The 104870-nt window shown below is 35.3% G+C and overlaps 2 protein-coding genes across 2 annotated transcripts; both read left to right on the plus strand.

Moving 5' to 3' along the window:
• The first annotated feature begins 557 nt into the window (after nt 1-557).
• PGAP1 (post-GPI attachment to proteins inositol deacylase 1) lies at nt 558-77269 on the plus strand. Its single transcript, XM_008687298.2, has 27 exons — nt 558-4691; nt 11013-11166; nt 17625-17800; nt 26496-26667; nt 29586-29743; nt 32379-32431; nt 33267-33333; nt 36670-36775; nt 37439-37494; nt 39036-39119; nt 42839-42885; nt 43491-43542; nt 47083-47160; nt 50464-50539; nt 52468-52541; nt 52648-52699; nt 53179-53245; nt 53651-53759; nt 55415-55453; nt 60572-60665; nt 62420-62510; nt 63158-63355; nt 64574-64709; nt 65974-66024; nt 67029-67216; nt 68470-68574; nt 69605-77269. Exons 1-27 carry the CDS (start codon nt 4545-4547, stop codon nt 69741-69743), a joined length of 2769 nt encoding a protein of 922 aa, XP_008685520.2. The 5' UTR covers nt 558-4544; the 3' UTR covers nt 69744-77269.
• An 18311-nt stretch (nt 77270-95580) lies between these two features.
• Nucleotides 95581-99865, plus strand: CUNH2orf66 (chromosome unknown C2orf66 homolog). The gene is made up of 3 exons (XM_040636569.1): nt 95581-95603; nt 97018-97144; nt 98979-99865. Exons 1-3 carry the CDS (start codon nt 95581-95583, stop codon nt 99156-99158), a joined length of 330 nt encoding a protein of 109 aa, XP_040492503.1. The 3' UTR covers nt 99159-99865.
• Nucleotides 99866-104870: the final 5005 nt, after the last annotated feature.

Here is a 104870-nt window from a genome sequence, read left to right on the forward strand (position 1 = left end):
ATTTCCACTCTCCTTAAGCATCACCTCGCTCCAATCCCCTATTTCAATCCAATGGGTTTTGTTCTTACATAACCTGTGTGATTAAGATCATCCAGTGAGAGTTTCCTCATCTTAACCCTCTCCATCTCAATATTTTCTTTCTTCTCATGTTTCTTCATATTTTCTTCTTCTCAAGGCATATTTCTCCTCCTTCTCCTCTTCATTTAAGATTATTCTTTTTTTTTTTCAGAGAGGGAAAAGGGCAGAGGGAGAGAGCAAGTATTAAGCAATTCCCATTGTGGAGTCCAACGTGGGGCTTGATCTCACAAACCTGAGATCATAACTTGAGCCAAAATCAAGAGCTGGATGAGCCACCCAGGCGCCCTAAGATCATTCTTTACCAGCTCTTATTTATCCACTTAAAAATATATTTTGGGGGGCGCCTGGGTGGCACAGCGGTTAAGCATCTGCCTTCGGCTCAGGGCGTGATCCTGGCATTATGGGATCGAGCCCCACATCAGGCTCTTCTGCTATGAGCCTGCTTCTTCCTCTCCCACTCCCCCTGCTTGTGTTCCTTCTCTCGCTGGCTGTCTCTATCTCTGTCGAATAAATAAATAAAATCTTTTAAAAATATATATATATTTTGGTGTCTTTCTAGCCTAAAAAAATTTTAGTGAACATACTACTTAAACTACTTTCATATATATAAGAAAAGGCAGGGAGAATTGCCTGTATTTACAGTCTCCATTTTCTTCTAATTTTTTCTTAAAATACTTTAATCTGCTTTTTCTCCTCACTACTCAAGTGAAATAACGTTCTTGAAGTGGCTTTTCCTTTATGATTTAAAATTTGTACAAGGAATGCTAGGTAAAATTACCCAAAAAACTAATTTAAAAGAAACTTGTCACCCACACCCTTTATCTGCCTTCATTCTAAACACACAGAAATTCTAGATATTTTACTACATTATTGAACCCTATAGAAAGAAATGAAAATCTTTAAATCCTATAGCAAGAGATCTAGAACAGTATGTAGCTCATAGTGATCACTGAATAGGATTAAAAATAATAATTATAAAAAAACAGCATCCCAGACCACATAATTTGTGGGGGTGATTCTAATTATTCATGCTGCTTTCATTATGCAGAAACTGAAAAAAAAAAAAAAAGCCAAGAATTAATGTAAGCGGGCCCAGCCTCAGAAATGTCTCTACAACCTAGGAGAGGCACAGGACACTAAAGTATATAATTCAGGCGAAGGATGAGTTTACAAACCAAAATTACAAAGCAGTTGAGGAAATCTGACGTGAGAGACAGCATATACTAAATATGGGAGAAATAACAATGAGGGATTTTAGATGACACATAAATGGTCTTTAGAATGAGGATGTTTAAAATATGTTTAAAGAGATTTTTTAAATACAAATGAACTCCAGGAAAAGGACCGATTAATTTGAATTAAAAAAATAGAAACTTTAGACATAAGAAACGTAATAATTGAAATAAGACACTTCTCAGTGTATAGGATAAATAAACACTTAAGACCATGAATTGGGCGAACTGGATCACACAGAATAAAGACTGAGAGGCCAGAGAAGTTGGAGAAAACCCAGTGGAAAATAGTGTTAAGACAACAGAGAACAATGTTTTAAGTAAATAACAGAAAGATCAAGTATGGCTGAAAAACGTCATTTGGATTTAGTAATTAGGTCAGTGGTTACCTTTGCAAAAGCAGTTGCCTTGGAATAATGGTGAGGGAGACAAAAATTATGGTGTGTTGAGGCATGGATGCGAGGTGAGGAATTGGAGATAAGTAGGAACTGTGACTGAAATAAGAAGGCAAGAGCTACAGGTGATAGTTGCAGGGAGGATTTTCTTTTTTGAAATTAATGAGATGTAAGCATATTTATATGCTTTGGGGAAGGGAGGATAGACTGGGAAAGACTGACAGAGATTTTAACTTGATAGAACTAATTTCCTGAAGAGAAAGGAGCAGGGGATGGGAACTAAAACACAACTAAAGGGATTTGCTTTTGATATCTTCTAAGGACAGCAAAGTACCATAATAATTCTTGCTTAGTGCCAGGTATTATTCCAAGCATTTTATGTATATTTTATTTTATTTTATTGAAGATTTTATTTATTTATTTATTTGAAAGAGAGCGAGAGAGAGTAGGGGAAGGGACAGAGGGAGAGGGAGAAGCAGATTTCCTGCTGAACAGGAAGCCTGATGCAGGGCTCGATCCCAGCACCCTGGGATCATGACCTGAGCCAAAGGCAGATGCTTAACCAATTGAGCCACCCAGGCGTCCCTGTTCCAAGCGTTTTAGATGTATTAACTGAACCGGATGAAGATAATGAACTTGAGAATGCAGAGTTGAAGGAATGTTCATCTGAAAATCAAAATGATCTTTATGAACATGAAGCTAAAATTATGTACTAATAATTTACTAAAAGAGATGGTGAAAGGAGCTTAAAAAGTAGCGGTTTGAAGAATAGGAGAGGAAGTTGGCCAGAAACATATAAAAGTATTTTTGAACAGTAATTCAAATGATTGTGTCATTTTCTCCAGCAGTGCTCAGATGTACTGGTGTCAGAGCTCAGAGACAGATTATATTGATCCGTGGTTGATAGTCTGTAAACAGACTAGGATGGAAAGACAAGAGTTCAGGACATTGACAGCACTGGCAGAGGGTGGTTAAGTAATGTTCACTGGGGTTAGGTTAGATATGAAAGGAAGTGAAGCCAGGAGGGGGAAAATGATGGATAGGTAAAAAAAAAAAAAAAAAAAGGTAAAAAAGTAGAAATAGGAAGATTACAAACATAAAAAGTCCATTGACTCTGTCCCACTCCTTTCTGAGGTTGCCACAACTCATGAAGGCCACCAGAAGAGTAAGTTCTGTCATCTTCAAGTTCAGGGTTTTCTCCATGCAGCAGTATAGTCTACTGAACAACATCACTGGCATCACCTAGGAGCTTGTTAGAAATGTAGAATCTGAAGCCCCACTCCAGAAATACTGAATCAGAATCTGCTTCTTAAGAGAATCTTAAAGTGATTATCACATTAAATTTAAGAAGCACTGGGATAGAGAGTATAGATTCACCCTTGGTTTATGTGTACTGGTCATGATATGCTAGAAGCAAGGGGCAGACACTGAGTTCGCAGACTCAATGAATTTATTACTTTTTATGTATAACTTAAATCCTTTTCCAAATGATTTGTCATCCTGTACACTAAGTCGTCCCTAATTCCACTCCACACCCCAGGTGCTCTTATATCTGGATATCATGGGATTGCACAAGAAACCATAAGCTTCCTTTCAGTTTTAAAATTCTTTCATATTATCATAGCCAAACCTCCTCTACACAGAAAAAAATACATGAAAATCAGTAAAACTGAAATGAAGTGAAATGAAATTTAGTCAGGGCGGAAATTCTAAGGAAAAATTTGCAATTAGCTACACACAAACACACACCCCATCTGTTCTTGGGTCAGCTTTAAAGTGATACACTTTCTTCTCATAACATTCCAGTGTTTTGAAGTCGCTATTTTCTCCTCTCCTTGTGCTATACCAAACCGAAATTCTTTTAAATGTATTAAGTCACTTGACAGTCTGAGTGGAAGCTCGAGCGAAATTGCGTCCTCACATTAATGTGGAACCAGTTTCCGAAGAGGTAGTCTGGAGAGCAAGACAGGACAGCGTCAATCTGGTCACCGAGATAACTGTTGGAAGCCTTAGTGTTAATGGAAATTTTAATATAGTTTTGTAAAGACTAGCAATGTTTTTTGTTATTCAGGCTTTCATCCTAGACGAAGAACTGAATGTTGTCGACCTCCTAGTGATTTTTTATGTGCCGGTGCTTTTAAGCGCTGATACCTACTGGGCCAACTTCTGCGGTCAAAGAGGGCGGAAAACCCCATTTGTTCCCTCCTCAAACTGGTCCAGAGGGCTGTGGATGTGCTTTATTGCTGCTGGGAGAACCGAAATTGCAGAGGCCTGAGGCGTTTCAAAAATGAACGGGAAGGGTTTTTAAACTGCGCAGGGAGAGATGTTTGCGACGTGACAGCTGATGGCCCCAAGCGCTGACGGCCTCCCTCCCGCGCCGGGTCAGCTCCCCACCAGTAATCGCCTCTCCCTCTCCAGGTTAACCCATCACACGCCCACCCTCCCCCCGCCCTTCCCTCTCCTCGCTTCCAAGGCTCCCGCGCCCTCTTCTTTCCCTCCGCCTGCCTTTCATTGACTTTCCCTCCCCCTTCCTCCTTTTCCTTTTCCTCGCCCCCTCCCTTTTCTCCCCTATGTCTCTCGCGCAGCCCACCTCGCTTTCTCCCCTTCTCTTTTCCCTAAGACTCGCGCTCCCGCTGCAAACACCGCCTCCTCTCTCAACGAGACGCCGGGCGGGAGGCGCAGCAAGCCGACTGCACGCAGGCGCACTGCGCGGCGGGCGCGCGGGTAGGCTGGGCGTCTGCGCAGGCGCGCGCTGCTCTGGCTTCGCTTCTGCGCTGGGCGCTAGGCGTTCTTCGGCTCGTTCAGTCAGGACTTGGGGCCGCGCGCCGACGGCGGCACCATGTTTCTTCAGTCGGTCAGTCTCTGGAACCTGGCGTTTTATGCCCTTATGGTTTTCATGGCGACCCTGGGGCTGTGGGACGTCTTCTTCGGCTTCGAGGAAAACAAGTGCAGTATGAGCTATATGTTTGAGTACCCAGAGTATCAGGTGAGGTTCGGCTGTCTCACCTGGGCGCTCCGGGATTCGGGCCCCTCCCGCCGGGTTTCTCCTGCTTTGGCTCCCGCGCCCCTCTGGTCCCCGTATGCCAACCTTGTCTGTTTTTTTCGCCCTGGAAGACTCTGCAGACAGCCCCCCCTCCTTGCTTCCCTCACTTACCCTTTGTGTCCTCTCAGCATTGGGGTGTCAGGTAGATGATTACCTGAAGCATCCTCCCGGCCCCCCTCGTAGTTGCTCCCCTGACCCTCCGCCCCTTCCCGGTCCCAAATCCCGGGTACAGATTCTTTTGACTGCCCGGGCCCACCCTCACCCTCCATTCTTAGAGACGCAACCTCAGACCCTCTCCCTAAACCCAAACCCCATTTTCCTTGCGTTCCTGCCTTAACAGGTGCCCCTGGAACCTTCTTTGCTTTCCGCGCGCCTAAATTCTCACCACCCGCGCAGTGATTTGTACGTCAGCTTTCGCCTTTCTAGAAGGGGACTGGCTTCTGCAGAGTATGTGTTGGCTGGATCCCAAGACAGCCTTTGCGACTCTAGGATTTTACTCTTGTGTAAAAGGCTAACCTGATAAGTAATTAAATGGAAAACTATTGAGTTTCCTTCCTGTAAAGTTTGCGGAGCCTCCGGTTTTGTAGGTTGTTGGTCCATGCGTGTGCATACATGCCTGTGTTTATTCATGTCGTCTCTTACCAGTTGCATACAAAATCTGTTTCATAGTGTTTTTGTTTTCTCACCGTGTTTGCAATTTGAGAGAGATCCGGCCTTCGTGGCTCGCGCAGTCGCGCGCTGCCCCCACCTCTCAGTTCCATTTTGAGTATTTTCAATCACAATTGCTTTATCAGATCAGCACAGTAGAATCTAGAATTTCATTCATGACCAGCTGTAGTGATAAATTACACAACTGTCCAAAGAAATTTCTCCAGAATGATTCTTTTATTTCTAAACACATCTCCTAGTTATAGAATACATGTTATAATGGTAACTCCCTACCATAAAAAGTATATATACTGTATTACTGATTAAACGCATTTTAAGTATACTTTAAAAACCGTAGCAGATTTTTTTTTTTTAAGGTGAAGAATGCAGGTCGTGATTGTCGCTGTATACAGGTCATTATGGAGGAGCATATTACTTTATCAATGCTATTATTTAGATTCTAAAACTACCTAAGGTACCTAAGGTTTAGATTGCTGAAGAACATCTTTTCCCCGTGGGCAAAATTCTAGTTAAGATTTCATTTGTTTTGAGATCCTTATCTTGGTTCTGCATCAGTGCTTATGAGGGAGTGGAACTTGATATCAAATGCTATTGAAGGAGAAGATTTTAACGTGTTACTGTTGTCTCCCTTTCTAAGCACATATGCTGGTTTATGTTTATCAGAAGCTATGCATAGTTAAGTATATGGGCTTTTAGTTTAGTTTTTTTTTTTTTAACTGAAAACAGAGCCCTTATAATCTTTAATTTTTCTGTGGTTTAATAATTGGGAAACTCTCAATAGGTTCAAGTAGGTCACTTTAGTTTTGTATTGCATGAAGAGTTTGATTAAAACGAAATTATCTGGAACAATACAGAACTAATAGCCATTTACTTTGAGATTGTCCACAGTTATTGAAGCTATTTTAATATCTGCAGTTGTGGGAATTGCTTAGTGTTGAAAACAAAGCATAGGGACTCACAGATCTATTTCTTGCCTCATAAAGTTAACTGGAAGGACAAAATTAGCTAGTGCAAAAGAGCTATTTGGCTTTTTTTTTTTTTTGTCAAGTAGTCTGTACTTATTTTGACTTTGATTCTCTTTTTGAGGTTTTATACTTCCGTTACTGTTAATAATTTGTCAGTACAGTAATAATTACAGTGCCCAGAGTTTCTGATACACATTTTCAGTAGATTTTTATTTTATGATGTAAAAAGATGTGTTAATTCACTACAGAATTTATATTTGATGCTTAGACCTTTTATTCTGCACATCAGGTCGTGTTATTTTAGAAATACAGTTAAAACCTGTCTATAGAAATGAGTCATTTTAAAATATAGTGAGATTTCTGGGTAACTGAGGTAATTAAGAACTAGTGGTTTTTAGTGAATATATATTCTAAATGTATTTTATATTTATTGTTTATTTTTAGTTATATTTTATAGTAAGCTTTCTAATTGTTCACAGATTGATGTCCAGCATTTGAGATGACATAGTCGTTGGGTTTTCTCCTTCTTGACATATTTTTCTTTTTTACTGCTAATTTTCATATTCTTTAGCCGAATTTTAGAGGAAATGAAAGGTAGTTGAAACACATTCAACTTTATTCTCCATTTTAAAAATTAAAAGTGGAACAGGAATTTGAACGTATTTGTAAAAATGAAGTGTTGAATTTAAAATTGAGCAGGGGCACCTTGAGTGGCTCAGTCTGTTAAGCGTCTGCCTCCGCCTCAGGTTGTGATCCCCGGGTCCTGGGATCAGAGCCCCTGCATTGGGCTTCCTGCTCAGCAGGGAGTTCTCTCTCTTTCTTTCTCTCTCAAATAAATAAATCTTAAAAAAATACGAAAAAATTGAGTATTCAATTTCTACGTTTGGTTTTCCAAAATTTGCTTATTCAGAGTTAAGTGAACATCTCACAAACCTACCAGGCAAAATACACATTATCCTTTAAAGCTTCTTGCTTTATTATGATAGCAAGACAGAGCTTTTATTTGGTAGCAACTGTTTTAGGCAAATTGTATAATTGGAGAAGAACTGTGTTGTTTTCTCCCATACAGTAATTTATTTGGCTGTCCTCAGATATGTGACATAACAGTTGTCTGAAAGAAAATGTTGGTATTGGAAAATACGAATCATACTTTTGTTCTTATGTGTGAGGTTTGCTTAGCAAATAATATATTGAATAACTCTGTCAGGTATATTCTAGATACTGGGTATGGGTGAGAGGGAATTAGAGATGAATCAGACCTTGTGCCTTTATGTCTTTATAATTTTTATGCCTTTATAATACAATGGGGGAGACAGGAATGTAATGGACAGTTAAAATATAATGTGCTAAATGATAATTTCACTATAAGACTGCAAATGAGGCTCTTCACAGAAGAGAGCATTCAAGTTCATCTTCACTAGTCAAAGGTTGTAGACAAGTTGTGGCTAATTAGAGGGTATATATATAGTTCATGAAGTGCAGAAACAAGAAAACTGCAGAAATAAAGAATAGCATTTGTGAAGGTGGGAAAGGCACCAGGACACATTGTATAAGCAGTATGGATAGTATATAAACTGCTAATATTGGTTGCCTTCTGGGTAGGGAATTAGATGGCTAAAGGATGAGGGGTAGGAGAGAGCCTTTTCATTGTATATCCTTCGAGTCCTGAATTTTGAAGCATATTAAAAAATTTAAAACATGGCATGTATAAGTTATAAGAACGGTAAGAATAATTAGAGACAGGTTTTAGAGGATCTCTTTCAGGCCTTTATCATCTATAAATGTAATCAGGAAACACAGGAGGTGTATGTTTTAACATGGTGTTTCTTGTTTTATATTTTAACTTATTTTATTTTAGGGGTGGTGTGGGGTAGGGTGGGGTGGAGGGACAAGAGGGAAAGGGAGAGAGAGAATCTTTTTTTTTTAAATATATTTTTTTATTATATTATGTTAGTCACCATACAGTACACCCCTGGTTTTTGATGTAAAGTTCGATGATTCATTAGTTGCGTATAACACCCAGCGCACCATGCAATACGTGCCCTCCTTACTACCCATCACCAGGCTATCCCGTTCCCCCACCCCCCTCCCCTCTGAAGCCCTCAGTTTGTTTCTCAGAGTCCATAGTCGGGAGAGAGAGAATCTTGCTTAAGCAGGGTCCACACCCAGCCTGGAGGCCGACTCAGGGCTCGGGCTCTCCTGACCCTGAGATCCTGCCCAGAGTCAGATGCTTAACTGACTGAGCCACCCAGGTGCCCCACAAGGTATTTCTTGACAGCAGTATGGACTATGGATTGGAGCAGGGAAGAAAGACCAGTCTGAAAGATTCACCTTTCCCTAGGTCTTTTTATTAAGCTGAAGTCCTTAGGGGTGGGATGGCCAAAGGGCTGAAGCTCTTTGTAAGATCTTTAAAACTGTATTCATTTTGATAAAAATATTTTTTCTTCTTTTTTACTAATTATGGAGCTCACATTTTAATTTTCCAGTTTTAAATCACAAGTAGAAGATATATATCATAAAATAAAGACATTAGTTTCTTGAATCAGTATTTTTCTAGCACTTGGGAACTTGTTAGAATTTTTGTCTTTTGAAAGGGCTGTGGGTTAGAGATTAGAAGGACCTGTACTAAGGCAGAATCAAGAGAGGATGAGCAGCAGGGGCAGGACTGGAGATATTATTTAAGTATAAAGGTAATTGATTTTGATTAAAGGTCTATATTGGGGAGAGGTGCTCATTTAAAATAATCTATATAGATAATTTAAAATATATGGGAATCTTGTTGCTATAAAAGTTTTCTTTTTAAATCCCTTGACCCTGTTCTTTTTCTTCATCATCCTTCTCATACACCTATACTTTTTCTATCTTCAATCTGGTCAAAACCCTCCTGTTTCTTCCTGCCACTCCCAACTTGTATTCTGGGATGCAGTTTTGCCATTTGCTAATAGTTTCCTAGTCTTCTGAGTTAATTTTCAACTAGTTCAAAACTTTGTTTAGCTGATGTACTGAAAAGAATGATCTAATACTCATGTACTGTCATATCCAAAGGTGTACTAAATTGGGAGGAATTAAGAGTAATGGTTTACCCGTTCTCGCATGTTTTCTTTTTGCTTAATGTGTACTTAAAATATTGCATAATTTTCATTTTTGATTATATATTGTGCATAGTCAATATTGGGACAAATTTGAGTTGAAGTCCATATATGTGATACATATATATAACAAATCGCGGGATTGATATTTCTGCATTTTGAATATTTGAGGAGATAAAATTGCTAATATATATATATATATTTTTAAAGATTTTATTTATTTATTTGACAGAGACAGCCAGCGAGAGAAGGAACACAAGCAGGGGGAGTGGGAGAGGAAGAAGCAGGCTCCTAGTGGAGAAGCCTGATGTGGGGCTCGATCCCAGAACCCCGGGATCACGCCCTGAGCCGAAGGCAGACGCTTAATGACTGCACCACCCAGGCGCCCCAAAATTGCTAATGTATTAAACAATAAGCTCACAGCCTCTAAAGATGTTTTCAGTTGTTATTAACACAGATTGTTTATGGTAATATTTTTAAAAGAATATTCAGGAATATGCATGAATGATCAGAATTCTGCTTTTTAGAGCAGTGAGGTTTTTCAGTGTTATTACCATTTATAGGCTTTAAAATTCATTCAGTATTTAAAATTTTTATCAAGCCCATGTACAGCGCTGCTAGATCATTAAATCTTTTTATGTCTATGTAAATAAAATCTGTTCAATGTAACTGGCTTCATTTTTAATGATTTTTATAGTTTAAAAAGGAGCAGAAGAAGGCCTTATACCACAACTTTTATAGATGCCTACCTTTTGGGGATGACATTAAGACCTAATTTGTATTTTGTTGAAAAAAAGTGTATATGAATTACTGGCTCATTTGTTATAAAATAATATGAATTGTAGAGTAGTCTGAGGCTTGCTGACAAACCATACACCTGGTCCGTGAAACCAAAACAGATGCTAACTTATTGGAATGTTTACGGCGAGGAGAGTGTACATGTCTTGACCCAAGACATGACTGTAAGGTTGAGATTAACTTGTGAAGCTCATTGAAGGTCAAAGCATATTGAGAGGTCAGAAAGCTGCATTATTAAACAAGCTTACTTTCCTTTGAATGATGTAACAACTGGACTATATAGTTGGGCCTAAGTAAAGGAGAGGCATTACAAAACAGTTTAAAATAGCAAAAAAGAATTGATTTGATAATGGAAAGCCTTTATCATTTCTAAGTATAATTGATACTGATACTATATTAAGTACATTTCCAATTATATTAACAAGTAATTTGCTGACATACATACCCCAGTGTTTTTCTTTTGTCAGTGGCTATTTTGAGTAATTTGTATTCATTAGAATTTGACGTAGTTCCATTTTATGCATTCCTGAAGACTGCGTGGTTCAAAACTCACACAATTCAAGATGAATTCTACATATGAATAAACTAAAAGTAAAACTTATTTTGGGCATTAAGTGCAGTTTTATCATCAGTAATATTTTTATATTGTTTCAAATGTGTGTAATTCAGAATTGGGCACAGTGGACTGAATTGTATTACTACAACTGATTAAAGTGAAATTGCCTTTTTTTTTTTTCCTGCAGAAAATAGAACTTCCAAAGAAACTGGCAAAACGCTATCCTGCATATGAATTATATCTTTATGGAGAAGGCTCCTATGCTGAAGAACACAAAATTCTCCCTTTGACTGGTATCCCAGTTCTCTTTCTTCCTGGGAATGCTGGAAGTTATAAGCAAGGTAAGTCTTGGAAGTAAGTTTTGAAAGCTATAAAATTCAATCAAAGAATTTATCAGATACATACTCTGTTAAATACTGTGCTAGGCATACTAGAAGACACAAATATGTGACATTTTTGTCTGAGAGGAAAAACAATGTGAGTACAAAGAATAATTGAAGACCACTTAGAAAAGAGGAAGACGGAGAAAAAGAACAGGATAGTGTAGGTAGGATAAATGATACAGGGACTCAGGAATCAGCAGAAGAAAGATTTATGTTGGAAATGGAATGTGTAGAAAACATAATCTAGAATACTGATAGAGAAGTAAATTGGCGTATGTTTTGCTAAACAAGAGAGAAGATTGGTTTCCTTCTTTTGGAGCTATTTAAATTAGATCTAGAAATACTGATGGAAACACAAAGGTGAAGGTGGGGAAGCTTTATGTATAGATTCCAAATTGAATGTTGGGCTGGAGATAATAGTTATTTCTGGCATAACAGTCAAGTGATCTGGAAGTAATTTCATTTCAGATGTGCTTTTTGGTTATTAACTGACATATTCTTTTATGAAATAAGAATAGAATTCTTTCAGGGACACCTGCGTGGCTCAGTAGTTAAGCATCTGCCTTGGGCTCAGGTCATGATCCCAGGGTCCTGGGATCGAGTCCCACATCGGGCTCCTTGCTCAGTGGGGAGCCTGTTTCTCCCTCAGCCTGCTGCTCCCCCGCTTGTGCGCACGCACGCTCCCTCTCTCTCGACAAATAAATAAACTTTAAAAAAAAATTATTTCAACATTTAGTGTAATTATTTACATATTATGTATTTATCTAGTGAATATTTGTGTTTTAGGTATTAGGGATCCAAAACAGACCAAGATAGATAAAATCCCTCCCCCTCATTAAACTTATATTCTTGTTGGGAAGACAGTCATCAGATAAATATGTCAGTAATGTTAAAAGTTAGAAAAATAAAACAGAGGGGCGCCTGGGTGGCACAGCGGTTAAGCGTCTGCCTTCGGCTCAGGGTGTGATCCCGGCGTTATGGGATCGAGGCCCACATCAGGCTCCTCCACTATGAGCTTGCTTCTTCCTCTCCCACTCCCCCTGCTGTGTTCCCTCTCTCGCTGGCTGTCTCTATCTCTGTCAAATAAATAAATAAAATCTTTTAAAAAAAAAAAAAGAAAAAGAAAACAGAGGGATAGAGGAGCAATAGGGTCAGGAAGTGACTAATTTAGTTGAAGTGGCCGGGAAAGGCCAGGATAAGGAGGTAACATTTGCGCAGAGGCTTGAATGTAGCAAGAGACTGGGTATGTGACTATTTGAGGAAAGATCCTGAGGCAGGAACATGCTTGGTATATTCAAGGCCATGAAACCTAGAGAAAGTGACAAGAAATAAGGATGGAAATGTAGCCACAAGCTATATCATATAAGCCGTGGAAAAGACTGCATTTTTTTTTTTAAGATTTTATTTATTTATTTGACAGAGATAGACAGCCAACGAGAGAGGGAACACAAGCAGGGGGAGTGGGAGAGGAAGAAGCAGGCTCATAGCGGAAGAGCCTAATGTGGGGCTCGATCCCATAACGCCAGGATCACGCCCTGAGCCGAAGGCAGACGCTTAACCGCTGTGCCACCCAGGCGCCCCAAAAGACTGCATTTTGATCCAAGTGTGATGAGAAACTTTTAGAGGGTTTAAGGTAGGAAATGATATAGTCTAATCTTTTTGTTAATTGTTAATCATTTGAAATATAACATATACAGAGAGATGTATAGAATATAGATATTAATTAAAAATTATTATAAAGCAAATACCCATAGAACCAAAATCTAAGTCAAGAAGTAGAAGATTGCCAGTACTGTGGAAATGCCCTGTGTGCTCCTTCCTGATAAAACTTTCTCCCCTCTTTCTAGATGTAACCACAATCCTAACTTAAAGGTAGTAAATTTCATTGACTTTTATTGTTTAAGTATCTAAATATGAATCTCTAATACAATCTACTTCTGGGGGGTTATTTTTAAACTTTGTAACATAAACATAATCATTCAGTATGTATTCTTTTGTGTCTGCTTCTTCCACTCAATATTTAAAAAATTCATCAAAGTCTGGAACACCTAGGTGACTCAGTTGGTTAAGCATCTGCCTTTAGCTCGGGTCATGATACCAGGGTCCTGGGATTGAGTCCCACATAGGGCTTCCTGCTTAGCGGGGAGTCTGCTTCTCCCTCTGCCCCTCCCCCGCTCGTTCTTTTTCTCTCTCTAATAAATAAAGTCTTCTAAAAAAATTATCCAAATTGTTGTATGCGCTGTGATTCATTTATTTTCTTCACTCTGTATTATCCCATTATGTGACTATACCATAGTTTAAACATTCTGTCTTTGGACCCTCGTGTTGTTTATATTTATTGGCAACTACAAGTAAAGAACATTGTTCTTACCTTGGATCACATAAGCCCATGTTTCTGTAAGATGTATGCCATAACATAATTCCATGTCACAGGTTATATGTATCCTTCTATTTTTACTGGTTGTGCTAACTTATACTCCCAGAAATACTACGTTATACTTCCCTTTGCTCCACATCCTTGACAACATTGGAATTGTCAGGTTTTTAAATTCTATACAGTATGGTAGGTGTGATTTATGTTTAAAAAATGATTACTCTGGCTTTGCTGTGTAGAGAATATGCTGTAAAGGGGCAAGAGTGAAAGAAGGAAAGATAAAATCATTAATTATCAGGGAAATGCAAATCAAAACCATAAGGATAGATGTAATTTCATACCCACTAGGGTAGCTATAATCTAAAAGATAATAGCAAGCGTCATTGAAGATGTGAAGAAATTGAAACCCTCATCCGTTGCTGGTAGGAATATAAAATGTTAGAGCCACTCTGGAAAAACAGTTTGGCAGTTCTACAGAATGTTAAACACAGTTTTATGCTTAGCAATTCCACTATAGGTATCTACCCAAGAGAAAAGAAAATGAACATTCACACGAAAACTTGTTTACAAATGTTCATAGCAACACTATTCAGAATATCTAAAATGTAGAGGGGTGCCTAGGTGGCACAGCGGTTAAGCGTCTGCCTTCGGCTCAGGGCGTGATCCCGGCGTTATGGGATCGAGCCCCACATCAGGCTCTTCCGCTATGAGCCTGCTTCTTCCTCTCCCACTCCCCCTGCTTGTGTTCCCTCTCTCGCTGGCTGTCTCTATCTCTGTCAAATAAATAAATAAAATCTTTAAAAAAAAAAAAAAAAGAATATCTAAAATGTAGAAACAACCCAGTATCAACTAAAGAATGGATAAATAAAATATATCCATATAATGAAATAGTATTCAGCAATAAAAAGGAATGAACCATAAAAGAAGAAAATTACAGGCCAATATCTTGATGAACATAGATGCAGAAATCCTTAGCAAAGTATTATCAAACCAAATCCAACAGTACATGATCAAGTGGGATTTATTCCAGAGATGCAAAGAGGTTCAGCATCCACAAATCAATCAACACAATACAATTGCATTAATACAGTGAAAGATAAAAGTCATATGATCATCTCAATAGATGTAGCAAAAGCATTCAAAAACATTCAGTATTTATGATAAAAATTCAACAAAGTGGGTATAGAGAGGATATACCTCAACATAATAAAGGCCATGTATGACAGTCCTACAGCTAAAATCATGCTGAATGGTGAAAAGCTGGAAGCTTTTCCTCTCATTTCAGGAACAAGACAAGGATGCCCACTCTCACCACTTTTATTCAACATAGTATTGGAAGTCCTAGCCACAGCAATAATGCAAGAAAAATTTTAAAAAGCCATCCAAATTGGAAAGGAAGAAGTAAATAGTCACTATTTGCAGATGACGTATGTAGAAAACCCTTAAGACTCCACAAAAAGCCGTTAGAATTAATAAATGAGTTTAGTAAAATGCAGGATACAAAATCAATATACAGAAATCTGTGGTGTTTCTGTATACTACTAAATAACAAGAAATTAAGAAAACAATCCCATTTACAATTGCATTGAAAAAGAGTAAAATACCTTGGAATGAATTTAACAAAGGGGGAAAGAGCTCTACACTGAAAACTATAAGACATTGATGAAAGAAATTAAAAAAAAAACATAAATGGAAAGATATTCTGTGCTTATGGATTGGAAGCATTAATATTGTTAAAATGTCCATACTGCAAAAAGCAATCTACAGATTCTGTGTAATACCTATCGAAATTCCAATGGTGTACTTCATAGAACTAGAACAAATAATTCTAAAATTTATATGGAACCACAGAAGATCCCAAATAGAGCAATCTTGAGAAAGAACAAGGCTGGAAGTATTACACTCCCTGATTTCAAACTGTGCTACAGAGCTGTAGTAATCAAAACAGTACAGTGTTAAAAAAAAAAAAAAAAAAGAAAAAACCCACACATAGATCAGTGGAAGAGAATTGAGAGCCCAGAAGTAAATCCACACATATATGGTCAATTTATCTCTGATAAAAGAGTCAAGAACATACAGTGGTGAAAGGAGAGTCTCTTCAGTAAATGGTGTTGGGAAAACTGGACAGTCACAAGCAAGAGAATGAAACTAGGCCACTATCTTCCACCATACACAAAAATTAACACAAGATGGATTAAAGACTTGTGTATAAGACCTGAGTCCTTAAAACTGCTGAAAGAAAATATTGGCAGTAAGCTCCATGACCTCAGTCTTAGCAACATCGTTGTGAATCTCGCTCCAAAGTAAGGGAAACAAAACTAAAAATAAATAAATGGGACTACATCAAACTAAAAAGCTTCTGCACAACAAAGGAAACTATTAAAGTGAAAAGGTAGCTTACTCAATGGAAGAAGATACTTGTAAACCATAGATAAAATAGGAGGTTAATATCCAAAATATATTAAGAACCTATATAACTCAACAAAAAACAACCCGATTGAAAAATGGATGTAGGATCTGAATAGACATTGCTCCAAAGAAGACATACAGGTTGCTAACAGGCACATGAAAAGATACTCAATATCACTATTAGGGAAATGCAAATCAAAACTACATATCATCTCATACTTGTCAGAATGGCTACTATCAGACAAGAAATAACAGGAGTGAAATCTTGCCATTTGCAATAAGATGGATGGACCTTGAAGGTATTATGCTAAATGAAATAAATCAGACTGGAAAAGACAAATACCATACCATTTGATTTCACTGAAATGTGGAATTTAAAATATATAAATAAATAAAAAATCAACAAGACAAACTCAGAGATAAAGAAAACAGACTGGTGATTACCAGAAGGCAAGGGGGGTTGGAAGTGAGCAAAATGAGTAAAGGGAGCCAGTTGTATGGTGATGGATGGTAAGTAGATCTGTGGTGATGATCACTTTGTAGTGTATACAGGTGTTGAATATAAAACTGCACGCCTGAAGCTTATATAATAAAAAGGAATTAACTGATAACATGAATTACATGTTACAATGTGGATAAACCTTGAAAACATTTTAAGTGAAAGAAGCCAGTCATAAAAACCCGTATTTATGATCTCATTTATAGAAATGTCCAGAGTAGGCAAATCCGTAGGGACAGAAAGCAAATTAGTATTTATCAGGATTGGGAGGGGAAGAGGAATGAGAAATAACTGCTCATGAGTACAGGGTTTTCTTTTTGGGGTAATTTAAAAATACCTAAAGTTAGATTAGTAGAATTTTGTGAATATTCTAAAAATCATTGAATTGTACTTTTTACATCAGTTGTATGTGAATTGTGTATGTTAAAAAATGAAATGGCAAATAGGTATTTTGTTTGCTAACCCATACACTGCGACTTTTAATGCCAATTAATGCAATCAATTCACAAATTCTGTGGAAGGGTTTACAGAGCAAAACCTAAAACTGGAAGCAGGTAGACCAGTGAAGAAACTATTAGAGTAGTTAAGGCAAGAGATGATGGTGCTTAGATTAGGAAGACAGTGGTGGAAATGGTGAGAAGTGTTGATCGGGGATATATTTAGAAAGTAAAGGATGATAGGATTTACTGATGGATTGGATGTCATGTGTAAGAAAAAGACAAATCAAGCATAAGTATCTAAACCAAGTGAGGAGCATACATTTCTTGTAGGAATTTTCTCATTCTTAAAATCCTCAAGCGGACTTATTCATACAGATGGCTAACATTTCTCCCCCCTTTAGCTATTTTTCCCTAGTCAAGTGGAAGCAGGTAAAGAATGTTTACTTTTTATTTATTTATTTTACCTGTTTACTTTTTATTTAATTTAAATTTAAAAAACATTTAGGGCACAAGACATACAATACAAACAATGGTTTGTTCTTCTAAATTGATACTATTGAAGTATGTCATCCTGAAGTAGGTTGTTTATATTCAGAGTGTGGGATAAAGTTATTTATTAAGAGACTTTGAAGCAAGAATAGTTGCAACTTTTAAAAATTTTGCTTAATGTACACTTTGCACTTTTCCTCTGCAGTTCGTTCTGTTGGTTCTATTGCACTTAGAAAAGCAGAAGACATTGACTTCAAGTACCACTTTGACTTCTTTAGTGTGAATTTCAATGAAGAACTGGTCGCACTGTATGGTGGAAGTCTTCAGAAACAGACCAAGTTTGTACATGAATGCATTAAAACAATTCTCAAACTCTATAAGGTAAGGGATAGGCATGCAAATCAATAGTGATCACCTGTTAGCATTTTTTTAAAGGGATTCAACATATTTTAAATCATTTTATTTGTTTATATGGAAGTTGAAGTGAAGATGGCACAAAGGGTTTGGGGTTTTTTTTTTGTTTGTGTGTTTGGGGGGGAGTCTGTTGTTTTGAATTCAGTGGTTTTTTAAGTTTAAATTGAATTTACAAGAAACCTCTCATGAATTTAGGGGAAATTTTTTTTTAACTTTATAAAATTAGAAGTGCATTGAATTTCTTAAACACCGTTAGTATGGATTTCTGCTTCTAGTTATGAATAACTGGTATTAGGGTAGACTACTTCCATATGTAAGCAACTATAAAACTAGTCAAAATATCTGAAGCACATGTTTTCAGGTATTGGACAACCAAGTAGTAAAGGACCATGATCCCTGAAAGAATGAAAACGTGAGATGAGCTTCATGATTGTTCTGATTTTCTGCCTGAAAGCATTTCCCAGTCCATAGGATAAGTAGGTGGAGGTCAAGCAGAATACATTGATATAACTGAGCTGAAGAAGGCAGAGATCAGAATTTGGGGCTACTGAAGTGGTTAGATTTGTGGGCAGGATATGAGAAAAAGGAGAACTAGGCAGAGATGGAAGCTCTAGAAATTTGCATCTTTCAACTTTGAATGAAGTGCTGCATATACACAGGGCAAGAAGCTACAAGGCAATAGCTCACCAGGGAAGAGGTGATGGGGTGTATCCACCTCAGGTGCAAGGAATAAAGGGCAATAAATATCTTTAGAGAAATTTAAAAGAGTGGCAAAACAGTCTAAAAATCATTCTATGCCAACAATTCTAAGCAGTATCAGGGATAAAATACTACTATACTACCTACTGAGGTGAGCTACTGCCTCCCACAATATGCTGCAGTGAAACTCCTGGCAAGAGAAAGCTATGGGGGTATTATGACCTGAATTGAGATTCTAGAGGTCACATGTGTTGGGAAATAGCAGTTCTGATCAGCTAGAACAGAAAGACCTATCCAAACACATTGGACATTTATTTGAGATCCCAGAAAGGATGCAATTTAGGTATAAGATTACTCTTGCTCTCAAGAGCTCTTCTGGGATCCACCTTCATGTTTAATTATAAGCCTCAAAAATACTGAAGTTATAGATTTAAAGTAAAAGATGCGCATAACAAGAGAACAGATGGAGAATCCCAGCAGAGACATGGGAACTAGTAAAAGAACAAAAAAAAAAATCTAGAACTGAAACAATATATATCAGAAATGAAAGATTCAGGGGGTACATAGGTAGCTCCGTCAGTTAAGCATCCGACTTTTGATTTCTGCTCAGGTCGTGAGCAGGGTTGTGAGAGAGAGCCCCGTGTCGGGATCGGTGCTGGGTGTGGAGCCTGCTTAAGATTCTCTCTCTGCCTTTCCCCCCCAAAATATAAAAAAATTCGGTAGATAGGCTTCAAGCAGATTGAATACTACAGAATAAGAGATCAGTGAATTTGAAGATAGGACAATAGGAACTATTTGATATAAAACATAGGACAGAAGGATGAAAAGGAAAGAGCCTCGATAACCAAGAAGTCTAACATTTATGTAATTGGAACTATGAGAAGAGAAAGAAATTGGGGAGAAAAAAATATTTAACTAATGGCCCCCAATTTTCCAATTTTGATTCAAAATTTTCAACCCACAGATCCAAGAAGGTCAGTGAATGTCAACCAGGATAAACACAAAATCACACTTATGTATATCATAGTCGAGTTGTTGAAAACCAAAGTAAACAGAAAAATCTTAAAGCAGCCAAAGGAAAAAGATCCTTTACCTATATAACAGGGTAAACAATAAAAATTACCACTGCTTTTACATCAGAAATAGTGAAAGCCAAAAACAATAGTACAGCATCTTAAAGGTCTCGGGGATGGGGTTAGGAAGGGTACTCTCAACCTAAAATTACATATCCAGCAAAAATACCCTTCCAAAATGAGGGTGAAATAAAGATATTGTCAGCGTTAGAAAAACTGGCAGTTTGTCATTAGTAGAGGGAAATAGAAGAATACTACCAGGTGAACAGCACAGTAATAATTGCTGCAGGCAAGATTGATCTGTGGATGCTGAAATTAGTTGGTGAAAGTTTGAGGAGGACAGGGATATTTATATGGTCTCAAAGTATCTTTTCTAAAATATTCATTAGCTGTGAAGGAAAGGAGTAACTTTATAGTAGAGAAACTTGGCAGATAACATCTTAAAGAAGATTAACATTACCAGTAATAAGACATATTGACATAAACCTCCTTGACATGATGCACTGAGGATGCAGCATAATTTCTTTGGCATTATTGTGGCATGCTGCAATAATGCCACAGAAATGCCACACACACACACACACACACACACACACACACACCACATCTCTTTATCCATTTATTCAGTCAATGGACATTTGGGCTCTTTCCGTGGTTTGGCTATTGTTGATAAGGCTGCTGTAAACATTGGGGTGCACGTGCCCCTTCAAATCAGTACTTTTGTATCCTTTGGGTAAATACCTAATAGTGCAATTTCTGGGTCGTAGGATAGTTCTATTTTTAACTTTTTCAGGAACCTCCATACTGTTTTCCAGAGTTGCTGCACCAGTTTGCATTCCTACCAACATTGTGTAAGAGGTTTCCCCTTTCTCTGTGTCCTTGCCAACATTCATTGTTTACGGTGTTAATTTTATCCATTCTCACAGGTGTGAGGTGGTAGCTCATTGTGGTTTTGATTTGTATTTCCCTTATGATGAGTGATGTTGAGCATCTTTTTATGTGTCTGTCGGCCATCTGTATGTCTTCTTTGGAAAAATGTCTGTTCATGTCTTCTGCCCACTCTTAACTGGATTATTTTTTTGGGTATTGAGTTTGTTAAGTTCTTTATAGATTTTGAATACTAACCCTTTATCACATATGTCATTTGCATATATCGTCTCTTATTCCATTGGTCGCCTTTTAGTTTTGTTGTTTCCTTTGCTGTGCAGAAGCTTTTTATCTTGATGACATTCAAGTAGTTCATTTTTGTCATTAGTAGAGGGAAATAAAAGAGCATTGGGTATTATATGTAAGTGATGAATCACTAGATTCTACTCCTGAAACCAATATCGTTCTGTATGTTAACTAGAATTTAAATAAAAACTTGAAACAAACAAACAAAAAAACGAAATAGATAACACATCATCAGAATTTGTAAGATTAAAGTAGTGGTTAGAAGAAATACTATAATCTTAAATGCTTACATTAGAAAAGAACAAGACTTAAAAACAATGATCAAACCTTTCTTTTTTTTTTTTTTAAGATTTTATTTATTTGAGAGCATGAGCAGGGGGAGGGGCAGAAGGAGAGGGAGAAGCAGGCTCCCCACTGATCAGGGAGCCCGATGAGGGACTCAGTCCCAGGACCTTGGGATCATGACCTAAGCTGAAGGCGGATGCTTAACCAACCGAACCACTCAAGCGCCCCTGATCCCAATCTTTAAAGATAAGAAGCTTAGAGAAAGAAGAACAAAGTAAACTCAGAGTAGCTGTAGGAAACAATAAAGATGAGAATGGAAATCAAGGAAACAGAAGATAGACAAACAGTAGAGGGGAAAAAAGTGATACCAATGACTGACTCCTCTTAGAGATCTAAAAATTGGTAAACCCATATCTAGATTGATTAAGAAAAAAGGGGGAAATATAAATTAGCAATAATAGGAATGAAAGAAGGGACATCTCTACAGAGCCTACAGATACTAAGAGGCTATTAAAGGATTATTATGAACAACATTATGCCAATAAATGTGACAACTCAGATGAAATTCTCAAATCCCTTGAAACATAAATTACAAAACAGACACAAGAAGAAATGATGTCTACTCCTATATCTGTTTAAAATTAAAGTTTTTTGAGTTTGTAACTAAAAATCTTACTGCCAGGAAAACTCTACACCTAAATGACTTCAGTGGTGAATTCTGTGACACATTTAAGGAAGAAATAATACCCATCTTATACAAACTCAGAAAATAGAGGAAAAGACAATACATATAGTTCATTTTAAGAAACCTGCAAACCGAGATTATCAAAATCAGATGTTGACATTGTTTGAAAAGAAAACAGAGATCTAGTACTCCTCATAAACATAGATGTAAGATTCTCAACAAAAAATTAGACTCTCAAATCCAGCAATATTTTAAAGTATAATATGACCTGATAGAATCTATCCCAAGAATGGAAAGTTGGTTTAATACTCAAGTATCAGTCAATGTAATTCATTATAGGATCATATCAATGGATGAAGGAAACTCATTCGGCTACATTCAGCACCCATTCATGATTTAAGATAAAAACAGCACAAAACTCAGTGTGTTAGCAATAGAAACAAAGGTAAAGAACTATTTCTGTATCTGATAAGATACTTACTGGATAAGATAGATGTGATCATAAAGTGAAATTTCCATGTTATTCACAATAAATGCCTTTAATGTTTTATACCAGGTAGTTTTTTTCTTTCTCCATTTTTCAATTTCTTTCTATTTCTATCATCCCTAGGACAGAGGGTCCTAGTTGGTGCAATAAGGCCAGAAAAAGAAATAAAATTAATAAAGATCAAAAAGGAAGAATTAAAACTGTCTATATTTACAAATGACATAAATATACAGAAACATTTAAAGGAATTTACAGAAAATTATTAGAATTCATGAGTGAATTTAGCCAGATCACAGGGAAAATGGTCAATATTCAAAAATCAGTGAACAAATGGAAAGTGAAATTTTAAAATGTATTTACAATATTATAAAAAATGCAATTCTTATGGATAAATTTAATGAAAGATGTGCAAGATCTGTATACTGAAAAATTCAAAACTTGCTGAGAGAAAGGAATCCAAATAATGGACCAACTTTATGGATTAGAAGACTTAAAATTAAAATGTAAATTCTCACCAAATTGACCAATAGATTTAATGTACTACAAATCAAAATACCAGCACGTGTTTTTGTAAAAGTTGACAAGCTTATGTGGAAATGCAAGGCACCTAAAAAAGCCAAACTATCTTGAAAAAGAACAAAATTGGAGGACCTGCACTGCCTGGTTTGAAGACTTAACTGTGTAGCTATAGTAATCCAGGGAGTGTGATATTCCTATGCATCTTGAAAATGAAATTTAGACACGATTCTTTGCATTAGCCAGCATTTAAGTTATTTCAATAGCAAGTATTTTTTGAGCTTAAGTGTACTAAATATTATAGGAAGAGACAAGCCAAATTAGGTACAGGACCTTTTATGTATCTGATATTTATTGGATAAGATAAATATGATGTGATTACAAAGTGAGATTTATCTCCATCAATGTCATTCACAGTAAATAATCGTGTCTTTAATGTGTTATGCTGGGTAGTTTTTTCCCTTCTGTATTTTTTGTTTTCATATTTTCCCTAATGACTACATATTCAATTTATAATAGAACTAATAAACTTTCTCTTAAATTGAGTCTTTTAGAAAGTAAGAGTCCTGTTATAACTAGGTAGAGTAGGAGTTCAAGACAACTTGAATCTTGTTGAATGGACAGGATTTGAGTATGGGAAAGTGAGAGGACATAGATGGAGAAAAACCTCATTTATTCATCACATGAATCTGCATGAAGTTATAGCAGTGAATAAAACAGAAATCCAAGCCCTCATGGACCTTATGTTCTGGTTGGGAGAGGCAGAGAATAAACAGCATAAATAAATATACTGTTTTATATAGTGACAAATACTAGGAAGAAAAAATAAGAAAAGGGCATAAGGAGCAAAGGGTAGAAGATTACAATTATAAATAAGGATGCCCAGCAAAGACCTCTTTTGAGAAGCAGACAATTTAATATAAATTAAAGGACATGAGGGTATCTAGGAAAAGAATACTCCAAGCAGAGGAAACATATGAAGCAAGCACACGTGTGCTGTATTGGAAAAAAAAAAAACAAGGAGACTAGTATGGCTGAAGCAGACACAATAAGTTAGTAAAGGAAAAGTTGGGGAGGGCAAATTATAGAGCCTTGTAGGCAATTTTAAGAATTTTCCCTTTTATTTGAAATGATACGGAAAGCCACTGCTGAGATTTTTGAGCAAATGGGTGACATGTTCTGATTTAGGTTTTAATGATATTGTTCTTTGGCTGGTTTCGAGAATAAACTGAAGGGACGTGAAAGTGGAATTTAAAGAGACCAGTTAGGCTATTGCAGTAATTCAGGAAAGAAATAATCGTGGTTTAGATCAAGTTGGTAGCATTGGAGGTGTTAAGAAATGATAAGATTGGTATAAATCTTAAAGACAAGAAGATTTGCTGGCAGATCAGATATGGAGAGACAATGTGAAACAAAAAGTTGAGGATGACCCAGAGTTTTTGGCTGAACAACTAGAAAGATTGAAATGCCATTAACTAAGTTGGGGGAAAATGTAGGAGGAACAGATTTGGAGGAGTTTAAGAGTTTTGTTTTAGGGGTGCCTGGCTGGCTCAGTAGGTAGAGCATGCCACTCTAGATCTCAGGGTTATGAATTCAAGCCCCACGTTGGGTGTGGAGTCTACTTAAAAAAAAAAAAAAGTTTTATTTTAGACAGGTTTGATTTGAGATGCACTTTGGACATCCCAGGTGTAGTTGGTATGCAGTTGGAGTTTAAGGTAAGAGTTTAAGAGAAGAGGTCCAGTCTGGAGATGATAACATGAGGGTTGACAGGATATGGATATATTTAAAGCTACGAGACTGGATGTGATCATTATGGAGTCAAGATATGAAAGAAGAGACCGAAGGACTGAGGCTTGAGTCATTCCCATATTAAGAGATGAGGAGAGATGAGAAGGAAACAGCAAGAAACTAAAAAGGAGCAGCCAGTGAGGTAAGAGGAGAACCAGGAGAATTAAGGAAACCAAATAAATAATTTCAAAGAGGAGGAAGTAATCTATGTCAAATCCTGCTGATAGTTCAAATAAGATGAGGATTAAGAATTGGCAGTTAGATCCATTGGTGACTTGATAACAGTTTCGAAGGAGTGTTGAGATGAAAGCCTGATTGGAATGAGTTTAAGAGTATGGAAGTTGAGAAATTGGAGACAGCAAGTACTGTATATGCAGCTTTTTTGTTGAGTTATGCTATAGGTATATAGAGAAAGATGTGGTCACTAAGGACAAAGTGGGAGTAGAGTTTCTTTTTTAAGTGAGAATGGTATTATATTTATATACTAGCAGGAATGATCTGGTAGAGGGAGAAATAACAAAGCAAGAAAAAAGTAAGAAGAATTGCTGGAGTGATATACTTGAGAAGGCCAAAGGGGATGGGTTTTAGAGCACATGGAGAGTTTGGCTTTTTCTAAAATCAGGTCTGTGTTGGGAATCACCAAGACCATTCCCAGGCTTGATGATTGTCCAGAGAGACTCATAGGACTCAGCATATAGTTGTACTCATGGTTATGATTTATTACAGTGAAAGGCTATAAAGCAAAATCAGCAAAGAAAAGGTGCATGGGGCGGGGTGCCTGGCTGACTTGGTTGGTGGAGCATGTGACTCTTGATCTCAGGTTGTGAGTTCAAGCTCCATATTGGGTGTAGAGATAACTCAAAAATAAAATCTTTAAAAAAGAAAAAAGAAAAGCTAGATGGGTGAAGTCCAGAGGAAACCAGGTGCAAGCTTCTAAATGTCCTTCCAGGGGAGTCACACCAGATGCATTTAATTCTGATAGCAATGAATGGTGATGTGTGAAGTGTTGTCTATGAGAGAAGCTCAGGAGAAATTCAGTGCCCAAATTTTTTATTGGGGGCAGGTCACATAGACACCCTGTGCCTAGCATGTATCACAATCCCAACCAGAAGGACAGCAGGTGTTCAGCATAAACCATATTGTTTGCAAAAACAGATTCAACATAATGAGCTATTTTTACCATTTAGGAAATGATGGGAGTATCCCAGAATCTAAGGTCCCAGACTACAGCCCTGAGCCAAATTATATGCAGTCCATTATAAGGATAGCAGTCTCAGGCTTACTGTGTTAACTCTTTTCTGCATAAGGTCTAATTTATTCATAGTAACAGGAGAGAAAGCATAGATGAAGGATCAATGTGGAGGACAATAAGCAAAAGTTTGGTAGTGGAACTGAGGATACTACATGGAGACAGAAAAGATTTTTTAAAAAGCAATGCTTATTTTAAGAATATGTAATTGTCAGTGAATAAATGTTATGGAATGCTGGTTTCTTTCTAAATGCAGGTGCACAGTAGAGAAGTAACTTGGTAAGATATATCAATATGATGAGGTACTGTATTGCTATGGTAACTGTAATTGTTCCGAGTTTTTGTGATGATTTCAATTTCAAATGATCTTACTTATATCCTATAAAATCTAATATTCTGGTAAACACCAAATATAATTACACCTCTAATATCCAATATAGCAAATGGTAAGACATGATATACTAAACCAAGTGTTCTGATTTGGGTTTAGAAAACCAAAGCGTAGCTATTAAAAATATTTGGCGGAATACAAAATAGTATGTATATACTAATTACAAGTAAATGAAAATGTATTTCTGTATCTTATGCAGAGTTATATAAATAGTTAAATTTTCTTTTTCCTATAAAATTGCTTAGAGGGAAGTGTTTAGAATTTTTGTTATGATACCAAGACTTCATTATGCCTGTTGACTTTTTTTTTTTAATAGGGTCAAGAATTTGCTCCAAAAAGTGTGGCAATAATTGGTCATTCTATGGGTGGCCTTGTTGCAAGAGCATTGCTTACATTGAAAAATTTTAAACAAGATCTGATAAATCTTCTTATCACACAAGCCACCCCTCATGTTGCTCCTGTGATGCCATTAGATCGTTTCATAACCGGTAAGTACTATTACATAAACACTAACTGACCTCCCCATTGTTGTTTAAGATTAAACAGATCCTTGCATCTACTTCCTTTAAGAATATGCTGCAGATTTATCCATGTGTGAAGCAGCTCAGTTTCAAATTAACACCTCCATTTCTGAGCATCTTTCTTTGTGACTTTCAACTTAGGCTAATAACTGAAACTGCTGTTAGTTTTCTCTGTCCATAGCGTCTTACCATGGAGAACGTGTGTCTTATAATCCCTACATACTTGGGAATCAGTTTAATTACTCTTGGGATGACTTTCTGTCTCTTAAAGTATGTTTAAACTTCTGTGTTTTGTTAACTCTTCCAGTAATCTATTCAAAATAAGCTTATATTTAAGTAAAGCGGTAGAAATGCCTTGTTTTAAAATAAATAGATCTGCTAACACTTTCTATGGTGAGATAGAATTGCTAATATTTACTACTGTATTTTGGGTGTTGTATTAAAAACTTTACGTGATGTATTATTATTTCACTTGATGTTTAGAGCAGTCTTTTGAGATAGGTACCATTATTACTTGCATCTTTAAAGAAAGTCAAGTATTACCTGCACTGTTCATTGAAATATTGTATGATAGAAGAAGGTCTTTGAAAACAAAGAATTATTTCCCGATCAGTAAATTTACACCACTTCTTAACCTATCAAAATTAGCATTATCTTAATTTTGATGAAAATGGGAAATATACCTTATTGACTCCAAAGCACCCATTTTACATAACATTGTCAAGGAGTAGTTTATTTGCTGGGATATCTGGTACAATAGTACCAACAGTGAAGTTTAATTTTTTTCCTTACTACATTTAAAACTTTGCCTGTAGAAATTTTTCAGTAAAAATTTAATTTTAGTCAAGTTGCTTAAATTTGCTTTACTAATTCTAATAATTACAAATGACCTGTAGGTTTAGAAAAAAAATCAAAGGCATAGACAAGTCATAATACTTGTCATGATAATCAAGAACTTTTTTTTATTACATTTTATATGGATGAGTCATGTATGTTAAATTAGAATTGCTCAGAATATATCTTTAAGAACTCTTTGAGAAAAGAGCTTTCAAAAGAGTCTGATTTTATTGTTTTTGAAGGGTAGTGATGGTCTGTCTCTAAAATGCTCGGGCTGAAAGTAATTCTTAGGGTCGGGTGCCTTTCTAGTAATTAGCAAGCCTCTTTTTTTTTCTTTTTTTAAGATTTTTTACTTATTTATTTGACAGAGAAAGAGACAGTGAGAGAGGGAACACAAGCAAGGGGAGTGTGAGAGGGAGAAGCAGGCTTCCCACCAAGCAGGGAGCCCGATGTGGGGCTCGATCCCAGGACTCTGGGATCATGACCTGAGCCTTTATGCTTAACGGCTGAGCTATTCAGGCGCCCCCTTATTTATTCTGTATTTATTTCACATTTCATTAAGCCAGAATTAGAATAAAAAAACAAAAGTTCAAGGGGTGGAAGATCTTAGGTTTTTAGGAGAACTATATGACCTTCAGCAGTACATTTCCTGTTTATACTTGATGGAAATGCTGCCCTTACATAGGGGGAAGGAAGCTGTGCACTGGGCTCCACACTTTAGAGGGCTCTGCTCCGGCACTGCCATTCTCCACAAGGTGAGGAGTATATAGGCCAAGCAGCCTCCCCACTTGCAGGCTGTGCCTTTACTTCCAGGTGATGATCTAGGTAACCAGGACTTCAGACTTTTCTTCCATGGCCTGTGTGAGCTTCTTACCTGAATCTGTCCCGAGGGCAGGTTTGTAAGTAAGGTTGAGTTGTGGCTAAGGAATGTCTCTGCATGAGGTACACATAGAGCTTGGATATCCTGCATCCTTATAATGCAGGATGGAATTAGGATGGGAAGAAAAGACGATAGTTCAATGATGGGTTAGAGATCTTCTCTTCCTGTGCTGCCATAATCTAGTGTCCATCTCTGAGGTATCCTGGAATTTGTAATTTGAACTTTGCCTTCCATGTTATTTCAATGATATATTTGTCAAGGTAGGCAGAGAAAATATGTTTGATTTAACAGTTCGTTAGCTGGAATTTTTACTTTTAAATATTTAGACATAAGGCCATGTGTACCCCATTGGTACTCTTGTCTCAGGACCTGCAGATGTTAGGATTGGGTCTCCTTAATCACATTCTAAGTAAATACTGCTGAGATCTTCAGTGGGAGGAGTTTCCTGTTCCAAAATGTTTGAAGCCCTCAATGGGATCAAATGCCAGGATGAAAGTACATTAAGTTTTGATAATCAGAAAAGGAAATGAGAACTCCTCTGCCCTCTCCTCAAATCTTTGATACTCTTTTTCTCATCTTCCATAGATGAAGTAGAAAAATTACAGATTCTTCCTATTGAGCTACCTGTTAATTACTCTAAATGAGTAGAATCTTCTTAACCTTAAGATTTTCCACAACAGCATTGAGTCCCAAGACTAAAGTGATTGTTGTCCTAATTGTATTTTAAGAACTTAAATAGTACTTTGTGTGGTGTGGCTGGCCATAGTAGAGAGCTGCTAAGCTCTCACACTGCCATGATTAGGAAGATCTACAATTATTTAGCATAGTGAACGTGTATCTTTGGAAGAATTTTAGGGGTTTCTACTTGCTACACTGTGTGGCTCGTGATCTAGCAGCATCCTGTGGGATGTAGAGAACTGTTTGTGTATGGACTTGTCAAAGCTAATCAAGTTTGGATATATTTTTTCTTTATTGATAACTTCAGTAACTCTTAGTATTTATAGTCTTATTTAATGGGACAACAGACTCGGTAAAGATGTTGATTTTACTCAGAATAGAGAAATGTGAATAACACTGTAGACAGTTCAGTATGGCTTAAACAGAAATTCCATTTAATATTGTTGCAGGGAATGACTAATTTTTAATGTGTGTCTTTATTTCCTACCAGATTTTTATATGACTGTAAACAACTATTGGATTCTAAATGCTAGACACATAAATTTAACCACGCTTTCTGTAGCTGGAGGATTCCGGGATTACCAAGTTCGTTCAGGACTGACTTTTCTACCAAAATTAAGCCATCATACCAGTACCTTATCCGTTGTGGTAATCTTTTTAAGATTCTACTGAAATATTAACAGAATGGATATAGTAGGGTATGAAAGGAGAAATATGTAGTTGTTTGAAAATGACTACTGAGTTGTTGTAGTGCTACTGTGTGTGTATGTGCACGTGTGTGAGAGAGATTTTATGGAAGAATGAATATGAATATGTTGGGAAGGCAGAGGCATGGGTCCACAGAAAGTGAAAAGGATCTTAGAAACTTTGTGAAAATGACTTATTTGTGAAAGTGACTCTTATGAATAGTTGTTCCTTGTTTAAAATAAGTACCTACCCATTCATGAGAGTTTTAACTATAAGAAAGTGTGGACTGAACTCCAAGGGCCCCTTGTTATATCTGAGTGGTATATAGAATAGAAATGGAATATCAAACTCTTGATTTCTGAACTTGAATAAAGGTTTACCAATTTTAAAATTTAAAAATTAGCTTTGATAGTATAACTAAACCCTGATTGATTAATCTGCTAATTATTCTTCCCTGCTAGGACATCAAGTATTTGGTCTTTAACTGGGATACATAGCCTCTGTAAAGTGAGTTCGTGTTTCCTTTTAGGTCTTACATTATTTCTTATATTTTTAACCTTGAAGTCTTCAGTTAAGATCTGAACTTTTTAACTCTACACAGTATGTAGATATTGCATATAGTATGTATACATGTGTATACTGCACATCATCTCTAAATATAACTTAATTTCTAAAAAAAATCTGAAGTTCCTTTTGCTTTTTAGGAGATAGTGCTTTATTTCATGGTTATTCTTTTCCTAAATACTCCCTTGCTCAGTTCATCTATTGCCCCACCTTAGATTACTATTCATTTATTAAACAAGTATTATTAAATGCTTGCCACACATAGAACAAAAATTGTTGAGCCATTCTGCTATTACCCACTATTTTCTTGTTATTGGAGGAGTTGTGATATAACCATAATAGCTTTGAAACTAAATTGATAAATCTCTCAAACCTCATTATTGGTATGAATCATTTTATTTGATGTTGAATATTTGGGGCAGATATTTGTTGGAAGTCCTCAAAACACTAAAGATCAATTCTTTAGTAAACACAGATATTTTAGTCATATAAAATTGGATGTGATTATTTCTAGACTTGGCCTGGAGCTTGTTGCTATATTGATGCCCCTTCCTGCAGCTTATCTTTTAAAGAACTTTGGTTTCTTTAAGTGTGTGTGTGTGTGTGTGCGTGTGCGTGTGCGCACGTGCCTGCGTGCTCAACCTGTGCACACACGTCTGTGTCCCTCTTTCCTAATCCATTTGATAATTTGTTGCTTTCAAGGAAGATTGTATTTCTGTATCTCTGATGAAAATATTTTACCTCTTAATGGAATTTTCTCAAAGCTGGTTATTGTCTGAATTTTATTTAGTATTTTAGCCCCCAAATAGCTTATTGCCTTTCATATATTTACATATGTTTACTTTAAGAAAGTATTAAGAAGTAAAAATTTTTTGATGATTCTCAAGAATAATTAATTGACATTTAGTTACATTCGGACTAGAAAAATCAAGTTAGAGACCTCAGTTGTATTAGTATTAGTAAAGTAGGCAGAACTGCTGTAATATATACTCATACAGATAATGGCACTTAAACATTTTGCTCCTATACCTGCCCTAGGTATGTATTTAAATTGGTGGGTAGTTTTTGAAGGAGTCCCATTAAGGGACCCAGGCTCACAGTAAGCAACCCTTTCTTGAATGCAAAGAGAGACGCTGTGAAAAATAATATCAGGTTTACTTAACGTTTCCTGTTGTATGTAAGATGCTATTCACAGGGAAGTCATTACCTGGTATGAAAAGGAGTCTCTAGTTCTTGCAGGGTGCTGTGCCGTTGTTAGGAAGCCTTCTTCAAACACTTACATTTTTTAGGAGCCTTTGCTGTTATGTCTCTAACTAGTAGTTTATATCCTAATCTAGGGATTTTTTCAAAATCAGTAACCCTGGACCATACTTGTAAGAGTCTGATTTGAGGGCACCTGGGTGGATCAAGCATCTTACTCTTGATTTTGGCTCATGTCATGATCTCAGGGTCATGAGATTCAGCCCTGCATTGGACTCTGTACTGAGGTTGGGGCCTGTTTAAGATTCTCTCTGTCCCTCTCTTTAAAAAAAAAAAAAAAAAAAAAAAGAGAGTCTGATTTGATAGCTTTGGAATTGTGATCAGGCATATTTATTTTGAAAAAGATTCCTAAGGCTGGGTATTTCTCAGGGGCACCAGATTGTAGAAGTAACATCTTAAAATTTATCAAAGGGTAAACTAAAATTATTAAAATAATTGTGATTTATTTAAAGAATCATAAACTCATCCTCTGAAAAGAGTAATAAAGAGTTAGATATTAAACTTCAGTAAGGAATCTGTAGATGCTTTAATAATTTTCAAAGGGTAATTTAAGCTTGACTAAGCAGTAATGATACTGATTTTCTGCAGGAACTACCTTAATATTTTTGGATCACCTTTCTAAGAATGCATCATTTAAATATGTCTATGTATCATCAAATAGTGAAACTAAAGTTACATGTTTCTAAATATTAGCTTATGAGAATTTCAAACCTTTGGGAGAATAACAAATGTGCTTTTCTTAAGTTGGATTTTGTTTTTCTTGTCCTTTTAGAGTTCTGCAGTGCCTAAGACCTGGGTCTCAACAGACCACCTTTCCATTGTATGGTAAGTTAATATATAATAGGCTTATTTTGGTGGTTTGTGGTGGTCCTCTTTTCTTATCAGTGCATTGATTGGTTTGTTAGCTTTGTTAGCACTTTATCCATAAATGAATAAAGATTTGGGAGAAAGATTGACTTAAGGGCTTAGAACTCTAACCTTGGTTTTTGTCTCAGTTTGACCAAGGTTCCTTGATAACTTATAAAATCATCTCTTGAAGAACCACTAGCATGAGTCTCAAATGAAGCTAGAGTCAAATATCAAAATTTTAGAGTTTGTCATAGTTAGGCAGAATCAAAGGTACTTGTGATAGGACCTTCTGAGTTCTTGGCCAGTCACCGAACTCAGGGACTTGATTAATATAGCATTAAATATTGTAGAACAGCATATGAAAAACCAAGTAGGAGTTAGATTTACCCTTAATAAGATTAAATAAGGGTCAAGAAATACATAGACCTTGTATCTTATTGCTATATGTTTTGGCTTAAAGATTCTTTTTTCACTTTCCTCTAGCTATGCAGTCAGTGGTTGCAAGAAGCACAAGTTTAGGCATATAAAGATGGGGCAGACAGTTGTCTATAGCTGGGGTGGACAAGGAGACTTAGAACAGAAGGACCCTGATAGTTCCATTGTTAAACGTCCAGGAAGATTTAATTTGCTTTATTTTTATATGTTTCAACTTTAAGATATATGATTAATAATAATAATGATTCCTTAAATACTTTTAGAGTTTAGAGCAGTAAAGAAAACTCACATATTCCATTAAGTAATAGAATTGTGCATGTTTATATCAAAAGTGTTATTTTAAATAAAGTTTCATTTGTAACATTTTATTCTTTAGGTGTAAACAATTGCAGTTGACTACAATTCGAGCATTCTTTGATCTTATTGATGCTGATACTAAACAAGTATGTATTTTTAAGCTAAAAATTACTTCAGTAAAGTAAAAGCTTTTGTTATGGCAGGGATGGATTTTATACTTTTTTTACTTTCATAAAAGTAGAAGACATGTTATATCAAGTGGAATTAGTTTCAAAATAGAAATATATTTTTATCTGATAATACTTTGATCACAATTAATAGAATGCAATGAAAATGAAAAAGTGAAAAGATGCTTTAATCTTCCCCCAATTCTTCCCCTTGTTTAAAATTCGATATATATCCTTTTAATTTTTTTTAACTTAAGGAAAATACTACAAGCTATTTTATTCTTTTTTTAGTAATATGTTGTAAACTTCATGATGTAACTTAATAGACATTTTTGCTTAAAGCATCTTTATCTTTCTGGTAGGATCGAAATGTCTTCATTCATTGACTAACGCAAGCTTGCCAGAAACTTAAATTATGTACTTTTAGTAGTTGAATGTTTTTTTGTAATGAGATTTCACTTACAAACTCTACAAACTAGTGATTTTCCAAGTTATTCAATTAGCAGGACACCTGGAAATTCTAGTGCCATTTATAGAACATCATATTACTCTTTCTTTCATGTCTGCCAGCAGATATATAGTAGTGAGCACCAAGGGTTTCAGCAAAATTCAGGGCATTTTATCCATGAACTTACATTTTTTTCTGTGAATTGGGAACAGATTGCTATTTTTCATCTTAAGTACCCTTTTTTTTTTTTTAACCTCAGGTCATCTTGTAGTCCTTCACTGTTTGATAGAAACATGTTTTGAGAACTGTGGCTGTAGCTTCTCCTTTTGGAGAAAAAGTTCCTTGTGTATTAGGTAATTTTCTTCATTATGACAAAGTGTTTAGCTTAGATATTTTTTGATTCTTTCTCTTGAAGGCCCCAATTCTTTGAGAGACTAGTATATGTGGCCTCTTTCTCAAGAGATCTCTAGGTAATGCTTTCCTTATTTTGTCTTAGAACTTAGAAAAGCCTCTTATAAGGCTTTTCACTCTTGGAAGTGGGATAGTGTTTATGTTTTTTCCTTAACCCTTCAGAAATCTGCAGAACTACTATTAGAATCATAGATACTTACCTCTCTACTGAAGAATAAGATAAAAGAGAGACCCCCCAAAAAAGAGAGAGAGACCCAAATTGTGTTTTACCACACTTTACGCCACAAGATGCCATTTTTAAGTTAGTATATTTATTAAAGTAAATCAGCTTTATAGAGTTAATGAATTGGTCATGGAATGCAAACGTTTTTCAGTTTTTCAACCTTGTTTTAATTGTGAGTCTTAACTATGGCAAATGTTTTTTAGTCAGTTTGAGAGAGTGCAACTAGATACAAGAGTAGAACCAATTAAAATTGTAAGACCAGTTTGTATTTGGAATGACATTTGGTAGGCTTAGGAAAAAACCCCATTTCAACCCATGAAGAACAGTAGTATCACAGACAGGTATATTCTTTAAAAATTGTACAGAAAGCTAATTTTCTTTATTGAGGTATAGTTGACACACTACATAAAGCTAATTTTAATAAATCTTGTTTTCCATTAAATCCTGAGATGAGAAAATTTGTAATACTAGTGTGTAATAAATTATAATTCTGGATAGATAAGTAATTTATAGACACATTTTAAGGGACAAATGAGAAATTTTGGTAACTAATATTGCTAAGAATCAAAATATGAAACTGAGTTCTGTTTCACAAACTCACTAATATAATTGGACTAAATATTAGACAATAAAAAGTTAGTATGTGATTGCTATCCCTCAAGAAGATATTAGGAAGAGAAGCGAACATGTATACAGGGAAACTATAACTCAAAGCATAATTAGTCCCAAATATGTGGTACAGAGGAATCAGAATTAGAGAATAATTTCTGATGGTTATCAGCATAAAAGACGTAGCTGAGAAACTTATGAGTGGATGGATTCCCTAGAGAGTGAGTAAGGATGGGAGAGTCCTGAGTTAACTAAAATTTTTGGCAGAAAGGCCTATGACTTTTAATTGATTGTGAACAGATGTGACTGCTTTTAAAAAAAAAAAGTCAAAAATAGTTTTATATCAGTTTGAGTTGATTGAAGTATTGAGTTTGCATCAATGAAGATAAAATTTCCGCTGCCTTCTACTATAGTTACACGATATCTAAGGAACTATATTCTGTTTCGTATGTTGTATTATAAGGAGGACATTAACAAATTTGAGTTTATCCAGGGAAGGCAATCAGGGTGATAAAGGGTTTGAAACAGTTCTATGAAAAACAGTTAATGTTTTTGAAGTTGTTTAAACTGTAAAGAAATGTTTTATTGGATGGAGGATGTAACAGTCTTCAGTTTCTTAAAGGGCTGGCCCCTAACTTAATGTATCAAAGTAACAGGGAGTCAGGTATTTGCTCTAAATATGGCAGGGCATTCTCCTCATAAGAATTGTTAAAACTGGAATGTATTATCTTCCACAATAGCAAGTTAGAAATAAATGTTCAAGCAAATTTTGGGTGACTTCCTAAGGAATTGAAAAGATTTACTAGACCTGGGTCCTCACTGTCATTTCTTTGTCATTCTCTCATTATGTTGTTGAGAAAATCACTTACCTGTCAGGGCCTCAGTGCTTAAACTAGAGAGTTGAATAGTGGTAGATTCTGAATGGATTTTAGACCCAAGTCCTTTTTTTTTCTTTAAGGGAGGAACTGATATAAAGTTGCAGACATTTATTGTGCTAGGGTATTTTAAAACAGACAACAAAAAATCCTATTGTCTGCTCTCATTTTCATTTCATGAAAGAAAGGATGTTTAGACACAATGCAAGTAAGTAAGACAGGGTAAAGCAAAGTAGTTTCCAAGGAAGGGCAGTTGGCAATTCATATTTTCTCTAACGACCAGCGAATTCTTTGTTGTGGGATTGGTACTGGTCTGAGTTTGGAAAGTAGTGTGTTGGAATCACTAGACTGGAGGATCTCTTAAGTTCTCATCTGACTCTATACACCTTTGTATGTTTTATTCTTAACTGTTACTTGAGAGGCACTAGTTGAATAATAATTAAAAGCATGGGCTCTGGAGCCAGACTGCCTGAGTTTGAATCCTGGCCCAGACTGTAAATAGGAGTATGACCTTGGGCAAGTTCCTTAATTTCTCTGTTCTTTAGTTTCTTAGTAAAAATACAGATGAAAGGATGATTATCTCCTAGAGCTCTTGTGATGGTTAAATGGGTTAATAACATGTTAAGTACTCAGAGCAGTGCCTGGCCCAGAGTAACTGTTGGCTCTTATCATTATTACTTGATGCAAAGTTTCATTGAACTATCACAATGGATATAAAAGGATATAAAATGTATCATTATTCTTTCTAGATAACTCAAAATCCCAAGAAGAAATTGTCAGTTTTGAATCACCACTTTATAAGACACCCAGCAAAACACTTTGAGGAAAATCCAGCAATAATTTCTGACTTAACAGGTTGGTGGTAATAACATGTTTTTATTTTAAATTGAGTTCTATTTTTAGGTAAATTTGTTATTAGTGAAGTCTTTGAAACTATGGTACTTAGCTACTATAATCCTATTATGTTTTATTAATTTCTCTGTGATGGTTTCTTATGATGTTCTTGATTAAGGAAGGGAAAAAGGAGAAAAACAGTTTATAAGATGTTGCTGATAAAAATTTTGTTCTGAAAATAACATGAGAAGTACAAAGTTTTAAAGATAGAGTTAAATGTCTATTTCCTGACAGTCACATAAAATACTATAATTATTTTTTACTTCAGTTTTCAGTATCAGTCATTTTTCAGTCTTCTTTTGGTTTAACAGTATATCATTTGCTGTTAATATAATACCTGTTATACTCAGTTTGGAAAATAAAATAATTCATTTCTTTTTTATTGATACTTCTTTAGAGTAAAGATACCAAATAAATTTAAAATATTTTACTTGATACGAATGCTAGTTGGTGATGAGCACAGATAGCATCTTACTAGATTTCTTATTTTAAATAGCCATTGTTCAGGAAACCACTTCTTTTTCAAATCCTGTTGTAATTGAGAAGTATTTCGTGAACATTAAGTAAAAGGAATGGTTTCATATTTAAAAAGCAAGCCAAACAAATTAATTTCCTGTACTTTAGGGACATCTATGTGGGTTCCAGTGAAAGTGTCCAAATGGACCTATGTGGCTTACAATGTAAGTATACCATCAATGGATTTTTTTTTACTTTTTTTCAAAAGCATTTTGGTATTTATCTTTAAAAGTTAAAGACTCTTGGGGCACCTGGGTAACTCAGTTGGTTGAGCGTCTGACTTTTGATCTCAACTCGGGTTTTGATTTTGGGGTTGTGAGTTCAAGCCCTGCACTGGGCTCCACACTGGGCATAGAGCCTACTTTAAAAAAATAAAATAAAAATAAACAAAAGTTAAAGACGCTTTTAAAAAGATAACTATGTATATTTTCCCATATTAAAACAATTTAATGATAATTCCTTAATAATATCTAGTTAGTATTCAATTTTCCTGTTTTATCATAGCTTAAATTTTTTGTTTCTTTCTCAATTTAAATGAGAATACAAATAATGTCCATATATTTGTTGATATGTCTCTTATTCCTCTTTTGATCTCTCATACTTCCTCTACCCCTTTTCTTTCCTTATAGCTTATTTGTTGAAAAAACAAGTCATTTGTCCTATAGTTTCATACAGTCTTGATTTTGCTGATTGCAGTCCTTCAGTGCCATATAGTATATTCCTTTATCTACTCTTTTCCTGTAACTTAGTACTTGGATCAGATGCAGTTGTTGATCAGATTCAGTTTTTGTTTTGGCTAGACTATCTGTTTGTGATGTTAGCAGCTGTTGAAGCATGCCTAGAGTCATTAATTCATTTAGGGGGATGCAAAAATAACTCAATTATTTTTTTCTTTATTAACTGGAACACTGTATTGGGAAATTTCTTATCTACTAAATTTATCAAAAGTGGAACATATCAGAAAAGGAGAAAATTATAGTTGCTTTAGATCTTTGGATCTTATATTTACTGGTTTTCAGAAATAGCGAGTTGACTCACGGACCTCCTCCATCAGTGATCCTAAGGGGTTTTGGGGGATTTTTCTTCTAGTATTATTATGAACTCGTCTTTTAAACATATTTGTATTTCTATCTAAAATATTAAAATTCTTCTGTCTTTGACCAGTGGAAGTCATTTCAAGTTAGGCTCCTGAATCTTTTTGGTAAAGCTACTCTTCAGTTGTCTTTCTTTGATAGTTTCTTTACTACCTAGTATGAGAAGATGTTTGAGCTCATTTTGTACATTTCCTGCTGCAGACCTTGAATCAGCTTTTTCTCTAAGAAACTCTTCCTGTTATTTGGGAAATGGTGTCTAAAAAGCATAATTTGGGCACTAGAGGTGTTTATGGCTAGGGGGTTAGCATTTCTAGGCCTTTTCAGTGGACAGAGCTAAGGAATGTATTTTATGTTGATCATTAGGCCAAAACTCAAACCCAAACAAAAAACATGCATTTATAATGCTGTTTCTAAGACATATTTGGAACTGTAGGGTACCTGATATCCCTGACTTAACATCTGTATCTTCTTCCCACTCCTAGAATATTGGTTCTTAACAACACCAAGAATGATAAAATTAGGATAATTTTTGCTTTATCTGGATATTTAAATGATGAAATTATCCACTCTCTTAATTGTTTTATTATGTTTTCCCTCTTTTTTTTTTTTAGGAATCTGATAAGATATATTTTACATTTCCTCTTGCAAATCATAGAAAAATCTACACTCATGTCTATTGTCAGAGCACCATGCTGGTAAGATAATTGGTACATTTTATATAAATCTAAAAGTCTACTTTATTTTTAAAATTCAACTAATATCTAATAAGTCTCTTCTTTAGCTATGAACTATTAAATCTAATAAGTTGAAAAATATTTGTCTGACACAGAGTTTTGATTGAAAAGTATTAGTCAAAATGTTTCTATAACTGATAATTTGCTATTAAATTATACTTTTGGCTCTAGTTCAGGTCTTTCACCCTGTTTTTTTTTACCTTGTTTACACTGTGTTTAGGATGAAGGAATTTAGTTCGAATATCCTTTAATTCTAAAATTGTTAGTACTTTTAAGAACAGATATATTTAAACAAAGCTATTCTATAGGAATTTTATGAAGTAAATACTGTTTTTCCGTTGGTTTCTATACTAAATTTGCAGGGCTTTTTATGCCAAACATTCTCTAAAATAGTAACTTTTTGTTACAATGTTATCTAGACTCAGAGTTACCAAAGTGATGATTTTACATATTTCTTTTTAATGAATACCTACTATCAGGCATTGTCAAAAAATGTGTTACATGCTATAGTGTGCCTTTGTTATAGTTGGAGTATTTAATAATTTAATAATTTGTCACTTATTTCTTACTTTCAGGAACTTGTTTCCCAATTTGGGTTCTTTTCCCTCTTTTTGGATTTTTTTTTTCCTGCATTTCTCAAGCTTCTTCACTTTATATTTGCATTTTTCATAATTTCTTTCCTCTTCTCCGTTTTGTTAGGTTATTTGTATTTAGAACTGAAATCTAATATGTCACTTAGTTGGTAGATACTGCCATTCGATATATAGTAAAGTCTTCAGAAATGATAGGCAGGCATTGTGGGCTAGGTGCTAATGAATACTAATTTTAGTGGTCTGACCAGAGTTTTGCATCTCTCACAGAGACTAGCATCTCTCAGCTTAAAATCTGGTTGGGCAGTTTATCTCAAGAGAATCTGGCTCTACACTGCTGGCTTAAAATATTCAAACTCACTTAATACTAAATTCCAAATCAGAATGTCAGTATTATAGTGAGAAAAATCCTTGCCAAAGTTCAAATTCTCCATTTGGCTTATTGGAGGATCCCTTTTCTGTAATTAAGGTCCATGGGTATTAATTAGCATAAAGTTAGGTAAATTTTTAAAAGCTTTTCAATTTGTACTATAGAAGTTTTTGATCATATAAAAGTAGAATATAATAATGAAATCTCACATAATTATCATATAGCTTTAACAGTTATCAACACTGCCATTTTTATTTATCCCTTTTTCATTTTTTTTTGACTGAAGCATTTTTAAAGCAAATCCTAGGCATTTTATCATTTCATCCTTAAATACTTCAGTATGTTTTCTAGCAGATAAGAATTGTGCATTTTAACTATAATATCATTATTTCATCCAACAAAATTAATTATTAATTCCTTAATATCATGTGATATCCAATCAATGTTCAGTTGCCTTTATTCAAATTCTAAGTTGGTTTATTTGAATCAGAATCCAAAAAGTATACATGTTATATTTGATTCATGGATCCTAAGTTTCTTTTATAATGGCCCCCCCACTTCCCTCCCCCCATCTGTTTATTTGTTCAAGCAACTGGATTATATGTTCTACAGAATTTCCCACATTCTAGGTTTAGGTGACTATTCTCATGTTTTTGTTTTTGTTTTTTTTAAGATTTATTTATTAGAGCATGTGCGAGAGAGAGACAGAGAGAAAGAGAGAGCATGGGGGTGGGGAGGAGCAGAGGGAGAGGGAGAAGCAGGCTCCCCACTGAGCAGGGGGCCTGACGGGCACTCTATCCCAGGACCCCAGGTTCAGGACCTGAGCCAGAGGCAGATACTTAACCAACTAAGCCACCTACATGCCCCTCTTGTGGTGTCTCTTAACATGTATTTCCCTTATGTTTTCTGTAAACTGGTTGTTAGATTTAGAATCTTGATTAATTTTTAATTAAATTAATTACCATTAATTTTTTGCGGCAAGAATATTTTATAAGTAGAACTGTGTACTTAACCAGAAGATATACAGTATCTGGTTGTCCCACTTTAGTGACCTAAATAAAGACTTATCAGTAGACTCAGGTGGTATTACCATGGTCTATCCTATATAGAGTTCCTAATCAGTTCCTAACAATTTTATCAGCCATTGAGAGCATCATTTTTTACTCTACATAGGTTTCTCTTTAGATCTATTATATAAATTTCATGATCAAGTAGCGTTTTCTTTTCTGTATACTTTAGGAATTATTGTTATTATTTTTACTTTAGGAATTAGTTCACAATTCTTCAGTGACTTTTTCTAAGATTTTCAATACAGTTTTTATAATTAGTTAGGGATGCTTGCTAGATGACCTGAAATTGTTCCTTTGACACCTTATAGATTATATCAACGTGGTGTTTTAGGGTGGGCTTGAATAATATTTTTTCAGTTTATTCATGAATAAGTCAGAATTCCCTATACACAGAAGTGTAAGTAGTATAAAATATTGGCAACTTTCATATTAAGGCCTATCTTTGAAAATAGCTTCCCTTAATAGCTGCAAAAACCCATTACAAAAGTAGGGTGAATCTTGAGAGCTCAGTAGATTTTCCTTGTCTAAGCTATGCAGATCTTTTCTTTTGCCTTGCTTTATAATGTCATGTTATTCTGGAAACACAGTTAACTGATACAGAAGTCACATAAGTATTTTGCCAGCAGTAAAGAGCAGACATATTCTACATTATTTTTGTTTGTTTCCTTTCAGCTTTCTTTTCTGTATTCTTGGAAAATGTCTTCAAATTGTATTTAAGCTCCATGAGGACAAAGACCATGTCTGCCTCATTCATCATTTTTTCCTTGAAAGCTTAGCATAATTACATGGCCCTAGAATAGACTTTATAAATATTAGTTGGATGAAAGGATTGATTTCTTTTTTATTATTTTCTCTGTTTATTAAGGAAATTTTTATGTAGCTATCTGAGCAGTGTTTCTTACCCTCTTATAAATTGGTGGAGGATTTTAGTAGTTGGATCATCAGATCTTGGAACATCGCTTTTACTACTTCCTTAAAAGTTGCAGTGAAGGTCTTTGGTTATACTGCTCCTAAATGACTGGAGATAAATACATAATATTGTTAAAATATCCCTACCATCTCTGTGGCATTCCAGTGGTACCCTGATAAAGTAAAACTAGCTTTTGTCTTGAGCCCTTGCAATTGTGCTTCAATCCAAACACATTCTCAGAAGTTTTGCCTGATAATCAAATGAGAACTCAAATGATAAACTAACAAGCTATACTTAGATTAATTGCTATTTTTAATTACTTTGCTCTAGATTTTTTTTTCTGTTTGTATAAAAGTTGACCTCTAAGTATTCATTCTTCTATATTTACTTAAAATGTAGTTACTTATTATGTAACTACCTAATTAAAGCATGGACATTGCTGAACTCTGAAAGCGTTCGTTCAGAAATTAAAATTGCTTACGCAGTATGCTGTGGAGACGTCACTCTTTCTCTTGCTGCTCTAGGTTACTTGCTATCTATATTGATATTAGACTTCTTTACCTTCCCTTGACCTATATGACTTTTGAGAACAGCTTGGAAATGTTTCTAAATAACAGGTTGCTATTTTATGTTTCTATCATGCCTACTAACCCTATCATATAATAGTAAAATGTTAAGCTGCCTATTTTATGTAATTATATTCTATAATATTTAGTGTGCTTTGTGTTATTAATCAACAGGATACAAATAGTTGGATTTTTGGCTGCATAAACAGCACTTCTATGTGGTAAGTTTTTTGAACCTAAGGGCCTCAATGGTTCATTTTTCTCAATATAAATAATATAAATCATACTTATTAAAGATTTATTTATTTTAGAGAGAGAAAGAGGGAGCCAGGGGTAGTGGGGAGGTGCAAAGAGAGAAGGAGAGGGAGAGAATCTCAAGCAGACTCCTTGCTGTGCGTGGAACCTGATGTGAGGCTCGATCCCATGACCCGGAGATCATGACCTGAGCCAAAATCAAGACTCATATGCTTAACTGACTGAGCCACCCAGGCACTCTCACATCAAACTTTTTAGAATAGCTTCATACATTCTTAAGCGTATTGTGCTGCTACATTACATTGTAGTATTGATTTTAAAATGAAAAATAAAGGAAATTAACATATCAGCAGTATTTGCAAACATTGAAATGGTTGCTAGGAAATACAATTTTTTTGTACCCACAGGACTGTATGGATAAGAGTATATTGGATTAGACTTACTGGACTTGTTTCATTAGAACTTTCTCTGATAGATCTGTAACTGGCTTCTTTTTCCTCTGAAGCTTATTTATAATTTATTATATTTTAATATATTTGTCTTTAATTATATTTTCATATTCATTTCAAAGCCGGCAGGGGATTGATTTATCATGGAAAGCTGAACTACTGCCAACAATTAAGGTAAATTATGACTTTAAAATTTTAATATCCAGGTGAAAAAATACTAAAAATTTCTTCAGTCTATAGGCATTTTAGAATATGGTCTTTTATTAATTCATCTAAGTATTAAATGAACTTGAGATTTGCTAATATACAGTTTAGAAATATTTTCTCTGGAAATACATTTTAATGGAGAATAACATGCAATGTTTTTTTTTAATTTGCAGAGATTAAAACTGTAAGTTAACAATCCTCTAAATAAAATTAAATCTATATATTATAGCATCATACCAAGAGCTGGATAAATTTTTAAAAGTTAATTTGAGGCTATGTTTGGGATGGTGTATCTTAAAATGGAAGCTGAGTAGTAGTTTGAGTTTTTGGGAGAGGACCTACAGTAGGAAAGTGAGCATCTCAGAGATGCAAAGTAATTTTCCAGATCTACTTCAGTATCACTTTGTGGTCAAGCACTTGGGTAACTCTACTTTATGTAGTACTCCATGGAATTTATTTAATAATTGTTTGTGATTTCCTTAAATAACTCTGATAGGTCAGCAAGTCTTTTTACAAAAGGTTAATATTGTTGAGAAGAATAAAACAGTTCTAAAATTTGATGAAAATACCTCTTCTAATTTCTAAATTGTGTTTATTATAACTCATAATCTTATACCAGGAATAACAATTTTCAGTCTTCAAGTATTTTTTCATAATGAATACTAGCCTCATAAACTTGAAAGTGAAGCCATCTCGTCGGTCCCAATCATCTCCCAGTCCAGTTCAGTTATTTGTTATTTATCTGTATAGTCAACTCTGTACTATACTAATAGAGAGGAATGATGATAGAATGAATAATTGCAAGTTACTTCACACTTGACTTTGGAACAGTTGCAGTTATTTTTTTCTGTCACCTCAGTCATCCTTATTTTGTGTATATTCATTCCTATGGTGTTGTATTCAAGAGTTAAATATTGTAGGAAAATGAATAGACTCATATGAACATTTTTAATGTCTCTTACTGGTTCTATCCTAGCCTTTTAGGCAGGAGCAAAACAAACAAAAGTAGTAGGATATACTTAATGATAATCATTCATAAACCTTTACTTGAATTTCCAATTTTGATAGTATATCCTATCTAACCTGTAATTTAAGAGTTAGGAAGAAATAAGTGATTAAAATCCTGATAGAATGTTACTTTGCTCCTATTTTTAAAAAGTTACTTTTAAAATAATAAAATCCTTATATATATTTTTAATCTCGAAGATTCAACAATGTATTCATCTAGTTCTAGACCCTGTGTTGTTTCTTCTAAATTTAAGAAACAGCGGGCAGAAGAGCAGGAGAACAAGCTATTTTTTTTCAAGATTTATTTATTTCAGAGAGAGAGTCTCAAGTAGGTTCCCCACTGAGTGGGAGCCTGATACAGGGCTCGATGTCACAACCCTGCAATCATGACCTGAGCCAAAACCAACAGTCGTATGTTCAGTTCATGACCTGAGCCAAAAGCAAAAGTTGGACGTTCAACTGACTGAGCCACCCAGGCACCCCAGGCTGCTGCTTGCTTTTTATAGTTGAATGCTGAAAGAGATTGCCAGATAGCATTAAAAGCCTACTGAAATTTAGAGAGGGAAAATGGGAGAAAGAGGTTTAGAAGATAAGGATTGCAGTATTCTGCAACTTTAGGTGTTCTCAGTTGAAGAGGATTATAATTATTAAACATAAATAAACTTCTCCATTGTAATGAAAATCAAAATTATATGTTAGCCACTTCTAAAAAGGACACAAAGTCAATTTGCCATCAAGTTGAAAAGAAATAAAAGATTAAAGTGAAAAGATTTCATGAATTTTATTCCTATTTATATCATCTTAACAATAAGTAATGTCAGATGAGAATCATATCACTTTTAGCATTGCTGCTAACTAAACTGTTAATAAATAGAAGACTCCAGCAAAGCACCTGTAAATTCAGTTTTTAAATACCAGTCATATGGAATTTTTCTGTCATGGGTACAATGAAGAAGTTTCTAAAAACAAAAAGCACAGCAGGCCAAGAATTTGGTAAGCCAAAATGGATGTATTGTTCAAAACAAACAAAAAACTAACTTTCTAAAGATAACTAACTTGTATGAGAAAACTACCTTGTTGCCATTTTGCCTTAATCATACTTTAGCACCATAGCTTTGCTCTGCACATCAAACCCTGGTGTTTGATTTCCTGTGTGTGTTGTTTCACCATTAAGGGCATTTTACCCTTAAAACACTGAAAAATTTCCCAACTTCATATTAATCTTACCTGTCAACCTAACGATTTCATGAATATGATTATATTGTCAAGTTCCTACTGACAGTATAACTATATAGGAACTTTATAAGGAAATTTTTTTTGACACTGTTACCTTTTGAAGTATTCTGATCCCCAAAAAAAAAAAAAATTCTTGAGAAAAAAATTATTCTTGAGAATAAGTAGCAAAGGATAGCCACACAGAATAACCATGATTCTTTCTCATTAACTTTCATACTGTCTACCATCTGTTTGGTTGGTCTCAATTGTATGTCAATATGGTTTGTGAGGCCCTTTTAAGGCCTTTTAATTTACATTAGAATGGATTAAGTCCATTGCTGAGACTTTGGCAAGTAAGTTGAGGTGAAGCCTAGGAGGTTAAAAAACACACTCACAGGTGAATCTGGTCAGGTTGTTAGAGAGCCACTTATTCACAGTTCTTCAGCTTCAGAGCCTCTGTTCAACTTGCCCACATAAGTGCTTCTGAAGAAAATTGGAGAAAGTTAACTGTCTGCAGAAATTTCTTAATACATACGAATTGTTACCACATATACTTCCAGAAAAAAACCTGGATTTAAAAACTGTATTTGGTGCTGTAGATTTTCATTAAGTAGACCAGTCTCTTATCTATTTATTCCTCAAAATATAGGCTGTAGGATCTGGTCTTAATTTTGAAAATAGATGTTCATGTGATAAGGCGCATTATTCATCTTATTGTGTCTTCATGTCATTTACTGAATAAGTTCCAGAGGATGATATTCATATATATCATTAGGCAGAGACTCTTTACTTCTTGGCTACATCAGAATCATTTGAGATTAAGTTGCAACTCTTCCATTATTTTTAGCATTCATTCATTTATCAGCTATTGAATGCTCTTGTCATATGCTAGCTACCAAAATAAATGTAGAAATCATATTGTAATGTTATAAAAAACAAATGGACAAATTATAAAAGATACCAAATCTGGAAATAATTATGTAAAATAATTACATTTAGTATTAAATGTCATTTGTTTTACATGAAGGGGTAAAGTTCAAGTAATATTTTTGGCAGTTCATATTTACAAAATATTTGGAATTTGAGTTCAGGATTATTGACCTGAAAATGTAAACATGGGTGTTTTATGAGGTACTGGATGTAAAGTTTGGAATCAGTTTTTTATAACCAATTAAGTAAGAAATAAGTGTTTATAATTTCTTTTAACATGTTTTAAGTTCTGTATACCCTCAAAAAGAAAATCAGCTTTTTATGTTTGGTTTGTTTTTTTTTTTTTTTTTTCAGTCTCTGATGTTAAGACTTCAAGACTATCCATCTTTGTCTCATCTTGTTGTATATGTACCATCTATTCATGGAAGTAAGGTAACAAATGGATTAAGGTTGTTATGAGAATGTTTAGTGGATACTCATGCTAAATATTTAAGTTATTTTTTGATGAATTCTTCTGCATAGTGCTTATCTAAAACAATGACCAGTTTGGTGATCCACCTAAGACTATTAAATCGTTAGGATCACCTACTCTAACTTGAACTAAGCAGAATAAACCCAAGTCTCTGTGTTCAAAGTGGGAACGTACTTTATGTATTAGTCTTTCAAAATCTATTCATTATTGGTACCCTTTTATGTGGAAGACTCTGTGCCAGGAATTATAGGAGGCACACAAATGAGGAAGACATGAATCCAATTCTCAGAAAGCTACATACTGTTGGATAGGGGGAGAGAAATATTTGGAAACAGAGGGAAGAGTGAGAATAGAAGAGGTACCCAAAAATATAATACAAATCAGAATATAGCAAATAAATGAAAGGTATAAGAAGGGGAGATATCTCTGATGATGGAATGAGGAAAGGCTTTATTATGAGGTGATATATAAAATTTTCTTAAAGGATAGTTAATGTTTTTATGGGTAGCATGAACATTGTAGAACTGTGCTGTCCAGTATGGCACAGGTGGCTATTTAAATTAAAAACAATTAAAACTAATAAAAATTCAGTTCCTTGGTTATACTAGCCATATTCCAGATGCTCAATAGTAACATCATTGCAGAAAGTTAAAATGAACAGCACTGCTGGGACAAAGAAACGATGAGATCCAAACATGGAAGTGTGAAAGTGTGAGATGTGTTTGGAAACAGTGAATACGTAAGTAGTAATTTTGAAAAGATGGCCACCATGGGTAGGATAGTAGTGGAAGAAAAGTCTGGGAAAGTAGTTTGTGGCCAAACTCTAGAGGACCTTGATTGGAAAATTCAGGACTTCATAGAATTCAGGAGTTAGTAGGCAGCTGAAAGATTTTCACTGTACTAGAAATGGGATCAGAGCCATTTTGGAAGATGAATCTGTTTATGGTGTGCATGGATTAGAAACAGACGAGCTGCTGCATAAGGGGTTATGAGGGCTCGAACTAGGGAAGTGGGAGTAGAAATAAAAGGATGATGATTTTTGAAGAAGTTGGGGGAGAAGGAAGCAAGAAGATAGAGGTAAAAGACCCTCTGCTTCCCTTCCCCATTTCACCCAATAAGCTTATCCTTCAGTATCCATCCTAAGTGTTCCTAGTCTCCTTTTCATGACTCATCCAGATAACTTCTTTCTTCTGTGACGCTTTGTTTATAACTTCTTTGAGAAATTATGCTGAATTATAATTTATTTGTTTATCTATCTATTACCATCACCATATCGTGAATTCTTTGGGAGTAAGATCAGATAGATTTTATCCTACTTTGCATCCTTATCCTTTAGCAACTCACTACCATATATATGCTCAAGAAAATAGTTCTTTAATGAGAAAATTGTTGAGATTTGAGGCCAAAATCATTAGGAAAATTTGAAAGACAAAAAAGGGGATGTAGTTGGGAGTTAACTCAAAGACTGAGTCTCACAAGTACCTTATAATGAATTCATTGTTTTGTTTTGCTTAGCTCAGGTGAGAGGTAATTCAACATCTTCAATTCTAAAAGCTCTCTTTAGGGGTTTTTCTGTCAGGTAAGTTGGTTTTGAATGAATTTAAACATCTTTCCCAAACTTGAAAAGGCCCTGGCTAGTTATTCCAAGAAATTAATGAGCCTTTCACAAGTAACCAGCCTTAGCAGCCTAATGAATATTTAATATGTCTTAATGCTCTTTGGAAAGTAACACTTGCTGACTCTTCTGTTGCATACCCAGTCTCATAAGGATGTTAATTTAGGCCTTTTATAATTTCTACATATCTGTTATAACCCATCATCGGAATATATATATTTAAATAGCTTGAAAATTTTTTGCAGTCAACTGATAATATAGTTTTCAAAATGCCAATGTGGAATTACATGCATTTTTTGATGCCAGAAAACAAAATAATTCCATTAGAAAGAGGCCCTTGAATTCTTTTCTTGGGTATGGGTTTATTTCATAAAGGGAATAGCCAAATTTTTAAAGCAATAATAAAAATTGTATTATTTTAAATACCTGTACGAACTGATTTAAAATTGATTCTGTCTCAGGCAATGTCTCACCCAAAAGTGCTTTGTAAAAATATGATGAATAATCTTGTTCAGTAGATGATTGTTCTAACCTTGTAACAGTTGTTTTCTATAAGGAAAATGTCTGATGGTATAGTTGGCCTTATAAGTAAAGAAGGGGGGGAAAAGCAAAGCCTCTTAACAAGTTTTTCCTTTTATTCCTAACATGTGTACTGTAGTCAGATAGCATTTTCCCACATCTATTTTTAACTTTCAGAAACAAAAGATCCACCCAAGAGGCAAACAAAATAACATTGCTTCAAGTACAGTCCAAGGTGTACTTCTTAGAAAAGCCTAGGATAGACCTCACTGGCTTTCTGCTTCCTGTAGACAGCAAGCTACTTGCTAGCTACAATTAGGCATCAGATTAATTTGTTCTTCAGCTCCGTTAGATCAAAGTAATTTGGCTTCTTTGTGGAGATTATTTTAATGAAACCATTCTTATTGCAGACAGCTTAGGGCAAACTTCTTATGTCATTGTAGAAATGTTATTACATACGAAATGTCGTTACAAAACATTGTAATTATACAGATGTCACATTTTAGTTTTACTTTTTTTGAGATAGCATTTCTTTTTCTTCATACATAGTAAACCTTTTTTTCCATTTAATCGAATCACTGTTCAGCTTGAAATAATTGTATACAAATAAATTTAGCCATCTGTAGATGAATGGCAGTATGTCCATCTCCAAGTCTTTTGTAGTCTAATTAGAGTGTTGGAGATACATAATTAATATGGGATTTTTAAAAGTAAATGTAACAAAATTGTATTTCTTTTTGACTCAAAGTATCGAGAAATTTTTAATCTAAATCTCTAATCTTGAGTTAACTTTGATTCTTAATGCTTTGATCCATCCTTTAAGGTTCCTCTTCTACAAACACCTAAAACTAGCTGGAAGGAAACTGGACTGTTCATCAGCTGTTGTACAAATGATCCTCCAGTAATTTGTCTATTAGGTTAAGCCCTTTCACCAAATTTTCTTAGCTTAGCATCTCTCTTTGAGTAATTGCCATCTAAGTATAGCCAGAGTTAGAATATGATAGGTAATAACTTCTGCAAGGCTCAAGTTTATTTATAGACTTTTATTTTCCACTCAGACATCAAGTGAAGATATTTTACTATAAATGTTATTCTATTTTTTCCTAAAAATCAATGTTTTATATTTTAGTTTGTTGTAGATTGTGAATTCTTTAAAAAAGAGACAAGATCCATTCAGCTTCCTGTAACTCATCTTTTTTCCTTTGGTAAGTGCTTTGATTTTGGAAGTCTTAAGAATTCCTTTTCTTTTTTTTTTTTTCCTTTCTTTTCTTTTATTTTAAAGTAAGCTCCACACCAAGTGCAGAGCCCAGAACAGGGCTTGAACTCAGGACCCAGAAATTAAGACCTGAGCTGAGATGAACAGACGGACAGTCAATTGACAGAGCCACCCAGGAATCCCAAGAATTGCTTTTATTTTTAATAGAGTGCTTATTTATTTTGCCAGTCAGTTGCAATAATGAAAAGCCTATAACATTAAAAATTGTGTATTTCAAGTATAGTTCTTTGAATAACCATATAATGTAGTCCAGTGGTTTAATCGTTATTTAATACTGGGCCAGACGTCACTTTCTGAGAAGTGAACTTTAACTTTCTCCCTGGTCATATACATTTGCAAGTAATTGTGTGTGTGTGTGTGTGTGTGTGTGTGTGTGTGTGTGTGTGTTCTTCCATGAATTTATACTACATGTTGGCCCTTTCAATAAAATGTTTATTATAAGGTATAAATTGCTGTCTGCCCCATGGAAGTTTCAAGATTTCTCTAAATATTTTTCCCATTTTTTTATTGTGGTAAAATACATGTAATTAAATATGCCTTTACATTTTATTTTGAAATATTTTTGAGCACTGAGAACAGTTACAGAAAGAGCACAGGCTTTTATATCCTTCACTCACCTTAACATAAACAATGCAGTTGTCAAAACTAAGAAATTAGTATTCATACAACACTATTAAGTAAATTACAGGCTTTATTTGGTTTTCATCAGTTTTTCCACCAGTGTTCCCCGGGTTCCCACATTGCATTCAGTTGTCATGTCCTGTTCATCTCCTCTAATCATTGATAGTTCCTCGGTTTTTCCTTGTCTTTCATAACTTTGGCATCTTTGGAAAGTACTTGTCAGTTATTTTGTAGAATATCAAATACTGGATATGTCTTATGCTTTCTTATGATTTGATTAATGTTGTACATTTTTAGCAAGAATATTGCCAGAATTATGCGTACTTCTCATTGTATCCTGTGGTTGGACACATGATATCACTATGTCTAATTACTACCAGTGTGAACTTGATTACTTGGTTAAGGTAGTGTCTTCTAGGTTTCTCCACTGTAAATTTATTTGTTTCCTTTTTCTATTTAATAAATGTGTTGGGAGAGCTACTTTGAGAATGTTTAAGTATCCTTTTATCTTCAAAATAACCCACTAATGTTATCATCCATTGGTTCCTCTAGTCTGAGGCAATTATTACTGGTATTCTATATTTATTGGAATTCTTGTGAAAGGGAAGTTGTCCCTTCTCCATTTATTTACTTAATTTTTATTTATGTCAGTATGACTCATGGATATTTATTTTATTCATTGGATTATAATTCAATATCATTACACTTTTTTTCTTAAGTTGTTCCAGCTTTGGATATTGGGAGCTCATTTTAGGTTGGCTCCTTGACCTTTTGACATGGCCTATCATTAAAATATGTATTTTTTAATATTCTGTTTGTGAAAAGAATCTGTTACTTGAGAGCAGAAACTTTTAGATTTTTATCCCTCCCCCACTTTTGGGGGGGCGGGGTGGTAAGAAAGATACTCAGAACAAAACAGAAATGACATGTCTGAATCACCCATCTCATTAAAGATAGCAGACTTATAAAGTGAAAGATCTACCAAGAAAGCATACCTATTTGAAATTGAAAATATGTACTTGACTTTTTAAAATACATACATTATAAATGTTGTCCAGAGTTTATTGAAAGAGGATAGGATTTTTAGGAGTTCACTCTTCCATACCAGAAATGAAAACCTATAAATTCTTTTTTAATATTAAAATGTATTAGCATTAGTTAAACATTGTTAAGCAATTAGTAATTCTTAAAAAACCATTTGGTATTCTAAGTAATACAGTACTTTCAATTCAACAGGACTGTCTTCAAGGAAAGTGATATTAAATACAAGTGGGCTGTTTTATAATATAGAACTTCTAAACTTTGGACAGGTAATTATCATGATTATAACAAGGATTTGATTTTACTGTTTAGTTAAGCAAACAAATAAACTTTTGTTTTCTTGTTTGTTTGTTTTTGTGGTCAAACTCTTACTAGATATACCAGGCTTTTAAAATCAACGTAGTAAGCAAGTGCTCAGGAGTCAAAGGTAAGTGTATTTTCTGAGAAGAATAGTATTGTCATTTGAAGAGTCAATAGGTCTTCACTTGAATTTTCTATAATACTTATTTATTTTATGTGAATCAAAATTAAATATATGATAATAGAAAAGCTGTCTGTATTTCCAAGATATTTAACATAGACCCTTTCTTAACACTAAGCATCTTCAACTGTATCAATTTATCCACATTTAAAAAATACTCTATATATTTTTTATCTCATTATAGTAGTAATTCAGATTTAGCTGTTTTACCAATTTCTTAATACTTTCCATGTGCTCTAATATCTCTTGTAAGTCTAATTAAACATTATTATTTAATAATTCTCTAATTTTTAATGTGATCTTACCCTTACTGGTTATTTTTTATGAAATGGGTAATTGTGTAGTTAGTTAGGTATTATAGTAGATTATGTAACATTTAGTGTCACATAACGTTAATAACACATATTGCCTTTATGTTTCCACAGAAGAAATAACTAGTATCTATAAACTTCATATTCCTTGGTCTTACGAAGATTCACTAACTATTGCACAGTAAGTATATGAAAAAATTTATCTTAAACTTTGGTCATTTTGAATAAATATATTCTATTTAGTTTATTTAAATCATAGTGAAATTTTAATGAAACTATTTAAGTACCTCTTAATAAAATGTAACTATCTTTTAGGTAGCACTGTGCTCATAAGATAATATTATAAGATAATGTGTATTCTTACCTAAATGATCTAGAACTTAAACATTGCTTGCTTGGAGCATCAACCCTTCCTAGACTGTCCTCCAGCAACTGTGATGCAATTGGAAAAGTGTCCACCTATAATAATGTCTCTGGCGTCTGTCTTCCTCTCCATTATTTCATTGTATTGTGCGAGGATTGACTTAGCATTCGTTATTTAACAACATTTTGTATTCGAGAATTAATATTTAAGTTATCTTTTCAGGGTACCGTCTTCCACAGAAATTTCTCTGAAACTCCATATTGCTCAACCAGAAAATGACAGCCATGTAGCATTATTAAAAATGTATACATCTTCAGACTGTCAGTATGAAGTAAGTTGCAGTTTGCTTAATTTTTAAGATTTAGTTATAGAATAAACAGGAAATATATTTTTATATTAGGCTTAGATATATGGCAATGTGGAGGCCAATAAATATATGAAATAGACATTTATGATGCTTTAAATATTCTCCATTTTGCTTGTTAGTACCACATCATTATTTCCTCAGCAGGACCATTGAAAGTATACATCTTAATAAGTAATAGAAAATAAAATTGAGACTATAGATTAACCTTCTAAGTTTGGAAGCCCAAAGTCCAAAATTCTCTATAAATTGAAGAATATCATGCAATGAGCTGACGTGGCTTTATTGCAATAATTGACATGATGTATATTGGTTTCCAGCTCCACTGGATAAGCGTAAGAATCTTCTTTCCTTTTCACTAGCTTTTTAAATCTCTGTTAGTCATTAATATGTGCAGTGTAGTATGCCTGCTGTGTTTGTTTTACAATCACAGTACAACTCTGTTCCAAGAGAAGGGAAATGGACTTGGGTAACATTTATTCTTATGGATTCATGAACTACAAGAGCCCCTCTGTATCAGAACATCCCAGGTTCTAAGGATTCCAAATTTAAGAGATTATACATTTTAATGGCAGTTTCTGATTTATGTGAAATATCTTCTTTCTATTCAATTCCTTTAAAAACCTTAAGTATTTGGATTCTTCATTAGAACTAACTTTCTTGGGGTGGACTAAAATTGGTAGGTCAGACTGTTCGTTAGCAACAAGTTTTAGTTGGACCTAAATTATAAGTTATTTTGGATTTCATTGTATTTATTAATGCTTTGATATCTTGCTTTCTGTTTCTAACACTGAAGGACTTTGTAGGGCTGAAATGGTTTTTAACATGTGCCTTCATATTTCTAATAATGATAGCAAGAATTGCATTAACAACTTGGCTCCAAATACTGCACACTCTCGAAAATGTCCATGTTTTTATAAGTACTTTCTGTTTTTTAAAAAGTATTTTGAATAGTCATTTTATAATTTCTGTATGAAATATGTATTTCCTTTTCCTAGACTTACTAATATCAAAAAAGATGTATTTATATTAAAGATAATTAAAGATAAATTTCTTTTTAAACTGTTGTTTTGGCTTAAATTTTACCAAATATGCTCTGTTTGTTCCTGGTCTTATATCCTTTGAAACTTGTTTTTATGAAATTTACTCAGAAGTGCATTAGCTTAACTCTACTTAGTGCTATACAGTTGTAGGTTTGAGATTTTAAGATACTAGTTATATAGTAGGCTTATTTGCCTTTAATTGTTTAGCAAACATATGTATTGCTTCTGAACTCAGTCATTCAATCAATTCCTTTAGCTTGTGTGACCTGGTACTAACATATTCTGGTTAATCAAATATTCTAGTTAGTAAATGGTTACCACATGTACCATAGCATTCATCCAGTTGTCGAAGAATTAGAATCCAGGAAAATATACTGAACAATAAAACTACACTTAATACAAATTAAAATTTGTGGTTCAGAGGATTCTTATAGGACCACAAATGCGTTTAGGTTGATCATTGTTAAAAAATTAATGATTATGCTTAGAGATGTTGCAGAAGTGCTCTGTTTAGTAAAATGTAAACTAGAAGGCTTTAGGAGAAATAACCTTTTTTTTTTAATGATTATTTTAAACTAGGTGACAGTTAAGACTTCCTTTTCACAAATACTTGGACAGGTAAGTGATTCCTGATTGATTATTGGTTGCCTTGTGAATAGATACTATAAAGCAAGAGTTGCAAACTTTTTTCTGGAAAGGGCCAGCTAATAAAATATTTTAACAAACCACATATGGTCTTTTGCTGCTGCTACTGCTGCAGCTTTTCTTTCTTTTTCAACTTTCTCCTTTTCCTTCTTTTTCCCACTTTAATAAAATCCAAAAACCATTCTTGGCAGACAAATCATAGTTGGCCATGCCTGGCTTTAAGGTGATACTTTCATTCCTAGAAATGAGAGCTGATTCCTGATTCTTAAATTAGTATTTTTGGCTAAATGAATGTCATATTAAGATTTCATGTTGCTCATACTATGCTATAATTCATAGTCCAGTAAAATTTGTAGGCTCTGTCATATAAACGAACATTTTCAAATAACTTTTTATATTGTATGTGCTTAGTTTGTAAAAATAAAAAGTAAATTATATTAAAAATAAAGAAGTTGAAATACTTTAAATGCTTTTGGGGAGTATCTTTCTGTAGTTCATAAGCAAATAGTGTTACAAAAATAATTTATCAAGTAGTAGAAATACTGAAGTATTACTCAAAATCATTATAATTTGCATAATTGTATAACCTGGGCATAAATAATAATATTGATTAGTCAGAAAAATTATATACTAGTTTTAAAATTCTATACTATACTAATTTAAAATTTTTGTTGTGGCATTGCATAGCAGAATTTTTAAAATTCCTTTAATTTTGTAATTACAAAATGCACAAATCAAAATTAAATCAGAAATGTTTTAATGCATTATCTCACTTGATTCTCACAACAACCTGGTGAGAACTAGATTGTGATTATTATTAAATTTGTGAACATAAGAAATTCTAAGTTCATGTGTAAAATGTGCTACATTAGAAAGAGAAGATTAAATGTTGGTATAAATTGGAAAGGTAGCACCATGGGTAGTTACAGTAAATTCTCTAGCTTGTTAAGGGCCTTTTTAAAGAAAAATTGCAAGGGGGTAGGTGAAAAAAAAAGAAAAATTATGTCTTGGAATATAGGGGAAGAATTGATGCTTTGTATTTTTAGTATGTCCAAAAGGCATGTTACTGTACACAGTGGTATGGGCTGAAGATATAAGATATGACTTATCCGTATCATCCCTGGGGCTCATAATTCAGATCAGTGACAAAAAAAGTCAAGTTAGCTTGATACTTGATAGCCAAGCGTAATTATATGTCCACCAAAGCAGGCCATACTAATATTCTTGTTTAGGCATGGAAATTTATCTAAAAAACAAGATATGTAGGTGTTATAGGATTAAAGGTGGGTACTTCCTTAAATTTCAAAGAATTTGTGGTAATTAAGTCCTTCCCAATTGCTGAAAAGAAATGATGCTCTTCCTTCATGTTTGTTTAAAAATTTAGCTTGAGAACAGGAGAATGAATTGAAGTTGTATATATTACTCATCTTTTAAAAATAATACATATTTTTAATGTTGATGATTCAGTCAAAGAAGACTGAGAAGAGGAATAAAGAGAAACCACTTCGGAGAATCTTTAACCTTTGGTTAGATAATTTTCCATCAAATTAGTTTTTCTTTTTTTCTTTTTTTTTTTTTTCAGAAAAAGAAAAGAAAAGAATATTTACATATTCTTTAGTCTACTCTAATGGAAGAGGGCAAAGAATAAACCAGAAGTTACTTTCTCAAGAGAATAATATAAACTAGTAAATTCTTTCTATGTAGAAATGAAGTCTAATATTGCCAGATCTTTAGATTTTAAGAGAAACTGGAAGTCTAGATTTTTAGATAAAAATGTTTAAATTTTTTAATGTTGGCATCTAATTTGAAATATAAAGAAATACTGTGCCAAATACTAAACCAAATCAAGCATGTCTACAATTTGAGTATGTTCCGTAGTGGCCAGTTTATGATTGTTGATTTAGTTCTATGTTATACAAGCTGTATCTGTGGCCCAGTAGAATACTTAATACTCATAACAATGACAGTCATTACAAGGAACTGTCATGTTCAGAACACTGTATAGGAACTCTTAGAAGATCTCCAAAGACAGTGAAGAAGAGCATTAAAGGTTAATAATAACAGCTAATATTTTCTGATCACCTACCTGTGCCAGTTACTATTCCAAATGCTTTATATAACTGAACACATTTAAGCCTTAAACTTCCTGTGAGATAAGTGCTGTTTATCTCCATTTTATAGATAAAGGCACAGGGAGAAGGAATGGTAGAGAGTAACTTGCCCAAGGACACAGAGCTAGCTGGGGAGAGGCAGATCTGTAGTCTAAATCCAGGAGTCTGACTCTAAGCCTGCCATGCTGCTTAACTTAACTTCTGTACTTTTTTTTTTTTTAAGATTTATTTATTTGAGAGAGAGTGCGAGTGCGTGCACACACACACGCATAGGAGAGAGCTCAAGCAGACTACCGCTGAGCGCAGAGCCCCATGGGGACTTCACCTCAGGCTCAACCCCACGACCTAAGAGATCATGACATGAGCTGAAATCAGTCAGATGCTTAACCAGCTGAGCCAGCACCCAGGCGCCCCTCTTTCTGTACTCTTGATAACTAAAGTATGCTATATTTTCTACCATGTCATTAGCAGGCATTGAGTATCATGTAGTAATAGGTAGAAAAATGACTATTTCCCTTTCACTCAACTCCTCTCCCTCCACTCAAAACTGTAATTTTAAACCATGAGTATGGGCTATAAGTTTGAGTCTTTCTAATCAGTTTTAACCCAGAAATCAGTGAAGGAGCTTCAGGGAGATTTTGGACTTGAAATTTTACACACCATTTTGTGTAAGTATGTATTTCCATTGCTTTAATCAGATTGCCAGGAGAGTCTATATGTTTTCTTAAAAATTCTGTGGAATGTAGAACATGGTTTAAAGTAAATTTCCTTTTAAAATTTTAACATTAAAAGTTGATTACAGAGCAAAATAAACCTTTGTTAAAATGTTAACATTAAAGGAAGAGTTTAACACCTTTTTGTTATACATTTTTATACAAATTGGATCAGCTGAGAAGTGCCTGGGTGGCGCAGTCAGTTGAGCATCTGACTCTTGATTTTGACTCAGGTTATGATCTCAGAGTCTTGGGATCAAACCCTGCTTGGGATTCCTCTCCCTCTTCCTCTGCCCCTCCCCCCCAAATAAATAAATTTTAAAAAAAGAAATTGGATCAGCTGATAGAATGACTTAAGGCACTATAACATAAAGGTTATAAATTTAGGCTCTGGGTTAAATCCCATTCCACAAGATTCCAAAGACAGTGAAGGACTTAAAAGCTTAATAGTGGCATACCTTGGGAAAAGGGTCCATAGAGCATTGGTACTGTTTTGGTAGATGCAAGTGAAAGATTAGAAGTAAGTACAAGAAGAGGAGAAATAGTACAGCCCTTGAGTTTAGCTCTGAGAGAGAGGGGGAAAAAGTGGTAACTAGAGAGGGAAGTGGAGTGGAGGGAAGGGAAGGTGTTGTCATTGTTTTCAGGGTGAGAGACTTGAATTTGTTTGTCAGTGGCTAGGTGAGTAAATGAATGCCCTGGAATTTCATTATGTCATCTCTCCTTAAAACTGGAGTTTGAAGTTAAAGCACCTAATGATACCAAAGTATGAAATTGTTAATGAGATTACAGCAAAGTTACTACATTATAAACTCCTTAGACAGTGCTCACCCTTATATTCCCAGTGCTGAGCACATTGAGCCCAATAATAGATGATACTTTTTCTAAATTGGGAAAGATGGAGTAAATTTATATTTTCATAGTCATCTATGAATAATTTTTTAACTTTAGTTCCATTTACATAAAAACACAACTTAGCCCTGTTTAAGAAATATTGACACAGTTATACCTTGGAATTGTGAGTTTAGTTTCAGACCACCACAATAAAGCAAATATTGTAGTAAAGCAAGTCAAATGATATAAAAGTACATATAAAAGTTATGTTTACACTATACTGTAATCTCTTAAGTGTGCAATGGTATTATGTCTAAAAAAACAATGCATACCTTAATTTTTAGAACGTCATTGCTAAAAAATGCTAACCATTATTTGAGCTTTCTGTGAGTCATAATCAGTCATCATAGATCATCATAGCAAATACAATAATGAAAACGTTTGAAATATTGGGAGAATTCTCAAAATGTGACACAAAGTGAGCAAATGCCGTTGGAAAAGTGGCACTAATAGACTTGCCCAATGCCAGTTGCCACATACCTTCAATTTGTAAGATATTTAATTATCTGCAAAGTGCAATGAAGCAAAACAATAAAACGATGCATGTCTATAATAGCAGCTAGTATTTTTTGATAGCTTATCATGTTTGAGTTAATACTCTAAATGCTTTACACAAGTGAACATCCTTAAACTTTAAAACCATCTATAAGGTAAGTACTGTTATTGCCCCCATTTTACTGATGAGGACAGTAAAAGTTAACAAGTAACCTGCTTGTCTATTAACTTTTTTTCTTAAGATTTTATTTATTTATTTTAGAGAGTATGCACATGTGCAAGGGGCAAAGGGAAAGGGAAAGAGAGAATCTCAAGCAGACTCCGTGCCAAGTGCAGAGCCTGACATGGGGCTTGATCGTACCACCCAGAGATTATGACCTGAGTCAAAATCGAGAGTTGGATGCTTAACCAACTGAGCCACCCAGGCTCCCCTACTGTCTATTAGATTTTTAATTGTGAAAGTTAGTTGGGGCTCCCTGTGGCTGAATTTCTTCATCTGTAAAATAGGGGTAAGAATTACCTCAAAGGATATTTGGGAGGAGAGCATGAGATAATTCATATACAATGTTTAATATCATGCCTGGACCATATTAAATGCTCAGTAAATGTGCCTTGTAAAAAAAGTTTGTAGTATATGCTACTCGATTGTATATTTTTTTTGTTGCGCCTTTATGAAAAATTTTGATTACGTGTTTCTAATGTATTGTATATTCTTTATCTTTATTTTACTTAGAGTTTTGATACCCATTACTGGAAGTACCTCTATGGCCATGTCAGGAAAGATATAAAGTGAAGAAAGACATTTTTATTTCATGTGAAAGTACATTTATTTCATTAACATGAATATTCAGAAGTTGCCCTTTGATTTGCCTGTTTTCTAGGTAGTTAGATTTCATGGTGGAGCTCTTCCTGCTTATGTTACATCTAGTATCCTTCTTGCTTATGGAGGACAGTTATACTCTCTTTTCTCAACAGGTAAGAATGTTTCTATTCCTTCTCTTTCTCTTCGTCCCTTCCCTCCTCAGTGCTTCATTACTCTCTCAAGTTCATAGGCGTTTCAGATTCTCTGGTTTTAGGAGATCCCCAAGAAGTTTCCTGCTTGGCTTTTCCATTGTAAACTTTTGTGCCTGAAGTTTTTTCCCCTCTACTCTAAGGATATCCTAAGAGGTAGGGTCTCCCTGATGGTGATCTTGTTCCCCATTCCATTCCTGGTACCTAACATAGTGTCAAGCACATAGTAGGCATTCAGTGTAATGTTTGGGCTGTATCCACTGTATCAGTTAGGTCCTGGCACACTGAATGGAATAATTGAGAGTTTATTTTAATGGAGGAACTACTTCAAAGATATGCATAGAGTTAAGGGAAACCAACAAGAAATGATTAAGTGCCAGATTAGCAGTAGAGCCATCTGATGCTTCTCAGTACTAGGGCAAGGGAGTGAGCAAGCCTAGAGAGCTATAGTAGAGGGCAGCATTACTACAGCTGCAGCCACTGTCAGCCTGTGGCTCAGCCGGGTGGAAAGGCGGTGGTGGTGGAGCGAATACATACATTAACCTTATTTCCTCTTATCAGTGCCTATCATTCATTGCATCTAAGTCAGCCTCTCAGAATTCAGAACAAAGTAAGGGTGGAGAATGGATCTGGAGAGGCAAATACAGAATATACACTGCATTGGACAAAACCTTCCCTAGAGTATAGCAATGAAAATAGTTTCCCAGGATCCTGCTTCATAAAGCCCTCACACACACTTGTTGGGCTTGGGTTGTAATCAAGAGAGACAAGAAATAGGAAAAGACAGTGGATCAAAATATATAAAAGTAGTCCGAAAATATCTTCTGCCGTTCCATCTTGCCAAATGCTTCTGCAGCTACTCACTTCCTTTCCATGACTTACAATTTCAAATCTGCTTTTAGTATTCATTTTAACCTTCATATACTGCTGTTGGGAATGTAAAATGGTATGTATAGATGCTTTGGAAAGTAGTCTGGCAGATATCCAAGAAAAATGTAAACATACCCCCACACTGAACTTGTGCACACATGTTCACAGAAGCACTATTCATAATATCCAAAAAGCAGAAACAACCTAGGTATCCATCAGCTGATAAACAGATAAATAAAATATGCTGATACATGCTACAACATGGATGAATCTTGGAAACATGCCAAATGAAAGGAGCCAGTCACAAAGGACTGTATATTATATGATTTCGTTTATAGAAAATGTTTGGAATAGGCCAGTCTGTAGAAACAGAAAGTAGATTAGTTGTTGCCTGGGAATAGGGAGACATTGCACGTGACAGTTAAGGGGAACAAAGTTTGTTTTGGGAGTAATGACAATGTTCTGAGATTGATTGTGGTGATGAAGGCATAATTGTGAATATACTTAAAACCACTGAATTGTGTATACTTTGAATGAATTGTGTGGTATGAGAATTATATCTCAGTGAGGTTGTTTTTTTAAAAAATCACCTTTGGAGCTTTGTGAAAATACAAATGGTGAAACCCCAGCATTGGCTTCCTGAAGTTGTTTCACAAGTGATTTGTGTACTCTTATGTAAGATCTATTAAATTACAGTAATTTTTAATCTGTGAAGAGAGTCTTTATGATAATAATGACCCTTGCTTTCTCTGACATGAAATATGTTGCTCTTACAATGCAGTCAGTATATGATATGACTCATAGTTACTATGAATTCTTTACTACACATAATTTTTTTTAATCACCAGGTCATTGCTTAGAATATGCTATTATGTTGGATAAAGAAGCCAAGCCATACAAAGTTGATCCTTTTGTAATTATGATTAAGTTTCTGTTGGGGTAAGTTTTATTATCTGTGATAATGATTTTAATTATTTTACATATATGAAACATGTTTGGCCCCATAATGAAATATAAATATTTATACAAATATGGCAATTGTCTTGTTTTATTAAATGGGACTTTTCTCTTAGGCAGAGGTCTAATAGGTGTATCAACATTTACTTTAATGCTATAACCATTTCAAAAGTAATTATAGAAATTATATATATATGTATCAATTATAGAAACTTAGTCTGTAAATACACCAAACTTCTAACATTTGCAAAGGGATGCATATGGTCCATAATCTTTGAGTATCCCAGATTCATGAGCGCAAACTGTTATAGGGTATTGGTGAAACGGTTACAACTAGCTGTTGGTTTTCTAACTTAAAAAAAAAAAAGACGCCTTATTTATTGCAAGGATCAATAGAGAGCGATGGAACTGCTTTAAGACTCAGGACTCATCAGTAGCCTCACTTGGAAGATAAATGACTTGTTCTCTACAAGATATTGAAATTTGTTTTTCGGTATAATTACGAATTGAGTTATCATGGAACTTTGGGGACTCTAGTGAATGGTCAGACACCTCAGATATTAAATCCTTGAATGTCAGTTGTTGATTTTTTTTTTTTGCTTTTATTGTATGTTTTCTTTTATCCACAGATATAACTGGTTTAAGGAATTATGGGATGTGTTAATGTTACCAGAATTAGATGCCATCCTTTTAACTAGTCAGAGTATGTGTTTCCCCCTTGTATCCTTGATTCTTTTTCTGTTTGGAACATGTACTGCCTACTGGGGTGGCCTACTTTCTTCTACATCTGTGAGACTCCTTTCTTCATTGTGGCTAGCTTTGAAAAGGTAAAGAATGACTGAAAGCTTTCTTACTGTTCTTAAAGAAAAAACTATATTTTGATAGGGAACTTCAAAATTAATTGACTTTCACTAAACTCTAATTTCTAAGGAAAGATGTATAACTAGAAAAATATGGGTTAGTGTTCAAAGTTTTGTCTTTGTTAAAGATAATCATTTAGGAGCACCTGGCTGGCTCAGTCAGAAGAGCGTGCAACTCTTGATCTCAGGGATCATGAGTTTGAGCCCCACATTGGTGTAGAGATTACTGAAATAAATAAAAACTTTTATTTAAAAAAAGATAATTTATTGCAAGTTAAATGCTACATTTGAATTTGAATTTAATGCCAAGAGTTAATCAAAAAAGTTTGACAGAGGGTTGCCTTACTGTCTCAGTCGGTAGAGCATGAGACTATTGAACTCAGGGTCATGAGTTCGAGCCCAGCACTGGGAGTAGACATTACTTTAAAAAGTGACAGATTACAGAAGTATTTTTAATTTTTATGATTGTAAATCTTTTGAAGGAGGAAGTGTTTCTCTGGCAATGCTTTTATATGTTGACTTTCAGTCAAACCTGAGAGCAGGAGAATTCCAATGAAGATACTTAAGATCAGATTAGATGAAATGCATAAAAATTCCAAAAACATTGCCTAGAGTTTTATTTTGGACCAAAAGACAAAGTTTAAAGTTACTGGTAGGCTTTTTCTGGTAAACCACTGACCTTGTTTCTATTGCCTCTGCTCCTCACCAGACATGTTATGTGATTTACTGTCACAGAGGGGATTATGGTGTGATGCTTTTTCCTTCACCTTTCTGAGGTGCTTCTGACACTAATAGCATCATAAGTCTGAGTGATCTCGAGACTTTAAGAAATAGAAAACTGTTTTTCCTCCTATCAAGATTGGAAATATATGGCACAGGACCTATAATTAATGATTATTTTTAGCAACATTTTTTCTGTGTGCAAATATCAGCCATAGTGTATCTAAATGGAAGAGGAGCTATCCCAGTGTATTACAGAATATACAAATATATGTCATCCCTTGCATTTATGAAAAAATATTTTACTGCTTACCTTATGGTACTTGCATATTAATAAGCAGGACGGCCTGGCACAGTACTGTATTGTTTTCTTCCTTTTTTTTTAATGTATTGTTTTCTTTTTAAATGTGACTATGTAAATAACTGATAATATACTTTTAAAAGCTTTATTCTTGTTTTGTCCAGGCCCTCTGAACTTCCTAAAGATATCAAGATGATATCAGTAGATTTGCCCTTTTTGACAATTGTTTTGATCCTCGTTAGTTGGACAACTTGTGGAGCATTTGCCATACTGCTTACTTATCTTTATTATGTGTTTAAGGTATGTCACATTGCTGAAGTCAGAATGGCTGGGCTTTGTTTCAGGTAGACATAGAATTTCCTGCAGGTGTTTTTAACAAAAATTTTAATTATAGCTGCAGTAACCTGTTATTTAAGGTTTAAGTGTAGAAGGCTTTTTTTTTAACATCTTAGTTATTTAAAATACATGGTTAAACTATAGAGCTAAAATTACTAATTTGAGTTCAGTTAGTTTATTTTTTAAAAAAATTAAAAGATGGGGAGAATATATAATCTGTTTCACAATGCTTCTTGCTCTTGCAAGTAATGTTAACTTTTTAAAAAACATTTTACTAGAGCAGTTTTTATTCACACCTCCCTTTGAACATGGGTAATAGACAAAAAGTTATGTCAGTGGGATCAAACTATCAATTGTGCTGACATAATGTAAAATATTACAGATGTTGCTGGAGAATCAGAAGACAAAAATAATTAGGCTGATAATTTTACTGAGGAAGTAAAGAACACTTCCAAGAAGGCTGATAGCTTTGCAGGAAAATCTAGGTTATACAACGGGATACTCTCCACCTTAAACTTAGGTAGAGACAGTTGATACCAGAATGGATAATCATTTTTTTCTTTTTTAAACAAAGGTTTATTTACATCTGCTTTTAACACTAATATATGCACATTATAGATTATTTTCAATTTTCCAAGGGAAATTTATGTCCATCAGAAAAATCTGTTTACTACTTTGATTTATAAATATATTTTTAGCTTTTTAAATTGGATATTTCAAATAATTGACTCAATAAGTAAAACTTTCTCAAATACTTAGCTTAAGCAAACCTAACAAATTAAACCTAAAGATTTTCTGAGGTTCTTGTAAACATTTCACTACCATATATAATTGAGTTCAGATTTTCAAAAATTGAGAATAGGTAAGACATGTTAAATTCTTTATACTGTACTGAAGATAATCAAATATTTTACGGGACACTAAGTTGCTAGAGCAAAGAATTATTCAAACATAGATTCTCAGAATATAGAAGGTATAGCAATATATCCTAGACCCCATCATAGTCTGGAAGTTTGTATTATTTTGTTTCTGTTTTTTAATCCGTAATAGCAAGCATGTGTAGTTACTATTACCTTTTCTGAAAGAATATTTATAAATGTTTAAATGTACTTTTAGTTATTTAGATTTCCTTAAATTTCAGATTACAGTGTTTCTCAGTTGTAATAAAAGTGGGTTTTTTTTGTTTCAAAATAAAAGTGAAATTAAATAGTTTTTTCTTTTTTTCTAGATTGTTCATCTGCAAGCCAGCCTAACAACTTACAAAAATAGCCAGACTGTGGTAAGTTTTATTTTTGAAACTCTACATCACTTTAATATAAAAGAATATGGAAATGAAAAAATTTTTTTAAGTTAGGATTTTACAGTGTTTAAAAAAGGTGTCATGAATTTAAGTAACTTTAAGAAAAGTGAACCTAGGGGCACCTGGGTGGCGCAGTCGTTAAGCGTCTGCCTTCGGCTCAGGGCGTGATCCCAGCGTTCTGGGATGGAGACCCACGTCAGGCTCCTCCGCTATGAGCCTGCTTCTTCCTCTCCCACTCCCCCTGCTTGTGTTCCCTCTCTCACTAGCTGTCTCTCTCTCTGTCAAATAAATAAATAAAATATTAAAAAAAAAAAAAAAAAGAAAAGTGAACCTAATAGACTTAAATTGTCTTATTTTATTTATGTTATGTTTATGTTTTATGTTTAAAATAACTTATGTTATTTTATTTTATTTTTTATATTTTATTTTATTTATTTTATTTTATTTTATATTTTATTTTATTATTTTATTTTATTTTATTTTTTTTATTTTATTTTAATTTTATTTTATTGTTAGAGAGTATGCACATGGAGGGGTGGGGAGTAACAGGGAGGTGCAGACCAGAGAGGGAGAGAGAATCTCAAGCCCCCAATGCAGGGCTTGATTTCACAACCAGAGATCATGACCTGAGCCAAAATAAATAGTTGAACACTTAACTGACTAAGCCACCCAGACACCCCTGTCTAATTTTAATTTGATCTTTATCAGTGCTTATGTCATTTTTATTGTTATAAATTATCTTTTAAATTTTAAGTAATTACTTAGAGGATATAGTCTCAGCAATGGAAATAGCAAGTCAAGGAATAAAAATTTTATAACTAATAACTGCTTTAAATTACATTGAGCAAGGTAGTTTCAATATTTTATATCAGTTTGGCAAAAGAAAGATGTGGTTATTTAGCTATTAAATAATGGAGTATGATTCTGAGTAAAATAATAAAGTCAAATTTTAATGTTAGTATTTTTATTTTATTGCTTTAAAGAATCCTAAACACTCTAGAAGAAGTGAAAAAAAATCAAATCACCATAAAGACTCTACAGTACACCATCTTCGTTTATCTGCCAGTGATGCTGAAGATAGTCTTCGCATGCACAGTACTGTGATTAACTTATTAACATGGATTGTATTACTCAGCATGCCGTCTTTAATTTATTGGTTAAAGAATCTCAGGTGTGTTTTATTTATATAATTATAACTTTTGTGCTTCAAACATTAAATATCTGTAGGTAGAGACTTACCAGATTCCTAATGATCCATAAAACTTCTTCAAGAGTAGGAAGCTATGTATCACCTGAAATTTGTTTTTAATACATTGACATTTTTTCCCTTACTATGAGAATATAAACTTCCTCAAAATCTGCCCAAAAGAGGGAAGTGTATTTTATTTATTTTACCTTTAACCTTCTGTGAGTCTAGATATTATGTGAAAATGTGCTTTATTTTGTTGACTTAGGTATTCATGATGCTACTGCTTTAAGTATTTTTCAATTCATGATCAACTTTATGTTTTCTTAAATTTGGAAGGAAGAAAATGCTTACATTTAAAAAGATTAGAAATAAGGGAAAAAAAAGTATAGTTTTCTAATTATCAAACATTGAACTAAAATAAATGACCAGCTGTTTTACTATTGAAAACCATTTTTTCTTTGCCACGTGATAATTGTTCTAGTTTAAACAGAGTGTGGAAATGCCCTCTAAGATAATTTCTAGAATATTTAGTTACTGTTAAATAATAAAAAAAAAAAAATAGGCCACCTCATCCAAATAATAATTGATCCCCTATCAATAATTGTTTTCAGAAATAATATAAAAATTTCAAATTATCTAAATACTGGAGGTATTTTTTTTGAAAAGCCAAGTAAGTTTGATTAAATTAGATCAACAGATTATGAGATGTTAATATACTTCCTTTGTCCCTCATTTTAGTCAAGATCCAGATTTTTGTTCACAGGTTTGGGGAGAAATTATTTGAGGATCATGAATATATGATTCTGAAAGGCTAGAGATGCCTCACCATAAATGCCAGAGATGAGAACTTGGATTTTTAAAAATAGGGACAATTGCTTTATATCAGCCTCATTTTCTTCATCTTTTTTTTTTCCTAGAGCAGACTTAATATATTTTAAATAGTTTGTTTTATGAAAACATTTCTATATGAGCTTTCAGGCATATACTTATTAAAAGGAAGCGCTTCTATATTGGATATTTTCACTTCCTTTAGTAGTTCCTGAACATAATTCTCCATATAAAACCTTAGGTGTAAAGATAATATAACAAAAATTATTTATCAAAGATTTCATGAGCTGTTTAGAGCTCTCATCATATCTATGGACTATTTTGAAATTAATTTATTTGATTCTGATTATTTAAAATGATTGGGTGTGCTTTGTTGATTTATGGGGTTTTTTTTCTCTTTGATATAGGTATTACTTTAAACTTAATCCTGATCCGTGTAAACCTTTGGCATTTATCCTTATTCCAACTGTGGCAATTCTTGGAAATACTCATACTGTTTCAATAAAATCCAGGTATAATAGTTTAATCTTTCTTTTTCTCACATCTTTTCCTAGTCTTAATCACTTTCCTTTATGTCTGAAATATGTTCTTTATGTCTCAATATTTTAGCTATATCTAAATATTTGACTAAATATTATGTCTAAATATTTTGAAATATATTCCTAAAGCTAAAGCTGTCATCGTACAGTAATTATGGTTTGTATGCAGGTATCATTTATATGTAAGTATATTTTATTTGTTTTCTTAATTACGAGTTTTACTCATTAGGATATAATAATGTTTTTTTTTTAATTTAGCTCTTAAAAGATATGATGTCTAATAAGATTTGTTTCCAAAAAGTACAGAAGGAGTGATGTGGATAGGATTATAGATGAAGTAAGATTGGCCATGACTTGATTCCTTTTGAAGTTGGGTGATGGGTACATGAAGTTCATTACACTGTTAGTTCACTTATATATATGTTTAAAGTTCTCTATAATAATATTTGACTTTTCGTTGATTGATTTGGTTGTTTGCTCTAGGAGACTGTTTTCAGTTGATTTTGGCAGATGTTTACAGATACTCTAGAATGGAAGCCGACCTGAGGTTTAAATCTTGGCTCGGCCATTTAATACCTCTATGTCCTTAGATAAATTTCTTAACCCCTCTTATCCTCAGTTTCTCTGTTTTCTGAGTAAAAAGGTAATAGTCTTTTCTGATAGTATTTTTCTTTTGAAAGATTTAGTGTGTTAATATTGTTCCTGTTAGGAATTAAGGGTTCCTTTTTTATTTGGATAAGTTTCTTTTTTGCTATTACAAGTAAAGTTAAGATATTTCTGACTAAACAAAACTGGTTATTTACTTAATAGAAATATTTTTCTCTAGCTAAAATGTGGCTTGTATTGATCTTTTTAAAAATTGGGGACAGTTAAATTCATTATATGAAAAATTACTTCATCTAACATCATTTAGAACAGTTTCTCAAAACTGTATAAAAGATCAGCATATTCTGGTTTTCCTACAGTGTAGTTTAGTAATGTATATTTCTTTGTTTCTTTACAGTAAATTGTTGAAGATTACTTCACAATTTCCACTTCCTCTGGCTGTTGGTGTAATTGCTTTTGGGTCAGCACATTTATACAGGGTTCCATGCTTCATTTTCATTCCTCTTTTACTCCATGCATTATGCAACTTTATGTAAGACTGGATTTAAGGAATGATAAAAATAATTTATACATTTTAGGGTCAGTAATAAGAGGGAATGCACAGATTCGTCAATGTGGACAGCGAGATCCTTTGGAGAAGACCAGTCTATTTTTACAATATTGAAAATAAGAAATTAGTTTTATAATGCTTGAGAAAAGTAGTTGAAGCATGGTTTTGTTTTGTGGTATGGCATCTATGTACTAGTCATTTTTGAAAAATTAGTAAAAGGGTCTGGTGGCCACTGTTTTTGAGGACTTCTGCATATCAGCTATTCCGCTAAGATTGGCCATACTGGAGATCTTCTAAATACTCAGTAAATGTAGCATTGCTTGTAATCTCAACTCAAGCATTCTGCTCATTTCATCAAACTTTCTTCTGAAAAGTCAGTTACTTTGTATTTGCTACAGCATGCATATTGAGAAATCAGTCTTAAAAGATGAATGAAAAAGAAAAAGATCAATGAAATTCACAACTGTTTGGTTTCTCAAAAATTAAATAATCTCAAAGAGTCTTTGGTCAGTTTTTGGCAGCCACAGTGAACAAGGCGGATCTTTTGTTTTACATCTATGAAAATACAACTTTTAATTTTAAGGAGACATGTTTTCTTGGTAACCAATGGAAAATTGAACATAATTTAAACTCAAAACTCAAAATTTTCTCACTACTTTTCAAATACAGATCTTATTTTTATTCTTGGTGAATATCAGGAGACTATTAAATCTCTTGTTAAATTTAAAGAAAATTGTCCCAGATATTTACTTACTGGTGTTGGAGAAGTACAGTTGTTCAATATATACCATTTTATTTAATTCATTGACCCCATGGTTGCCAAAAGTGCCTCAGATCATGATGGATTTTTAAAATAACTAAATTCCAGTGGTCAGCAAAAACTCTAGGTTTGCACAGTTTTTGTCTACTGTAGAAAAAAATGTCAGCATGATCAAGTAGTGTACTACATTTGATATGTAAAATTATGCTATTAATGGAATAACCGTTACCCATTAATACCATAAGTATAAACAGTATATTTAAATAAATTGGAGGTTTTAGCCACTAGTTTTAACAATGGCATCTTAATTTGCCAAAGTGATTACCTTGGTTTGACAGAAAAGAGTAATACTTCTATTTCATTTCAGACTTCAGCTCACTTTTAGCTACAGAAGAGTAGGTAATGGAGCTAGGTATCTTTGCCTTAAGATATAATAAACTCAGGCTGAAGTATACTTGGCTCATGGAGCCCTTCCTTTAGATGTGTATGTTCCATATACCCAAAACCGTTCAAGTAAGCCCTTAAATCCCAGTAATACTTGTGAACTTTTGTCCTTGTTAGTACCTAGGAATGTCCTAGAGTACCAAATTCATTTTGTCAGCAATTGCATCTGGATTCCATTTCAACCTCTCAGCTGTTACTGCCTGTGGAGGGTTACCTCACTTCACTTCTCAGTTATTGCTCAGGTCCTTGCTGTTTTAGCATCAGTTGAAGAGGATCTCAGTATCTTCTGTGAGGGTTATAAGTTTATATGATTCCATTTGTCTCTCCCAACCTCATGCCTATTGTTCAGTATTTATATTTCACTTATGGAGATCGTTAAAGGGAAGCATAACCTCATAGTAGACATGGCTGACATTTCAGGCTCTCATTTGAGAGAGGTAGCACAAGGATAAAATACAAAATGCTTGTTCAATATCTGAAAGGAAAGAGAGTTTATTATACACTTGTCCCATGGCATACCACGTGTATATTTAAATAAGGACATATCTGCTTATGTTTACCTATTCATATATTCATAAATAAGTTTTATATACATTTGTATCTTTATTTTTTTTCTCTGATATTATCATATTTTTACATTACAGGTTAAACGTGTCATTTATTTCTGAATTTAAACTTATGTTTATATACAGAAAGAACTTTAGAAAATTCATTAAATTTGTATCTTCAGTTGACAGCCACAGTCATTGAGTTTATATGATCTAAAGTCTCCTTGTTCAGTCAGTACTGCTCATGAATAAAATGTAAGAAGGTTAAATTTCTCATTTGTGAGTAGGAGATTAACTTTTTAAACAGCAGACGAGGCACACTAATTCTCACTAAACAATTTTCATGTGAGTGTAGTTATCAAGTGCTAAAGTCTTATTTATTCCAACAGAATATTTCATTTTAGGGCTATAAAAAGGATTCTAATTAAACATTTTTATAAACAACAGTAGGTTGGGTCTTTAGCCATTACACACACAGACACACACACGCACACACACACACACACACACACGCACACACACACACACTTTGACAGGGCGTTTATCAAATCCTGATGCATGTTAAGCCCAAATAACTAACAGAGATAAGTGGGCTCTGTCTGAAGATAAGGGAAATTGATGTTTCTGTCACTTGGGGAACAAATCTTTAAATTATACGTTGTTTCTACCATGCTTACAACTTATATTATTAGCTGGTAAAACAGTACAGCTTTATTAGAAATGTTACTAAAAATGAAATTGTTTATTGGCAGTTACAGATTATTCAATTCAGGAAACTTCTGAGCTTGAGTGCTATAACATTTTTATTTAGAATTTGAATTTATCAGTTTTGTGTTACAAAAGTTACTCTTGGACCCTATAACTAGATCAAACATATAGATCAAAATTACAAAAATTACTCTTGGACCCTATAACTAAACCAAACATATAGATCAAACAGAAAAAATACTGAGTACTTTTAGTGTTTCTAAAACCTAAGATGGAGTTATTAGTATAATTTGGAACTGATAATATGGTAGAAAACATTAACCTCTTTTTTCTGGAACTTTTTCATGCCAGAAATTAAACAGGTTCTACTAACTCTTTCTTGGTTGTCACCACAATGAAAATATTTAAAATAGTGGTCTCAAAAAGCCATTCTTGCCTGGTTCACATTGATTTTGAGTTTCTTCAGTATATATTGATCATGTATTGATTAATCTTTAATTTTTTTTCATATTTTGGTCAGATAAGTTCACATGTGTCTAATGGAATACCTTTTCTTGATTGAACTACACTGTGGTATCTACATGATTATACAGTAAAGAAAAATAAAGAACTATACTAGGCCTAGTAAATGTTTGTTGTTGATTATCCTATCACTCGTGCAGACGGTACACATTTCCACCACACACACATACTTAAATGAAGCAAATTATATGATTTGTTCATTATCTAGTGCTACACTTCTCCTAATGCTTCAGCCTTGTCATTCATAGCATAGTATATTTATTTTACCTCACTGCTTAGTAGCTCCTCTTACACGTAGTGGCCAGGGGGAAAAAAGGAGGGAAAATGGAAGAAACACAAAGATTATGGGATAAACTAGGACTTGATTCCTGAATCACCAGATAGTTAACTGACATGTATTTTCATTTTAGGCATTAGGTCTAAATTAGTGTAATGTCTTCTTTATTAGGAGGTTTAGTATAAATCTTTACAGTGCTGCACTTACAAATTTAGTAAACTATTATTAAAATCAGTTGGGAAATTTTTTTTAAATATGTTTTATATGACTAGGCATCTGTTATTTTTTCATCATCACTTTTTGTTTTCTCAGTGTACCTATCATAGGAAACTAGATACCTTGTGAGGTTTTTCACGGGGGAGTCAATTTGGAGAACATGACGCACTCCCAGGAAGTATTAAAAGTATCTTTGTATTATGTGGGGCACCTGGCTGGCTCAGTTGGTGGAGCATGTGACTCTTGATCTTGGAGTTGTGAGTTCAAGCCCCACATTGGGTGTGGAGATTACTCAAAAATAAAATCTTAAAAAAAAAAAAAAAAAGGAAAGAAAAGAAAAGACAGAAAGCTTCCTTGCCACACAAGGTAAATATAGAAGATACTTTTACGAAATAGATGATTAGGAGCTAAAATTTTATCTCTTTTTGAACGAAGGACAGCATTTCAATGTCTGTGATGAGCTTTTATTTATGTATAATACACATGCATTCTTTCACAATAAGTTTCAACAGCCTGAGGAAATAGGAAGTCTGTGAGGCTACTTGTGTTCTTTACTTTTAATAAGGATGATAGGAAAGAAAAGTCAGGTCAGTAATCCCAATCTGAATATGTGTACTGTAAATGGTTAAGAATTTGCATTTTTGTGATAAATTATATTATGAATATAGAAGACTGAATTTTGTATATTAGCAGTTTTAAGAACAGAATAAAGTTTGGAAATAGAATAGACTAATTTATTTCATTAATAGTTTAAATGTAACAGTACACCTGAATCAATAATATATGTCTTTCAAAAGTTAAATGATATTCTAAGCTACATCTTGATTACATTGTCTGTGGTTGAAAATTTTAAGTCAAGTACAGGACTTTCTAAAAGTGTTTGGCATGTTATGCTGCCAAAAATGACTATGGTTTGAAATGTCAAGTAACCAGTCAATTTCTGATGACTTTGTATAGGACTTGATATATATGAATCAAAATTATTCTGTACCGATTCTGTACATTGTAACTTTGAATACTTGTAAAAAACTGTATTTGTTATTGTATTTTGGTTAGTGTAAATTTGTTTGCGTATTTGAATTTTAATCTTAATTTAGGAAAGCTAAAAAGTAGCCAGTTTTGTAAAGTTCATATACTATTTTTTAATGTTATTTTTGTTTTTAGTATTTGTATTCAAGTAATGTTATTAGTAAAAGATTTATAGACAAAGCATAGAACTGTTAACTGTTCATAAGCCGAAATTATAGGTATATTTTGTATTTCATGTTGCACTTGTTTCATATTGGACTTTTTACATCCCTTTTACAGGGAAAAAAAACACATTTAAATTTTTTTAGCATAAACCTCTGCATTGAAAACTATAACTGTATTCATATGGTTAGCAAAACACACTTTGCCACCAAAGCTAAATGAAACTGTAAAATACCTCCAGATATTTGTGCCAATGAATTTTTCTTAACATATTGAGATTAAAGTAAGAAATATTTTCAGTATTTTTCATCTGGGGCTTAGTATTAAATATATAAATCATCAAAACTTAAATTCCATACCCAAATTTTTCTTTGAATATATATAATATACCATAGTATATTCTATTTTATCTGAATTATGGAATAATGTTCTCTGATTTTATTGAGTTTAAAACTTAATTTACTCAATAATGATCTTTTGTTAATTGAAGTAATCTTTCATCACAGATTCATTCTGTTGTGTAAAACTTTAAATTTTGTTGTACAGATTATTTTTAGTACAGGTGTCTCTCGTTTACTATGGAATTTGTTTTGTTTTCTATGTATTTCCATTCAGTCCCTTTATAAATCACATGTTTCAAAGGGGAAAAATATCTACTAGATCCTAACAGTACAATGAAATAAACATTTTAAAATGCATATTTTAACAGAAAATATAAACAATGGTGTTAATGCTGAAGTGTTAACATTGATGGGTGTATACTCATGATAGAGAAGTAGAAAAATGATAGACTCACATTTATCTGATTGAAATTCTTTAATTTCACCCCTATAGAAATTCTCAAAGGGAATTTCAGTCCCTCATATAGTTTTCCCCATCAGTTAATGTCACTTATTGTTTCTCTGTCTAGTAAAGTTGATGCAGTTTGCAAAAGTAGCCTTGCAAATAAAGAGGCAAGAGAAAACCAAATATTAAACTGTTTGGCCTTGATTTAGTGACAGTCCATCCAGTTAACTAGTAGTGACTGGAAATTAGTGAAAAGATAATGTACAAGACCTAAAAAGTCAGTTAACATTGTTTTTTGGAATGAGTTTTTCCTTTGTGTTAAATAATTTTATCCTACATAGGAGGTACCTGTATTTTAATATAACCATGTTGTCTACATAATCAAATATGTATTTGTTGAAATGTTGGTAGAAATAACCTCTTCCTCCACTATAGAGGGGAAAAAATATCTCCCAATTTTTAGTGTATGTGATTTAGGAAATTGTATTGTGTACTTACATTTTTTAAAATGTAAAAATGACTTTAAATATATTATTTTGAAGTGATTGTATTAGTTTCTTAAACTTATGACTAAATGTAGCAACATACCCATGAGAAACCAGACCAAAATTGAATGCATATGATCACTGTGACCTTGAATTTATAATAGTTGTTAGGATAAAACAGACTGTGCCTTAAAATGAAGGAATGCCCTGCAGTTTTATAACTGTATATTTTAATATGGGTGGTCTTCTCAAATTGGCCCCCAGTTTTTTTCTCTGAGGTTGATGAAGTAACATTTTTAAAGTTGACCAGTATTTCTTTTTTTGCTCTAGAGACTTCCCTTAATTTCCGGAGTTCTCATTTTGAGTTAAAATTGACTTCTACTTCGTAGATGTAGAAAAGTAAGTTTGGCTAAAGTTTCTGAAAATATATTTTAGGAAAAGGTGGTGGCACTTCTGTTTTACACTTATTTACACATGGAAAAATCTTCAAATATCATTTTTTGTCTTTTAATAAATCTGTCAAAGACATGAATTCTTCCCTAAGACCTATACTTATTTTTCCTCAGATTATTGAGGCTCATATTTGAATATCAAAGTTAGTTTACCCAATAATGATTTTTCAGTAATTAAACTCAGATTTTTAAACATTATTATCCCCCTTTTCTCTGTTTCCTTCCCAATAATTATTTTTAAGATAGAGAACTGGTTTCAGTTGTTATTGGTTTTTTTTTTATGTAAAGACTTGTATTTTTACTGTGCTTAGTTAAAAATAATATAATTTCTTTTAAGACAAATTATTCAATTCATAGGACATCATGGTCTCTGCTAAAGGTGCCCACATCTCTGTGTACTCAGAATTTGTTGTATATTTTTCAGTTTTGAACATAAACCCAACATATTTCTTCTTCCCATTTCACCTCCACTACCTTCCCCCAAAGACAAAAATCTTGGTTTCTCTAAAAATAAGTAGAAAGAAAACATGTCTTTCCTTAAAACATGTGAAAATTGAGATGGAAATAGTTTAGGCAAGGAAATGTAATAAAATACATGCTGTCAACCTGCACCCATTTTCATAGTTAAAAGTTTATAAAGTACAAACTATGTATTATGCTGAAATAAACTCAGTAATCCTTTATTTGCAAATTGATATTTTTGTTCAGATCCAGAAAATGCAGTGCATAGTAACAATACTTAGTGCAAGGGAGCTTGTCCTGTAGCATATACTGAAAAATGATTGTCACCTTGCAGATTTTTCCATTTAAATATGCATGATTTTTCTCCAGTACTTTGTATAATATATAGTGTATGAAATACACATGTGTGATTTTGTGTGAATTTTTTATATAAGTAACATTATTACGTTTAACTGGTTGTGATTCACAGAAAGTGCTATTATACTCTAGAGTGTTGTGTATGTTTTTATTGGTTTCAGCGTTTTGGTGTGGGGTTTCAAAGATGAATATTTGCCTTCAGTCTTTGCTCAGGTATTAATGTGTAGCGATTTTTGGTGCTTTCTTTTTGATCTGTTGTAATCTGGTGTTCTGAATGTTCAACAATAAATTTGGTGAACAAGAACATGTGGTGCAGAGATTGCTTGCTTACCATTTCACAATACCATCTCAGGAAAAAAAATCCTTCAAAATTACTTCTTTACAGCACATCTGGATTTCAAAAACTTGAATGCCTACTAAGCATAGCACATAATAAAATGACACATCTCGTGTAAATATTGGAAGCAAGATAAACTCTAGTATTTCCCAACTTGGTATTTTGTAGCGTATGTATGGACATCTCATGGTTCTATTTTTAAGGAATTGTAGTTATCTTTCCCAAATACAGGTCTCTCCCAAAGATCATGTTTCCCGCTTTTCTTATGCTAACTTGGTATATATTCTTAGGTGCCCAGTTTCTCAAATTACATGAAAATGAGAAGAATTTAAACAGTTTGTAAACAGATATCCAGGTCACCCTAGAACTACTAAATTTGATCAGTAGGGAAGAAACATGGGATTCTGTTTTGACAAATGCCTCAAATAGTAATTCTCAAACTTTGCTTTAGTCAATAAAATTAATTTGCTAGCGCCCTTAGAAGCATCCAGAAAGACCTTAGGATTGCATGATGCCAAAAGAGACACTGCATAATTTGAGAATTTAGTATAGATCTAGACTTCATTTAGAATGTGTAAAAGGAGTAAAAGTGGGGCAGAACATCTTTTGAGGAGAATTTAGTATAGATCTAGACTTCATTTAGAATGTGTAAAAGGAGTAAAAGTGGGGCAGGACATCTTTTGAGGAGAATTTAGTACTAGACTTCATTTAAAATGTGTAAAAGGAGTAAAAGTGGGGCAGGACATCTTTTGAGGAGAATTTAGTACTAGACTTCATTTAGAATGTGTAAAAGGAGTAAAAGTGGGGCAGGACATCTTTTGAGGGACAAGTGTCCCTCTAAACTATTTTAATCAGCATCTCTAAGTATAGCAACATTTACAGATCATCTACATGTATTAACATTGTATATGTTATTACTGAATATACCCCAGAAGTAAATTTTTAAAAATGAGAAATATACAGCTAGAATTTTAGTAGTTTTGTTGGATACTTAAAAGATTATCCTGAAAACACCCCAATATGGAGGCCACTGCAGTATACAAAATGAAAGCTTCATAGATCATTCCCACTAGTTTTTCTTCCTTTTTTCAATTCCCACTTCATATTCACTCCCTTCCCATTTTATATATATGATTGCTGCATAGCAAATTAAAAATTTAACAGCTTTAAACAACACCTGTTTATTTGCTCACAGTTTTGTAGGTTGGAAGTCTGAGCATAGACCAACCGGGTTTTCTGCTCAGAAGCACATTTCTAAAATCAAGGTATCAGCCGGGAGTACTGTCCTATCCTAGACATTCAGGTCGTTAGGGACTAACGTTCCTCTTTTTTTGCTGACTGTTGATGGGACTGTTTTCTGAGCTCTCCAGTCTCCTGTTATGTGGCCTTCCACAAAATGGCAGTCTGCTCCTTCAACAGAATTACTTTCACATTTTGAATCTTAAATTTCTTCTCTGACAGGCCCAGAATTTTTTTTTTATTCTTTTTTTTTAAGACCCAGATTTAGAGGGCTCATGTGAGTAGCTCAGATCCACTGAGGTAATTTCCCTTTTGTGTTTTTTTGGTGTGTGTGTGTGTTTTTTTTTGTTTTGTTTTTTTGTGGGTTGTTTGGTTTTTGTTTTGGTGCAAAAAAAGGTCATTTAATTAAAACACGGGGACAAAACCCATGGGCAGAAAGAGATGCCTCCCTTTTGATTAACTAGAGGCCAACTTTAATTACATCTGCAGAATCCCATTTGCCACATAAGATAAGATAATCATGTTCCAGTCATACAAATTTGATACAAGGTGAGTACACTAGTGGGTGAGAATCTTCCAGCCATTTTAGAAGTCTACCTTTCATGGGTATCACAGAACTAAAGCCTTTTTCATAATTGTTATACTTAAGTAATATTTTTCATAGTTCTAATTGAAGGAGCTGATAAATACAAAATGTTTCAATGAAAGTAAAGCCCCTCAGTTATTTGAATGAACTTTTTTTTTAAGATTTATTTTAGAGGGACGCCTGGGTGACTCAGTTGTTTAAGCATCTGCCTTTGGTTCAGGTCATGATTCCAGGGTCCTGGGATCAGTCCCATATCAGGCTCCTTGCTCAGTGGAGAGCCTGCTTCTCCTTCTGCCTGCAGCTCCCCCTGCTTGTCCTCACTCTCTCTCTCTCTCTCTCTCAGACAAATAAATTAAAAAATCGGAAAAAAAATTCATTTTAGAGCATTCATGCCTGTGCTATTTACTTTAGATGGAAAGGGAGAGAGAATTTCAAGCAGACTCCCTGTTGAGCACAGAGCCGGACTTGGGGCTTGATCTCACGACCCTGAGATCATGACCTGAGCTGAACTCAAGAGTTGGATGCTTAACTGACTGAGCCACCCAGGCACCCTGATTGAATATTTTTTTAAAAATGTATGTATTTACAAGAGCGAGAGCACCTGCAGGATGAGTGGGGGAGGGGCAGAGGGAGAGAATCTTCAAGCAGATTCCCTGCTGAGCATGGAGCCCCAACACTGAGCTTTATCTCACGGCCCATTAGATCATGACCTGACCTGAGCCAAAACCGAGTCCAATACTAACCGATTGAGCCACCCAGGTGCCCCTGATTGAATTTTAAAAGAGAAGAGAGCAGTCTCCCATCCCTGGGTTACTTCACATGCATACACACACACACACACACACATGCACACACACACAATTTGTGTGTGAGAGAGACTTTGATTAGTTTAGAGATGGTTTTTTATTTTTACTTTTTTAAAAACAGGCTCCATGCCCAGCATGGAACCCAACGTGAAGCTTAAACTTATGACTCTGAGATTAAGGAAAAATAGATAATCAAATAAATAGGAACATTTTCTTGTACTTAATAGATAACAATTTTATATGGGGTATGGGTAAAGAGTATTGAGACTAAAGGAAAATTCTATAAAATCAAATTGAGCTTTTAGAAATGCTTCTAGTTAATTTGCTTCTCTTGACTATATTCAGAATAAGAGTTAAGTTTTATAAACTTTATAAGTGTGCTTAAATGATAGTATACTATCTAAATGATTGCATCTGGTTTTGTAGAGCTATTTGGTCATTTGAATAGTCATATATGTATACCAGCTTATCCTTCAGTATCAGTTCTTTAAGGATGTTCATACTAATACAGGCTGCACAAAACAGGCTCCATGCGTGTGGTTATCACATCTCCTTTATCCATTCATCTATCAGACATTTAGGCTGCTTCCATATCCTGGCTATTGTGAATAATACTGTAATGAACATAGGAGTGCATATATCTTTTCGAATTTGTGTCTTTGTTTTCTTTGAATATCTGGAAGTAGAATTGCTGGATCATATGGTAGTTTTATTTTTAGTTTTTTAAAGAACCTCCATACTGTCTTTACATAATGGTTGAACCAATTTACATTCCCACCAAGAGAGCACAAGGGTTCCCTTTACTCCACATCCTTACCAACACTTGTTATTTCTTGTCTTTTTGATAATAACCGTTCCGACAGGTGTGAGGTGATATCTCACTGTGGTTTTAATTTGCATTTTCCTGATGGTTAGTAATGTTGACCATCTTCTCATGTACCTGTTGGCAATCTGTATATCTTCTTTGGGAAAATGTCTATTCAAGTCCTCTGCCTATTTTTTAGTTGGATTTTTTTTTAAAGACTTATTTATTTATTTTAGAGACCGAGAGAAATACACAAGCAGGGAGAGGGCAGGGGGGGGGAGAGAAGCAGATTCCCCACTGATCATAGAGCCCGATGCAGGGCTCAATCTTAGGACCCTGAAATCATGACCTGAGCTGAAACCAAGAGTCAGACGCTCAACTGACTGAGCTACCCAGACGCCCCATGGATTGTTTGTTTTTTTTGACACTGAATTGTATGAAGTTTTTGAGTATTTTGGACGTTAACTTCTTATTGAATGACTATATCATTTGCAAGTATCTTTTTCTGTTCAGTAGTTTGCCTTTTCATTTTGTTGATAGTTTACTTCACTGTGCAAAAGCTTTTCAGTTTGATGTAGTTCCATTTGTTTATTTTTGCTTTTGTGGTCCTTGCCTGAGGAGACAGATCCAAGAAAATATTTTTAAGACTGACGTCAAAGAGCTTACTGCCTCTGTTTTCTTCTAGGAATTTTATGGTTTTCAGGTCTTAAGTTTTCAATTCATTTCAGCTTATTTTTGTATATCATGCAAGAAAATGGTCCAGTTTCATTCTTTTGCGTGTAGCTGTATAATTTTCCCCATTGCATATCCTGTCCCTCTTTGTCATAGATTAACTGACCATATAAATATGGGTTTATTTCTGGGCTCTCTATTCTGCTCTATTAATCTATGTGTTTGTTTTTGTGCCAGTGCCATACTATTTTGATTACTATAGCTTTATAGTATAGTTTGAAATCCAGGTGCATGGTAACTCCAGCTTTGTTCTTCTTTTTCAAGATTGCCTTGAGTATTTGGTGTCTTTCATAGAAAGGAGTAACTTCTTGTCAAATCTTATTTAATTATTGTGTTTAATTCCTAATGAGCCTGTTAAGAGGGTAGAAGTGTTAGCATTGATATTTTCTTTTGTTGGTTTGTGCTCACATTACTAGTATTATTTTCAACTTTTTGTTCTAAGTAGTAGTTTCTTATGAGAAGTATTTTTAGGGGTGCCTGGGTGGCACAGCGGTTACGCGTCTGCCTTCGGCTCAGGGCGTGATCCCGGCGTTATGGGATCAAGCCCTACATCAGGCTCCTCCACTATGAGCCTGCTTCTTCCTCTCCCACTCCCCCTGCTTGTTCTCCATCAGGGCAGTGTGAGGAGAGCCAGGTTCACCCTGCATGTGCAAAAGGGTTTTTTTGTTTTGTTTTGAACTATGGGAGAGGAGCCCTGAAATTATGAATCCGGGAGTTTATATAAGCTACATGCTGCCCTCTTCACTTCCTGAGAGAGGGAGAGAAGCCTTTACTCCCAAATGTTTTATAATTCTTTGGAATGTAAACAGATGGCTCCAGGTCTTATTTACCCATAAAATGTAAAGATGTGTCTCCACTAATAGGAGGCAAGAGGAAATAGAGCACTGAAGAATACATGTTTCTGGGAAAAGGAGACATTATAGCATGTTATTTTACTTTGCTCAGGAAAACAAATCATGCAGAAACATGAAAATATTCATGAAGCATTGTTGTGTCAATAGCCTTAATGGGGTACAGAAATAATGCCTCCCTCACTCCTGGCATTACTCTTAGGAACATTTAATGACCAGATGAATTGAGTAGGGCAACTTAAATGTCATGACATTGTTGTGCTCACTTGGGTAGGGTAGGCATGAAAGAAACTGGCAGAGCCAGCATTGAGGAGCTCTTCTAATACTGAAGTTTATAAAGATCTTTGTTTAGAAAAAAAAAAAAGATTAATAGTAATATGTGCAGGATAAAAGGGAAGTAGATGAGACAAGGAGAGGGAGATCATTTATGAAGCTGCTATAAAATTTGGAATGTTAGTGGGGCACCTGGCTGGCTCAGTTGGTAGGGCACGCGCTCTTGATATTAGGGTTGTGAGTTCAAGCCCTAAGTTGGGTGTAGAGATTACTTAATAAAAATATATATATTTTAAAAAGTTTAAAATTTAGAATGCTAGGAATAGTGGTCTAAACTAGGGTGGGAGCCAGAAAGGAGGGTACCTATGTGAAGATGACCCTGAAGTGGTGGACTTTTTTTAAGGCTTAGCAACTAATTAGATGTGGTAGGCAAGCTTCTTTTTGTGTTAGATTTGACATGGGACCTTGCCTGACTCCCATGATGTGAAGGATATCATTAACACGATTAAAATTTAAGATGCTGCCAGTCAGTGGCTCGATCAGTTAAGCGTCCTTCTCTTGATTTTGGCTCAGGTCATGATTTCAGGGTTGTGAGATCAAGCCACATGTGCTCAAGATTCTGTCTCTCCCCTCTCTGTCCCTACCCCCCCTTTCTCCTCTCTAAAAATAAAAATAATAATTATTATTTCTTTTTTTAAAAGATTTTATTTATTTATTTGACAGAGAGTGCACGAGCAGGGGGAGGAGCAGAGGAAGAGGGAGAAGCAGGCTCTCCACTGAGCAGGGAGCACTGACATGGGGCTCAATCCCAGGACTTTGGGATCACGACCTGAGCTGAAGGCAGACACTTAACTGACTGAGCTACCCAGGTGCCCCAATAATAATTTCTGTTCCTCAAAATACCATGTTAAGGAAATGAAAAGACAATTCACAAGTGAGAAAAAAAAACACATACCCTGATAAAGAACTTGTATCCAAAATACATAAAGAACTCTCAAAATGCAACAATAAGAAAACAAACCAATTTAAACTTAGCAAAATACTTAAGCAGACTTCATAGGAAAGATATATGGATAGCAAAGTAAGCATATGAAAAGATGCTCACACAGTCATGGGAAAAATGCAAGTTATAATCACAATAACTAAAATACAAAGTTTCAAAAACTGATAATACCAAGTGCTAGTGAAGATTTGAAACAACTGGAATTCTTATACATTGCTGGTGGGAATGCAAAATGTTATGCCACTTTGGAAAAACAATTTGGCAATTTCTTTTTTAAAATATTATATTAATTTTATTTATTATAGTAATATAAATATATATAATATAAATATATATTATATATAAATATTATAATTAATATTGTAATGTAGTTATTATATTAATATTATTATTAATATATTTATTAATATTTTATTCATTTGAGAGAGAGAGCATGAGTGGGGGGGAGAGGCAGAGGGAGAGGGAGAAGCAGGCTCCCCACTGAGCATTGCGTCTGACGTGGAGCTCAATCCCAGCTCGACCTGAGCTGAAGGCAGACAGTTAACCATCTGAGCCACCCAGGCACCCCAATTTGGTGATTTCTTATAAAGTTAAACATGCATTTACCATATGAACCAGCAATACCATTCCTATCTATTTGCTCAAAAGAAATGAAAATCCGTGTCCATGTGAAGATCTGTATGCAGATATTTATAGCAGCTTTGTTATAATTTCCTCAGACTGGGAGCAACCGAGGTATCTGTCAACTGGTGCATGGTAGAAAAATTGTGGCACATCCATTAAAATGGAATATTATTTGCCAAAAAAAGTAAGTAAACAGCTGACACATGAAATAATGTTGATGAATCTCAAACACATTATGCTAAGTAAAAGATCCCATACTGTATGATTCCACTTTTATGACAGTCAGTAAAAGGAAAACTGTAGAAACAGAAAACAGATGAGTGGTTATAGTGGGACTCACTCCAAAGGGGCTTGAGGGAATTTTGGGAAGAGATGGAAATGTTCTAAATCTCAATTGTGATGGTGGTTACATAACCATAAACGTTTGTTAAAATTCATGGAACTATTCACTAAAAATGATATTTAAGTTACATATTAATAAACCTGACTAAAAAAATGAAAACTTCCCACAAAGAAAACTCTAGGACTAGATTATTTCAATGGTAAATTATATTGAACTTTCAATTCTATTGAACTTTGAATAACACCAATGTTGTTCAGCTGTTTCAGAAAATGAAAGAGAAGGGGCCACTTTTCAAGTCATTTTATGAGGCAATCATATCCTGATACCAAAGCATGACAAAGAAATTACTGATCAGCATTCCTGTTAACATAGATGTTACAGTTCTTAACATAATACTACCAAATCAGGGGTGTCTGGGTGGCTCAGTCGTTAAGCGTCTGCCTTCGGCTCAGGGCGTGATCCCAGAGTCCTGTAATCGAGCCCCACATCAGGCTTCTCCTCTGGGAGCCTACTTCTTCCTCTCCCAATTCCCCTGCCTATGTTCCCTCTCTCACTGGCTGTCTCTCTCTCTGTCAAATAAATAAAATCTTTAAAAAAAATAATACTACCAAATCAAATCCAGAAATATATAAGAAGTCCTCAGCAATGTACAAATCAACTACTAGGACTAATAATTTAATATAGCAAGGTCACAGAATACAAGGTCAATATACAAAAAAATTTCTGAAAGCATCAGGGGTGCCTGGCTGGTTCAGTCAGCAGAGCACGCAACTCTTGATCTTGGGGTTGTGAGTTCAAGCCCCACATTGGGTGTAGAGAGTACTTTAAAAAGTAAAATCTTTAAAAAAATTTTTTTAAATACCAATTATAAAATAATTTTTATAAAATGCCATTTATATATCACAAAAATAAGATAAATAGGAATAAATTAAAATATGTAAAAGACCTCTACACCAACAGCTACACAATACTGCTTTAGAGAAAATTTTAAAGCCCTAATATAAAGAGAAATATAATTTTCATTGATGGGAAGACTCGCTATTTTTAAGGTATCATTTTTTTCTCCAAAATGATCTGTAGATTAAATGCAATCTCAATCAAAATCCCAGCGGGCTATTTTTTGGGTTTGGGGTTGTTGTTGTTTTTAATCTACAAACTGATTCTAAAATTTACATGGAAAAACAAACAATTTTGAAAAAGCCTCACACTACTGGATTTCAAGACTTAGTGTAAAGTTACACTAATCAAGGCAGTTTGGCACTGGCAAAAGGATAAATATGTACATCAATGGAATAGAACAGAGTGTTCAAAAAGAAACATTTTTATTGCCAATTGATTTTGACAAAGGTGTCAAAACACTCCAATGGCGGGGGGGAGTCTTTTCAACATATAGCACTGGAATAAATGGACAGTCACATGGGGGAAAAATAAACCTGGACCCTTCCTCACATCAAACACAAAACTAATCTGAGATGAGTCATAAATCTTAACATAAAAACTAAACTGTAAATCTTCTAGAAGAAAATATAAGAGAATATTTTGTGATATGATGGTAAGCAAAGGTGCTTAGCACCATGATTTAAAATTTGGTAAATTATACTTCATTACAATTAATGCTCATCCAAAGACATCATTAAGAAAATATACAGGCAAACCAGTATGTCAGAAACATACTTTTGACAATGGGTTTGTTTTCAGAATATGTAAAATACTTTTATAACTCAATCAGGGAACCTCAATAACCCAATTTTTATAAGTGGAATTTTTTTAAAGGTCAGCAGGTAATATTTTTAGCAGAAACTTAAAATGTCCCCTCTGCCACTTGGGAGCACATTATTGTTGGAGGATTAAGGTGAAATCTCTGCTGACAGGATTTCTTGTGGATTCTCCCAGGGCCAGACTTACCAAATGTACTTTTGAAGGATGAAGGTAAAGGTCTGCTATTCAATTTTGTTTAAAATAATAGGATAACATTTTCTGCATCTAGAGTACTAAAGAGCTTCTGGAATACTAAGAACTAAGCATTGTTTTGGGGGAGCTGTTTTGATTTTGTTTGGGGGAGGGGAGTTTGTTGATTTTTTTTTTTGATAGAATAAAAGCTCACTGGTTCTATTTCAGAGCTCGCAATTGATGAATAACACCAAGAAAGAAAATCATTTGCCCATTATGCCCAAAAACATCCAAAGAAATGCCTGTCTGAATTATCCTCAATTTTTCCCTTCTCTGAAACTACTCCCTTTATCATATGAAATATATGCCTGGAAATTTAGGTAATATTTTAAGAATGGCGTTTCTTCCAGATACTTACATAATTTTATTAATGGACTAAAATATGTGGTCCATTACAAAATTATGTGACTCATGGATTAGGGTCTTATCTAATTTAATAGTCCAAAGTGGAAACTTTTTTCATCCCTTTTGTATCAAAAAATAAAAAACATTTTAAAGTATAGTTTTATTCACACAAAACCTCAGGTTCTTAATAGACCTTTCAACCCAAATCCATTTTGTATTGTGGATTGGATGACAAGAAGCTCCCCCTTTCTCAAAAGGGAATAGAGAATTTGGAGCCCACTTCTTGGTCTGTCTGTGGTTCATTACATTCAGTAGAAGCTAGAGCAGTTACAGAGAGTTCTGGGGCTTCCTGCTTCATGATTGGGCTGACATTTCAACACCTCTTAGGTTCGTTTCCTGTGGCTTCTGCAACAAATTGCCAAGAAGTGGGTGGCTTAAAACAGCAAAATTTTTTCTCTCACAGCTCTAGAGGCATGAAGTTTGGAAATCAGTATCACTGAACCAAAATCAATGTGTGGACAAGACTGCGCTTCCTCTGGAGACTCTAGGGAAGAGTCTGTTCCTTTCTTCTTTGAGCTTCTGGCGGCTGCCCACATTCCTTGGATTGTGGTCTGAACTCCAGAACAACTTAAATAGAATGGTGTGTGTGGTCATAAAAGTGCCACACTCTGCCCATTTCCTTTTTCTTTTTCTTTTTGCAACAGCTAGAGCGAATAGTAATTTACACTTTACTGGTCCATTGAATATTCAAGTCAAATCAACATCTTTATTGGCCACCTATAGTTATCTCTTCTCTTTTTATTAAAATATGACAGGATGTAAATCTTTTTAAAGATTTTATTTATTTGAGAGAGAGTGAGCGAGAGAGAGAGCAGAGCAGGGGCAGGGGGAGAGGGAGAAGCAGACCCCCGCTCAACAGGGAGCCCAGTGCAGGGCTTAATCCCAGGACCCCGGGATCATGACCTGAGCCAAATGGCAGACACTTAACCAACTGAGCCTCCCAGGTGCCCCAACAGGATGTAAATCTTTAGATTAACAATATAAAATAGTAATGTAACAAGGCTCAAATTTCAAAAGGGCATTATGAGAATCTAAGCTCAACTTTTACCTAAAGAATTATTAATTCCATAAATATTTGTGATATGCTTGCCTACTGTATACCAGGCATTATGCCAGTGATTAAAAAAAAAAGAAAGAAAGAAAGAAAGAAAAGAAAAGAAAAGAAAGCCCAAAGAAGCAGTACTGAAAAGGACATGGTGCTCAAGGAGCTTACCTTGGGAACAATAAGACATGTGGAAGCAAATGGAGTCATTCTAATTCGACAAGGTAAGAGCTGTTGAAGTGACTAAATGGTTTCTTTTTCTGAAAAGTGACATTTGAGGGGAGCCCTGAAGGACAGGGCTCACAAGGGTTAGAGAAGGCATTCCAGGCAGAAGCAACAACCAAATGCAAAGGCACCTAAGTAGAAATATGGGCAATGTTCACTGGGGAGGTCAAATGGCTGGAATGGTAGGATCCGGTTATATTGAGGGCCTTTGTGTCATGCTCAAGAGCCTAGACTTTTTCTTATGGGCATCGAGAAGCCACTAGAGGTAGACGTGATCTTGTAAGGTTTTCTTCATCAGTGTGACCTTATTTTTCTGTTGCCTCTGCTCCAGGGTCAGTTGCAAAGCTAAAGGTGTTGCCAACCACCTCAGACTCTCTGCTACAAAAGCAGACTGACTACAGAGAAGCTGTTTGCAAAGCCCTAAGGAATTGCTTAGCTTGCCATATATTAGGAAAAATCCTTTACTCCTTTATTATGACTTTGGGGATACCGGGATGGCCTGGGATGACAGGGAACTGGGAACCTGGTTCTCAAATCCGTGTTGAGAGAGTGTGGCTTCTATCTCAGTCACTGTGTGGACCGAGAGATCTGTTTTCTTGCTGTTTCTCCAAGCTGGCTTCAGATCAAGCATCATTATCATGATTTTTACCTTGCCTCCCCTCCTTCATCTTAGTTGTAGGAGAAAAAGCTTGAACTTAGGGCAGTATTGAAAAGTATGTGCTGCCTGGCCCTGTGTGACTAGCATTGGTTTCTCAGGAAGGCTGGTGGTAAGGAGGAAGATGGCCAGAGGGGGGACCCTTGGAGAAAGGAAGGCTGCTGCTGAGGCCCCAGCTGGTGACCAAGAACACCTGATGAAAGGAAGCCCTGAGGCCAGGTAGTGAGAACAAATGCTCTTCAGGAAAGATGGTCAGCCCACTTGGCCTTTGTCCTCCTTCCTTTATAGATTCAGGCTTCTAGAATTGGCTCATACTCTGGCCCTTAAGCAGTATAAACAGCTGTAAAATGTTTTAAACTGAGGAAGATCTTTTTTTCTTCTTTAATATACCCCTTCAACGTTTTAAAAACATTCAAAACAAAACAGAGGACAGCAAAGAATTAAGGAGATTTCTGCATGGTGAATGACCAGAGAATTCTGAGGGTCAACTCCATAGAATCAGAGATACTTTATGCGGAATCAGTATTGCCAAAAGTGACAAAGGGTAAACCATATTGTGGAGGTATTCGAGAATGTCATGGATTTTTTTTTTTTAAACTAGTTTCGTTGCCCCCATCTGAATGGGAGAGGAAAGGAATCCAGTTTCAGTGGTTTCTGGGCCTTCCCGCACCTCTCCAAGTTTTCACAGGATCCGGAAACTTTATGTGGCCCCAGGACGCAAGGAGTGACCCTCTACTCTCCCATGCATCATGGTCACTGTAAGTCCCCTGATCCATGGCTCTTGGCTTCTGTTCTGTGCCTGGCAAGAGGCCTATGCCTCTTCTTCCCTCTTCTCTTTATTCTATCTTCAAACTGAAATCTGCCCGCAGTCATGATTGCCATGAGCAGAAAGCTACCTGGCTTACTCTGTTAATCATATGAGCCATCTTTCCACTGGTTTTGAAGTTCTCGTTGTTACTGAGGAAGCAGTCAATAGACAATAATTTTCCCTTTCCCTCATTCAGAGCAGGGAAAAGAAAAAGGAGATTAAATTCTTGTCCCTGTTCACGATACAGCTAAATAGCTATCATCAGCTCTTTTTCTGCCTAATAGAGACAGGAAGGACTTGAAAAGGGTGTATAGTCTGACAGAGATCGTCTTAAAACCTCTCTCTGCCTCTCACAATACCTCTTCATTTAGCATCCTTTCCTCACCGTTATCATCACGCTGAATTTATTATCTAATTAAGTTTATAATTCAACTAGCACGTTTATTGGGTTTCTTTTATGTATGTAGCCCTGTGCTGAGTACTCTATTTTCTTCTCAATTTCTAATTGAGGAATGTCAGCAAAGACCTTCATTCAGGAGTGTGAAAGAGTCTTTTTGCCTAGAATATCCCGACTGCTACTTTAACAAATGCTTTGTTTAATGAAGAGCCCAAACAGGATCATTTAAACCTGAAACTAATGGTTTGGGAATCTAAACTATCTGGTTTTTTTTTTTTCTTCTTCTCCCAGTTGAATTCGTTAACCAAATACTTGCAAAATACTTACTAATTCGTGCTGTGCTGATACATTCTGAAGAAAATGTCATCATCGCTTTATCAACAATACATTCAGCTCTTCAAAACAGAGATTTAAAATTAATAAATAGGGGCGCCTGGGTGGCACAGCGGTTAAGCGCCTGCCTTCAGCTCAGGGCATGATCCTGGCGTTATGGGATCGAGCCCCACATCAGGCTCTTCCGCTATGAGCCTGCTTCTTCCTCTCCCGCTCCCCCTGCTTGTGTTCCCTCTCTCGCTGGCTGTCTATCTCTGTCAAATAAATAAATAAAATCTTTAAAAAATAAAATAAAATAAATAAATAATTAAAAGAATTTAAAACACTTGTTTTATTTAAATATGTAATTACTTTTAACAGGGAACTGCCGTCTTAGTGAACAAGATGGTAATATGTGTGTTACCGTTAGTCCATGGCTCTTTGGAGAAACAGGCATACTTTGTTTTACTGTACGTCACTTTATTGCACTTAGCAGATACTTCGTTTTTTAGAAATTAAAGGTGTGGGGCAACAAGTCTATTGGCACCATTTTCCCAACACATTTATTCACTTCATGTCTCTGAGTCACATTTTGGTAATTTTCACAATATTTCAAAACTTTTTCATCATTACTATATTTTTAGGGTGATCTGTGATCAGTGACCTTTGATGTTACTGTGTAATTGTTTCGGGGCACCATGAACCACACCCACATAAGACAGAAAACTCAGTCAATGTCGTAGGTGTTCTGACTGCTCCACCAACTGGCTGTTGTCCTGTCTCTCTCCTTTTCCTTAGGCCTCCCTATTCCGAGACACAACTATATTGAAATTAATTACCTACAATGGCCTCTAAGTGCTCAGTGAAAGAAAGAGTTGCATGTCTCTCACTTTAAATCAAAAGGCTGGGTGGCTCAGTCAGGTGACCTACTCTTGATTTTAGCTCAGGTCATGATCTCAGAGTTGTGAGATCAAGCCCCATATCGGGCTCTGTATCAGGCTCTGCACTGGACTTGGAGCCTGCTTAAGATTCTCTCTCTCCCCTCTTTTTACCCACTCTCACTCTTGCTCCATCTCTCAAGAAAGAAAGAAAGAAAAAGAAAGAAAAGAAATCAAAAGCTAAAAATGATTAAGCTTAGTGAAGAAGGCATGTCGAAAGCTGAGATAGGCCAAAAGCTAGGTTTCCTGTGCCAGTTAGCCACATTGTGAAGGCAAAGGAAAAGTTCCTGAAGGAAATTAAAACTATTATCCAGTGAACACACAAATGATAAGAAAGCAAAATAGCCTTATAACTGATGTGGAGAAACTTTTAGTGGTCTGGATAGAAGATCAAACCAGCCACAACACTCCCTTAAGCCAAAGCCTAACCCAGAGCAAGGCCCTAACTCTCTTCAGTTCTATGAAGGCTGAGGAAGCTGAATAAGAAATTTGAAGCTAGTAGAGGTTATTTCATGAAGTTTTAGGGAAGAAGCCATCTCTAATACTTAAAAGTGCAAGGTAAAGGTGATGTAGTCGGTAAGTGTCTGACTCTTGATTTCGGCTCTGGTCATGATCTCAGGGTCGTGGGATCGAGCCCCACATCTGGCTCCAAGGTCACTGTGGAGTCTACTTGTCCCTCTCCCTCTGATCCCCCTTCCCCAGCTCCTGCACACTCTCTCACACACTCTCTCTCTCAAGTAAATAAATAAAAAAAAAAAATTTAAGTGCAAGGTAAAGCAGCAACAGCTGATGTAGAAACTGCAAATTGTCCAGAAAATCCAGCAAAGATAATTAATGAAGGTGCTATGCTAAACAAGAGATTTTCAACATAGACAAAACAGCCTTCCATAGGAAGCAGATGCCATCTGAGACTTTCATAACTAGATAACAGCTTCAAAGTTTCAAAGGACAGGCTGACTCTCCTGTTAGGGACTAATGCAGCTGGTGACTTTAAATGGAAGCCAATGCTCATTGGCCATTCTGAAAATCCCAGGGCCTTTAAAAATTATGCTAAATCTACTCTGCCTGTGCTCTATAAATGGAACAACGAAGCCTGATGACAGCACATCTGTTTACAACATGGCTTACTGAATATTTTAAGCCCACTGTTGAGACCTGCTCAGAAAAAAAGATTCCTTTCAAAATATTACAGCTCCTTGGCAATGTACGTGGTCTCCCAAGAGCTCTGATGGAGATGTACAATGAGATTAATGTTGTTTTCATACCTACTGACACAACATCCATTCTGCAGCCCATGGGTCAAGAAAATACATTTCGTAAGGCTATAGCTGCCATAGATAGTGATTCCTCTGATGGATCTGGGCAAAATAAATGGAAAATGTTCTGGAAAGGATTCACCATCCTAGATGCTGTTAAGAACATTCGTGATTCATGGGAAGAGGTCAAAATATCAACATTCACAGGAGTTTGGAAGAAGCTGATTCCAACTCTCATGGATGACCTTAAGGGGTTCAAAACTTCAGGGGGGAAATTACTGCAGATGTGGTGGAAATAGCAAGAGAACCAGAATTAGCAGTGGAGCCTGAAGATGGGACTGAGTTGCTGCGATCTCATGACAAAACTTGAGAAGGGGGCAAAATGCTATCATATAGTGTCGCATGCTTAGAGAAATCATTCGTGAGAGGAAGAGTCAATTGATATGATAAACTTCACTTTTATCTTATTTTAAGAAACTGCCACCGCCACCCCAACCTTCAGTAACTCCACTCTCCTCAGTCAGTAGCCATCAGCATCAGGGCAAGACCTTCCACCAGCAAAAAGATGATGATTCAGGGGCGCCTGGGTGCCTCAGTCGTTAAGCGTCTGCCTTTGGCTCAGGGCGTGATCCCGGCGTTCTGGGATCGAGTCCCACATCGGGCTCCTCCGCTAGGAGCCTGCTTCTTCCTCTCCCACTCCCCCTGCTTGTGTTCCCTCTCTCGCTGGCTGTCTCTCTCTCTGTCAAATAAATAAATAAAATCTTAAAAAAAAAAAAGATGATTCGCTGAAAGCTCAGGGATAAGGTTAGCTAAATTAAGGTATGTACATTGTTTTTCTAGACATAATGATTGTCCACACTTAATATACTGTAGTATAGTGTAACCATAACTTTTATATGCACTGGAAAACCGAAAAGTTCATTTGACTCTTTTTTTGTGGTATTCACTTTATTGTGGTTGCCTGGAACCTAACCCACAATATCTCTGAGGTGTGCCTATAAATATTTCTTAAATGGGGAGCTCTTAAGTGGGGGGAAATGAGCTGTGTTTTTATATAAATGGGGATAAAGTTAGAAAATATTCACAGATAAATGGCTGTGAAAGTCTCTTCTAATTTACTCCATCTTTCCCAATGTAGAAAGTGTATCATCTATGTGTTCGACTCAGTGTGCTCAGCACTGGGAATATAAGGGTGAGCACTGTCTAAGGAGTTTATAATGTAGTAACTTTGCTGTAATCTCATTAACAATTTCTTGCTTTGGTATCATTAGGTGCTTTCACTTCAAACTCCAGGAATTTTAAGGAGAGATGACATAATGAAATTCCAGGGCATTCATTCCCTCACCTAGCCACTGACAAATTCAAGTCTCTCACCCTGGAAACAATGACAACACCTTCCCTTCCCTCCAGTCCACTTCCCTCTCCAGTTACTTTTTTCCCCTCTAGATCACAGCTAAACTTCTCAAGAGCTTGATGTACTATTTCTCCTCTTCATGTACTCACTTCTAATCTTCCACTTGCATCTACCAAAACAGCACTGACGCTCCGTTGATCCTTTTCAGTCCTCATTTTACCCAATTTGTCCCTTCTTGAAACATTTTCTTCTCTCGCTTCAATGCTGTCCTGGTTTCTGCCTTACCTCCAGGGTCTCCTCAGGGCAGATTCCTGCATTTCGCTGTTACATGTAAAAATTTCTCAAAGCTCAAGTCCTAGGCCACCTTTTCTTCTCATTTTCTAATCTTTGCTGAGGTAATCTCATCCACTTCCATGATAACAACTCCCATATTTACATCTCCCCCCGCCCCAGACCTCCCCTCTGAGCTCCAGAAACTATATCCAACAGTGTCCTCTCCACCTCTTGAAGATCTTAAAGACTCTTCAAACACAACATGTCCAGAATGGAACTCATGCTCTTTGTCCCTCTGTGTTTGAAATCTCAGCAAATGGCCCTGTCATCTACTCAGATGCATAAACCCAACACCTAGGGATTGTCCTTGAAATTCTTTTCCCCTGAGCTCTGCCTTCCATAGCATTTAGTCTGTTGCCAATACCTTGTAAATACCTCTCAGACCCACCCACATCTCTACATCTGTGTTACCGTCCTAATTCAATTTACCATCTTCCTGCCTGGATTACTGTAGTAGGCACCTAACTGGTCTCCTACATCCCTCTTTTCTAGCTCAATCTGTCCTTACTGCAACCAGAAAAATCTTTTAAAACTGCAAGTCTGATCAAGCTGTTTGGATACTTAAAACCCTTCAATCAGCATTGCTTGCAGTGGAAAGATCATAATCTGACTACCTCTCCAGCCCCATCTCACAGCAGACTCCCTTGCTCTTCTTGGCATACTAATTTATCTTCAGTTGTTCCAGTGTGCCATATTGTTTTCAGCCAAAGAGTTTAGCACAGTTGTCAACCTTGTTTGAAACTCTTGCCCTCTGTCTCCCCAGGTTGCCTAGGTAACTCCTACTCACCCACTAGAGGTAAGGTCACTTCTTCATAGACGCCTTCCCTGGCTCCTGAGACTAATCAACCCCCCTCTTCTACATGCTCACAGCAACCAGCTTCTCTTCTTAGATATTCTCATCATTTGTATTTATACATTTTGTTGTATAATGATTTGATTGATCTCTGTCTTGCCCGTTAATCTATTAGTTTAATGAAGGCAGAACCTATTATTCCTACCATTTTATCCTCAAAGCAGTGCATGGCACATAGTAGGCACTCAATAAGTTTGTTGCATGGGGGAGCCTGGGTGGCTTATTCGGTTAAGCGTCCAACTCTTGATTTCAGCTCAGGCCATGTATCATCTCAGGGTCTTGAGGTTAAGCCTCCCCTCAGGCTCTGCGCTCAGCTCAGTGGGGAGTCTGCTTGAGATTCTCTCTCCCTCTCTCTCTGCCCCTCCCCCCTCCCCACCCTCACACTCTCTCCCTCTAATAAATAAATAAATCTTTTAAAAAAATGTTTGCTGCATGAATGAAGAAAAGAATGAACAAGTGAAGGTCATAGTGACTTGCCCAGGGTCAATATGGCAAGACAGACCATAGCCAGGTATGCTAATTTCTAGTCCAGATTACTAGCCTTCTCACAAAGTCCTTGTCCTGAATTGTTCTGAATTATTGCCACCAAAGCAGCTTCACAACTCAAGTCCTATTTCCCCACAGTACCATTTTCTTTGGATGGCATTTATGCAGCAAGGAGATGCGATACCTATAGCAACTTTTCTTTTTTCCAAGAAACACATGCTATCTTTTTGCTCTATTTTGAAGGGGTTTTTATGATAAACCATAATGCTATTTAAAACCTGTAAAGCTTTTTGAGATTCTCAGAAGAAATATAAGGTGTAGGTCACAAAGAACAATTTTATCTCTTGCAATAGAATTTCCTGTTCAAAAAAATGATGTTAATTTGAAAAGCTGATATCTCCAAAGGAGCGTTCTATTAGGTGGGTAATCATCATCATATTGCCAGCCGCTGTGTATACCCTTCTCTTAAGAGTGAAAAAATAAAAAGCCACTTTGCTGTGTAGAAGTGCCTTCCTTATGTGCTTCATAAAAACCACATAAAATGTTCAAAGGTTAGAGGAGCGAGCGGCTGCTGTATTTATAAGACAAATAAGTTCACTATCACCCCCGAGGAAGCTTGAAGACGTGATTCTCAAGGGTCTTTGGTACCATGCATGAAAATGGAATCATTATTTTCTGACTCCCCCTGCTCACGTCATTGACTCCCACCTCCAGCCGGTCCACTGGTTATAAGTAACCATGAATTGCCCTGCAGATTGTAAACAGGGTAGCCAAGGAGGGCCAGCCAAAGCCCAACTCCAGGTAAGCTTTATTAGCCCTTCCTGTATGTTTCATTTCCACCTCACACATTGGGGTGGGAGACAATCTATGCTTATGCTGGTGTGTTGTGTGTCTGTCTCAGACGTGTGTGTACAGTATATTTCTCAGTTTGGGGTATATTTTTTCTTTTCTTTCTTTTCCTCCACCTCCTCCTCCTCATTGTCCTTTTTCATTTATCAAGACTGCTCTCTTAACACTTAAGTAATTCAAGGTTTTTTGCTTAAGAATTGCGCTTTCTTTGATGACAACAAAGTGCATTTTTTCAAAGATGAAAAGGCATCCTCGGACTTTCTAGGTGGTATTCATAATTGCTTTGCTTATCACTGTATAATGTTCTCATCATCATGGACTCATTTGAGGTAATCAACTGGATTTGGGGGGTTTTCATTTGCAAATGAATGTGGAAAAAAAAGAGGGCTGCAAAATTTAAGGGAACCAATATACTATTTCTTCCAGCTTGTCTCTCTTTAAAAATACTTCCTCTCTTTTCCACTTTTGCCCTCCGTTCTCTCCTCCCTTCCCCACTTTCACCTTCTCTGTCTCCTTCCTCCTTTTTCTTTTCTTTCTTTCTCTCTTCTCTCTCTAACCATCGACATCTCCCCATCCTTCCTTCTACTCAGTTTCATCCCACCATGCCNNNTCCTGCTGCTGTGTGTTGCCCTGGTGCTATTTGGGCTTGTGCATGGAGCCACGCTGAGAAACAAAGATAACTGGAAGTCACTCAACAACCCCAGAAACCGAGATCTGGTAAGCGCATACACTGGGATATGCTGGGCTACAGGCTTCTCTCTGGACCTGTGCACACTCCCCTGGGCTAGTGGAGCACGGTGGAGAGGAGGCTGCCAAGTGCCAAGAAGATTCCTTAACATGACTGGTCAAGGGCTTTGCTAGCCTAGTGGCTGGGATCCTACTGTTCTTCTGGCCAATTTACATCTGTTTCTGTAAGGAGAAACAAATTTATATTTAGAGATGATTTTATACACATACAACACATTACATTTGTAAATGATCTTACATACACATTGACTTTATAGCCTAGATTTCTCATAAATATACAAAATCAAGAGCATAGCAGGGAATTGATTTTTGTTCAGATTGAACTGATGATAAAACAGATTCTCATGTGACCAGCACATGCAAAACTCAATTGCAAAAACTGAAAATTGACCTTATCAATTTATCAGGCATTATTTTCTCTCTCTTTCTTTCTTTCTTTCTTTCTTTCTTTCTTTCTTTCTTTCTTTTTTAGATTTATTTTTAAGTAATCTCGACATCCAACATGGGGCTCAAACCCACAACCCCAAGACCAAGAGTTGCACCTTCCACTGACTGAACCAGCCAGGCGCCCCCTACCCCAGGCATTATTTTCAATATAATGTTATCTAGGAAATAGAATTCAAAACATCAGCAAAAATTCTCTTTTAAAAATATGCCAAATACAATAAACATGCTGACATTACTGTTTCAAAATAAGTTTCCATAAGGAAACTAACGTGAAATATAACAATATAGGGTTAAAACAACTAAGTAGCCCTTTCAAGCTTCTGTGTATCCATTTCCTGAAGGAAAGCTGAAAAATGCACATGTAAGGTGTAGAAAACAATGCCTGGGAGCTCACCGTCAGTCAGAGAGGAGGCAAGGAGCTCTGATCACTGTGAAATTCAATTTAATCTCTCACCTAAGTGGTTCAGAGGTGGTTTATAACAAACCCTCTGACCGTGATGCTGTTAAATAATTGATATTTCTCTCTCAATCTCCACCAAGAATGTTGAATTATCTTGTGTAGGGTTGAAATGTCAGAAAGAAGGCAGGTAAATTTAGGACAGTGGAGGGTGATGTAGGAAAGAACGTTAGGGTTCGAAGCCAACAGCCAAGAATTCTTGAGATGTCTTTGGTGCAAAAAGGTGATTTTCTTAAAGCACAGGAACAGGACCCATGGGGAGAAAAGCCGCACCAGGGTCATGAGGAGTACCCCATTATATACTTTCAAGGTGAGAGGCGGGTAGGGGTAGGGTAAATCTCTAAGGAATTTTAGAAGCAAGCCTTCCAGGATCTTGAGGGGGCTAGCTATTGTTGGGAAAAGGTCATTTATTACTGTCTAATAAAACCTGAGTCATGAGACCCTTTAGATGTATATCGGTGATCAAATGCTAGGGGGATGATTGCCAACATGAATCTTGGGGGGTTGAGATAAAGGAAGTTTCCAAAGAAATTTTTATATGTTAAAGTAGATTTACAGAATCCTGGGGGTTGGGCTAAAATTGCCTTTTGCCCTTAGCAAAGTATCAACATTGAGGCAGCTAAGTCCCTAGAGGAATGTCACTCTGCCTGTTTCAAGGACTAGTTAATGGGTTGTAAGTAGTAAGGAAATTTAATAATTTTTCTTCTGCCTTTGATTCCCACATCAGAGGGGAAGGAGGAGAAGTAGTGGAAACTATTTCTGGGTTTTCCACATCCTGTCTCCTAGATTAGCCCTCAAGTCAATTCACAGAGGAAAAAAGAGAGGGGGAAAATATCCGTGTTTGAGTATTTTTGATGTTTAATTTACATATGGCATTGAACACTTTCTTTCTCTCTTCAGTTTTTCAGAACCCTTCAGGCATATTTTAAGGGAAGAGGTCTTGATCTTGGAAGGTTTCCGAACACTTTCTTCATGAGTGAGAATCCTAGACCTCTCTCTTTCCAATCAGAACTTCTTGCTTCTGCATTTGCAGATTATGAAGAGCAGAAAAACTCCTTTTCTAATTACCTCAAAGGCTGAATGTTTCCTCTGAACACAGGTAAGATACCCCTTTATTCCCAAGATCTGTCCAGTTATACAGCTCAGTCATAAAGAGATTTTGAAAGTATTTATTTGAAAAATGATTTTATTTTCTCATAGAAATATGTGCTCACTTATGATAATACCCATCACTATTAATATTTGGATTTGGTTCATGTATTTCATGGTCTGGTTTTAAAAAGAAATAATAGTTGGGGTACCCTGGTGACTCAGTTGATTAGGTGTCTGACTCATGATCTCAGCTCAGGTCTTGATCTCAGGGTCATGAGTTCAAGCCCCACATGGGGACTTAAGAAAAAAAAAGAAATGATAGCTTATGATTTTTGAAGCATAGTTTTCTGGGAAGAGATATATTAAAAGAATTATCACTCTTTTTTTTTTTCTTTAAAGGAATCTCTATGCTCAACATGGGGCTTAAACTCAATCCTGATGTTAAGAGTTACCTGCTCTACCAACTGAGCCAAACTGGTGCCCTAAAATTATCACTCTGAATAGGATCAGTAAATACAGTGGAATACTACACACTTTTACCTATCTTTTTTTCATACCAGGTCATATAGCTAAGTTATGTGGAAAATCACACGTAAAGAGAAATATCAAATAATGCAGTTGGAACTTAATAGAAAGAAAAGTTTTAAAAAATGATTCTACTGGGAAAAAAGTAATAAACATATATTTGAACTTGAACTTCCTCACCCAGAGCAAAAAAAAAAAAAAAAAAGTAAAATACTATTAAAGATAGCATTTTCCTCATAGAAAAAAAAAAACAGAAATTTATTTATGTTTAAGATTTGAGTTTTATTGTTCTTATTACCTTACCATGCCTATCAAATAAATATTTACCATTAAAAAAAAACAGGTATGGTGCACTCCAAGAAAATACATAGTGATTCTAGTCTATTAGCTTTTTGTTTGGCTGAATAATAAAGGGAACTGAATCATAATTAAAATCTATTCCCAGGGGCACCTGGGTGGCTCAGCTGGTGAAGCGTCTACCTTCGGTTCAGGTCATGATCCCAGGGTGCTGGGATCGAGTCCTGCATTGGTCTCCCTGCTCAGCAGGGCACCTGCATCTCTCCCTCTCCCCCTGCTGTTCCCCCTGCTTGTGCTTTCTTGCTCTCTCTCTCAAATAAATAAATATTTTAAAAATTTAAAAAATAATAAATAAAATCTACTCCCACTCTTCCACAAGCTAGGGATGAAATTGGGAGGAAGTATACCACTGTTACACTTTACTGTGCGTATGAAAGGGTTTTGATTATCAGTTCCTTTTTAAATGTGATGATTTTTTAAAATAATGATTGTTATTCTAACAGGAAGATGCAATTCACCATGTGGCATATGCACTTAACAGCTCCTACAATGAGAAATAAAACAGAATAAATAGAAAGATGTTAATGAAGGGTCCCTTGACTATTTTTCACACTTAGGCCCTAGGCTATTAGACACTAAAACAGAATAGTTGTTAATACCACAGTACCCGCTTCGTTATGAGACAGAATTGCATACAAGTTGGTTGTAAGCCTTGGCTTCTTCATTTATAAATTGCAGAACTGATCTCAAACTCACAGAAAGTATCAGAGAAAATATCAAATAAATAACATCACATGAGCATATAATGCGGTAATGTTTAAGGGCAGGAAACAGAGAAAGCACTCAGCTGGTAGTATTGTAATGTAATAGGAGTTGTTCAACTTTATGAGAGAAGCTAAGCTTCTATCTGGAGAATATTTCATAATTACATGCACTCCTTTCCTAACATCTCTAATTCGAAAAGAAAAACAGGGGCGCCTGGGGGGCTTAGTTGGTTGAGCAGCTGCTCAGGTCGTGATCTCAGCATCATGGAATCAAGCCCCATGTCGGGCTCTCCACTCAGCAAAGAGTCTGCTTAAGACTTCCTCTCCCTCTTCCTTTGCCCCTCTCCCTGCACTCTCTTTCTCTCTCTCAAATAAATAAATCTTTAAAAAAAAGATAAAGGGCCGTTGTGTTGCCTGCATAGTCTTCACTTTCTACTTTATGATAACATTTTCTTGTTCTTTCAGGTGTCTGGCTATTTTAAAACTACAGATGAAGCTTCTCATTAGAAAAATTCAGTCATGGGCATGGCTAAACCTTTCCCCCCCTCTACTTACTTGTCAATTTACAATGATTTTATTCTACATTTCCAGATTTACATATATATATATAGATTGACCTTTGGGACATATGCAACTTATGTGCATAGTTTTGGAGTCTTTTTTCCACTCTATAAACCATAAACACTGTTAGAGCACTGCCCCTATTTGTAAGAGTGACACGAACCCGCAGAGTCAGAAGAGATGGTGATCTTGTAAATTACATTTCTTTTAAGCTTCCCTTTAAAACTTGATGCTAATTACCTTTAATTAATGTTTTTATTTGAAAGAGACTGTGCTCATTTTTACTATAGTTTATTATATGTAATAGAGATTTGGGTTAACATTGTCTTTTTCTTGAAAAGCAGATGCATTCCCACTTTCAGCATATGTTATTGAGAAACCTCACAGTTTCATACCAAGGGAGAAGAAGTGATAAATACCCACAATTAAGTCTAAATGGAAAGAAAAAAAACACTTGGATTCTAGGAGTTGTTAAGGTCTCTAGGAGATATTCCCTGCCGCTACACGAGATATCCTAGCCACACTCCAGCTCTGGTTTTTCTCCAGACACGCCCTTTAGAAGGGAGAGTAGAAATGGGTGGAATTTCCTTCTTTTATGACCAATCTTCTCCTCTCCCCACCAGCTCAGGCTGAATTATTCGATTCTCATATTTTCATTTGGAATAGCTACTGTTCTTATATCATTATGGAGAGCTGCATCATTTTCTCTGTAATTCCTACAAAAAGAACATTGTACTAGAATGCAAACATTGGTGTCCTAGTAATGTTAGTCTGTACATTCCACAATAGTCTTCTGTGGCTTTTTTGTGGATCATTGATACTCAATATCAATAATAAAATATTTATGCAAAAATAGATTTCTGCATCTGGTTTCATTTGTTCTGGTTTTTTTTTTTTTAAGATTTTATTTATTCATTTGAGGGAGAGAGAGAGAGAGGGACAGCATGCACCAGCAAGGGGGAGAGTCACAGGGAGAGGGAGAAGCAAACTCCCGTTGAGCAGGGAGCCCAACGCTGGGGCACGATCCCAGGACCCCAGGATCAGGACCTGAGCCAAAGGCAGACGCTTAACTGACTGAGCCACCCAGGCAAACCTAATTTGTTCTAAGTAGTTGTATATGTGCCTGTTTTCCCTGGGGTGTTGTGAGGTCTTTGTGAGCAGAGATCATATCTAAGCCATTTTTATTTTCCAGCACCTAGCACAATGCTCTGCATGTAGCACGTGTTCAATAGCTATGTCTTGAAGTGAAGTGAAGGTGTGCTATTCTGCTATTATTCACACAGTAATAGAAGTTGCTTCTAGTTAATGTCAAGATTATGTTTCTACCATTTAAAAGATATAAGTGATTACTGATGGTGAGCTATTCCTCATAAAAATATAAGCTATTCAGATAAAGGGTAGAGTGGTAAGGAGTGTTTTATCACTGTCCAGTTCTATTCAAGTACTAGAGGCTGCTTTTCCCTTTCCCTTTTACCACTCCCGCCTTGGGTGTCAATACCTCCACAAAGGGAATGCTTATGTTTCAGGACCTTTGAAAAGGAAAAGCATCCACATGGACTTCTAGCTAGGAGCTTACAAAGTCTCAAGGCAGGAGCATGCATCCTTCTTCTGTAAAACTCCTCACCATTGGTAGGTAGCTGTTGATGGAAGGCCTGCACTCCGTACTGACTAGAGTTTCTTGGTGGTGATGCTATTGGCAACTGGGGAAGGACATACAAGTCTCCACTTGTATGACCATTTAGCACACCTGGTCTTCAGACACTGTATATCAGTCATTTCCCCACTCCTGCCCCATTATTTTGAAAACCAAAACTTCCCTACACACATTTCTAAAAGCCCACTGGGGAAGTGATTTTTATCTTGGCTGAGAGCCATTGCTAGGAAAACAGCAGAAGTGTCATGTTTCCTCCAATGAAAATGAATGTTTTGCATGTGATCCAGGTTCTCAAGGGGCCCATGGTAATTCTTTACATAGGTCTCTGACAGCCTTTCAACACTGACTCTGTTTCTCTTTGATGAGTACCCCATTCTCAGGACATGACCAGTCATCCCCTACCCCAGATCTAGGGTAGTCAAGAACTGTTAAGGGTGTGAGGTTCTCTACTTATAAGCCGCACGCTATCCTACTACAATTTCAGATTCTGTCAGACATGTGAGACTCTTGGGCTGAGGCAACAGACTTTATAACTCATGGTGCTGCAGGCAGCATGAGTTTTACGTCCACATTGGTTCTCCTTGTCCCCCAAGTATCATGGGAGCCACATGGAGGTGCGTTCAAGTATATACTGCATACAAGTGGGTTTGTGCCATAGCTGAGGAACCCCAAACTTAGGAAATTCCCACTTTTATAAAGGGCTACTAGCAACATGCCCAACCTTTGCCCCAGAAGGGCAATATTTATTGTACTTGTCAGAAAACAAATCCATTCTCTGCCCCAGAGAAAGATAATTTCTCTGTCATTCAAGGTTGTTTGTTCTACAGACATCTTTGAAAATATAGCCCAGATTGAAAGTTATCACAAGCTTTTGCAGAGAAATGAGATAATTATGGAAAAATTATCTCCCCAAAAGGGTCACACCCTTCCATTTCCTCTCCTTGACAAGGAGAAAGGATGGAGTCATCTTCTTCTTGTGTACTCTTAATTCTATTGTCATAGCACAAATTCAATGTTCTGCTTTCTTCAGACATTCCATTTTGATTCCCAAAAGCAGTCAGAAAGTCTGAAATGTTTCTTCTTGCTATTTTCGTTACTTCTAGAACAATTCCGCTTCATCTCAAAGTAATGCGGATGCCTCTGACTCACCAGGGGACAAATCACTTACAAGGAAGTGGAGAAAAGACAAACAGAAAGATTACAATTTTTTAAGATATATTGCTGTAGTCTGAGTTGTAAAAGAACTTTCGTGTCTACAAGGTGTTCCATAGCAGTGTTTAAAACCAAATTCATCTTGCTGGACATGTCTCCAAAGCAAGGGAAATAGAGGCAAAAATGAACTACTGGGACTTCATCAAGATAAAAAGCTTTTGCACAGCAAAGGAAACAGTCAACAAAACCAAAAGACAACCAACAGAATGGGAGAAGATATTTCCAAATGACAAATCAGATAAAGGGCTAATATCCAAAAGTCTATAAAGAACTTATCAAACTCAACACCCAAAGAACAATTAATCCAATCAAGAAATGAGCAGAAGACATGAACAGACATTTCTGCAAAGAAGATATCCAAATGGCCAACAGACACGTTAAAAAGTGCTCAACGTCACTCAGCATCAGGGAAATACAAATCAAAACCACAATGAGATACCACCTCACACCAGTCAGAATGACTAAAATTAACAAGTCAGGAAACGGCAGATGTTGGTGAGGATGCAGAGAAAGGGGAACCCTCCTACACTCTTGGTGGGAATGCAAGTTGGTGCAGCCACTCTGGAAAACAGTGTGGAGGTTCCTCAAAAAGTTGAAAACGGGCGCCTGGGTGGCTCAGTCGTTAAGCGTCTGCCTTCGGCTCAGGGTGTGATCCCAGGGTCCTGGGATCGAGCCCCTGCATCAGGC

Source organism: Ursus maritimus, unplaced genomic scaffold, assembly GCF_017311325.1.
Source record: "Ursus maritimus isolate PB19 unplaced genomic scaffold, ASM1731132v1 scaffold_1, whole genome shotgun sequence".
NCBI lineage: Eukaryota > Metazoa > Chordata > Mammalia > Carnivora > Ursidae > Ursus > Ursus maritimus.

Bases quoted from the DNA above. Each gene is read 5' to 3' on its own strand.
- PGAP1 (XM_008687298.2), top strand. From the start codon at position 4,545: ATGTTTCTTCAGTCGGTCAGTCTCTGGAACCTGGCGTTTTATGCCCTT. The intron at 11,167-17,624 runs GTAAGTCTTGGA...TTTCCTCTGCAG, and splicing joins TGCTGGAAGTTATAAGCAAG to TTCGTTCTGTTGGTTCTATT. The intron at 39,120-42,838 runs GTAAGATAATTG...ATTAATCAACAG, and splicing joins ATTGTCAGAGCACCATGCTG to GATACAAATAGTTGGATTTT.